A 144,179-nucleotide genomic window follows, 5' to 3' on the forward strand; every position below is an offset into this window, starting at 1 on the left:
ATTTTCTATATTGCTGTTTGTACTCACTTGGATCATTTTTGTGACCACCTTGCAAAAGACTCTGTAAAGCTAGGAAGTGTTTGCTCACTCCCTATATTAGGTAAAGGCGTCATTTCATGAAAAGTCATCTCCTTATAAGGATAACTCACATTTGGGGATACAGCTGGTGCATGCTCAGAGGAATTTATAACTGCACACAAACATGAATTCCATCCTGAGGATCTTTCCTTCTGAATGCCCCACAGAATTTTGCCATATGGTGTAACCTTGAGTTTTTCCTCTCTTCTTGCCCAAATATATCCTTTATTACTGTGTTTTGTTTTTTTTATAGCCCTCTTAAATTCTCTGCTTTCCACCCTTGGGATTTCAAAATGAGTAATCCTTCCCTTCTCTCTTGCCTTCCATACCTTCTTATCCCTACCTCCCTCCATTCTTTCTTAAACTCTGTCTTTTCTTTTTTCCTTGGAGTTTTTCAGTAAACGGCAAACCTTCTGTAAAGGTTAGGGAATAATGTATTGAACACCCATGTACTCCTTTCCCAGTTTAAGAAATAAAATAAAGTTCCTTGGATACCCTCTGCAATCCAGCTACTCTTTGCTCCCACTACTAAAAGCATCCACACAATGTAATGTTTCTCATTCTGGTGATGATAGAATTTTACCACCTAGGTATGTAACTATAGTACATATAGGTACTGTTTGTAGGTTTTAAAACTGCAGGGGTGCCTAGGTGGCTCAGTTGGTTACATGTCCCACCGTGCTCAGGTCATGATCTCGAGGTTCGTAGGTTCGAGCCCTCAGTTGGGCTCTGTGCTGACAGCTCAGAGCCTATGACTTCTATTCTGAAACTTCCTTTTGTTGCATTTGGCTCAAAATTTTGTTGGAGACGGTTTTCAATTTTTTTTATTCACCAAAAGGACATTTTAAAGACGATGACACACTTGTCTGTCTTTGATGAAAGGTGACCCACGAATGAGCCAACATTTTGACATTTTTCTTAAATGGTGTACACTTACCTTACGTAAGGTACTGTATCAGTTGTCCTTTCCTATTCAACCTTGGACTGACGGAAACGTCCTCCCAAGCTGAGAAGAGGGTGCCATCCAGCAACGTGTAAGTGCATCTCTGCCCATCCTTGCTAGCATCTTCAAGGCTCTGCATGCTTCTGAGGATCTACAGAACACTAGGCAAGAAAAGCAGGACAACATTTGAGAGGCCTAACTTGGAGCTAATATCCAAGGTACCTTTTGTCTTCATGCAGACCATGGCTCCCTTGTGTTTCTCTCTCTGGGAGAAACACTCATACTCTTGAAAAGTGCTTTTCCCCACTCCCACCCCCAACCCCAGAAGACTGACTTGAAGAATCCGTGTCCCCTCTGACAAAGACTCCACGTCTCTCTTCACAATTTGCTGTAGTAGCACCCACATAAATTGTGTCAAGCAGAACTCCCTGAACCATACAGGAAAAAAATAGCTTAGAGGCTTAGCTGGTAAAGGTGAGAATAAGATTTGCCAAGTGTATAAAGAAAAACTTAAAGCTTCTTTTTCTTTCCACCTTTTCTTATTTATTAATTGAATTATGTACATGCAAAATTAGTTTCAGGTGTATAACCTGGTAATTCAATATTTACATCTATTACAAATTGATCACCCCAATGAGGCTAGCTACTGTGTGTAATATAGCATACCAAATTTAAAATATTGGACTACATTCCCTATACTGTACATCCTGTGACTTACTTATTTATAACCGGAAGTTTGTATGTCAGTCTCTTTGACCTATTTCACCCATCTTCTCATTTCCCTTCTCTTCAGCAAAGACAAGTTCTCTGTTTTTGGAGTCTATTTTGTTAAATTCCACCTAAGTGGAATCACATAGTATTTGTCTTCTTGTGACTTACTTCACTTAGCATAATGCCTTCTGTATCCATCCATGCTGTTGCAAATGGTAAGATTGCTTTTTATGGTTGAGGAATATTCCTTTGACCATATACACCACATCTTCTTTATCTTCCCATTTATTGATGAACACTTATTTTCTTTGGATAAAAACCCAGAAGTATAGATCATATGGTAGTTGTTCTTATAGATCATATGGTACGTTTGTTTTTAATTTTCGAGAAATCTCCATACTGTTTCCATAGTGGCTATACCAATTTCATATTTCTGCCAACAGTTCATGAGGATTCCTTTTTCTCCACATCTTCACCAAAACTTTTTTCTTGTCATTTTGGTACTAGCTGTTCTAACAGGAGTGAGGTGATAATCTCATTGTGGTTTTGATTTGCATTTTACTGATCATTAGCGATGAGCATTTTCTTATTTGCTGCCTGTTATGTCTTTGGAAAAATCTCTATTCAGGTCTTCTGTCCACTTTTTAAATCGGCTTGCTTGGTTTTTTGGTATTAAGTTGTAGGAGTTCTTTATACAGTGTATCCTTGAAAAACGTGGAGGTTAAGGGCCCACCCCTCTACACAGTCAAATCTACCTGTGACTTCTGGTTGTCTCTAAAACTTTACCAATAGCCTACTGTGAACTGTAAGCTTTACTAATAAGTCAATTTAAATAAATTGAGTATAATGTATTTTTATAACAAACCAGAGAAAAGAAAATGTTAAGAAAATCATAAAGAAAAATAGACTTACAATACTGTATTTTAAAAATCCATGTTCAGTGGACATGTACAATTTCAATCCGTGTTCAAGGGTCAACTGTATATTTTGGATATTAACCCCTTATCGAATATCTATTGTAAGCATCTTCTCACTTTGAGTAGGTTGTCTTTCCACTTTGTTGATGGTTTCCTTGTCTGTGCAAAAGTTTTTTAGTTCAATATAGTTTCAATTGTTTTTGCTTCTGTTGTCCTTGCCTGAGATGAATCCAAAAAATGAATTCATTTTTTTTCAAAAGGCCGGGACATGAAGGAAGGTCCCTCAGGAAGGGGAACCAACTCCAAAGACGGAACCTACCTTGTCAATTCATCTGCTAAGACTGATGTCAGAGAGTTTACTGTCTGTTTGTTTTTTTAATTTTTTTTGTAAGAGTTTTATGGCTTCAGACCTGACATTTAGGTCTTTAATCCTTGTTGAAGTTATTTTAGGGTGTAAGAAAGGGCTCCACTTTGATTCTTTTGCATGTGACTGTCCAGTTTTCCCAGCACCACTTAAGAGCTTGTCTTTTCCCCCACTGCATATTCTTGCCTCCTTTGTCATAGACTAATTGACCATAGAGGTTTGAGTTTATTTCTAGCTCTATATCCTAGGTGCTTATTTTTGTGTCCATACCATACTGTTTTAGTTACCCAAGATTTGCTATATAGTTTAAAATCTTGGAATGTGATTGCGTTGAAGATGTACGTTGCTTTGGCTAGTGGTACTATGGATGTTTTAACAACATTCTTGGAATCCATGATTATCATATATCCTTCTGTTTATTTGTGTCATCTTCAATTTACTTCATCAGTATCTTGTAGTTTTTAGGGTACAGTTCTTTCACCTCCTAGGTTAAATTGAGTTCCCTGTATTTAGTACCTTCCACAGGGGTTATGGGAAATAAAAGAAAAGCATCAATACCCGAAACTTGTTGCATGTGACTGATACCTAGTCCTTTCTCCAAAGCTATTAAATACCCATCACCACATTTTACTCTATTTGCCATCCTTTTCTATCTTTTGTCAGGTAATTGTCACTTGTTTTTACTCCCCTGGCTTCCTTTAGCTCCCTTAATTTCTCTTCTAAATTTTTTTTGAAGTTTATTCATTTTTGAAAGACAGAGACAGAGCATGAGCGGGGAAGGGGCAGAGAGAGAGACACAGAAACAGGCTCCAGGCTCTGAGCTGTCAGCACAGAGCCCGACCGACGTGGGGCTTGAACTCAAGGACCGTGAGATCCTGACCTGAGCTGATGTTGAACACTCAACTGACTGAGCCACCCAGGTGCCCCACAGCCCCCTTAATTTCTTCTGTGGGTGCCCTCAGGCTGTGTTTTTCCAACCCATGGGTACCTAGAAATGGGACCTATTGCAGACAAGAACAGCAACAGGATAGTAACAAACCTACCAATGTAGATAATGTAGAGACAGTGTGTGATTTGCATAGAACACTAAAGTAAGTTTCTTATTCCGTTATGGTCCTGCTCTAAGGAATCATTTATTGTACTTTGAAGCACAGAGTCAGGATAACCAACTTGAGAATTGTGAAAAATCATGAACCAGCTAAACCAGAAGATCTTAACACTGCTGTCAGCTCATACCTCCATGTACTCCCAGTAATCAACTTCTACTTCAGAGGAGTCCCCTAAATGTCCTGCTAGAGCTGAGAGAACATTAGGGTGTCAGGAGAACATAGACATAAGGTGGATATTTTCAAAAGGCCAGGACATGAAGGAAGGTACCTCAGGAAGGGGAACCAACTCCAAAGATGGGACCTACCTTGTCAAGCTTACCTGGCTCTGGAAAGGCCTGGTCACTATGTTTCTTTTGCTCATCCCTCCCTGGGAACGAGGGGCTCTTCTGTTTTCTAGACAACAAGAAACACTTTGCTACATCCTCTCAAAATCCTGAGTGTGACCTGAGTACAAAATGATCTCAACAGTGCCTGGATCTGGATGCATTAAAAACAGAAACAGGAGAGCCATACCTGTTTAAAAGACTTAGATGGAATTGACTTTAATACGTTCAACCCAACACCTATCTCAACATATAACATAAAGTTATTAATGAGCTAGCTTACATTCTGGGATTTATTTTTTTTATACTAAGTCTTTGAAATGTGTGCCTTTTATGCCTACAGCCTACCTCATTTGGGCCAGCCACTTCTCAAGTGCTTAGTAGCCACATGTGGTTGATAGCTACTGAAGTGGACACTGTAGCTTTCGACCAAGAAGCCTTCTGCATGAAACCTGACCTGTTCCCTGACCCATACGAAAGAACAGGAACAGCAAAGTGTCTTTTCTTAGTTTCAGAGAAAACATTTGCTCCACAGATAAATAGGCCTTCATGAAGATATGCAGAAAGATGAGACTAGAGCCAGGTCAGACTCCCTCAGGTGGGTCTTTTCCTAGCCGAGTTGCTCTGCTATTAATGTGGAGTTCAGCAGTCAGATCCATCGGCTCTGTGGCCTCCAGGTCAACTGCTCTTAGGGAGTCTATTTACAGAAAACTGTTCATTTTACTTGCACTGCTCCAACCTCCTTTCCCTGAGAGGGTCTTGAAAAGGAGAACACCCAGAAAAGCAACCTCCCTGGAAGAGGGTTTCAAGGAGGAGACACTATTAAACTCTCAAATCCCGTTGATGGGTAAGAAAAGACCTGAGCTTGGATCGTTGCTGAAGTCCGAGACCACCCCAACAGCACCCCAGCCTGTGAGGCAGACACAATGTGCCCTCGATGACAGGTGAGACAGACAAGTGTGTCCGTGTAAGTTCAGGAAGAAGAGAGCACTTGAACTGGGTTTTAAGGAAGTAACAGCATGAGAATGGAAGGGAGCGATGATTTGGAAGTGGTTGGTGTAGCAGAATGATGGAGGGGAATCAGGACAGGGTCTGTAGAGCTCTGATCACCAGCCAGAGAATCTTCCCTTTTCAGGGATAAGGGACATTGAGGTTTTGGAGAAAGGAATGGAACTCTAAAAAAAACTTCTAGGTTTCCCAGGAGGAGGGAAATGAGAGTGGACTCTGGCTGCCCATGGCCTAAACTCTTCAGCATCTTCGGCAGCCTCTTGACCTTGCAGGCTCCTCCTTGACCAGGAATGATGCACAGTCTTGAGGGGTCAGACATGACACAGTCTGGCTCACAGCTGGGTGTTCTCCCAGTTTGCCATCTTTGTTGGGGTGTAGCTTCTGTATGCTGAGAAATCTGCAGCTTCCAGCAGGACCTATGGAAGGGGATGGCTTTAGAGAGCCGGGGCCAGAGGCTGGGTACTCTGGACTCACCTTCAAACCCCACTTACCTTAAAAGATTCTCAGCAGAGGAATGAGACCAGGAAACTACTTGAGAGAAGACACAAGATACTCCTGTTGTGCCTTGAGGCCCCCCCCACCCCCCAGTGCCACAGCCATCAAAAGCCTAAGGCTGGCAGCGGTGGTTTTTGCAGACCCCCCACCAAGCCTGCGGAGGTTAAGACTCCCTCTGTTTCACTTGTAAACTCTCTTTGCATGTATGGATCCAATAGTTCTGATAGTCGCTACCACCTCTGATTAATAACCGAGAGCTACAGTAACAAGAAAATGGTTAACAGTCCACCCCAAACAATGTGGAGAACAGAGTCACAACTTGAGAGCTTCCCCATACCCACCCTGATGCAAAGTTTTCTGAGTTTCAGAAATTACTATTTCTTATCTGCTATTGGTATTCTTATTTCCTAAATTATTTTTTTAAGTTTATTTTGAGAGAGACAGAGACTGTAGGAGTTGGGTGAGGGGCAGAGAGAAAGGAAGACAGAGTCCTAAGCAAGGGCTTAGGGGCTTGACCTCATGACACGGTGCTTGACCTCCTGAAACCACGGGCTCATGACCTGAGCTGAAACCAAGAGTTGGATGCTTAACCAACTAAGCGACCCAGGTGCTCCCCTAAATTATTCTTTAAAAACACTGTCATTTTGGGGGGCGAGGGTGGTCAAAGGAAGGATGAAGTAGCAGAGGTGTACCATTTATGTTACATGCTGGTAGGAAAGACCTGACTACAGTCAATTGAACATGAAATGTACAGTTGACCTTTGAACAACATGGGTTTGAACTGCACAGGTCCACTTACACCGATTTTTTTTTTTCCTCTAAAGTATTCGAAATGTACTTCCTCTTAGGATTTTATTAACCTTTTTTCTAGTTTAAGAATACAATATGTAATACAACATATCAAATGTGTTAACTGTTGATAAGTCAATAAGAGACAATTAAAATTTGGGGGAAGAATCAAAAGTTGAACATGGATTTTCTTTTCTTTTTTTTATTTTTTTTTTTAACATTTATTTATTTTCGAGACCTAGAGAGACAGAGCGTGAATAGGGGAGGGGCAGAGAAAGAGGGAGACACAGAATCTGAAGCAGGCTCCAGGCTCTGAGCTGTCAGTACAGAGCCCGATGTGGGGCTCGAACTCACAGACCGTGAGATCATGACCTGAGCCCAAGCCGGACACTTAACCGACCGAGCCACCCAGGCACCCCTGAACATGGACTTTCAACCGTTCATGGGGGTCAGTGTTCCTAACCACTGCGTTATTTAGGAGTTAACTGTATAAACTAACGTAACATAAAAGATGAACGGAAGCACTAAAAGCAATCATAAAACGACATTTCACAGTAATGGAGAGAAGCTGGAAGTGATCTAGATTTCTCTTCTTTCCCAATGGCTACTCAGTAGATTGTAATGTCTGTGTGATCAGTAAGCAGAAGTATAAAATTGAATTCATATTTTAACTACCTGATGATCTAAACAGAAATGATTACCTCTTTAGAGGGAGGGGCTACGGCAAAGCACTTTCTATGTAATACCATGCATTGTACTTGGGCTTGCTTTCACATATATATTCTTAAAAAAAAAAAAAAAAAATTGTGACCTTTAGTTTTGTCAGAGATTCTTAAAGCCTGAACATTCTAGTCACACTAATGATTATAGGTAACTATAATCACAGTAATTTCACTGGAAATGTGACCAGATTTATACCCTTGTTAGGAATTTCAGCTGACCTAGAGAGAAGCAGTCATGATGGATGTGACCTCCTCCATTTCCCTGTACCACCGGAATTCTGGCACTCAAATTCTTTTTCACTTTTTGTTTTGAACATTTTAAAATATTTCTATAAGTGGGTAGAATGGAATAATATAATGAATCCTTGAATACTTATTATCTGGTTTTAACAATGAATAACTTTTTAATATATTTATCCATCTATTTTGTTCTGTGTTGGCTGAAGTATTTTAAGGTAAATGTCAGACGAATGACATTTTTACCTCCAAATATATATGTATGTCTCTTTTTTAAAAAAAATTGGCATTTCTCACATAAGGACAATGTCCTTAGCATTTCTAAGATTTATAGTAATGCCTTAAGTTCATCTAAAATCTTATTCATATTCAAAGTTCCCCAGTTGCCTCCAAAACCTCTTTAGTCAAACCAGGATCCAATAAATGATCACACATTCCAATAATTGGATATTCTACTACCTAAAGCTTTTTGGTCTCCTTTTAAGAGAGGCTTATTGAGGCATAATAAAGAAATATACAACTGGAGTTTGGACACTTGCATATGCCCATGAAACCATCATTACAATCGAGGTAATAAACCTGTCCATCACTTCAAAGTTTCCTTGTGCCCTTGTATTTTATTTTTTAAATATAATTTATTGTCAAGTTGGCTAACATCCAGTATATACAGTGTGCTCTTGATTGTGTGGGGGTAGATTGCCATGATTTACCACTTACATACAACACCCAGTGCTCATCCCAACAAGTGCCCTCCTCAGTGCCCATCACCCATTTTCCCCTCCTCACTCCTGTCAATCTTCAGTTTGTTCTCTGTATTTAAGAGTCTCTTACAATTACCTCCCTCCTTTGGTTTGTGACTATTTTCCCCTATCCTTCCCTCATGGTCTTGTGTTAAGTTTCTAAAGTTCCACATATGACTGAAAACCTACATGTTTCTTGCACTTATTTCACTTAGTGTAATACCCTCCAGTTCCATACACCTTGCTGCAAATGACAGTATTTCATTTTTTCTCATTGCAAAGTAGTATTACATTGTGTATATATAAACCTCATCTTCTTTATCCATTGATCAGTTAATGGACATTTAGGATCTTTCCATAATATGGCTGTTGGTGAAAACACTGCTATAAACATTTTGCTTCATGCCTCTGTGTGTGTGAGAGTGTGTGAGAGTTACCACATCTTCCTAATGAATGAAGGGGGCTTTTTTTGAATAAGTATATTGACCGCCATGTGCATAAAGAGGCAGAGCACCTCCCCCAACTGAGGCTCCTTTGTTTTAGAGATCTTGGCTGGTTTCACCAGTGTTTTTTTTTTTTATTCTCACACTTGATTGTTCTTCTGTTGAAACTTACAATGAAGAGCAAGACTGCAAGATCCAAAGCCTTCACCCTCAATCCCAATATAGGCAGAACCCTAGGTCTACAGGAACTTTTTTTTTAAGTGTTCTTATTTATTTTTGAGACAGAGATAGAGCATGAGCCGGGGAGGGGCAGAGAGAGGGAGGGACACAGAATCCGAAGCAGGCTTCAGGCTCCGAGCTGTCAGCACAAAGCCTGACGCGGGGCTTGAACTCACAGACTGTGATATCATGACCTGAGCTGAAGTTGGACGCTCAACTGACTGAGCCACCCAGGTGCCCCTAGCAACTTTTGTTCTACTCGTGATCTTGCTGTGCTGTGTAATTTTCAGGCCTTATAAGTAAAACATTTATTTTTTTTTCAAAGTTTCCCAATGGTTCTTACCTGAGGATGTCTTGCAATCCTAACCACAAGGGCCAGTCCAATCCCAACATTGGTTACTGATATACTGGCACAACCTTGTATGATAACAGATGTTACCTAAGTTACAGCTCAATTCAAAAGCAGTGAAGCCAACATTTAAGCCAGAATCTAAATCTTGTTGCTTAATTATAAAACCAAAGTTTAATTGTAGGACTTAACAGCAAAATGTCCATAATAAAGTTAGTAAATATTAGTAAAGTAAAATATTTGGATGACATGTTGGCAATGAGATTATGTTCAGAAGTAGGGTAAATGCTGGCAATGATTTGAGGGCATACATTTTTTACATCACCTAATAGGCAGCAATAAAAGGTAAAAAGTGAATGCTACCCCAGACCACCACCTCTGAAAAGGATAAAAAATGACCGAATCATAATGTCTGCATCAAAATTTTACTATTTCATAACCATTATCTTGCTTATGTCTCATAAAGCTCTGAAACCTAAGAACTGAGCACAGTTACACAGATGGGGGAGGGGTGGACATGTCTGAAGCAGAGCACCTCTCTGTCAAGAGTGGGCCATAGGGACTTAAAATATTCTTTTGATAATATAATTCAGAGTTGGTTGGACTGCGCTGCACTCTTTGCTCCTTGAATCTGATGAGCATGAGTGAATAAATAGAAAAACTGGGCTATGATGCATTTGGTTTATTAAAATTAGGCCTTTTAACATTTTAGAGTAGAACTATCCTGAGGCATGCATCTTTTCCTTGAAATGCCAATCTGAACAACAGATTGAACAAAGAACATAATCCATAGTATATATCCCCAAGTGTTGGTTGTTAATGTTGATTTTGATAAAGACAGTAACAGCTTACATGGAGCGCTTACATTGTTCCAGACTTATTTTACTAAGTACTTTAGTTTAATCCTAGCAAGTAGATAATTATCCATTTTGCAGATGGTGCAGCTGAGGTACAGAGAGGTTAAGTAACTTGTCCGAGGATGCACGGCTAGTAAAGGACAAAGCTGGGATTCAAATCCAGGCTGTTGAGAACTCGAACTCTTAATCACTATTTGACTATGATTGTGATCATTTATTGTCAGATACATTCATCATTCAAACAATCATCCATTCGTTCATTGATCCAGTAGTTACATATTGAGTGCTTGTATCCCACACAATTATGCTGGGCATTATAGATAGAAAAATAAGACCAGAACTCTTCCCTTAAAGTGGAATCTAGTGAACACTTTTTCCTTGACAGACTTATCTTTAGGACAATTCGTCCAAGCTTTTAAGTTTGTCCTGTTCCAAAGTCTCCAGCCAACTCTTTGAGAACTTAAACTTTTCTGGGGCCCAAACAATTCAGGTGACCCTTACCTCAAAACAGACCCAGAAGGAGGACCCACTGGACCCACATCCCAGTCCTGGCATAAGGGGAGAGAGCCATTTACAAGATAGAAGAGGGAGTGAAAAACAAACAAACCAACCCACTCTATCAGAACAGTGGAGGGAAACCAGGGAATGTATGCCCCAAGCAGTGTGTGGTGTATTTACTTGTACCTATTGTTAATCTTCCCAAATCCTTCTCTCTGTGAGGCCTGTAGTATTATTTCAAATTTGCAAATGAGAAAACAAACTCATCAAAGCTAGGTGGCTTTTTGAAGGTCAACCAACTAGTTAAGTAGTGAAGATGACATTTGAATTTAAGAAGGTTTAACCAAAGGCTGATGCTCTTTCCACTATGGCAGATACTTCAAGCCTTCCAAGTTTGCTGGAGTTGGCTCATGTAGTCTGATGAGATAGGATTGTGGTAGAGGCCCTTCCCTAAGGAATGTGGTGAAAACCCTTTAAGACCAGGGAAGGCAACCTAGCTATGAGCATGTATGTACCATTTTTCACGACTCTGTAACATAAGACAACCCAATCAGACCATATGTCTGTATGTTACCAGGTATGAGAGACAAAGAAGTAGAAATTTTATTAAAGGCTACACCCCACTGTGCTCAGGGCTCAGTTTTTCAGGTATGAACCCACTGAGCCTGTGGCAGCACAAATACAGTTGCTTCCTAGAAAAAAAAAAAAAAAAGCCTCATTGTCACAACTCTCTGTGCAAACCTCAGTTCTGTTACGTGATTATGTGTATCTCCTCCATTTCCACATTCAGTGATACCATGTTGGTAGTTTGAAATCAGTCCTGGAGGAGTGCTTAATACCACAGAAGGTGGCAGATGTTACAAATCAGGGCTCTTTTAGTTCAGGTTGCTGAACACTTACCTGCACACCTGTGGGATCTGTTAAATGGAGAACTGCCATGTGACCTAGGTTAGAAATGACTCTTAGCTAGTCTGCATGGTGGAATGAGGGAAAGCCAGCCAAATGGTAACCAAGTAAAGCAATCTAAAAGGACTGTATGCCAAAGGCCAGCAAATTTTGCCGTAAAGGTCCAGATGGTAAATGCATTAGGTTTTGCTGGCCCTGTATTTATTTTTGGAAACCTTTACAAAGGTAAAAACCATTCTTCTCTCACAGGCCGTATAAAAACAGGCTGCAGACTGGATTTGGCTGGCAGCCATTAGTTTGCTGACCCCTGCTATAAACTAGTACCAGATATATAGAAAAGCCAAACCTATTTGTTTTAATTACTCTTAGAGAAAGCATTCTTTGTGATTGGGAGGAATACTGTCCTCATCTGCTTAGAGCATGGAACACTGCAACACCACCTACCTACCCACTAAAGGACATTAGCCTGATAGCAAACTGCCTGCTGAGTAGAGCACGTGACACAGAGAGAGGGGCAGAGGAAGAGACCAAATCCAGCAGGCTCCACACTCAGCACAGAGCCCCATGTGGGACTCAATCCCACCCCGCTGGGATCATGACTTGAGCCGAAATCAAGAGGCAGACTCGCAAACAACTGAACCATCCAGGTGCCCCACGACAGATATTTTTAATCACAGAGCTTCTACTTGGCTTAGTGGGATATGTAATTTTGATCGCCAGAATCCCTTTTTTCAGGAAGTGGAATAGAAAAGGAGGCATAGAGACCTACTTTGGCTGCATCCAGAGTAAGGGAGGGTAGAGACGAGCTTCCTGGCGTCGAGCCCCACAGAGTCTGCTTTTCTTGTCAACCATGCTGACAAAGCTTTCACAAGGTTTGTGAATTATCCATTTTGGGAGTTGCTTCTCTCCACTTCCCATAGGGTCCTATGGTGAGAAGTCAGACAACAGGTTTGGATGAACACTTAGGAGGGATATGGACCAGGCACATGTACATACAAAAGCTTGGGGCCTTGGGGAACATACTGGAGAGGATGGTTTAGGGTGTGATTCTAAAATTGATCTATTGCCAGGGTGGATGTAGCCGAATTACATTGGAGGACTATATGAGAAGATAGCTTACTGGGAATCTCTCAGGAAAAGTCTTATCTGGGTTGATCAAAAGTTAAATCTAGCAATCCGTGTCTTCCAAAGTCTCCTGAGGTACCTGTGGCACCCAGGCTAATGGGGGAAGCTTGCTCTAAAGGTGCCCTGTTAGGAGAAAGCATTAGTTCTCAGAGTGTGCCTGCAGTCTTCAGATGTTTGGGTAGTTCTCAAAAACAAAGAAAAAGAAAACCACTTAAACTTGGTGTTACATTTCATAAACGTGTAATGAAATACGTTCCTTCACACCCCTCCTTAAGCTATTTTAAGGTGAGTTTCTGTCACCTGTTTAAAGAAAAAAGTCTTGACTACAAAGGAATAAAGCCATGAAAGGATGTATATAATTGTCAGGCAAAATTAGGATTTTCCTAAAACTCCTCTATATTTTTGTTAAAAATTATTTTCTCAAAGGTGAGGCATGAATTATGAGTCAGTTAATATTTTTTTAAATTTTAATTGCAGTGTAAATATAGAGTTATATTAGATTCAGGTATACAATATAGGGATTCACCAATTCTATCCATCACTCCAGTACTCATGATAAATGTGCTCTTAATTCCCATCACCTCTTTCACCCATTACCCACCCACCTCCCCTCTGGCAACCAACAGTTTGTTCTCCATATGTAAGAGTCTGGTTTTTTTGTTTGTTTCTTTCTTCATTTGTTTTCTTATAGTCCACATATGAGTGAAATCTTATGGATCTTTCTTTGACTTACTTCACTTGACACAACATCCTCTTGTCCATCCATGTTGTTGCAAGTGGCAAGACCCCGTTTCCTTTTTATGGCTGCATGATATTTATGTAGGTACCACATCATCTTTACCCATTCATTATTGGCGGACACTTGGGTTGCTTTCATAATTTGGCTATTGTAAATAATACTACAATACACATATGGTGCATATCTCTTTTTGAATTAGTGTTTTCATATTCTTTGGGTAATTACCCAGTAATGAAGTAACTGGGTCATATGGTAATTCTACTTTTAAATTTTTGAGGGAACTTCATACTGTTTTCCGCAGTGGCAGCTGCACCAGTTTGCATTCCCACCAACAGTGCAAGAGGGTTCCTTTTTCTCCACATCTTCGCCAACACTTCTTGTGTTTTTGGTTTTAGGTATTTTGACAGGTGTGATGTAATACCTATTGTGGTTTCAGTTTGCATTTCCTTGTGATTAGTGGTATTGAACATCTTTTTATAAGCAGGGTCGGGCCTGGTTAGTACTTGGATGGGAGAATATCTTTTTATGTGTCCATTGCTCATCTGTATGCCTTCTTGGGAGACATGTCTATTCATGTCTTCTGCCCATTTTTTAATTGGTTTATTTTTGACTATGATAAAAGTTCTTTATATATTTTGGAGACATAATATGCACATGTATAATTGTGTATATAAGCATATATACACACATACATACGTATACATGTGTGTACACACGCATAGCCACAAGAACATATACACACAAACACATGGATACACATTAACATATACACATGCATATCTGGGTACATATATATACGTCTATCCTTTTATTGGATCTCATTTGTAGATATCTTCTCCCATTCAGTAGGTTGCCTTTTAGTTTTGTTGATTGTTTCCTTTACTACACAGAAGCTTTTTATTTTGACATAGCCCTGATAGTTTATTTTTGCTTTTGTTTCCTTTGCTTCAGGAGACCTATCTAGAAAAATGTTGCTGCAGCCAGTGTCAGAGACCTTACTGCCTGTGCTCTTTTCTATGATTTTTAAGGTTTCAAGTCTTACTTTTAGGCCTTTATTCTTTTTGAGTTTATAGTTGTGTGTGGTATAAGAAAGTGGTCTACTTTGATTGTTTTTTTATGTAGCTGTCCTGTTTTCCCAACACCATTTGTTGAAGAGACCATCTTTTTCCTATTGCATGTTCTTGCTGTGTTGAAGATTAATTGACCATATAATTGTGGGTGTATTTCTGGGTTCTCTATCCTTTTCTATTAATCTATGTGTCTCTTTTTGTGGCACATAGATCATACTGTTTTCATTATTACAGGTTTGTAGTGAATCTTGAAATCTAGGATGGTGATACCTCCAGTTTTGTTCTTTTTCAAGATTGTTTTGGCTATTTGAGATCTTTTGTGATTCCATACTAGTCTTCAGATTATTCTAGTTCTGTGAAGAATGTTGTTGATGTTTTGATAGGGATTGCATTAGATGTGTAGATTGCTTTGGTTAGTATGGACATTTTAACACTATTTGTCTTCCCAATCCATAAGATGGAATATCTTTCCATTTGTTTGTGTCATCTTCAGTTTTTTTCATGAGACTTTTATAGTTTTCAGAGTATAGGTCTTTTATCCCCTTGGTTAAGTTTAATGCTAGGTATTATATTATTTTTGGTGTAATTGTAAATGGGATTTTTTTAAATTTCTACTTCATTATTAATATATTGATATGCATGGACTTCGGTATATTGATTTTGTATCCAGTGACCTCAGTCTGTTCATTTATTAGTTCTAGTAGTTTTTTGGTGGAGTCTTTAGGGTTTCCTATATAGAGAAACATGTCATCTGCAAATAGTGAATATTTTACTTTTTCCTCACCAATTTGGATGCCATTTATTTCTTTTTGTTTTCTGATTGCTGTGGCTAAGACTTCCAATACTATGTTGCGTAAAAATGGTGAGAGTGGACATCATTCTCTTGTTCCTAATCTTAGGGGGAAAGCTCTCAGTTTCTCACCATTGAGTATAATGTTTCCTGTGAGTTTTTTCTATATAGCCCTTAGTATGTTCAGGTATGTTCCCTCTAAATCTACTTTGTTGAGGGTTTTATTGTGAATGAATATTGTACTCTGTCAAATGCTTTTTCTGCATCTATTGAAATAATCATAGGCTTTTTATCCTTTCTCTTAAATGATGTATCACATTGATTTGCAAATACTGAACCACCCTTGCCTCCCAGAAATAAATCCCATTTGATAATGGTAAATAATTCTCTTCATGTATTGTTGGATTTTGTTTGCTAATATTTTGTTGAGGAATTTTCCATCTATGTTCATCAAAGATCTTGGCCTGTAGTTCTCTTTTCTCTCTCCCTCTTTAGTGTCTTTATCTGGTTTTCCTGTAGGGGTAATGCTGGTCTCAGAGAATGAATTTGGAAGTTTTCCTTGCTCTTTTCTAGAATAGTTTGAGAAGAATAGATTTTAACCCTTCCTTAAAGGTTTGGTAGAAGCAATAGCACTGCTAGGAATTTGCCCAAGGGATACAGGAGTCCTGATGCATAGGGGCACTTGTACCCCAATGTTTATAGCAGCACTTTCAACAATAGCCAAATTATGGAAAGAGCCATAAATGTCCATCAACTGATGAAGGGGTAAAGAAGTTGTGGTTTATATATACAATAGAATACTACTTGGCAATGAGAAAGAATGAAATACGACCTTTTGTAGCAACATGGATGGAACTGGGGGGTGTTATGCTAAGTGAAATAAGTCAGGCAGAGAAAGACAGATACTGTATGTTTTCACTCTTAGGTGGATCCCGAGAAACTTAACAGAAGATCATGGGGGAGGGGAAGAGGGAAAAAAAATTAGGGAGGGAGGCAAACCATAAGAGACTCTTAAAAACTGAGAATAAACTCAAGGTTGATGGGGGTGGGAGGGAGGGGAAAGAGGGTGATGGGAATTGAGGAAAGCATCTGTTGGGATGAGCACTGGGTGTTGTATGGAAACCAATTTGACAATAAATATCATATTAAGAAAAGAAAAAAAATAATAAATGTTGGGTAGAATTCACCTGTGAAGCCATCTGGTCCTGGACTTTGACCATTACTTTAAATTCTCTATCAGGCATATAGCTGATCTCTGTTTCGCTTTGCTATTTTGCTCTGATTTTTGTCCTCTTTTTTCATTTGGGACATGTTCCTCTGTCCCCTCATTTTGTCTAAATCTATCGGTGTCTCTTTGTTAGGAAAGTCAGCTGTATCTCCTGCTCCTGAAAATAGTGGCCTCATAAGTAAAAGCTCCTGTAGTGCCCTGCAGTGCAATGTCCCCTGTTCACCAGGAACTTGACACTTTAGGGATGCCTCATGTGTGTTGTATGTATCCTATTGTTGGGGCTGAGCTGCATTTGCCTTTAGCACAGTCATCTATAATGGCTCTCTTTGCTTGTTCTGTGCTCCCAGAGCAGAGCCAACTGATTTTTAGTGTCCAGTTGTTAAACTCCACTGATTGCCCTTCTTGTTTTCAAAGCCAAATGTTAGGGGTATTTGTCTTTACAGTGTGGGTCCTTGACCCTGGGGTGCCGGCATGGGGATCTGCTCCTCTCCCTTCTCTGCACATGGGGCATCCCTCCCTCCCATGGGTAGTCCTGAAGGTTTGTCTCCTGATGGCGTCTCCACCCTTTCTACCCTCTTTGATGTAGCCATTTCTCTACATTTATCTGTACAGAGTCTGTCCTGCCAATCTTCAGATCATTTTCTGGTTTATTTACACCGATGTGGCTCTTATCTCATTGTGTTCATGGGGACAAGGTGAGCCCAGGATCCTCCTACTCCACCATCTTCCCTGGAAGTCCTTCTTGACTAATATTCAGTTAACAGTTTGATCTTTCTGAACATATTTTTACATTATTACAGTGTTTTGTTTTGTATGTGTTAATATTCTATTGGTTTCTATTTGATTTTCTATGCTCACTATGGAACAAAGACTTAAGAATAGATTATTAAAAGTAAAGGTAGTGATAAAATTAGTAACATAAATACTTAAGTAATTTTTAAACATAAAGTAAAGAGCTTCTTTTTAAATACCTGTGAATGTGGTGATTTTATGCAATTAAGTAAAGAAAGTATACAAAGGCAATATAGCCATGAATCTCTGGTAATTAAATTTTATGGCATCAATAATCTATTTGTCCTTTGGGTACTATTTTTTTTTTTTTTCAACGTTTTTTATTTATTTTTGGGACAGAGAGAGACAGAGCATGAACGGGGGAGGGGCAGAGAGAGAGGGAGACACAGAATCGGAAACAGGCTCCAGGCTCCGAGCCATCAGCCCAGAGCCTGACGCGGGGCTCGAACTCACGGACCGCGAGATCGTGACCTGGCTGAAGTCGGACGCTTAACCGACTGCGCCACCCAGGCGCCCCTTGGGTACTATTTTTTAATGAGATTTTGTCAAATATGCAGAAGAAAAATATTTGATGTCTATGTTTCCTTCATTTCTGTCAATGGACTCTGGCCCAAGAGTTGGCATATGGTCTAGGCTTGACAATCAAGGTCCGTTATCCCCTTGGCTATTGGCACTGGTTCCAACATGGACATGTAACCCAAAATGGGACAACCAGAGTCTTCTCTGTTTTCTATCTATATGTATACACTAGGAGAGGGTCTCTGGGATTACAACTCACAAGGACATGTTACCTTTTTCAGCTGTGACATGTAAAGATCCCACCTGAAAATGAAACCAACACAGAAACACAGAGCCAAAAGATGGCAAAGGGGAGACAGAGAACTAACATTGTACTTTAAGCATCTGGATGCAACACCCCTCAACTTTTCTGCCCTCTCTGTACTTTCTAGTTACGAGTTAATACATTCCTTCCCATCCCTCATTAAGGAGTTTGAGGTGGATTTCTATCACCTGTAAAAAAAAAAAAATGTTCTGTTTAACACAAAAGTGGAAAGCCATCAAAGATTTCATACTTGGCATACAAAGCACAGTCCTCTCTCTGCTAAAGCAATGTGCTTTTCTCTAGGACAAGAACAAAATATTGCCTTCCAGTATGAATTTGATGAATTCTATCAATAAAGTCAAAGGAAAAGCTAGAATTACCAAGCTATCACTCCGTATTGCATTCCTCATCAAGAGAAAAGGTACAAGTCAAACCACTGATGAGTTTATAAAGCCAGTCATGAGTTAATGACAAACATGGTTAGAGCTAAATCTGAATGAACTACTGACAAAATTCTTTCATCAAATGATAGTGCTGTACAAACATTATGTCAGTAGCATACAGTGTCAATTGAAAGGTATGTACTAGACGCATTTTGCTTTGTGGAAGTGATAATGTGGAGTATGAAAAAGTCCTTGGCATCTGTACACATTTATAAGAGATGGAAGCACTTGATGACTTTTTGCTTCTGGTTGTCATCGAAAACTCCTGCTCTAGAGGAGGAATTTTCATGAGCATTATTTTGTGAACTATGGTGTCAAATGGAAAGGAACACTGGGATTATTCCTAATGGAGCAGCAGCTATGTGTACAGCGTGCCATACCTGAAGCCACTTGACTTGCTCTGTTATTAAAGGAACAGTTTTTAAAAACCGTGCTTCCTAATGTTGATTTGTTATGGAAGAAGGTAAGGAATTCAAGTCATTATTGGTTACTGAGCAACTGACACAAATTGATTTCAGCAGGTTGGGCAAAAAAAAAAAAAAATGAAATACTCTTGACTCTCACATTAAAGTTTATTTGCTACGAAAGGAAAAGAACATACATCAGGAATTTGTGTGGTAAAAAAAAAAAACATAACATGAAATTTACCATCTTAACCATTTTTAAATTTACAGTGCAGTAGCATTAGGTATATTCACTTTGTTGTGCAATTGATCTCTAGAACTTCTATCTTGCAACACTAATACTCTATACCCACTAAACATTAATACCCCCTCCTCAACATTTGGTATTTGCTTTTCTACTTTGTTTTTATGATTTTGACTATTTTAGAAACTTTGTATGACTGGAATTATACAATATTTATCCTTTATTGACTGGCTTATTTCCCTTAGAAGTCCTCAACATTTAACCACGTAGCATGTGACAGAATCCCTTTTTAGAGACGGTATTGTATTACAGTGTATGTGTATACCCCGTTTTCTTTACCTGTGCATATGTTGATGAACATCGGGTTGTTGCCCTGTCTTGACTATCATGAACAATACTGCAGTGGACATGAAAGTGTATATTATCTCTTTAAAACCTGATTTTAGTTCTTTGGGATGTATACCCAGAAGTAGAATTTTTGGGTCACATGGTAATTCTAGTTTTAACTCTTTGAGGATCCCCCGTATGGTTTTCCATAATAGCTGTATCAGTTTACATTCACAGTAACAGTACACAAGTGTTCTAACGTCTCCACATCTTCACTAATACTGTTTTCTTATGATAGTGGCCATCCTGGTGTGTGAGGTGATTATCTCATTGTGTGTGTAATTTTTTAATTTTTTTATTAAAATTTTTTTAATGTTTATTTATTTTTGAGAGAGAGAGAGTACGTATGTGGGAGGGGCAGAGAGAGAGAGGGAGACATAGAATCCAAAGCAGGCTCCAGGGTCCAAGCTGTCAGCACAGAGCCAGATGCGTGCTTGAACCCCCAAACCATGACATCATGACCTCAGCCGAAGTTGGATACTTAACCAACTGAGCCATCCAGGTGCCCTTCTTCTTTAATTTATTTCAACAATGTTTTATATTGCAAGTGTACAAGTCTTTCACCTCCTTGGTTAAACTTATTCTAAAGTATTTCATTCTTTTTGATGCTATGGAAAATGGGACTGATTTTCAGATTGGTCATAGTTAGGTATAGACATACAACTGATTTTTACGTGTTGATTTTGTGTCCTGCAACTTAATAAATTTATTAGTTCTAAGAATTCTGTTGTGGAATCTTTAGGATTTTTTAAATATAAGATAGTATCATCTGCAAACATATAATTTTACTTCTTTTCCAATTTGCCCCTTATTTCTTTTTCTCATATAATTGCTCTGGCTAGGACTTCCAGTCCTATGTTACATAGTAGTGGTGAATGTGCTACAAGCCCTTGCTTTTTCCTGATCTTGGAGGAAAAGCTTGCAGGCTTTCCCTATTGAATATGATGATAGCTGTGGGCTTTTGATATACAGACTTTATTATTTTGAGGTAGTTTTCTTCTCTTCCTAGTTTGTCAGATGTTTTTCTCATAAAAGGACATAGAATTTTCTCAGATGTTTTGTTCTGCATTGACTAAGACTGTGGCTTTTGACCTTTATTTTGTCAATGTAGTGTATTACACTGATTTTTAATAAGCTGAGCTATCCTTGTTTCCAGATATAAATTCCACTTGTTCATGACATACAATCCTTTCAATATGCTGATGAATTCACTTTATTAGTATCTTGTTTAGGATTTGTGCATTAATATTCATCAGGGATAGTGGTATGTAGTTTTCTTTTTGTGCCTTTGTGTGGTTTTAGTATTAGAGTAATGCTGGCTTCCCAGAATGAGTTAGTCAGTGTTCCCGTCTTCTATTCTTTGTAAGATTTGGGGATGGATTGGTGTTAATTATTCTTTAAATGTTATGTAGAATTCTCCAGTGAAGCCATCTGGTTTGGGACTTTTCTTTTTGGGGGAGGTTTTTGATTACTGCTTCAATAAACTCCTTGTATTGAATGTAATTATATATATTTCTAAATGTATTCCTGAGTCAGTCTTGGTAGGTTATATGGTTCTAGGAATTTTTCCATATCTTCTGGGTTGTCCAATTTGTTGTCCTATCCAGTTTTTCAGCACCATTTATTGAAAAGACTCCTTGGTACTATTTTTGCTGCATCCCAGAAGTTTTGATATGTTGTGGTTTTATTTTCACTTGTCTCCAAGTATTTTCTAAATTTTATTTATTCTTTGACGTATCGATAAAGAATGCAGTGTTTAATTTCCACATATTTGTATTTTTCTGTTTTCCTTATGCTAATGATTTCTAGTTTCATTCCATTGTGCATACATCCATTGTGTATACTTCTTTCTTCTGAAAGAAGCCTGATAATTCCAGTCAGGAGCCTTTTTACCATTTCAAATGGCTTACTCAAGTCTTACACATTAGCAATATAGTCGATATCTGCAGTGACCTGAAACTATCGCTTCAAGGCCAAAACATTATAAAATATGGAAACACCAGAATTTCTCTAAAAAACTGAGCCAGAAGTTAATGACTTAAAAGTCAAGACCTTAACACTTAACATTTGATTATTTTACTCATCATAAAATTAATAAAATACCACTGACTTATTTTTAAAATACATCCAAATACAACAAAACTTAAAAAAAAAAAACTCTCCAGAGACCAATGAAAGCAAATACTGTGCTGTCATTATAGTGCCACTAGGTACACGTGTCTGTTGAACACTTGAAATGTGATTGTTGCAACCAAGGAGCTAATTTTTCACTTAAACAGTCACATGTGACTTACAGCAATTCTGTTGTACGATGCAGCTCTGGAACAAGAAAAATAATAGATTCTCATTATTTTATACTAATGATCGCATTTGCATTAGAGCATGTGAGATGGGGTGGAAAGCATGTTATAGAGTGACATAGACAAACTTTAGTGTATTCAGAGAAGAGCCATGGTAAGAAAACTGTAAACTTCGTTGTATTGGAACTAGAATGAAGAAATTTGAAGTGGCCTTGGAGGGAAAATGCTAACTCATGTAAGCAGGTAAGATTGCAGTACATGGAAGAATGCATTTATTTTGAAGCTTTCCTTTAGGGGCTCCTGGCTTCCTCGCTCAGTAGAGCATGTGACTCTTGGTCCTGGGGTTGTGAGTTCGAGCCCAAGTTTGGTCTTAGAGATTACTTAAGAAAAAAATCTTTTTTTAGAAAAAGTTTTCTTTAAAAAGAAATAGAACTAGTGGGTAAGTTTGATACAAGAAAGAGCTTTCTATGTGTGTTCCTTTGGTGAGAGGATCCCAGTCCTAACCTGTGTGATTGGGCTATGGCATTAATGCTAAAGTATTGTAGTTTCACTTCCTCTCACTAAGAAACACATTTCAAATGTGGAGTAAACAGTTCCACTCTTGAGACCTTGAACATGTTAATGGGAAAAGTGCATAGTTTAATGCTGAAAGGAATATTTAGAGACATTTATAAAGTCATTTTGGGTCCTCTGGAGGGTATCTCATCTCATAATTTTGGGGTCAGCAGGGAGCAGGGTTTCAGGATCTGTTATGTTGACTTGATACTTGGTTTCTCTCAATGCATTGATGGGTGTTTGTGATCTCTGATTCTTACTGGAATTTAAAGAACAACTGGTTACCAAATTCCATTTTCTCTAAACTTAAATTATTTAGACTCTTCGTTTCTGGGCAATGCATTTCTTACAATTAAATTATGAATGATGATCTTTTCTGTCCTCACACTAAGCACTAGAGACATTCCTTTCAACTTTGGTTTTCTCTTCATCGCAGCATTATTCACAATTGCCAAAAAGTAGAAACAACCCAAGTGTTAATTGATAGATGGTGGATAAACAAAGTGTGTGTACGTATACAATGAAATATTATTCAGCCTTAAAAAAGGAAATTCTTACATAGGCAACAACATAGATAAAATTTGACATTATGTCAAATGAAATAAGCAGATACAAAAGACAAATACTGTATAATTCCACTTTATGAGCTATACATAGAACATTCTAATTGATAGAGACATTAGAATGGTGGTTGCCAGGTCCGGGGGATAACAGAGAATGAGGGGTTAGTTTATGGGCATAGAGTTTTTGTTTGGGATGATGAAGGGTTCTGGAGCTAGATCATGATAATGTTTGTATAACAGTATGAATATGAATGCATCTGAATTGCACAGCCACTGAATTGTACACTTAAAAATTGTTTAAATGGGGATACCTGGGTGGCTTGGTCACTTGAGCATCCAACTTCAGCTCGGGTCATGATCTCACAGTTTGTGAGTTCAAGTCCCGCGTTGGGCTTGCTGCTGTTGGCTCAGAGGCCACTTTGGATCCTCTGTATCCCTCTCTTTCTGCTCCTCCCTGCTCATGTGCATTCTTGCATATTCTCTCTCTCTCTCTCTCTCTCTCTCTCAAAAATGAGTAAACATTTTAAAAAATGTTTCAATGGTAATTTTTATGTTCTGTATATTCTGTATTTATTACATTAATTTGTTTTAATTTCATTTCTTTATTCTTGGATTACATTAAATTGTCCTGGTAGTCTAAGTTAGGTCATCTATAGAGAATAGCTAGTACTGTTTTTCTGTATTTTTCCTCTAGCAAATAGAGTATAAGGACATGTTAATATGATTTCAGGGTACCTGGGTGGCTCAGTTGGTTGAGTGTCCAACTTTGGCTCAGGTCATGATCTCACAGTTTGTTAGTTCAAGCCCCATGTCAGGCTCTGTGCTGAGAGCTTGCTCAGAGCCTGGAGCCTGCTCCAGATTCTGTCTCCCTTTCTCTCTGTCCCTGCCCCACTCACAATCTGTCTCTGTGTCTCAAAAATAAACATTTTTTTAAAATTAAAAAAAAATGTTAATAAGATTTCCAGTCACATAATCAGGTGGATGAGCATTATTAGCACCGTATGCAATAGTCCTCTCCCAAACATCAATAATACCCACATCGAAATCCACAAAAATATCCTTCACAATAAGATTTTTAATACAACCATGGAAATCACTAATCATCTCTGGTATTTTCAGTTTTAAGATCAACTTGGTCTCTGGGCTTTGTGAGAGTAGACATTCAATGGCCTTTTGAACATTAATGGCCTTCTGAATGAAAATTTTGACAGGAGAAGGTCTGAGGTGCTGGCCAGGGGTAATGACAATGGCTGTGTCATTGTCTCTGACTGCTCGATCAATTTTCCTTGGGATATAGTTTTCATTACCAAACAGATGTTTGGTAATACATGGAGGACCATGCTTTTTCCACTGAATCAAAATATGTCTTGTGGCATCCAGAAGTATACGTGTTTTAAAGACCCCAATTCCATGATGATCAAAATATTTTAAGTCTGATGGAAAACAAGTTAATAATTCTTTGTAACTAAATGAAATTAATTATATAATTTTTAAATGTACACATTTGTAAAATTCTGACCAAGATAATTTCTAATGATAATAGTATTACTGCTAAGGGGAAGAAAACAACTTTACCAGATGCATTAAAATCTTAACAAAATGGGTGTAGAAAGAGGAAGAAAAACGTTAGTATTTATGAATGAAAAAATAAAATTTGACTTTTAGTTAAAAACCCAAATCCAAATGTTTGGCAAATTAAAAAAACAAACATTATTTTATAAGAAACTCATAAATCAACTAATTTCAAAATAAAAATACATACTTTTCACCACTTTTTGTAAATAGTAAACCCATTGATGCAGTGTTGAATCTTCAATGAGGAAATTAAGTTTTCTCTTCAAGCAGTCATTTTTAATTTGTGTTTAACTTGCTCTATTTACAAAATGCTGTAATCCACCTTCTTTTCACAGTATGACCACTGGGGAAAGGAGTCTTCATTTCAGTCTGACTTTTTCCTATGTTCTCACTCTCTGGCAATAAAAATACGTGCAGTAAACAATTTTTATTACCACAAATTATTTTTGAAACAAATTCCTCATTTTCTCCCTTCTTTTTCTCTTTTCTCTCCACCCTTCTCTATTTATTCTCTCCTCTCTTCAACAAATATTTTTTTTTTTTTAATTTTTTTTTTTTTTTTTCAACATTTATTTATTTTTTGGGACAGAGAGAGACAGAGCATGAACGGGGGAGGGGCAGAGAGAGAGGGAGACACAGAATCGGAAACAGGCTCCAGGCTCTGAGCCATCAGCCCAGAGCCTGACGCGGGGCTCGAACTCACGGACCGCGAGATCGTGACCTGGCTGAAGTTGGACGCCCAACCGACTGCGCCACCCAGGCGCCCCAACAAATATTTTTTTAACAAGATCGTGTTAAAGGATGAATTAAAAGTCTCACTTTTGAATAATCTCACTAATGAATGGTTTGTCCTGGAGTAGGGATAATTTTTCTTGTGCATTTGCAATGTTTTCCTCAGGCTTTACCTAGTCCCCCAAGCTACTCAACAGCTAGCCAAATGAGGAGGAAATAAGTGGCCATGAAATAGCAGGCCTCAGTAACTCAGCTAAACATTGTACCAATAACATTGACCTTGGTAACTTGTGAAATTTCCCCTCAAACTCTTCTTCTCCATGGAGAAACCTTGAATGTGTTTATGAAATGATGTCACACACATTGTTTATTTTGTGTGCACCAGAATCCGGTTCTCGGGTTAAAATTTCAGTGTTGGGCCCAGGCTGAACATCTTATCAGTGCAGTCTGATAAATGTAGAAAAAGGGAGGGCTGATAGCTCCTTATTCTGAACACTTCACTATAAAAGTAGTCTCAGCTGTATTCATTGACTCACATCATGCTTTCACCCAGGTAAGACTTGGGCCTTTTAAACAAATATCCTTGAAGTATAGTTGATATAAAATGTTATATTAGTTTCAAGTGTACAACATAGTGATTCCACAATTCTGTGCATTACTTGGTGCTCACTACAATAACTATAGTCATCATCTGTCACCATACAACATTGTTACAGTATTATTGATTATATTGCCTGTGATGTACTTTTCATCCCCATGACTTAGTTACTTTATAACTGGAAGTTTGTACCTCTGAATACCCTTCACCTATTTGATCCATCTCCCCAGTTTTATATACCTCTGGCAGTAAACACTTTGTTCTCAGAGTCTGTTCCTGGTTTTCTGGGTTTTTTATTTTTATTTTTTATTTTTAGATTCCACACAAAGGAGAAATCCTATGGTCTTTGTCTTTCTGACTTATCTCATTTAACACAATACCCTCTAGGTCCATCCATTTTGTTGCAAATGGCAAGATCCCACTCTTTATAAGGCCTAGTATGCTCCATTGTGTTTATATATACTGCATCTCTGTTGCCATTCATCTGTTGATGGACACCTAGGTTGCTTTCCTATCTTGGCTATTATAAATACTGCAATAAACACAGCAGTGCATATATCTTTTTCAGTTACTGTTTTCGGTTTCTCTGCATAAATAATCAGTAATTAAATTACTGGATTGCATAGTATTTCTATTTTTAATTTTTTGATGAACCTACATACTTCTTTTCCACAGTGGCCGCACCAATTTACATTCCCACAAACAGTGTACAAGTGTTCCCTTTCATCTACAGCCTCATCAAAGTTTGTTATTTCTTGTCTTTCTGATTCTAGCCATTTTGACAGGTGTAAGGTAACATCTCCTTGTGGTTTTGATTTGCATTTCCCTGAGGATTTGTGATATGGAGGATATTTTCATGTGTCTGCTATCTGTCTTCTTAAAAAAATGTCTATTCCGGTCCTCTGCTCATTTTTTTTAATGGGGTTGTTTGTTTTGGTGTTGAGTTGTAAAAGATAGTAGTATATTTTAGATCTTAACCCCTTATCAGATAAATCATTTGCAAATATCCACTGTAATTCAGTAGGTTGCTTTTTAATTTTGTTGACAGTTTCCTACAGTGTGTGAAGCTTTTTTGTTGGGTTTTGTTTAATTTATTTAAATTCAAGTTAGTTAACATCCAGCGTAGTATTGGTTTCAGGAGTCAAACCCAGTGATTCATCACTTACACATATAACACCCAGTGCTCATCCCAGCAAGTGCCCTCCTTGATGCTCCTCACTGATTTAGCCCATCTCTCCATCCACTTGCCCTCCAGCAATCCTCAGTTCTCTGTATTTAAGAAATTCTTCTGGTTTCCCTCCCCTTCTTTTTCTATCTTATTTTCCTTCCTATCTCCTATGTTCAGATGAACATGTTTTGTTGCTTAAGTTCCACATGTGAGTGAAATCATATATTTGTCTTTCTCAGACTTACTTTGCTTAGCATAATACACTCTAGTTCCGTCCATGTTGTTGGAAATGGCAAGATTTCATTCTTGTTGATCACTGAGTAGTATCCCATTGTGTGTGTGTGCGTGTGCACATACCACATCTTTTAAAAAAATTATAAATGTTTATTTGTGAAAGAGAGTGAGAGAGACAGAGTGCAAGTGGGTGGGGGGCTGAGAGGGAGACACCAAATCTGAGGCAGGCTCCAGGCTCTGAGTTGTCAGCACAGAGCCCAGTGCGGGGCTCAAACTCATGGTCTGCAAGATCATGACCTGAGCCGAAGTCTAACACCTAACTGTGAGCCACCCAAGTGCCCCTATCTTTATCCATTTATCAGTTGATGGATATTTGGGCTCTTTCCATAATTTAGCTCTTGTTGATAGCACTATTATAAACATTGGGGTGCATATCCCTTTTTGAATCAGTGTTTTTATATCCTTTGGATAAATACCTAGTAGTGCAATAGCTGGGTTGTAGCATAGTTCTATTTATAATTTTTTGAGGAAATTCCACACTGTCTAGCAGAGTGGCTGCACCAGTTTGCATTCCCACCGACAAGGTAAATGTGTTCCCCTTTCTCCACATCCTCGCAAACATCTGTTGTTTTCTGAGTTGTTCATTCTAGCCATTCTGGCAAGTGTGAGGTGATATCTCATTATGGTTTTGATTTGTAGTTCCTTGATGATGAGTGATTTTGAGCATTTTTTAAATGTGTGTTAGCCATCTGGATGTCTTCTTTGGAAAAGTGTTTCTTCTGCCGATTTCTTATCTGGATTATTTGTTTTTTGGGTGTTGAGTTTGATAAGTTCTTTATAGATTTTGGATACTAACCCTTTATCCAATATGTCATTTTCAAATATCTTACCCCTTTCCATTGGTTGCCTTGAGTTTTGCTGATTGTTTCCTTCACCAGGCAGAAGCTTTTTATCTTGATGAGGTCATAGTAGTTCATTTTTGCTTTTGTTTTCCTTGCATCCAGAGATCTGTCTAGTAAGAAGTTGCTATAGCTGAGATCAAAGAGGTTGCTGCCTGCTTTCTCCCCTAGGATTTTTATGGCTTCCTGTCTTATGTTTAGGTCTTTCATCCATTTTAAGTTTATTTTTGTGTATGGTGAAATAAAGTGTCCAGGTTCATTTTTCTGCATATCACTGTCCATTTTTCCCAGCACCACTTGCTGAAGAGACTGTCTTTTTTCCAATGGATATTCTTTCCTGCTTTGTCAAAGATTACTTGGCCACACGTTTGTGGGTCCATTTCTGGGTTTTCTATTCTATTCCATTGATCTGACTTTCTGTTTTTGTGCTAATACCATACTGTCTTGATGATTACAGCTCTGTAATATACCTTGAAGTCTGGGATTCTGGTGCCTCCAGCTTTGGTTTTCTTTTTCAACATCATTTTGGCTACTTGGGGTATTTTCTGGTTGCATACTAATTTTAGAATTTTTATTCTAGCTCTGTGAAGAATACTGGTGTTATTTGATAGGGATTGCATTGAATGTGTAGATTGCTTTGGGTAGTATCAACACTTTGATGGTATTCTTCCAATCCATGAGCATGGAATGTTTCTCTATTTCTTTGCATCTTTTTACATTTCTTGAATAAGCTTTACACAGTTTTCAACATACAGATCTTTCACATTTTTAGCTAGGCTTATTCCTAAGTATCATAGGGTTTTTGGTGCAATTATAAATGGGATTGATTCCTTGATTTCTCTTTCTGCTGCTTCATTATTGGTGTATAGAAATGCAACTGATTTCTGTATGTTGATTTTATATCCTGCAACTTTCCTGATTTTTGGTGGAGTCTTTTGGGTTTTCCACATAAAGTATCATGTTTTGTGCAATGAGTGAAAAATTGATCTCTTGTTTGCTGATTTGGATGCCTTCTATTTCATCGTTGTCTGATTGCTGAGGCTAGGACTTCCAGGACTATGTTCAACAACTGGTAAGAGTGGACCTCCCTGTTGTCTTCCTGACTTAGGGGGAAAGCTCTCATTTTTCCCCATTGAGGATGGTATTAACTGTCTTTCATATATGGACTTTACAATGTTGAAGTATGTTCCTTCTATCCTTACTTTCTTGAGGGTTTTATGAAGAAAGGCTACTCTATCTTGTCAAATGCTTTTTCTGTACCTATTGAGAGGATCATATGGTTCTTATCCTTTGTCTTATTAATGTGGTGTATTCATGTTGATTGATTTATTTTTGGTGTAGTCCCAATAATTAATTTTTGCTTTTGTTTACCTTCCCTGAGGAGAACTATCTAAAAATGTTAAGGTTGGTGTCAGAGATTACTGCCTGTTTTCTTCTAGGAGTCTTATAGTTGCAGGTCTCACATTTAGGTCTCTAGTCCAATTTGAGTTTATTTTTGTGAATGATTGTGAGAAAGTGGTCCACTTGTATCATTTTTTATGTAGCTGTCCAGTTTTCCCTGTACCATTTATTGCAGATACTGTCTTTTCCCTATTATGTATTCTTACCTCCTTTGTCATAGATTAATTATGTAAGTATGGGTGTATTTCTGGGCTCTTTATCATGTTCTATTGATGTGTCTTCTTTTGTGCCAGTAGCATACTGTTGTAATTCCTATAGCTTTTTAGTACATCTTGAAATCTAGGATTGTGATACCTGCACCTTTGGTCTTTTCCCAAGATTGCTTTGGCTCTTCAGGGTCTTTTGTGCTCCATACAAACTTTAGGATTATTCTAGTTCTGTAAAACAAACTCACTCACTCACTCACTCACTTATAGTCACTCACTATTTTGATAGGGATTGGATTGAATCTGTAGATTTGGGGTAATGAGCACATTTTAATCATACTCCTTGAATCCATAAGTAAAAGTATGGAATATCTTTTTATATATTTGTGAAATATTCAGTTTCTTTCATCAATATCTAATATTTTTCTGAGTCTACTTATTTCATCTCCTTGGTTAAGTTTATTCCTAGGTATTCTTTTTGGTAAAATTGTAAATGGAATTGTTTTCTTAATTTCTCGGACACATCATTTTTAGTGTATAGAAATGCAACCTATTTCTGTAAATTTTATATCCTGCAACTTTACTAAATTCATTTATTATTTCTAGTAGTTTCTTGGAGTCTATAGGGTTTACCATAAACTGAATCACATCTGCAAATAGAGTTTTACTTCTTTGTTACCATTTTGGATGTCTTTTAATTCTTTTTCATGTGTGATTACATTGTCTAGGACTTCAGTACTATGTTAACTAAATGTGATGAGAGTGGACATCTTTGTCTTATTCCTGATCTTAGAGGAAAAGCTAAGCTTCACTGCTGAGTATGATGTCAGCTGTGGGTTTGTCCCATATAGCTTTTTTATGTTGAGGTAAGTACCCTCTAAACCCACCTTGAGAATTTTTATTATAAATATATGTTGAATTTTGTCAAGTGTTTTTTCCTATTCAGATGATCACATGGTTTTAATCCTTCCTCTTCTGAATGTGAGATACATAATATTGATTTGATTTGCAAATATTTAGAAATTCTTGCAGCCCTGGAATGAATCCCACTTGATTATAGCAAATAATCCTTTTTTTTTCATGAAGTATAGTTGACACAATGTTACATGAAGTTCACATGCATAGCAACACAGTGATTCAACAACTCTGTATGTTCAGCTATGTGTACTACAAGTATAGCCACCATCGTTCACCATGCAACACAATTAAAATACCATTGACTATATATTCCCTGTGCTGTGCCTTTAATCCCGAGATTTATTTATTGCTTAACTGGAAGCCTGTACCTCCCATTCCCCTCACCCTTTGTGGCCATCCCCTCACCTCCAGAAACCATCAGTTCTCTATGGGTCTGTTTATGCTTTATTTCTTCATTTATTTTGTTTCTTGGATTACACATATAAGATGGATCACATGATGCTTGTCTTTGTGTCTGACTTATTTTGTAGTGTAATGCTCTAGGTGTATCCATGTTACAAATAGCAAGATCGCATTCTTTTTTCATGCCTGACTAGTATCCCACTGTATTTATATACCACAACATCTTTATCCATTCATCTATCATTGGACGCTTGGGTTGCCTCCATAACTTGGCTATTGTAAATACTGCAAAAAACATACAGGTACATATATCTTTTCATATTAGTGTTTTTTATTGTTTGGGGGTAAACACCCATTAGTGGATTACTGAATCATATGGTAATCCTATTCTTAATTTTTTGAGGAACATCTAAACTATTTTCCACAGTAAACATCTATTTACATTCCCACCAACAGTACGGAAGGGTTTCTCTTCTTTCTACATCCTCATCAACACTTGTTGTTTCTTGTCTTTTTTTATTTGAGCCATTCTGACAGGTATAAGGTGATATTTAATTGTGTTGATTTTCATTTGCCTGATAATCACTGATTTTGGGCATCTTTCCATGTGTCTGTTGGCCATCTGTATATCTATTTGGAAAAATGTCTATTCAGGTCCTCTGCCCATTTTTTAATCAGATTATTTGTTTTGGTGTTGAGTTGTACGAGTTCCCTATATATTCTGGATATTAACCTCTAATAAGATCTATCATTTGTAAATACCTTCTCCCGTTAAGTAGGTTGTCTTTTCATTTTGTTGTTTTTCTTTCCTGTGCAAAAGCTTTTTACTTTGTGTACCCTCAATAGTTGATTTGTTTAGAAAACTGTTGCTGAGGCTGTGTCAAAGCGATTACTGCCTGTTTTCCTGCAGGAGTTCTAGGGTTTTAGGTCTCAAAATTGTGTTGTTAATCCATTTTAGTTCATTTTTGTGTGTGGTATAGAAAGTGGCCCAATTTAATAATAACATAGCTGAAAGAAATCAAGAAAACAATCCCATTTAAAATTGCAACAAAAAATAAAATACCTAGAAATAAACTTAACCAAGGAGGTGAAAGACCAGTACTCTGAAACCTGTAAAACATTGATTAAAGAATTGAAGAGGACACAAGTAAGTGGAAAAGTATTCCATGCTCATAATCAGAATAATTAATACTGTTCACATGTCCATATTACCACAAATAATTTACAGATTTAATGCAATCCTTATCAGAGTTACAATAGGACTTTTCACAGAACTAGAACAAATAATTCTAAAATTGGTTTGGAGCATAGAAGATGCTGAATAGCCAAAGCAATCTTGAGAAAGGAGACCAAAACTTCAGGTATCACAATCTCAGATGTAAAAATATACTAGAAAGCTATAGTATTCAAGACTGTATGCTACTGGCACAAAATAGATATGTGGATTGGTATCACAGGAGACATCACAGAAATAAACCCAAACTTGTATTGTCAGTTAATTTATGACAGGAAGCAAGATTACACAATGGGGAAAAGACAGTCTCTTTGATAAATGGCATTGGGAAAACCAGACAGCTACACACAAAAGAGTGATTTAAAAAAATGTATCATTGCATGGGGCGCCTGGGTGGCTCAGTCGGTTGAGCGTCCGACTTCGCTCAGGTCACGATCTCGCGGTCCGTGAGTTCGAGCCCCGCGTCAGGCTCTGGGCTGATGGCTCGGAGCCTGGAGCCTGCTTCCGATTCTGTGTCTCCCTCTCTCTCTGCCCCTCCCCCGTTCATGCTCTGTCCCTCTCTGTCTCAAAAATAAATACACTTAAAAAAATTTTAGAGGGTTGAAAATCGGAAGATGGCGGCGTAGGAGGACGCGGGGCTCACAGCGCGTCCTGCCGATCACTTAGATTCCACCTACACCTGCCTAAAGAACCCAGAAAACCGCCAGAGGATTAGCAGAACGGAGTCTCCGGAGCCAAGCGCCCACGAGAGGCCCACGGAAGAGGGTAGGAAGGGCGGCGAGGCGGTGCGCGCTCCACGGACTGGCGGGAGGGAGCCGGGGCGGAGGGGCGGCTCGCCGGCCAAGCGGAGCCCCCGAGTCTGGCTGGCAAAAGCGGAGGGGCCGGACGGACTGTGTTCCGACAGCAAGCGCGACTTAGCGTCTGGGAGGTCATAAGTGAACAGCTCTGCGCGGAAAGCGGGAAGGCTGGAGGACAAAGGGAGGGAGAGCTGCTGAGCCCCCGGACGGCAGAGCTCAGCTTGGCGGGGAACAAAGGCGCCAGCGCCATCTCCCCCGCCCATCCCCCAGCCAAAATCCCAAAGGGAACCGGTTCCTGCCAGGGAACTTGCTCGCTCCGCGCAAACACCCAACTCTGTGCTTCTGCGGAGCCAAACCTCCGGCAGCGGATCTGACTCCCTCCCGCTGCCACAGGGCTCCTCCTGAAGTGGATCACCTAAGGAGAAGCGAGCTAAGCCTGCCCCTCCAGCCCCCGTGCACCTTGCCTACCCACCCCAGCTAATACGCCAGATCCCCAGCAACACAAGCCTGGCAGTGTGCAAGTAGCCCAGACGGGACACGCCACCCCACAGTGAATCCCGCCCCTAGGAGAGGGGAAGAGAAGGCACACACCAGTCTGACTGTGGCCCCAGCAGTGGGCTGGGGGCAGACATCGGGTCGGACTGCGGCCCCGCCCACTAACTCCAGTTATACACCACAGCACAGGGGAAGTGCACTGCAGGTCCTCACCACGCCAAGGACTCTCCAAAATGACCAAACGGAAGAATTCCCCTCAGAAGAATCTCCAGGAAATAACAACAGCTAATGAACTGATCAAAAAGGATTTAAATAATATAACAGAAAGTGAATTTAGAATAATAGTCATAAAATTAATCGCTGGGCTTGAAAACAGTATACAGGACAGCAGAGAATCTCTTGCCACAAAGATCGAGGGACTAAGGAACAGTCACGAGGAGTTGAAAAACGCTTTAAACGAATTGCAAAACAAAATGGAATCCACGATGGCTCGGCTTGAAGAGGCAGAGGAGAGAATAGGTGAACTAGAAGATAAAGTTATGGAGAAAGAGGAAGCTGAAAGAAAGAGGGATAAAAAAATCCAGGAGTATGAGGGGAAAATTAGAGAACTAAGTGATACACTAAAAAAAAATAATATACGCATAATTGGTATCCCAGAGGAGGAAGAGAGAGGGAAGGGTGCTGAAGGGGTACTTGAAGAAATTATAGCTGAGAACTTCCCTGAACTGGGGAAGGAAAAAGGCATTGAAATCCAAGAGGCACAGAGAACTCCCTTCAGACGTAACTTGAATCGATCTTCTGCACGACATATCATAGTGAAACTGGCAAAATACAAGGATAAAGAGAAAATTCTGAAAGCAGCAAGGGATAAACGTGCCCTCACATATAAAGGGAGACCTATAAGACTCGTGACTGATCTCTCCTTTGAAACTTGGCAGGCCAGAAAGGCTTGGCACGATATCTACAGTGTGCTAAACAGAAAAAATATGCAGCCGAGAATCCTTTATCCAGCAAGTCTGTCATTTAGAATAGAAGGAGAGATAAAGGTCTTCCCAAACAAACAAAAACTGAAGGAATTTGTCACCACGAAACCAGCCCTACAAGAGATCCTAAGGGGGATCCTGTGAGACAAAGTACCAGAGACATCACTACAAGCATAAAACATACAGACATCACAATGACTCTAAACCCATATCTTTCTATAATAACACTGAATGTAAATGGATTAAATGCGCCAACTAAAAGACATAGGGTATCAGAATGGATAAAAAAACAAGACCCATCTATTTGCTGTCTACAAGAGACTCATTTTAGATCTGAGGACACCTTTAGATTGAGAGTGAGGGGATGGAGAACTATTTATCATGCTCCTGGAAGCCAAAAGAAAGCTGGAGTAGCCATACTTATATCAGACAAACTAGACTTTCAATTAAAGGCTGTAACAAGAGATGAAGAAGGGCATTATATAATAATCACAGGGTCTATCCACCAGGAAGAGCTAACTATTATAAATGTCTATGCGCCAAATACCCGAGCCCCCAGATATATAAAACAATTACTCATAAACATAAGCAACCTCATTGATAAGAATGTGGTCATTGCAGGGGACTTTAACACCCCACTTACAGAAATGGATAGATCATCTAGACACACAGTCAATAAAGAAACAAGGGCCCTGAATGATACATTGGATCAGATGGACTTGACAGATATATTTAGAACTCTGCATCCCAAAGCAACAGAATATACTTTCTTCTCGAGTGCACATGGAACATTCTCCAAGATAGATCATATACTGGGTCACAAAACAGCCCTTCATAAGTTTACAAGAATTGAAATCATACCATGCATACTTTCAGACCACAATGCTATGAAGCTTGAAATCAACCACAGGAAAAAGTCTGGAAAACCTCCAAAAGCATGGAGGTTAAAGAACACCCTACTAACGAATGAGTGGGTCAACCAGGCAATTAGAGAAGAAATTAAAACATATATGGAAACAAACGAAAATGAAAATACAACAATCCAAACGCTCTGGGATGCAGCGAAGGCAGTCCTGAGAGGAAAATACATTGCAATCCAGGCCTATCTCAAGAAACAAGAAAAATCCCAAATACAAAATCTAACAGCACACCTAAAGGAAATAGAAGCAGAACAGCAAAGGCAGCCTAAACCCAGCAGAAGAAGAGAAATAATAAAGATCAGAGCAGAAATAAACAATATAGAATCTAAAAAAACTGTAGAGCAGATCAACGAAACCAAGAGTTGGTTTTTTGAAAAAATAAACAAAATTGACACACCTCTAGCCAGGCTTCTCAAAAAGAAAAGGGAGATGACCCAAATAGATAAAATCATGAATGAAAATGGAATGATTACAACCAATCCCTCAGAGATACAAACAATTATCAGGGAATACTATGAAAAATTATATGCCAGCAAATTGGACAACCTGGAAGAAATGGACAAATTTCTAAACACCCACACTCTTCCAAAACTCAATCAGGAGGAAATAGAAAGCTTGAACAGACCCATAACCAGCGAAGAAATTGAATCGGTTATCAAAAATCTCCCAACAAATAAGAGTCCAGGACCAGATGGCTTCCCAGGGGAGTTCTACCAGACATTTAAAGCAGAGATAATACCTATCCTTCTCAAGCTATTCCAAGAAATAGAAAGGGAAGGAAAACTTCCAGACTCATTCTATGAAGCCAGTATTACTTTGATTCCTAAACCAGACAGAGACCCAGTAAAAAAAGAGAACTACAGGCCAATATCCCTGATGAATATGGATGCAAAAATTCTTAATAAGATACTAGCAAATCGAATTCAACAGCATATAAAAAGAATTATTCACCATGATCAAGTGGGATTCATTCCTGGGATGCAGGGCTGGTTCAACATTCGCAAATCGATCAACGTGATACATCACATTAACAAAAAAAAAGAGAAGAACCATATGATCCTGTCAATCGATGCAGAAAAGGCCTTTGACAAAATCCAGCACCCTTTCTTAATAAAAACCCTTGAGAAAGTCGGGATAGAAGGAACATACTTAAAGATCATAAAGGCCATTTATGAAAAGCCCACAGCTAACATCATCCTCAACGGGGAAAAACTGAGAGCTTTTTCCCTGAGATCAGGAACACGACAGGGATGCCCACTGTCACCGCTGCTGTTTAATATAGTGCTGGAAGTTCTAGCATCAGCAATCAGACAACAAAAGGAAATCAAAGGCATCAAAATTGGCAAAGATGAGGTCAAGCTTTCGCTTTTTGCAGATGACATGATATTATACATGGAAAATCCGATAGACTCCACCAAAAGTCTGCTAGAACTGATACATGAATTCAGCAAAGTTGCAGGATACAAAATCAATGTGCAGAAATCAGTTGCATTCTTATACACTAACAATGAAGCAACAGAAAGACAAATGAAGAAACTGATCCCATTCACAATTGCACCAAGAAGCATAAAATACCTAGGAATAAATCTAACCAAAGATGTAAAAGATCTGTATGCTGAAAACTTTAGAAAGCTTATGCAGGTAATTGAAGAAGATATAAAGAAATGGAAAGACATTCCCTGCTCATGGATTGGAAGAATAAATATTGTCAAAATGTCAATACTACCCAAAGCTATCTACACATTCAATGCAATCCCTATCAAAATTGCACCAGCATTCTTCTCGAAACTAGAACAAGCAATCCTAAAATTCATATGGAACCACAAAAGGCCCCGAATAGCCAAAGTAATTTTGAAGAAGAAGACCAAAGCAGGAGGCATCACAATCCCAGACTTTAGCCTCTACTACAAAGCTGTCATCATCAAGACAGCATGGTATTGGCATAAAAACAGACACATAGACGAATGGAATAGAATAGAAACCCCAGAACTAGACCCACAAACGTATGGCCAACTCATCTTTGACAAAGCAGGAAAGAACATCCAATGGAAAAAAGACAGTCTCTTTAACAAATGGTGCTGGGAGAACTGGACAGCAACATGCAGAAGGTTGAAACTAGACCACTTTCTCACACCATTCACAAAAATAAACTCAAAATGGATAAAGGACCTGAATGTGAGACAGGAAACCATCAAAACCTTAGAGGAGAAAGCAGGAAAAGACCTCTCTGACCTCAGCCGTAGCAATCTCTTACTCGGCACATCCCCAAAGGCAAGGGAATTAAAAGCAAAAGTGAATTACTGGGACCTTATGAAGATAAAAAGCTTCTGCACAGCAAAGGAAACAACCAACAAAACTAAAAGGCAACCAACGGAATGGGAAAAGATATTTGCAAATGACACATCGGACAAAGGGCTAGTATCCAAAATCTATAAAGAGCTCATCAAACTCCACACCCGAAAAACAAATAACCCAGTGAAGAAATGGGCAGAAAACATGAATAGACACTTCTCTAAAGAAGACATCCGGATGGCCAACAGGCACATGAAAAGATGTTCAACGTCGCTCCTTATCAGGGAAATACAAATCAAAACCACACTCAGATACCACCTCACGCCAGTCAGAGTGGCCAAAATGAAGAAATCAGGAGACTATAGATGCTGGAGAGGATGTGGAGAAACAGGAACCCTCTTGCACTGTTGGTGGGAATGCAAATTGGTGCAGCCGCTCTGGAAAGCAGTGTGGAGGTTCCTCAGAAAATTAAAAATAGACCTACCCTATGACCCAGCAATAGCACTGCTAGGAATTTATCCAAGGGATACAGGAGTACTGATGCATAGGGGCACCTGTACCCCAATGTTTATAGCGGCACTCTCAACAATAGCCAAATTATGGAAAGAGCCTAAATGTCCATCAACTGATGAATGGATAAAGAAATTGTGGTTTATATACACAATGGAATACTACGTGGCAATGAGAAAAAATGAAATATGGCCTTTTGTAGCAACGTGGATGGAACTGGAGAGTGTGATGCTAAGTGAAATAAGCCATACAGAGAAAGACAGATACCATATGGTTTCACTCTTATGTGGATCCTGAGAAACATAACAGAAACCCATGGGGGAGGGGAAGGAAAAAAAAAAAAAAAAAAAGAGGTTAGAGTGGGAGAGAGCCAAAGCATAAGAGACTGTTAAAAACTGAGAACAAACTGAGGGTTGATGGGGGGTGGGAGGGAGGGCAGGGTGGGAGGGAGGGCAGGGTGGGTGATGGGTATTGAGGAGGGCACCTTTTGGGATGAGCACTGGGTGTTGTATGGAAACCAATTTGACAGTAAATTTCATATATTAAAAAATAAAATAAAAAAAAAAAAAAAATTTTAGAAAAAAAAAATGTATCATTGCATCTCTGGAGGCAAGGGAAAGAAAAGCAAAAATGAACTACTGGAACCTCATCAAAATAAAAAGCTTCTGCACAGCAAAGGAAACAATCAGCAAAACTAAAAGGCAACTGACAGAATGGGAGAAGATATTTGCAAATGACATATCCGATAAAGGGTTGGTACCCAAAATCTATAAAGAACTGATCAAACTCAACACCCCAAAAACAAATCATCCAATGAAGAAATGGACAAAAGACACGAATAGACACTTCTCCAAAGAAGAAATCAAGATGGCCAACCAACACATGAAAACATGCTCCACATCAGTCATCATCAGAGAAATAGAAATCAAAACCACAATCAGATACCACGTTACACCTGTCAGAATGGCTAACATTGACAACTCAGGCAACAACAGATGTTGGTGAGGATGTGGAGAAAGAGGATCTCTTTTGCATTGTTGGTGGGAATGCAAGCTGGTGTAGCCACTCTGGAAAACAGTATGGAGGTTCCTCAAAAAACTAAACATAGAACTACCCTACAATCCAGCAATTGCACTGCTAGGCATTTATCCATGGGATACAGGTGTGCTGTTTCAGAAGGACACATGCACCCCCATGTTTATAGCAGCACTATCCACAATAGCCAAAGTATGGAAAGAGCCCAAATGTCCATCGATGGATGAATGGATAAAGAAGATGTGGTGTGTGTGTGTGTGTGCGCGCACACACACACACACACACACACACACATACATACATACAATGGAGTATTACTTGGCAATCAGAATGAAATCTTGCCATTTGCAACTACATGGATAGAACTGTAAGGTATTATGCTTAGTGAAATTAGAGAAAGACAAAAATCATATGACCTCGCTCATCTGAGGACTTTAAGAGACAAAACAGATGAACATAAGGGAACGGAAACAAAAATAACAAAAACAGGAAGGGGAACAAAACAGAGGAGACTCATAAATATGGAGAACAAATTCAGGGTTACTGGAGGGGTTGTGGGAGGGGGGGATGGGCTAAATGGGTAAGAGACATTAAGGAATCTACTCCTGAAATCATTGTTTCACTATGTGGTAACTAATTTGGATGTAAATTTTAAAAAATAAATATTTTTAAAAATGTACCATTGAATTTGGTTTGCCAATATTAAGAATTTTGCATATATATTGATCAGGGATAGTGAACTTTATTTTTTTCCCCCCCTTAAGTGTCTTTATCTGGTTTTGCTAGCATGGGAATGCCAGACAGGTAGAATGAGTCTGGAAATTTTCCTTCCTCTTCTTTTTGGACTACTTTGAGGAGACTAGGTATTAACTCTTCTTTAAATGTTTGGTAGAATTCACCTGTGAAACCATTTGGTTTTGGACTTTTATTGCTTAAGAGTTTTGATTACCAATTCACCCAATTTCAAGGAATTTATCCATTTTTTTTCTAGGTTGTCTAATTTGTTTATACACGACATTTTTTAAGTTGATTTATTTTCAGAGAGAGAAGGAGGGAAGGAGGGAGAGAGACAGGATGAGCAGGGGAGGAGCAGAGGAGGGGGAGAGAGAAAGAATCCCAAACAGGCCCCATGCTGTCAGCACAGAGCCCAAAGGGAGTTGATTTCACCAACTGTGAGATCATGACCTGAGCTGAAATCAAGAGTCAGAAGCTTAGCTAACTGAGCCACCCAGGTGCCCCTGTTCACATGTAATTTTTAATAGTATTCTTATAATCCTTTCTGTATTGGTGATATTGGTTGTTATTTCTCCCCTTTAATTTTTTATTCTATTTGTTTGAGTCCTCTCTCTTTTGTTCTTGATGAATCTGGCTAAAGGTTTATCATTTTTATTTATCCTTTCAAAGAATCAGCTCTTAGTTTCATTGTTTTTATCTATTGTTTTTTAGGGGGGGGGTTGTTTTGGGCGTCTTTTTTTGTTTTTTGTTTTTTTTCTTTGTTTTTTGGTTTTTGGGTTTTTTTTTTTTTACTTTTTTTTAAGTTTCAACTTATACTCTGATCTTTATTATTTCCTTTCTTCTACAGATGTTGGATATTCTTCCTTTCTTTAGTTCCTTGAGGTATAAGATTGGATTATTTTATTTTATTTTTAAACTTTAGTTAACATACAGTGCAGTACTGGTTCTGGAATAGAATGCAGTGGTTTATCACTCACATACAATACCCAGTGCTCCTCACGACAAGTGCTCTCCCTAATATCCATCACCCATCTAGCTCTTCTCCCACCCACCTCCTTTTTAAGATTTTTGTTTTATGCAGTATACCTGTATTGCTGTAAATTTTCCTCATTGAACTGATTTGGTTGTGTCCCAAAGATTTTGGACCATTGTTTCTATTTTCATTTGTCTGCAGGTATTTTATTTCCACTTTGATGTCTTCTTTAACCTATTGGTTGTTTAGTAGTGTGTCGTTTAGCTTCTGTGTGTTTGTGTTTTTGCCAGTTTTTTTCTCGTAATTAATTTCTCATTTCATACCATTTTCATCAGAAAAAAATGCTCAATATGATTTCAATCTTAAATTTATTGAGACTTGTTTTATGGCCTAATATGTGATATGTGCTATAGAATATTCCATGTGCACTTGAAAGGAATATGTATTCTGTTTTGGGATAAAAGGTCCTCTATGTATCTTTTGAGTCTATCTGGTATAATGCGTCATTCAAAGTCCCTGTTTCTTCACTGATTTTCCTGTCTGAATGATCTATCCATTGATAGAAGTATAAAGTCCCATAGTAGTATTGTGTTAATGTCAATTTCTCCATCTGTCTGTTAATAATTGCTTTATGCATTTAGGTGCTCCTACATAGGTGCTAGACATTTCTAGTTTTTATAATCCTCCTGTTAGAATAATCCTTTTATCATTATGTAATGCCCTGCTTTATCTCTGGTTACAGTTTCCATTTTAAAGTCTATTTTGTCTGATATAAGTATTGTTATCACAGCTTTTTTTTTTCTTTTCTTTTCTTTTCTTTTTTTTTTTTTTTTTGCTTCTGTTTGCATGGAATATCTTTCTCCAGCCCTTACACTTTCAGGCTATATATGTCTTTAAATCAAAAGGGAATCTCAAGTAGGCAGCATATAGATGGGTCAAGTTTGTTTAATCACTCAGACACACTATGTCTTTTGATGAGAGCATTTAGACCACTTATATTGACAATAACTATTGATAACTATATATATTGTCATTTTGTTATGGTTTTTGTTGTTTTTGTAGTTCTGTTGATTTCTTCTTCCCTTGTCTATTCTGTTTTGATGGCTTTCTTTAGTTTTGTGCTTGGATTACTTTCTCATTATTTTTTTGTATCTATTAATAAGTTATGATTTATAGTTACCATCGGATTCATATGTAACATCATATAAGATGTTACATATATATATGTTATATATATATATATATACATATATATATATATATATATATATATATATATATATATATATATATATAGAAATCTACATTAAGTTGATGACACCTTAAATTTAAACACATTCTGGGTCACCTGGGTGGTTCAGTTGGTTGACCATCTGACTTTTGATTTCACCTCGGGTCATGATTTCATGGTTCGTGGGTTCAAGCTCCATGTCAAGCTCTGTACCAATAGTACAGAGCCCACTCAGGATTCTCTCTCTGTCCCTCCTCTGCTCGTTTTCTCTCTCTCTCTCTCTCTCTCTGTCTCTCTCAAAATAAATAAATAAACATTAAAATTTTTCAAACATATTCTAAAAGAACTACATTTTTACTGCTCCCTCCATGTTTTATATATAGGTCACTTTACATCTTTTTACTTTGTATATCTTTTGAGTATTTTTTGTAGACATAATTGATTTTATTATTTTTATGTTTTAACTTCTCTACTGGCTTTATAAGTGATTATTCTACTACATTTACTATGTTTGCTTTAACCAGTGAAATTTTTTTTCATAATTTTCTTCTAGTTAAGGTCTTTTCTTTCCATTTAAAAATTTCCCCTTAACATTTCTTGAAAGGCAAATTTAGTGATGATGAACTCCTTTCACTTTTAGTTGTCTGGAAATTTCTTTAGATCTCCTTCAATACTGATAGATGATCTTGTAGGCTATTGTTTGTTGCAGGTTTTTTGCTTTCAGCACTTTGAAGATACCATGCAACTCCTTTCTGGCCTGCAAACTTTCCACTCAAAAATCACTTCATAGCCTTATAGAGTTTCTCTGGCCTATAACTAGTATCTTTGCTCTTCCTGCTTTTAATATTCTCTATCTTTGTTTTTTGCTTTTTTTTCCTAATTTATTTTTGACAGAGGGCACGAGCATGAGTGGGGCAGGAGCAGCAAGAGAGGGGACAGAGGATCTGAAGCAGACTCTGCACTGACAGCAGAGAGTCCTATGTGGGGCTTGAACTCATAAACCATGAGATCATGACCTGAGCTGAAGGTAGATAGTTAACTGACTCAGCCACCCAGGATTCTTGCTTTTAAAATTGTTATGTGTTTAAATTGGTATGGACCTCCATGGGTTCATCTAATTTGGGCTCATCTGTCCAGAACCTGGATATCTGTTCCCTTCTTCCCAGATTAGGGAAGTTTTCAGCTATTTCTTTAAGTGATCTTCCCCCTTCCCTTTTGCTCACTCTCTCTCGCTCCTCCAGAGATCTCTGTACTGTGAATGTTATTATGCTTAATGATGTCACAGGGTCCCTTAATGTATTCTCATTTTTTCTTTTTTCTCTTCAGCATGGTTGCTTTCCACTACCCTTTCTTCAATATCAATTATCCATTCTTCTGCATCCTCTAATTTTCTATTGATTCCCTCTTGTGTATTTTTTATTTCAGTTACATATTCTTCAGCTCTGACAGGTTATTTTTTATATTTACTATCTCTTTGTTGAAGTTTTTACTGAGTTTATCAACTCTATTGTCAAGTAAAGTATTTTTATGACCATTAATTTGAACTCTTTAACAGCCATATTGCTTATCTTTGTTTCATTTACCTGTTTTTCTGTGGTTTTTTTTCTTCATTTGGATCATAGTCCTCTGTTTCTTCATTTTGTTTATCTTTGTATTTGTTTCTATATATTTGGTAGGTCAGGTATGTCTACTGGTCTTAAAAGTAGTGGCCTTGTGTAGAAGGATTCCTTTGGTGCTCTGTAGCATAATCCCCTTTGGTCACCACAGCTAGGCCCTCCATGGGTCTCCCCTATGTAGGCTACATATGCCATCTTGTTATGGCTGACCCACAATTGCTGTAAGGATGCTGGGTGGGTTAAGCTGGTGCTCAGCTCTACTTGCTGTAATTACCCTCTTTGCTTGTTGTAGGAGCCCTGGGCAGCCAAGTTTGCTCCTTGTGCTGGTAAGAGGCTCAGCCCAGACCCACTGGTGGGTAGGACCGGACCTCAGACTATCTGTTCACCATTAGCCCCTGTGACATCTGTGGGTACATCAAAGGGCAGGGCTTGCTCCCTGCAAAGCCAGGTGAGAGGCCCAGCTGCAAGCACTGGAGGGTGCTGGTGTGTGGGGTTAGTTTGCCACCTCCACAGGGCAGAATGGCCTGCCCAATAGATGTGACAGGGTGCTTTAGAGGGGTACCTGCTGGGGCAAGTGGGTTGGGTGAGGCAGGTCTACAGGGAAATGCTGGGGTGGGGCATGCAGTGCCAGCAAGGTGAATGGAGAGTATTAAAACTGGCTCCAGAGGGGCACCTGGATGGCTCAGTTGGTTAAGCATCTGACTTCGGCTCAGGCTGTGATCTCAGGTTGTGAGTTTGAGCCCCACACCGGGCTCTTTGCTGACAGCTCAGAGCCTGGAGCCTGCTACAGGATTCTATGTCTTCCTCTCTGTCTGCCCCTCCCCTGCTTATGTACTGTCTCTCTCTCTCAAAAAAAAACATTAAAAAAAATTTTTTTTTTAATAAAAAAAAGAACTGGGTCCAGAAAGCATTTGGCTATCTAGGCTTGGGGAGGGTAAGAAAAATGGCACCCACAAGCACTTTCATTCTTGTAGAAAGCTCCTGCAGACACTTACCCTCCCCCAGAACACATCGTAAAATTAGTCAATAAATCTCCTTCACATATACTCCATACACTTTTCAAATTGCTGCTCCTGTACTATGTCTCAGGCTGAGTTATTTAGTGGCTAGCTCTTGGAGGGATGGGACTCAGTTTCCTTTTGCCCACTGGCTCTCCTGGAGTTAACCCTGCTGATTTTCAAAACCAGATACTATGGGGACTGGTCTTCTCAGTGCAGGTCCCCGGGACCGGGGATGTCTGCCATGGAGTCTGATTCTCTTGTTCCTCTATACATGTTATGTCCCTCCCATTTGTGGTCAGTTATACTATACCAGGGGTTTGGTTTCCAGCTGTACCCCTCCTACCCTTTTTGATGTGGCCTTCTCTCTACAACTAGCTCTGGAAGGTATGTTCTCCTGGACTTCAGATTCTTTTGGAGTTAGTTGCAATATGTATAGTTGTTGCCTCATAGTGTCCATGGGATGAGGTGAGCTCAGGATTTTCCTAATCCACTGTCTTCTCTCTTTCAAGATGGAGGTCATTTATATATTTTGCCGCTTAAACAATATACCTTCTTTGTCATCTCTCTACATTGTTGGGATTTGTGGTATATGTTAAGACAACTAAATTTATGTATATTGAATTATATCAGATTTATAAATGGATCTAAAAATAACAATCTGGCGTTATCATCTAAGGAACCACATAATTGTATTAAAAATTATGGTCCAGGAAATAGGGAAACCACAGAGGTGTTAAAAGGCCTCCAGTTGCTTCAAGTCTAACAACTTTTTTTGGTGTAATAGTTGGTATGAATGATGGTTGCCATGGCAGAGATAAGGGATCTGTCTTTTCCATAGACTGAGCTTTCAGTGGGTTCATGATTTATTTATATGTTCTCCACAAGGTTTAGCAAAGTACTTTGCCTACAGTAGGCCCTCCATAAACATTTACTGAATATATGAAAAATGGGCAGTGTGCAAATGCATACAGCATTGATTGTTATAACAGAAGTCATTTGCTTTTCTGAAATTCACTTAAATTCCGGTATAGCAAAACCATCGCTTTTATGAGTTAGATGGCTGTGTATTGACCACTGAATTTCCTGTGATAAAATGAAAATATCCACAGAAATTGCTAGTTCATAGAACTTTAATTAAGATGGTTTGGCTGAAACAGATATGAGAAACCACCAAAGAAATTATCTAACTCTGTAGCTTATCTGAGACATTTTCACATTACCTAATTATTGGATTTTTAAGAATAAATCTTAAGTTTAAATAAAAATAACATGTACATTTTGAGAGCAGGCAGCTGAAATTAAGAGTTGGTTAGGCATTTAGATCTGACTTAGTATTAAAATTGATTTAAATTGATATGAAAATAATTTCTAAGAATAATAAAGTCCCCCCTGTAAAACCCAAGATGATTGATACTCTTTGTCCGAGGAAATGAAAGTTTGAAATAGTTAATGTCTAAGAAATTTCTCAAAGTAAGTCATTTAAATGGATAAATTGTGAACACGGCAAGCAATAGCACAATAGACTTACTATTATGTGGTAAGACTTCAATGTAGGTAAAGTTCTTTATCATTTCAACCCCCATGTTTGATCTTCAAAAAAATGGGAAAATAAATTAGCCAGATATCTGCCCAGATATTAAAGTAAAAAATGAATCACTAGCTGAGAGAGATTGAGCCACTCTTCACTCTCTACAAATGCTTTATTTTCCTTTACTTTGATATATTTAAGATATTCTGAGAAAGTAAATGGGTTAGGATTCTGGAAAATCATTCTCCTGGTAAGGGAAGGGATCCAAAGATCCAGAAAGAGGGCCATGTGGAATTCATAAAACATATATCTTTGGTTTTATCTTCTAAATGATTTTCTACTGCAAGCCAGCCTTTGCATCTTTACCACCTGTGGTAATTCAGGCCTTCATCAACATTTTCCTATGGCAGTACTTCTCAAACTTGAGTGTACATCAGGATTATCTGGAGAGCTTATTATAACTCCGCTTACTGAACTGTATCCCCAGGGCTTCTGATTCAATAGTTCTGGGGCACTTGAAGAGATACCTACACCCCATATTCATAGCCTCATTAATTCACAGTAGCCACGCTATGGAAAGAACCTAAGTGTCCATTGATGGATGAATGAATACAGATGTAGTCTAAATATACAATGCAATATCATTCAGACTTAAAAGAGAAAAATAGCTTGCCATTTGCAATAACATGGATAAACCTGGAGGACATGCTAAGTAAAATAAGTCAGATACAGAAAGATAAATTTCACTTGTATATGAAATCTAAACAAGTCAAATTCATAGAAACAGTAGAATGGTAGTTTTCAGAGTTTGGGGGTGGGAGAAATGGGGAGATGTTGGTTAAGGGGTATAAACTTTCATTTATAAGATGACTAAGGTCTGGGGATCTAATGTACAGCATGATAACTATAGTTAATGTAGGTTTAAAATTGGCTGTGAAAGCAGATCTTAAGTGTCCTTACACAACACACACACACACACACACACACACACACACACACACATGAGCACTTGGCTGGCTCAGTCAGTAGAGCATGCATCTCTTGGTCTCAAGATTATAAGCCCCACATTGAGTGCAGAGATTACTTAAAAATACAAAATAAAACACACAAAAATGCAAACTATGTGAGGTGATGGATATGTTATTCAACTTGATTATGGTAACTATTCTACAAGGTATATGTGTATTTCTGCTCCTTTGGTTTATCCCAACTAAAACATCCTCTGTGCTGCCTGTTTTCCCCTAGACAAAATACTTCCATGACTTTGCATCATCAACCTACAGGATAAGGACCAAGCTCCTTGACTGGCTTACAACCTTCTATGAAAGTCCATTTGTCCAGCCTCCTATTCATGCACTTTTGACCTTCACAAGATCCCCAGAGATTATTTTCTGTACTTTGTCATCTCCTTGAGAGTAGCATTTGGGTCAGTCTTATTCATTATAATGTTTTAGTGGCCTAGCACAGTGAACTTCACCTCGAGGTATATAGCTCTTACAAATTAAGTTGGTGAGTATATCTGGTCAACTGAATTCATTCCATCAACATAGTATCCATCTTGGGAAAGGAAGGACTTCAGGGGCCAGATCCACAGAGACCTCCAGGAAGGACAAAGGAAGTATTTTCCAAAATTGAAAAAGATTGTCTGAATTTTGGGGTCAAATGAGAATAATCCTTCATCACGGGCATCATAGGGTTGCAGAGGTGAGGGGTCAGGGCATTTGGACAGTAACAGCTGTCGGGAGTGGTGGAGTCATGGGAGACAGTGTTATATATAGCCTCTTGACTTTCGCATAAAGTAGATTGGGATACAGGTTCTGACTGCATCTTGCTAGGTGTAACTTACTTTGGCCAAGCTATTTAATATATTTGGGCTGAAATTTCCACATATGTTAAATAAGCATAATAGTCACTCCAGATTATTTTTACTGAGGATCCTGTCAGACCTATCTTTGGCACAAGGTTAAAATTTGTCTCGTTGCAGAACCTGGATTTCTGAAATTTGAAATATTTATTCTCCCACATCTATTTAAGGTAAAGTTGAAGTTGTCAAGAGACAACCTTGTGAATTGGATTACCAAAGCCAAACTTTGGGACATTAAAAATAGGATTAAAAGGGGGCCCCTGGTTGGCTCAGTTGGTTAGACATCTAACTTAGGCTCAGGTCATGATCTCACGGTTAGTGAGTATGAGCCCAATGTCAGGCTCTGTGCTGACAGCGCAGAGCCTACTTGGGATTCTCTGTCTCCCTGTCTCTCTGCCCCTCCCCTGCTTGTGTGCACTTGCTCTCTCTTGCTCTCTCAAAAATAAACATTTATAAATATATAAAAAAGTAGAATTAAAAACACAGTATGACGTTCATGTCAATGTGTCTTGTCTTAGTATTAAGTGTGCATGTATGTGTATGTATATAAATGTGTGTATATATATATATATACACACACACACGTATACATACACGTGTATATATACATATGCGCGCACACACATTCACACACACTCACACACACATGCATATTACGTTTCAGAAGGGAGTCTGTAACAGACCATGACAGAAACTGAAAGATTTCTTAACAACTGTGTTTCCTGTATGAAGTCTTCTCAGGTGGCAACCACTTGCTTATTTTCCCACCATGATTATCCAAAAAAAGTACTAAAATTAAAAATATTTTTTTAACTTGGAAGAAGTGAGTATTTGAGGAGGTAGCATCTGATTGGGTAGCTAGGGATGAGAGAATATGAGGGAGAAACTGTATTTACTATCTTACAAATGAAAGAAACCAATTTAGTCCTTGGACTTGTGGGAAGAAATGATGTCCTAGCACCTGACTTGGGCCTAAGAATGGGGCTTAGAGTTTTGTATTAGAACAATCTGCAAGAGTTCTTGGATATGGAATCAACTGTGAAACTGACTATTCACCTGTGAGGAAATGTATGTCTACTTCCATGCAAGAGGAGAAAAAAAGACATTTTTTAATGAAGCTTGGAATCCAGAAGTAAATGTGTGTATTGGAAAGTAAAACAGGGTCAGGCAAATTGTCATAAATATAGTCCACTTTGGAAGCATGATAGGGCCAAAAATACATGTACGTTAGCTAGACCAGGAATTTAGGGTTTCCTGAGAACAAGGAGGAAAGTGTGTAGGGAGAGCTCCCCCAACACAGGCTGCGTTGAAGACCATCTCAAGACGGAGCTGTATGTGGCCAACAGGGAAAATGGAATCAGCACAGGAAGACTCTGCCTGTAGAGTTAAAACATGGTCTTCAAAATGAAAAGGGCTCTACATCTTCATGAGTATACCTCCTTTAGGTATTAGTTAAAATAGTTTTTTGGAAAAGCCCAGCCTCTTTTGTCTGAGCCATAGGATAAAGGAATTGTTCCATACCTTTATCAGGAAAACAAAAAAGTGAAGGTGACAGAGCGTGAAAGGGACATTTTGTAGAAACCTAGGGTCAGTTGTGCCCTGCCCCCTGCCCTGGTGTCGTCATAATGTTTGAAATGTATTTGAACTTAAATTTTCAGGATACTATATTATTCCACTTGCTTTTTTGAACCCACATCACAAAACAAGGCCTTTCTATAGCAGCAATTACCAAACTATGGAACCAAAGTCTCTTAAAATGGTATAACTGTTCCATGGTCAAATAATTTTGAACCCCTGTCTTCCATCCCCACTTGAAGGGATACATACTAAAGTTACTGAATAAGCCAGCTAAAAATAAACCTATTTAATTATTTTCCTGATTGTATTTCACTTATTTTCCATTCCGCAGTTGAGAACCTTCCACGTGTTAGGCATCACTGGGCTAGGAGACAAAGTGGTGGCTCTTAATGGCTTCCTATCATATATAGGTGGCCTCTAAGCTCTGCCTACCCATCTGACTTCCTTGCTCCATTATCCATTGCATTCGAGCCTCAGTGGTTCCCCTCCCCATTTCTGAAACATTCCAGCATGTTCTCACCTCAGTTCATATACTCTCTCTTGGGAATGGTATTTCCCCCAAAATTCATCTGGCTCACTTCCTCACTTCATTCAAGGTGTTGCTCAACTCACCTGTTCTCAGGTTGGTATTCAAAACAGGTCTCACCTGCCTCTTCTAAAATAGCACTCACCATTTCATTAACAATCCTTATTCTCGTGACTTTGTTACAACTTGTTGTTTGCCGTTTTTTTACTCCACTAGAATATAGAATTCCAAATACCCAGTGTTACAGAATGAGTCTGGAGTTCTCTCTTGTCCAGCAAGAAAGCAGATGCAAAATTAAATGTGAGAGAGGCTAATAATGTCTGGGAGGAGATAAGAGCCCCAAGTAAGGGTCCTTGCTCAGTTTTTATTAGGATCAGAAGGCTTACAAACGTGATGGGTGTGCAGAAAGAGACAATGAAACAGTAATCATGAATTCATGTGTGTGAAAGAAAGGGGCTTTCAAAGATATGCAGTGTTAGGGGTTTGGGTCAATACAAAACAAAATCCTGGTGTGAGTATCAGGTGCTGAGTGAGTCTGTTTGTCTCAACTTGTCTAGGGGATAAGACAGAGCATGCTACCCCAGGGTCAACATGGCACCTTTCTTTTGCTAATTACCTCTGCTCCAGGCAATTTCACCAGCAGTCTATTACCTAATCTTGGATGCATTCATCCTGTGGGTTCCTACTCCTATACTTCTATACTGGGGTGCCCTGTTTACCTAATCTTGGATTCTTTCATCCTAAACCTTGTTAACCCATTGGTGCAAACTCAGGGAATTGCTAAACTTATTCCCCACAACCCAGAGTTATGTCTGGAACATAGAAAATCCTAACTATTTAAAAATTGAATAAATAAATGGCAAAAAAAATTATGGTTATTGCTTCACAGAACTTACAATGTAGCAGAAGATATAAAAATATGTGTGAAACTTAACAGTATAATGAGTGTTATCATTGGGAAAAAAATCAGAATGTACTGAAAGAATATGCGAATAGCACTTTACCCAAAGGTGGAAGAGTACTATTTAAACCAAGACTTGTAAAATTACAGAGTTGAAGGAGCACATGGTCCATTTGTGAAATGAACGTTTAGCTTGTCTGACAGAGCAAGGCAGCATAAGGGTGAGACAACAAGGTTTAGAGCTAGGCAAGTCCTTGTAAACATTACAGAGTATGGATTTTACCCTTAGAGCAATGGGGTCACATACAGGAATTTAAGCAAGGAAAAGTAAAAGTCATCCAGATTTTAGAAACCTTAGTTTGGATACAGTAGATTGAAGGAAACAAGACTGTGGACAAGGAAACCAGCTCTGGGGATGGGTGGAATAATCTAATTGAGGTACAATGATAGTTTCTCCACAGAGGCAACAGCAATGGAGTGATGACTGGGTTCAGTAACTCTGTGGGAGGTACAGTGCATATTGTATGTATAATAAATAAATGATTTATTTAATGTACAGGGTGAAGTAGACCAATGATATTATTCATCACCCCCCCCTTTTTTTTTGACATGGCATCTAATATTCTGTAGGATTGTTGTTCTGTAGAATATGTTACAGAAAATACTGGTCTCTTAAAAAGTTGGTCTCTTACCAACTCTGGAAGTATTACAAACCAATGGATAACAATCGGGATATGTAAAGTGCTTCATTGGTTATACTCCTTAAAACCACAGGTGTAGAGATGACCTGTATGGGGCCTGTGAGTATACCAGCAGCTGAACCGACTCTGATAGGATTATAACCAAATCAACATTTATTTGGTGTTAGGGAGCTTGATTAGGAAAAGTTTCTAGGCAGGGTTGGTCTGAACCTAAGCCTACCTCTTTGTATTGCCTATTGAATGTGAAGGCCTGTTACCTGTGGAAAAGACTTGGTTCTTCCTTTCTAAGATAGCAAACATTTCCCTCGCTGGTGGTCATGTGAGTCATACCTACAGGGAATATGTGGAGGCTTCATGCGGTAGAAGGCCTCTTGGTCTTGGTAGTCCAGGTCTTTACACAGTTGAGCAGTCGAGTTCAGGTTCAGACCACACAGAGCGAAGACTAGGAGGTGCCATTGTCAAACTGGCCTGTGGCGATCATTCGGTCATTGGTTCCTTGCCCTCCAGAGAGCAGACATCCCTTCACTGGGGTGGATGAGCAGGAGAGACAGAGACCCAGCCCTCCCTAAACAAAATGAAGCTGACAAGGTAGGTGCTGTTGTTGAAGTCTGTCACCTATTCTGAAGCGCCTACCTTCAGGGCTGGGGAGGACATCCTGGCCCTCAGGAAATCCCCACCATACATCTTCCTGTGTCCCAACTGGTCCCTTGCCTCCAGTAGGATATCTAGCTGCTTCCTCCTGCAATAGGTGTCTCGAGGTTGGAGGATGGTGGCTGTGCCATGTGCAGCCCTGGTGGTGGTGTTCATGTGGGTGAAACATCTGGGTCAGATCAGCTGGTTTACTTTCTCCATGATTCCCTTTATTCTCAACTCAGTCTGTTCGTCAAACTGCTGGATCCAGTGGTACTTCAAGATGTAAGGTCTTTATTAAGATGTTCCATTGATTCAGGGCAATAGGGCTTCTCAAACTGAACAAGAACTGAAGTATTGAGGGAAAAGGAAGGTACTATCAACAAACAATATAGTTTGCTTTCAATATAAATTATTATGGCCCGGCTTATACACATTTCAGTTGGCGTAAACACATACCAAAAATGGATTCTAACGGTTTTCAATTTTGGAATCCTAAGAATCATTTCCATGAAATGTGACTTCCTCTGTTACCAACAGATGATTTTTTGGAAGTCATTGGCTTAGAAATTAACTACATAAAATAAGTATATATCATTTTGTGATTGAATTTTGAAGTGTGCCCCTTTGCCGTATCCTCACTTACTTCTTCTTTATAAAAATCACATAGCCATGTTATAGACAATACGGAAAACAGCAAACTTTTAAAAACATGATCCTGCCTACGCTTTGCTGTTTTTATGGTATTTTTTATTTATTGTCGCCTTTTCCTTTTTTCTTTCATGTATGTATTTTGTTTACTAATCACGTTAAAATTAGTACTAGTACCTTTTGCAGTAATACCATAATAAACAGTTTTTAAATTTGTTAATATTTATTTATTTTTGAGAGAGGGAGAGACAGCATGAGTGAGGAGGGGCAGAGAGAGTGAGGGAGACACATAATCAGAAGCAGGCTTCAGGTTCTGAGCTGTAAGCACAGAGCCTGACCTGGGATTCGAACCCATGAACTATGACATCATGACCTGAGCCGAAGTCAGATGCTTAAGGAACTGAACCACACAGGCACCCCAGTATAAACATTTTAATACAGTTAATCAGTTTTCGTGATCACTTATAATCACATAATAGTCTACAGGAGGATGTGAAATGGCTTGTGGAGCCAATGATATTGGACAATGGGAGTATAGCTATTTTACATGACTTTTAATGATCAATACCTAGGGGTGGAAGTACCAGATTATATATTATTGAATTAAATAATCAGCCAAAGCACGTATGCGTTTTTATTCTTCTTGACTGTCAAACATACTCTCGAGGTAAGAGTTTACAGTGCCACCAGCAGTATGGAGGACTGTTACAATACACAGGTGTCTCATTTGTCTTCGTAGCAAACTGTGATGAGGAAAATAACTTTTGAGGAAAACAACTTTGTTCTTCTGAGTTGCTATTCAGACATTTTACAGTATAACCCTGCTCTATACGAGTCTGGACTTTTAGATAAGGACTTGAGTTTGGGGTGCCTGCCCCAGGTTCACCTTTTACTTTTCCTGGACACCTTTTAAAATAACCACTTAGAGGGGCGGCTGGGCGGCTCAGTCGTTTAAGCATCCAACTCTTGATTTCACCTCAGGTCATGATCTCATGGTTTGTGAGATGAAGTCCTGCATCGGGCTTTGTGCTGACAGCACAGAGATTCTCTCTCTCCTTCTCTCTCTCTCTTGCTTTCAAAAATAAATAAACTTAAAAAAGTAAAAGAACCACTTAGGCTTGAGCCCATGAAAAGTCAGTAATCTCCACCCCAACCACTTTATAAGTAATAGGTGCTTGCTACCCTGCTCTCCTATCTCCCGCTTGCTGGTTACTTGATGGAGGACTCCCCACCCCCTCAATTACCCCTCTTCCCTTCTGGGATTTCTAAGTACAGATTTTCCTTGAGTTAATAATAGGGTTTATATCCCAATAAGTCCATTTTAAGTTAGAAAAAAATACCATAAGCCAGGGCACCTGGGTGACTCAGTCAGTTAAATATCCAACTCTTAATTGCAGCCCAGGTCATGATCTCACTGTTGATGAGATCAGTCTGTGAACTGGCAGTACAGAGTTTGCTTGGGATTCTCTCTCTCCCTCTCTGTCCACCCCTTCCCCGCTCTTGCACACTTGTCTGCGTGCTCTCTCAAAATAAAAAAAAATACTTTAAAAAATAATAAAATAAATACCATAAGACAAAAAGGCATTTAATACATGTAACCTACAAAACATAGCTTACTTTTCCCACCCCACCCTAAATGTGAACCACTTCTATTATCCTACAGTGGGGCAAAATCATCTAATCCAAAGCCTATTTTATAAGAATGTTGAATATCTCAGGTAACTTAATCGCATACTGTACTGAAAGTGAACAACAGAATGCTTGTATGTATGGAATTATTGACAGTGTGTGGGTTGTTGACTCCCATGATCCCATGGCTGCCCGTAGGCTGTGGTTCACTCTTGCTGCAGAGGGTCTCAAGAGTGTGTTGTACTATATATTCCTAGCCTTGGGAAAAGCTTCAAGTTCAAAATCCAAAGTATGGTTTCTGCTGAAGGCTTACTGCTTTTACACCATCATAAAGTCAAAGAATCATAAATCTAACCACTGTAAATTGGGAGCTCTCTGTAAGAATAAATCCTGTAACTCTACTTCCTTTGTGTGAGTATATTGAAACTGCACCTTTAATCAAAAGGACTCTGTGGATCTTATTACTCCCCCCAAAAACTTGGAATTCGGATGCTGAGGGAACTACCTGCTGATCCAACGTGTGTGGCATGTGCCCCCTCATTCATCAGGTCATAATCTACATGTTCTCATTTCGGTACACCACTCCAGCTTCTCAACACACAAAGCACAAAAGTTGCATATAGTGTTCCTCAACAAGAATACTAAGACAAATATTTAATAAAAAATATTTGTTTAACTGACACTGAATGTCATTGTGTTCACTTGGACAACAAAGTAACTAAAGAGAATGTCATCACCAGTTTAAATTCTGTTCATCTTGTGCTCCCTTTGGCAGCATATATATTAAAGTCTGTTCATCTGTTACGGTCCCAGGCGTCTCCTAACCCCATGGAGGTACATTTAGCCATGGCCTAAAATGATACAGGTGAAGCCAAAGTTGGAAATCTACTCCTGTTTGTTAATTGGCCTGTTTTTTCCTTTATTTTTTTAAATTGCCTTTTTTTTTTGTTTAGCCGAAAATGTGTTTATTGTTTTTATTGAAGTAGAACACACAGTGTTTCAGATGTACAATATAATGATTCAAAAATGCTATACATTTCTCCTTGCTTATCAAAATAAGTTCATTCTTAATCTCTTGTATCTATCTTACCTATCCTCTTATCCCCTTTCCTCCTGGAAACCACCGGTTTGTTCTCTGTGTTTAACCATCTGGTTTTTGGTCTTTGCTTTTAAATTCCACATAACACCTTACACCCTGTCAGAATGGCTAAAATGAAAAATACAGGAAATAACAAGTGTTGATGAGGACATATCATGTGCTGTTAGTGGGGATGCCAATTGGTACAGCTGCTGTAGAAAACAATATGGAGGTTTCTCCAAGAAAATAAAAAAATTACCATAGGATCCAGTAATTCCATTACTAGGTATTTACCCAAACAAAATAAAAACAGTACTGCAAAAAGATCTTTGTACTCCTATATTCATTGCAACATTACTTATAATAGCTAATATATGGCATCAACTCAAGTGTCCATTGATAAATGATTGGATAAAGAAGACGTGGTACATATACACAATGGAATATTACTGAGCCATAAAAAAGAATGAGATCTTGCCATTTAAAACAGTATCGATGGACCTAGAGGGTATAATGCTAAATAAAATAAGTCAGTCAGAAAAGGACGAACACCATGTCATTGCACTCCTGTGTGGAACTTAAGAAACAAGATCTACAAATTAAATTAAACTGCTGTTTAATATTTATACAGAAAGGCTTGAAGCCTAGTTACACTATTTCCTCTGTCATAATTGTTAAAGATTCTTCTGAAATAAGATATTTAATTGTGCCAAAATTAAAACACCTCCTATATTATATGCTACTAATTAGATAGTTGCCTGAAAGAAAGATCCTTAGAAAATCCATCTTCTGATTGGTGAATGAATAGCTGAATGAATGATCACCAAGACTGCACTTGGATAACTGTTCTCAATTTAAGTATTTTGGTTAAATTATAAAATGCTATTAAAAATATTTGCCAATATACAGACGAAAATGGAGACTTCCTATTTTAAATGACTTTCAGTACCAGGGTATTTCAGCTAAATCATCTATTTCCTTTGCCCATTGTTTTAATTTTGATGTCAACGTTTTCACTTTCTTAGTTGACAATTCTTATATAACAAACATCTTAACACTCAGTCTCTCAATTTTGCAGAAAATATTTTATTAATTGTTCAACATTTTAGAAATATTTAATATTTAGAGTTAAAGCAGTGAAGAATTCCTTTGTGACCTATTTCTATTGCTTCTAAATTTAGACTGTTCACCACACTTTTATTTCTGAATATTTAATTTTATTTTTTAAATATCTTCTGTCATTGGATTTTTTATTCTTTTGTGTACCTAGATTCAGCCAATTGGATAGAAACTCTACTGGTTATTATGATAAAGATACTCTCTGCTCTCTTAATGATCTTTATAATAATCTTAATTATTACTAATTATGAAAGGGACCTACAATTGTTATTTTTAGCTGATATGATTATACCCTCAGGGAAGCCAATCTCATGAGAAGAACAAACATGTATACTTATTACAAAAAAGTAAGTAACTTGAAAGATACATAAGCAAAATTTCATGGGTACCTAAAAGATTGTAGCAAACTTGGCCTGGGACAGTTAAGAATGGCTTCAAGGGGGTGGGGGAATGGAAGTTATAGTTTAGTGGTCATGGGAGTCTCCATGTGGAGTGATGAAAAGGATAGTGGTGATGGTTGCATAATACTGTCAATGTAATTAATGCCATTGTTTTATACACTTCAATGGTTAAAAGAGAAAAGTTTTATGTTATCTATAACCATAATATTTTTGAGGTGGGGGGAGGCAGTGGGAGAAAGAGAATCTTAAGCAGACTTCATGCCCAGAGCAGAGTATGATGCAGGGTTCAGTCTCACGACTGCAAGATCATGACTTGAGCCTAAACCAAGAGTCAGATGCTTAACTGACTGAGCCACCCAGGGGCCTCTATAACCATAATTTTTATAATTAATAATATAATGTACCATAAACTATAGAATTATAGACTTTAAATGAGAATTATATAGTAGGTAAACAATTTATCAAAACTTTTTTTTCCTTGAAAGAATGACTGTACAGGACTGATGCCCTTTGATTCTAAAAAGACTAGAAGGAGATGATCAGAGGGGAGGAAAAAACCATCTTTTAGGTAGGGAAATCTATATTTGCCATGGGATTTTTCTTTTTAAAAAATCTTAATTTCACTGTATCTGTGAACTGTGTAGCTGTAACTTCCACACTGTAAACTGTGTGTCCATAAGTCCAGAACTGTTAACCTTGCTTTAAGAACAATTTCTTGAGGCAAGAAGGCTATTAGTGTTCAAAAATGAGGGGTTAATCTAAAAATTTTGAAAGGATTGGAGAAGCTCTGAGGAGCAAACTTAATAAAGACAGTCAGCTATCTTGGTTTCCTTGTATCTGACACAGACAGTCATTGATTATAACTAGGCAGTTCTGCTCCCTGATCCTTTTATAGTAATAAATATCCTCTGGGGCACCTGGTTGACTCAGTGAAATGTTGGACTCTGGATTCTGGCTCAGGTCATGATCTCATGGTTCGTGAGATGGAGCCCCGCTTCTGGCTCTGTGCTGACAGAGTGGAGCCTGCCTGGGATTTTCTCTCTCTTTCTCTCCATGTCCCTCCCCAGCTCTCTCTCTCTCTCAAAAAAAATAAACATGAAAAAAATATTAGCGAATATCCTAATGTTCTTACATTAAAAAGATACAAGTAATAACCAAATTAAAGAAGAGTCTAGGCTAACAGGTGATAAAGACATTCTGGTTGGTTTTGAAGAATGGTAACTTTTTTTTTAATTGAAGGATAACATACAGTGTTAAACTAATTTCAAAAGTACAATATAATTTAATAATTCTATACTCGGTGATCATCACCATAAGTGTAACCTTAATCCCTTTTATTTCACTCTTTCCCTCACCCCCATCTCCCCTCTGGCAATTACCAGTTTTTTCTTTGTATTAAAAAGTTCATTTTTTTTTGTCTCTTTTGTTTGCTCATTTGTTTTGTTTCTTAAATCCCATGTACAAATGAAAGCATACGGTATGTGTCTTTGTCTAACTTATTTCATTTAGCATTATGCCCCCTAGACCCATTCATGCCATTGCAAATGGCAAGATCTCATTCCTTTCTGTGGCTGAACAATATTCCTTTATATAACACACACATACTATTTGTATGGCATATATTTGGCATATGGCGTGCACACACACACACCACATCTTCTTTATCCATCTATTGATGGACATTTGGGCTGCTTCCATATCTTGACTGTTGTAAATAATGCTACAATAAACATAGGGATGCATATATATTTTCGCTAGTGTTTTTGAAGAAGAATTGTAACTTATTCTTGACACACAACTTCAAGATCAGAATGTTCATCTGATTACTAAGGGCTAACATATATTCCTGAGCTTGTTAAAATTCTTGGCTTCAGGACCCCTTTCCTAACACTGGGTCCTAAATGATACATGGGACAAACTCTGAAGTTGAAGAGTTGGGATCTCTTCCATTAGCCAGTGGTCATACCTGAAACTTCGAAATCCAACTCAGTATTATTGAGAATGAGATTGCCAAGGACTCAGAATAGACAGTTTAAGACATCTGCTATTCCAAGAAAACAGGATTTTTTTTCCTTCATCACAGATATAGTGATTATATGCTCCAGTAAAAACACTGAGTTTTGATTCCTGGTATCACCAATTACTACCTGTGTGATAATGCATTAGACAAGGTTCCATTTCCTCACTGTTAAAGCAGGCTTCTTTACACAGGAGACCTTGGTGTTGAAATAAAAAAAATAGAATGCATCTATTTAATTCCGCATATGCCTTATAAATAGCAAATCACTGGATCATCTTCTTAAATTTTTTTTCCTTTGGGCCATTTTTCTTTGTGTTAAAACATACATACAAAAAAGTGTACAATCTAGTGGCATTACACATTTTAAGCCATATGTTATCATTTTTAAGATATTTTAGCTTTTGATTATGGATATTAAAAGCATACAGAAGCAGAGAGTAGTGTAAGCAACTCTTACTCCTGCAATGTACTCATCACTTAGCTTCAGAAATGTGTTTCTGCATCCCCATAATAAATTCCACTTGATCACCATGAATGATCCTTGCAGTGCATTGTTGAATGCAGTTTGCTAATATTTTGTGAAGAATTTTTGCATCTTGTTCATCAGAGACAATACCCTGTAGTTTTCTTTTTTTGTAGTGTTTGTCTGGCTTGGGTATCAAGGTAACGCTGGCCTTGTAGGATGTATTTAGAAGTTTTCCTTTCTCTTCTATTTTTTGGAATAGTTTGAGAAGAAAGGGTATTAACTGTTTTTTAAACGTTTGGTAGAATGTATCTGTGAACTCATCTAGTCCTGGAATTGTTGTAAGTTTTTAATTATTGATTCCATTTCATTGCTAGCAATTGATTTAAGATTTTTCTATTTCTTTCTGACTCTGGTTTGGGAAGTTGTATGTTTTGAGGGATTTATCCATTTCTTCTACTTTGTCCAGTTAGTTGTTGTATGGTGACCAATCCTAGCTCATTTATACTGCTATTCACCTCCCATCCTCTTCTTACTGGGTTATTTCCAAAAAATCATATTGTTTAATCTATGTATACTTGAGAATGAATCATAAAAGATGAATACTCATTTATAAAGGCATAAGAATAAACTATCATTTTATCCACATACAGAATAAGTTCTTAAGTTTAATTTACAAATTGCTCTTAGCATTTAATAAGTGATTTTTTTATTCGAGTTGAACAATACTATATTTCAGGTGTATAGCATAGTAATACAACAATTCTATACATTACAAAATGCTCACCACAGTAAGTATGGTTATCATATGTCACCATACAAATTTATTACAATATTAATAACTATATTAACTATGCCATACTTTTCATCTTCATGACTGATTTCATAAATGAAAGTTTTTACCTCTTCATATCCTTCACCTATTTTGTCCATCCTTCACCCCCTTCCTTCTGGCAACCACCAGTTTTCTGTATTTATATCCATTTCTGGGTTATTTTTGTTTTGTTTGCTGACTTGTTTTTTATATTCTGCATGTAAGTAAAATTGTATGGTATGTCTTTCTCTAACATTTTACTAATTATAATATCTTCTAGGTCCCTGTATATTTTCATGACTGGAAAGACTTCATTCTTTTTTAACGGCTAAATATTTCACTTATAATATACCACATCTTTATTCATTAATTTGTTGATGTACACTTAAGTTGCTTCCGTATCTTGAGTATTGTAAATAATGCTACATTAAACATAGGGATGCATGTATCTTCTTTAATTAGAGTTTTGGTTTTCTTTGGGTAAAACCCAGTAGTGGAATTAGTAAATCATAAAGTATTTCTATTGTTTTGAACTGTGTTTTAATTTTTAAAAAAAAGATAAATTTCATTTATACAGTGACAACACATGTAAAAGCTATCTCACATATCCCCCTCCATCAAATCTAAGTTTCCTAAAATGATAATAGAAAACCCACTTTAAATATATTAATACCAGGAATCAAATTTGTAAACAGAATGTTGTTATGAGGCCGTGTTTGTTCTTGATTCTTAGTGTGAGCACCTTTTCTATTATGTAGAAAATTGTGGGCAACAGAAATCTAAGTTTTTTTCCTATTCTAGCTAATGTAAACATGATCCAAAAATTTCTTGATGCTAAAAATCTTACTGTTACGTTTATCAGGTCACCGGAAGCTCAGACTTCTTGTTAATGATAATACTCAGAATTAAACAGACAACCTTTTCCTTGCATTATAAACAGAAATTCATGGAAGATACCATTAATTTTTTGAGAAACCTCCATACTGTTTTCCACAGTGGCTGTACCAGTTTGCATTCCCAGCAACAGCTCACAAGGGATACATTTTTTCCATATCCTCACCAACACACTACTTCATATCTTTTTTATTCTAGCCATTTTGATGAGTGCAAGGTGATATTTCATTGTGATTTTGACTTGGATTTGCCTGATAATGTGTGATGTTGAGCATCTTTTCATATATCTGCTGGCCATCTGTGTGTCCTCTTTGAAAAAATACCTACTCCGGTCATCTGCCCATTTTTTATTTGGAGTGGGGGGGGGTTAGATGGAGTTGTATAATTTTGTGTATTTTGGATATTAACTCCTTACTGGATGTATCATTTAGAGATATCCTCTCCCATTCAGTTTTGTTCATAGTTTCCTTTGCTCTATAAACCCTTTTTATTTTGTTGTAGTCCCAATAGTTTATTTTTGTTTTTCTTTCCATTGCCTGAGGAGACACAGCTAGGAAAATGTTGCTCAAGCTGATGTCAGAGATTAATGCCTATTATTTCTTCTAGGAATTTTATGGTTTCAGGTCTCACATTTAGGTCTTTAATCCACTTTGAGTTTATTTTAGTGTATGACATGAGAGTGGTCCAGTTTCATTTCTTTAGCTTATAGCTGCCCAGTTTTCCAGTACTATTTATTGAAGAGATTGTTTTCTCCCCGTGTATATCCTTGCCTCCTTGGTTGTTGATTAATTGACCAATAAGTGTGGGTTTATTTTTGCCTCTTTACTTTGTTCCATTGATCTGTGTGTCTATTTTGGTTTAGTACTAAGGTGTTGTGATTTTCACAGCTGTCTAGCATATCTTGAAATCTGGGATTGTGATACCTGCAGCTTCATTCTTCTTTCTCAAGATTGCTCTGGCTATTCAGGGCTTTGGTGGATCCACACAAACTTAATACTATTTCTTCTAGTTCTGTGAAAAACGCTATTGATATTTTGATAAGGATTCCATTGAAAGTGTAGATTGCTTTTGGAAGTATAGATATTTTAACAATATTTTTCCAATTCCTTAGCTTGGACTATCTTTCCACTTGTGTCCTCTTTAATTTCTTTCATGAGTGAAGCTTCCATCATTATAGCATTCAGAGTATAGGTCCTTCATCTCCTTGGTTAAATTTATTTCTAGAATTTAATTCTTTTTCATATACTTGTAAATAGGATTATGTTCTTAATTTCTATTTCTGATGTGTTATTAGTTTATAGAAATAAGATACATTTTCTGAATATTTTGTATCCTGCAACTTTACTGAATTCATTTATGACTTTAATCGTTTATTTGATAGAGTCTTGAGGGTTTTGTATGTATTGTATCCTGTCATCTGGAAATAATGACAGTTTTACTTCTGCTATACTAATTTGGATGCCTGTTACTTCTTTTTCCTGATTGCTGTGACTAGGACTTCTATTACTATGTTGAGTAAAACTGGCAGAAGTTGACATCCTTGCTGTCTTCCTAATCTTACAGGAAGAGCTCTATTTTTCACCGTTAAGTTTGATGTTAGCTGTGGGTTTGTCATTTATGGCCATTATTATGTTGAGGTATATTTTCTCTAAAACCCACGTTGTTGAGAATTTTATCATGACTACTGATGAATTTTTTCAAGTGCTTTTTCTAAATCTATTGAGATCATCAGATGATTTTTATCCTTCATTTTGTTAATATGTTTTATCATGTTAATTGATCTGTGGATATTGAACCACCCTTGCATCCCCAGAACAAATCCCACTTGATTGCTGTGAATGATCTTTATAGTGTATTGTTGAATGCAGTTTGCTGATATTTTGTTGAGAATTTTTGCATCCTGTTCATCAGAGATATTGGCCAGTACTTTTTTTTTTTTTTAATAGTGTGTCTAACATAGGCATCAGGGAAATGCTGGCCTTGTAAAATGCAGTTAGAAGTTTTCCTTTCTCATTTATTTATTTTTGGAATAGTCTAAGGAATAGGTATTAACTCTTTTAAAGTTTATTTTATTTTTGAAAGAGAGAGAGACAGAGCATGAGTGGGGGAATGGCAGAGTTACAGGGGTACAGTGAACTCAAAGTGGGCTCCAGGCTCCATGCTGTCAGCGCAGAACTCAAGGTAGGGTTTGAATTCAGGAACTGTGAGATCATGACCCAAGCCAAAGTTGGATGCTTAACCAACTGAGCCACCCAAGCAACCCCTCTTTTTTTAAATGTTTGGTAGAATTCATCTGTGAACTCATCTGGTCCTGGAATCACTGTGAGTTTTTAATTACTGATTCCATTTCATTACTGGTAATTGATTTCATATTTTTCTTTCTTTCTGACTCAGGTTTGGAAAATTATACATTTTGAGGAATTTATTTCTTCTACTTTGTGCACTTTGTTGGCATGTGATTTTTCGAGTAGTCTCTTCTAATTCTTTGTGTATCTGTAATATCTGTTGTTACTTCTCTTTAAATTCTGATTTTATTTGGGTCCTATATTTTTTTCCTTGATGACTCTAAAAGTTTGTCAACCTTATTTCTCTTTCCAAAGAATCTGCTCTTGGTTTCATTGATCTTTTACATTGATTTTTCAGTCTCTATTTTATTTTATTTTTTTTAATTTACATCCAAATTAGTTAGTTTTATATTATTTTCATTTCCCTTTCCTTATGTTCATCTGTTTTGTCTCTTAAAGTCCTCAGATGAGTGAAGTCATATGATTTTTGTCTTTCTCTGACTAATTTCACTTAGCATAACACCCTCCAGTTCCATCCACATAGTTGCAAATGGCAAGATTTCATTCCTTTTGATTTCCGAGAAATACTCCATTGTAAATATATATATACCACATCTTGCTTATCCATTCATCCATCGATGGACATTTGGGCTCTTTCCATACTTTGGCTATTGTGGATAGTGCTGCTATAAACATTGGAGTGCATGTGCCCCTTCGAAACCACATACCTGTATGCCTTGGATAATTACCTAGTAATGCAATTGCTGGGTCATAGCGTAGTTCTATCTTTAATTTTTTGAGGAACCTCAATTCCAGAGTGGCTGCACCAGTTTGCATTCCCACCAACAGTATAAGAGGGTTCCCCTTTCTCCACATTCTTGCATAGCATGTTTGCTGTGTTTAGCCATTCTGACAGAGGTAAAGTGATAGCTCATTGTAGTTTTGATTTGTATTTCCCTGAAAATGATGGATGTTGAACACCATTTCATGTGTCTGTTAGCTTCTGTATGTCATCTTTGGAAAAATGTTAATTCATGTTTTCTGCCTATTTCTTAACTGGATTATTTGTTTTTTGGGTGTTGAGTTTGATAAGTTCTTTATATACTTTGGATACTAACCCTTTATCCATTATGTTATTTGCAAATATATTCACCTATCCTGAAGTTGACCTTTTAGTTTTATTGTTTCTTTGCTGCACAGAGCTTTTTTATCTTAAGTCCCAATAGTTTATTTTTGCTTTTGTTTACCTGGCCTCTAGAGACGTATCTAGTAAAAAGTTGGTACAGCCAATGTCAATGTGGTCACTGCCTGTGTTTTCTTTTAGGATTGTAATGGTATTCTGTCTCTCATTCGGGTCTTTGATCAATTTTGAATTTATTTTTGTTTATAGTGTAAGTCAGTGGTTTAGTTCCAGTCTTTTACATGTTGCTGTCCAGTTTTCCCAGCACCATTTGTTGAAGAGACTGTCTTTTTTCCATTGGATATCTTCTTGGTTTGTCAGAGATTACTTGACCATATAGTTGTAGGTTTATTTCTAGGTTCTCTATTTTGTTCCCTTGATCTGTCTATATTTGTTCCAGAACCATGCTGTAAACCCCTAGCCAGACTTAACAAAAAGAAAAAAAGACTCAAATAAAATCACAAATGAGGAGAAATAACAACCAACATCACAGAAATACAAACAATTATGAGCATATTATGAAAAATCTGTATGCCAACAGATTGAACAAGCCGGAAGAAATGGATAAATTCCTAGAAACATATAAACTACCAAAACTGAAACAGGAAAAAATAGAAAACTTGAACATACTGATAACAAGCAAAGAAATTGAATCAGTAATCAAAAATCTCCCAAGAAACAAAGTTCAGGGCCAAATAGCTTCATGGGTGAAGCTATGTTTGGTGAATTTACCAAACATTTAAGGAAGGGTTAATACCTATTCTTCTCAAATTATTCCAAAAAAAAAAAAAAAAATAGAAATGGAAGAAAAACTTCCAAATTCATTTTGAGGCAATCATTACCCAAATACCTTTATCTTTAATTTTTGACATTTTAATTACTATGTATCTCAGCATGGTCTTCCTTGGGTTCATCTTGTTTGGAATTCTGTTTCCTTCCCCACATTAGAAAAATTTTCTTCTATTATTTCTTCAGGTAAGTTTCCTACCCCATTTCTCTCTTTTCTCCTTCATGAACGTCCATGTTTGTTCACGTAATGTTATCCAAGAGATCCTGTAACCTATCCTCATTTAAATTTTTTTTTTTTTATTTTGCTGTTCACCTTGGGTGCTTTTCATTACCCTGTCTTCCAGACCACTGAGCCATTCTACATTCTGTAATCTGGTATTGATTCCCTCTAGTGTGGTATTAATTTCAGTTATTGTATACTTCAGTCTGATTGGTTCTTTTCTATATTTTTTCTTAAACTACTCACTGAGTTCATACACTCTTACCTCCAGTCCAGTTATCATCTTTATGACCATTACTTTGAACTTTATATCAGGTAGATTGCTTACCTCCATTAAATTTATTCTTTTTTTTTTTTTTCTGAGATTTTGCCTTGTTCTTTCATTTGGAGCATAGTCTTCTGTCTCATCATTTGTCTGTGTTCTGTGTTGGTTTATATATGAATTAGACGGAATAGCTACTTATCTTAAACTTGAAGGAGTGTTCTTATGTATGGTTGTCCATGTGTGCCTTGCAACTTTGGTTTGCTGGCTGCAGCTGTGGCTGATTTGGGCTACCAGCCAGAATCACTCCATGCAGGGGCTGCCCTGGTGGGATGGCCAGAGCTGAAGTGGACACAGGCTCAGGCAGTCCCAAGGCTTTCACATAGAGAGCTCCCTGGCAGGACTGCTGAAGCTAACTAAAGTGGGTACAAACCAGGATTCTCAGGGCTCTTTTTATTTTTATTTATTTATTTTTTAATTTTTTTTTAACATTTATTTATTTTTGAGACAGAGAGAGACAGAGCATGAACAGGGGAGGGTCAGAGAGAGGGAGACACAGAATCCGAAACAGGCTCCAGGCTCTGAGCTGTCAGCACAGAGCCCGACACGGGGCTTGAACTCACAGCCCTCACGGACCGTGAGATCATGACCTGAGCTGAAGTCGGCCGCCTAACCGACTGAGCCACCCAGGTGCCCCTCAGGGCTCTTTTTAGAAAGCATCTTGGAAAAATACCTGAAGCTGAAGTGGGTATAGGCCAAGGTGATCCTTGGGTTGCTTTGCAGGGGATGCTCTGGTGAGTGGTTTGGAGTCAAAGTAAACAAACATAAACTAGGAAGTACCAGGGCACTCTGCACTGGGGATGCCCTGGCAAGTTGTCTGAAGCCAAAATGGTGTGGGCCTGAAGTGTTATAGGGTGTCGTGCACCTTGTTACCTTGGCAAGATGGCTGGAAATGTACTGAGAGCTGATCTGGGATTCCCATTGTGTACCATGCTGGGCTGCCTTGGTGGGACTTCTGGGATTGTGATGGGCTAGGGGAATAGGGCTCACTGAGGTGGGAGGCCAAGTAGGTCATCTAACTCCTGTTGCTGTCCATGCTATCATGGTAGAAGGGGAACATAACTATAGTGCTCACCAGCCCCCCTATTTGAACAGAATTTCAGCAGTTTCCCTACCATTTATTAGAGTTCTAGGGCTGAATCTTTTATATTCTATTTGCTCTTTTAAATCATGGCCTTTTCTATATGCCTCATGGCCTCCAGAGCTGATATGGGCTAAGGGACCAGGGCTCACTGAGGAAGCAGCCAGCTATGGCACTGGGACCCTGCTTCTATCTTCACTATTAAGGTGAAGAGGGTAACATAAACAATGGTGTTCACCAGCTGCTCTGACTTGGAGAGAGTTCCAGCAGCTTTCCTGACATATGGCATGGTTCTGTCTTTATATTCCTTTCCTTTATATTTTAGTTGCTTTTTTAAACTGCAGCTTTTTATTTTTCTGTGTCCCAGGATATATGTATCTGCTCAGAGACCCTTAGTCCTACTCTTCCTCACTGCAGTTAGTAGCATCAGAGGTGGAAGTTCCCTTTGTTACCATGCCTCTGTCTCTTTTGCCATTTTCTGTGTGGTCTCTTCATCTTTTGTTGGGCATGAGCTGCTCAATAAGCCTTCAGTTCTTCTTCAGCAGGATCACTCTGTATATAGATGTAGATTTGGCTTATCCATGGAAGAGATAATTCAGGGTATTCAGGGTATTCAGATAATTCAGGGTATTCCTACACCTGGAACTCTGTGTTTTGAATATTAACCCTTTATGAGGTAGATCGTTTGAAAATATCTTTTTCCATTCCATGAAGCTGTCCTTTCATTTTGCTGATGACTTCCTTTGCTGTGCAAAAGATGGTCTTTTGTGGTTTCATATAAATTCGATTACTCTAATTCTGTGAAAAATACTATTGGTATTTTTATAGAGATTGCATTGAATCTATACATTGCTTTTAGTAGTATGGATATTTAAAAAATAATTATTCTTCAAATCCATGAGCATGGTATATCTTTGCATTTATTCACGGGGTCTTTAATTTCACTCATCAATGTCTTATAGTGTTCAGTATACATACATATATATTTTTTACCTTCCTGGAGAATTTCTTTTTAGCTATTCTTTATGCATTTGTAAATGGAATTATTTTCTTAATTTCTCTTCCTGGCATAATGTATAGAAAACAACTTCTGTATCCTGCAACTTTACTGAATTTATTATAATTTTTGTGACTCTTTAGGTTTTTCTGTATATAGTATCATATTCTCTGCAAATAGCAATAGTTTTACATCTTCCTTACCAATTTGGATGACCATTATATCTTTTTCTTGCCTTTTTGCTGTGGCTAGAATTCCCAGTACTGTGTTGAGTAAAAGTCACTAGAGTGGACTTCCTTGTCTTGTTCCTGATCTTACAGAAAAAGCTTTTGGCTTTTCATTATTGATATTAGCTATGGGTTTTTTTTTATATATGGCCTTTATTGTGATAAGATACATCTCCTCTAGACCCACGTTGGTTGAGAGTTTTTATCATGAATGAATGTTGATTCAGTCAAGTGCTTTTTCTGTATCGATGAAGATAATTTTTATCCTTCATTTGGTTACTGTGATATATCATGCCACAGTATTGGTATATTGATTGATTTGGGAATACTAAACCATCCTTGGATCCCTGAAATAAATGTTTATTGATTTTGGTGAACAATCCTTTTAATGTACTTTTGAATTCAGTTTGCTACTACTTTATTGAAGGCTTTTTCATTTATGTTCATCAGGGATATTAGCCTGTAATTTCCCTCTGGCCCCACTGTTTTGCATAGGGCCTTTGTCAGGTTTTGGTATTAGGGTAATGCTGGCCTTGTAGAATGAATTTGGAAGTTTCTTTCCTCTTCTCTTTGTGAAATAATTTGAGAAGAATATGTGTTAATTCCTCAAATATTTGGTAGAATTCACCTGTGAAGCCATTTGGTCTTGGACTTAGATTTGTTGGGAGTTTTTACTCACCGATTCAATTTCATTACTAGTTTCAGTCTGTTTAGATTTTCTATTTTTTCCTAGTTGTAGAAGACTGTATGTTTCTAGAAATTTATCTTCTTCTAGGTTATCTAATTTGTTGGTATATAATTTTTTGTAGTTGCCTCATAATCTTGTGTATTTCTGTGGTGTTAATTGTAGAATTTCCACTTTTTTATTTCAAGTCCTCTTTTCTTGATGATTCTGGCTAAAAGCTTATCAATTTTATCTTCAAAGAGCCAGCTCTTTGTTTTATTGATCTTTCCCGTGTGTGTGTGTACTTTATTTCCACTCTGATCTTTGTTATTTCTTTCCTTGAACTATATTTGGGCTTTGTTTATTCTTCTTTTTCTAGTTCCTTTAAGTGTAACATTAGATGGTTTGAGATTTTTGTTTTTCAAGATAGGCAGGTATTTCTTTAAACTTAGAACTGCTTTTGCTTTGTACCAAAGATTTTGAACCATTGTATTTTTATTTTATTTATCTCAAGGTATTTTTTAGTTTTTTCTTTATTTGACCCACTGATGGTTTAGTAGCATGTTTTCTAGCCTCTGTGTGATTGTGTTTTTTCCAGAATCTTTTTCTTGTAAGTTTTAGTTTCTTACCATTGTGGTCAGGAAATCTTCTTGATATAATTTCAGTTTTATTAAATGTATTGAGACTTTTTCTGGCCTAACTTGTGATCTATCCTAGAGAATGTTTTATGTACATTTGAAAAGAGTATGTATTTTATATTTAATGTTCTACATATGTCTGTTAAATCCATCTAATCTAGTGTGGTGTTCAACTCACTGTTTCTTTATTGATTTTCTTCTGGATGATCTATCCATTGATGTAAGTAAAGTGTTAAAGTCCCCTTCTTCATTGTATTACTGTTAATTTTTCCCTTTGTTAATATCTACTTTATAGTTAGGTACTCTAAAGTTGGGTGCATAGGTATTTATAATTGCTTTATTCTCTTGTGGGATGGTTCCCTTTATCATTATGTGATGCCCTTTTTGTTTCTTGTTATAGTCTCTTTTTCACATTTCAGGTTTTTATTTAAATTCTAGTTAATTAACATATAGTGTAAATTTGGTTACAGGAGTAGAATTTAGAGATTCATCACTTACACAGCCTCTTTTTTTAATCTATTTTTTTCTGATAGAAGTATTGCTCCTCCAGCTTTTTTTTTTTTTTTTTTTTTTTGCTTCAATTTGCATGAAATTTTTTTCCCATCTCTTCACTTTTAGTTATATGTGTCTTTAGGTCTGAAGGGAGCCTCTTGTAGGCAGCATATAGAAAGGACTTGTTTTTATCCATTTATTCACTGTATGTCTTTGATTAGAGTATTTAGTCCATTTATACTTACAATAATTATTGTTAAGTATGTACTTCTTGCCATCTTGTTAATTGTTTTCTGGGTTTTTAATTGTTTTTTTATTGAAGTATAATTGGTACATAGTATTACATTAGTTTCAAGTATACAGTATAATGATGCAGCAATTCTATACACTTCTCAGTGCCCCTCAAGATAATTGTACTCTTGATAACAATTATTTCACTCAGACTCTCAAATTTCTTCTGACAACCACCAGTTTGTTCTTTGTATTCAAGAGTATATTTTTTCTCTCTTCTTTTTTTGTTTCGTAAATCATACATGTGAGTGAAATCATATGGTATTTGTCTTTGTCTTATGTCACTTAGCATTATACCACCCGAGATCCATCCATATTGTTACAAAAGGCAAGATATCCTTCTTTTTATGGTCAAATAATATTCGTGTGTGTGTGTGTGTGTGTGTGTGTGTGTACGTACACACGTATGCCTGCGTAAGCGTGTATCACATCTTCATTCATCTATCCATGGACACTTGGGTTGCTTCCTTATCTTGACTATTATAAATAATATGGGCGTTGGGGCGCCTGGGTGGCTCGGTCGGTTAAGCGTCCGACTTCGGCTCAGGTCATGATCTCACGGTTCGTGGGTTCGAGCCCCGTGTCGGGCTCTGTGCTGACAGCTCAGAGCCTGGAGCCTGTTTCAGATTCTGTGTCTCCCTCTTTCTCTGCCCCTCCCCTGCTCATGCTCTCTCTCTCTCTGTCTCAAAAGTAAATAAACATTAAAAAAATTTTAAAAATAAATAAATAAATTATATGGGCGCAATAAACATAGGAGTGCATATACTTTTTTAATTAGCGTTCTCATTTTCATTGAAGTTACTGAGTTTTATGGTATTTGCATTTTTATTTATTTATTTTACTTACCCAGTCTTTTATGTGTCACCAGTTGCTATGTACCTTAAGCCTCTGAGACAGTCCAGTGTAAGGTTACTGTTCTAGGGGCATATAAACAGAAATTGGTTTATAAATTTCAGTTAATAAGCTTGAAACAAACTAGAGATGGATTAATGTACAATTCAAGTTTGTCATAATCAACCCCTAGATGCAAGAGTGAAGACAGGCAGTAATGAAGATTAACAATCTTATCAGGATTATGAGACAGCACATTATTGGAAAGGATATCTTTGATTTATTATAGTCATCAAAGGAATTGTTCCACAGCTATAGAAATGATGTGAGTCAAATTTGAGAAGGGACAGAGTCAACTGTTAATCACTAAAATGACTTGTATGTTGGTATCTCCAAAAAGCATTTGAAAACAATGCAAAGAAGTTAATTTTGTCTATCTCAGAAAGGAGGATATGTAACCAAGTTATCGGTACACTTTTGTAAGAGCCTGAACTACATCAGAACACAGTGTGTCTTTTGACATAATTGAATGAGTACACAGGAGTATCAGAATAATGATAATCTCTTTATCCCTTAACAAGGCACTCAACACTGTTTTGTGATGAAGACCCATGAGAAGTCTGTAGATATCTGGATAAAAGACCTGAAGGTGACATCGTAACTAATTAGTTGGCTTTTAGAAAGGCTTAGGTAAATAACAGTATTGTTGCCTGTTACCTGTTTACTTTTTAAATTTTTAACTTTTAAAAGTTTATTTTTAAATACAGTTTATTGTCAAGTTAACTAACATAGTGTGTACAATATGCTCTTGGCTTTGAGAGATTGCCATGATTCATCGCTTACATACAACACCCTGTGCTCATCCCAACAAGTGCCCTCCTCAGTGCCCAACAACCATTTTCCCCTCCCCCCGCACACCCCTATCAACCCTCAGTTTGTTTTCTGTGTTTAAGAATCGCTTACGGTTTGCCTCCCTCTCTGTTTGAAACTATTTTTCCCCTCCCCTTCCCCCCATGGTTTCTGTTAGGTTCCTCAAGTTCTACGTAGGAGTGAGAACATACAGTATCTGTCTTTCTCTGACTGACTTCACTTGGCATAATACCCTCCAGTTCCATCCACATTGTTGTAAATGGCAAGATTTCATTCTTTATCATTGCCGAGTAGTATTTCATTGTATATATAAAACACATATTCTTTATCCATTCATCGGTTGATAGACATTTGGGCCCTTTCCATAATTTTGTTATTATTGATAGTGCTGCTGTAAACATAGGATATATGTGCCCCTATGAATCAGCACTCCATATCCTTTGGATAAATTCCTAGTAGTGCTGTTGATGGGTCATAGGGTAATTCTATTTTTAATATTTTGAGGAACCTCCATACTGTTTTCCATAGTAGCTGCTAGATTGCATTCCCACCACAGTGCAAGATCCCATTTAAAATTGCACCAAGAACCATAAAATACCTAGGAATAAACATAACAAAAAAGGTAAAAGATCTCTATGCTGAAAACTATAGAAAACTTATAAAAGAAATTGAAGACGACATAAAGAATTGGAAACACACCCCATGCTCATGGATTTGAAGAACAAATATTGTTAAAATGTCAATACTACCCACAGCAATCTATCCTTCCTTCCTTCCTTCCTTCTATCCTTCCTTCTATCCTCCTTCCTTCTATCCTTCCTTCTATCCCTCCTTCCTTCCTTCCTTCCTCCTTCCTTCCTTCCTTCCTTTTATATCCAAGTTAGCTAGCATATAGTGCAATGATTTCAGAAGTAGATTCCAGTGATTCATTCCCTATGTATAACACCCAGTGCTTATCCCAAGTGTCTTCCTTAATGCTCCTCACCCATTTAGCCCATCCCCCACCCACAACCCTTCCAGCAACCCTCAGTTTGTTCTCTTTAAGAATTTTGTCCCCTCCTTGTTTTTATGTTATTTTTGTTGCCCTTTCCCTATGTTTATCTGTTTTGTATATTAAATTATTCATATGAATGAAGTGATATGATATTTGCCTTTCTGTGGCTAATTTCGCTTAGCATAACACCCTCTAGTTCCATCCACATTGTTGCAAATGACAAGATTTCATTTTTTTTTTTTTAATTTTGTTTATTTTTGAGAGAGAGAGAGAGAGACAGAGTGCGATTGGGAGAGGGGCGGAGACAGGGAGACACAGAATCTGAAGCAGGCTACAGGCTCTGAGCTGTCAGCACAGAGCCCAATGCATGGCTCGAACTCACAAACCGGGAAATCATGACCTGAGCCGAAGTTGGATGCCTAACCAACTGAGCCACCCAAGAGCCCCAAGATTTCATTCTTCTTGATTGCTGAGTAACACTACATTGTATGTATGTGTGTATGTATACATATATATGCGTGTATATGTATACATATACACACATACATATACATGTATATGTATCCATATATATGTATCTATACATATATACACACATACATGCATGTGTACATATATATGTATATGTATGTATGTATATATATAATATACCACATCATTATCCATTCATCAGTTCATGGACATTTGGGCTGTTTGTATTCTTTGGCTATTGTTGATAATGCTACTATAAACATTGGGGTGCCTGTGTCCCTTTGAAACAGCACACCTGTATCCATTAGACGAATACCTAGTAGTGCAATTGCTATGTCATAGGGTAGTTCTACTTTTAATTTTTTGATGAATTTCCATACTGTTTTCCAGAGTGACTGTACCAGTTTGCATTCCCACCAGCAGTGCAAAAGAGATCGTTTTTCTCCACACCCTCAACAATATCTGTTGTTGACTGAGTTGTTAATTTTATCCTTTCTGACAGGTGTAAGGTGGAATCTCATTGTGGTTTTGATTTGCATTTCCCTGATGATTGATGTTGAGCAGTTTTTTTTATGTGTCAGTTGGCCATCTGGATGTCTTCTTTGGAGAAGTGTCTATTCATGTATTTTGTTCATTTCTTCACTGGAATATTTGTTTTTTGTGTGTTGAGTTTGATCAGTTCTTTATAGATTTTGGATACTAACCCTTTATCTGATATGCCGTTTGCAAGTATCTTCCCCCATTCTGTGGGTTGCCTTTTAGTTTTGCTGATTTTTTCCTTTGCTGTGCAGAAGCTTTTTATCTTGATGAGGTCCCAATAGTTGATTTTTTCTTTTGTTTTCCTTGCCTCCAGAGACGTGTTGAGTAAGAAGTTGCTGTGGCCAAGGTCAAAGAGGTTTTTGCCTGCTTTCTACCCTAGGATTTTGATGGCTTCCCGTCTTGTGTTTAGGTCTTTAATCCATTTTGAGTTTATTTTTGTGTATGGTATAAGACAGTGATCCAGATTCATTTTTATGCATGTCACTGTCCAGTTTTCCCAGCACCATTTGCTGAACAGACTGTCTTTTTTCCAACGGATATTCTCTCCTGCTTTGTCAAAATTTACTTGGCTGTATGGTTGTAGATCCATTTCTGGGCTCTGCATTCAGTTCCTATGATCTATATGTCTGTTTGTTTTTTTTTTAATGTTTATTTATTTTTGAGAGAGACAGAGACAGAATGTGAGTGGGTTAGGGGCAGAGAGAGAGGGAGACACAGAAGCCGAAGCAGGCTCCAGGCTCTGAGCTGTCAGCACAGAGCCCGACGCGGGGCTCGAACTCACGAGCTGTGAGATCATGACCTGAGCTGAAGTCGGACGCTCAACCGACTGAGCCACCCAGGCGCCCCTATATGTCTGTTTTGATGCCAGTACCATACTGTCTTGACGATTACAACTTTGCAATACAGCTTGAATTCCCAGATTGTGATGCCTCCAGCTTTGGTTTTCTTTTTCAGGATTGCTTTGGCTATTTGTGTTTTTTTCTGGTTCCATACAAATTTTAAGATTGTTTTTTCTAGCTCTGTGAAGAATGTTGGTGTTATTTTGATAGGGATTACATTGAATATGTACATAGCTTTGTAGATAGCTAAATGTAGATAGCATTTTAATGAAATTTGTTTTTCCAATCCGTTTGTGTGTGTGTGTGTGTCTTAAATTTCATGCATAAGCTTTCTATAGTTATCAGTGTGTAGATTTTTCACCTCTTTGGTTAGGTTCATTCTAGGTATTTTATGGTTTTTGGTGCAACTGTAAATGAGATCGATTCCTTGATTTCTCTTTCTGGTTGCTTCATCATTGGTGTATAGAAATGCAACCAATTTCTGTGCATTGATTTTATATTCTGTGACTTAGCTGAAAGCATTGATCAATTCTAACAGTTTTTTGGTGGAATAGTTTGGGTTTTTCCATATAGAGTATCATGGTATCTGTGAAGAGTGAAAGTTTGACTTCCTCTTTGCCGATTTGTATGCCTTTTATGCCTTTATGTTGTCTGAGTGCTGAGTCTAGGACTTCTAATACTATGTTGAATAACAGTGGCAAGAATGGACATTCCTGTCATGTTCCTGACCTTGGAGGGAAAGCTCTCAGTTTTTCCCCATTGAGGATGGTATTAGTGGTGGGTCTTTCCTTTATGGCTTTTATGATCTTGAGATATGATCCTTCTATCCTTACTGTCTTGAGGGTTTTTGTCAAGAAAAGATGCTATATTTTGTCAAATGCTTTCTCTGCATCCACTGAGAGGATCATAGGGTTCTTCTCCTTTCTTTTATTGATGTGATGAATCACATTGATTGTTTTGGAGATATTGAACCAGTCCTGTATCTCAGGTATAAATCCCACTTGGTTGTGGTGAATAATTATTTTACTGTATCATTGTATCCAGTTGGCTAGTACCTTTTTGAGGATTTTTGCATCCATGTTCATCAGGGAAATTGGTCTATAGTTACCCTTTTTTAGTGGGGTCTCTGTCTGGTTTTGGAATCAAGGTAATTCTAGCTTCATAGAATGAGTTGGGAAGTTTTCCTTCCATTTCCATTTTTTAGAACAGCTTCAAAAGAATAAGTGTTAACTCTTCCTTAAATATTTGGTAGAATTTCCCTGGAAAGCCCTCTGCCTCTGGACCCTTGTTTTTTGGGAGATTTTTGATTACTAATTTGATTTCTTTACAGGTTATGGGTCTGTTCAAATTTTATATTTCTTCTTGTTTCAGTTTGGTAGTTTATATGTTTCTAGGAATTTGTCTATTTCTTCCATATCGTCCAATTTATCAGTGTATAATGGCTCATAATTTTATTGTTTATATTTCCGCAGTGGTGGTTGTGATCTCTCCTCTTTCATTCTTGATTTTATTCATTTGGTCCCTTTCCTTTTTCTTTTTAATCAAACTGGCTAGAGGTTTATCAATATTGTTAATTCAAAGAACCAGCTCCAGGTTTTGTTGATCGTTTTACTGGGTTTTTGTTTGTTTGTTTTGATAGCATTGATTTCTGCTGTAATCTTTATTATTTACCATCTTGTGCTGGTTTGGGGTTTTATTTGCTGTTCTTTTTCCAGCTCCTTACAGTGAAATGTTAGGTTGTGTATCTGTGATCTTTCTTCCTTCTTTAGGAAGGCCTGGATTGCTATACTTTCCTCTTAAGACTGCCTTTGCTGCATCCCAGAGGTTTGGACTGTGGTGTTACCATTTTCATCGGCTTCCATGTACTTTTTAATTTCTTCTTTAACTTCTTGATTAGCCCGTTCATTCTTTACTAGGATGTTCTTCAGTCTCCAAGTATTTGTTACCTTTCCAAATTTTTTCTTGTGGTTGATTTCGAGTTCCATAGCGTTTTGGTCTGAAAATATGCATGGTATGATCTCGATATTTTTGTACTTGTTGATGGCTGATTTGTGTCCCATTATGTGATATATTCTGGATAATGTACCATGTGCACTGGAGAAGAATATATATTCCTCTGCTTTACGATGAAATGTTAGGAATATATCTGTTAAGTCCATCTGGTCCAGTGTGTCATTCAAAGTTTACTTGTTGATTTACTGTTCAGATGATCTGTGCATTTCTGTAAATGGGGTGTTGAAGTCCCCTACTATTATGGTATTATTATCAATGAGTGTCTTTATGTTTGCAATTAATTGATTTATATATTCAGTGCTTCGACATTTTGTGCATAAATGTTTACAATTGTTAGGTTTTCTTGGTGGATAAACCCCTTGATTACGATATAATGCCCTTCTTCATCTCTTGTTATAGTCTTTATTTTAAAGTCTAGATTGTCTGATAAAAGTATGGCTACTCTGGCTTTCTTTTGTCTGCCATTAGCATGATAGATGGTTCTCCATCCCCTTACTTTCAATTGGAAGGTGTCTTTAGATGTAAAGTAGGTCTCTTGTAAACAGCATATAGATGGATCTTGTTGTCTTATTCATTCTGTTACCCTTTGTCTTTAGATTGGAGCATTGAGTCCATTGATGGTTAGAGTGAGTAATGAAACAAATGAATTTATTGCCATTATGTTGCTTGTAGAGTTGGAGTTTCTGGTAGTGTTCTTTGGTCCTTTCTAGTCTACATTGCTTTTGGTCTTTTTTTTTTTTCTTCATCTTTTCTTCCCCTCAAAGATTCCCCCTTAAAATACCTTGCAGGGCTGGTTTAGTGGTCACAAACTCCTTTAATTTTTGTTTGTCTGAGAAACTTTTAATCTCTCCTTATATTTTGAATGACACCCTTGCTGGGTAAAGAATTCTTGGCTGATTATTTTTCCAATTCAGCACACTGAATATATCCTGTCACTGGCCTGCCAAGTTTCTGTGAATAGGTTTGCTGAAACCCTGATCTGTCTTCCCTTGTAGGCTGAGCACTTTTTTCCCTTCCTGCTTTCATGATTCTCTCCTCACCTGAGTATTTTGTGAATTTGACTATGATATGCCTTGCTGATGGTCGGTTTTTGTTGAATCTAATGGGGGTCCTCTGTGCTTCCTGGATTTTTGAGGTCTGTGTCTTTCCCCAGGTTAGGAAAGTTTTCTCTTATGATTTGCTGACATAACCCTTCTACCCCTATTTCTCTCTCTTCCTCTTCTGGGACCCCTATGATTCTGATGTTGCTCCTTTTTAATGAGTCACTGATTTCTCTAATTCTTAAATCGTGATCTTTTGCTTTAGTCTCCCTCTTTTTTTCTGCTTCATTATTCTCTATAAGTTTGTCCTCTATTACTGACTCTGTTCTGCCTCATCCATCCTTGCTGCCATGGCATCCATTCAAGATTGCAGCTCAGTTACATTTCTTATTTGATCCTGACTAGCTTTTACTTCTTTTATCTCCACAGAGAGGGATTCTAACCTATTTTTGACCCCAGCTAGTATTGTTATTATTATGATTCTAGATTATGGTTCAGACATCTTGCTTGTATCTGTGTTCATTAAGTCCCTGGTTGTCATTTTTTCCTGTTTTTTCTTTTGGGTGAATTACTTCAATTCATCATTTTGAAGGAAGAATTAATAAAATAAAAATATTAAAAATGTAAAAAGTAAAAAGAAAAAAAGAAAAAAATCAAATAATGGATGCTAGATCCTAGGTGTGTTTTTGTCTGGTTGTTGAAAGAAGCTTGATAGAACAGAGGGAAAAAAGGGAAAGAAAAGAAAACAGGGACAGGGAGTAAAACGTTAGAAATGTTTAAAAAATGAGTACAACAGAATAGAATAAAATGAAATGATAAAAATATAATTTTAAAAATTTACAAAAAAGTAGAAAAAAATAAAGAAAAATCTTTTTTATAAAAACAGAAAATAAAAATAACTTTTTTCTCTCTATTCAAGAATAAGAAAAAAAAACTAAATAGTTGTAGCAGTGAACACAATGAAATATGATTGAAATTACATTCAGTTTCCCCTACAAATAAAACTATGCAACACTTTATAGTGTGTAAGCTATGCAGGCAGAGAGACTTGTGGTGTTCCTCTAGAGCGTGGTTGGCCCAGTTTGAAGAGGCTTGGTGTAATGGCTCCATTCTCCACTAGATTGCACTGATTAGCTTACTGGGGTGGATTGTTGTGGTACTTGTAGGCATGTATGCACATGTACAAGAGGGATGAAAATGGCATCACCCAGCTATACAGTCTCTAGTATCAAAACTATGTGCTCTTGCCCCACAATCAAGCTCCCCACCTTTTTTTCTGGCTTCTGTCCACTCCCTGCTTCTACACTGTCCATGACCATACCGTTAGTCTCCCAGGCGGCCCCTCCCTCCAGGGTTTTATATTGGATGGGTCTATATTTCCAAAACCCTCACTTATGAGTGCCCTGTGGCTTTGACCCATTCAGACCCTCTCAGGGAGAGTCTCATGGGTGCTGGCCCACCCCCAGGAATGTTCACACAGCCATACTGCTGCAGATGCTCAGAGATTGTGGCTGGGTGCCAGGCTGCCCCAGAAAAAGTTCATGCAATCGTGTAACAGCAGCGTTTCAGGGATTATGGTAAATGACAACATACATCTGGCACCAGGCTTCCCCTTTAATGTACTTGTTCCAACACCAGCGAATGTGGCTGTTCTCTGGGATCTTCTGGGACCTTTGCCTGTGGGGAGGCCACACAGCCTCTACCAAATGTCCTCCCAGCAGAGGAACTCTGCCACTCCCCATGTGGTCCGAGGACCCCTCAGACCTCATTGTATACTCCTGGGGATCTGCCCTTCCCACCAGAACTCTGCCAGGTATTGAGCTGTGGAGTTTTAGACTCTGAACTCCCCTCTTTATAGACTCCTAATTAGATTTAAACTCTGTTCTTGCTCCTTTCTCCCTCTTTTGTTCAGTCCCTTGTGGGTGTTTCCACTCTTTCTCTCTGGCTCCTTTTGGGTAGAGTGCTTTTCCTGTACTCTCCCCCACTGTCCCCATCCTCTCTCTGCAAGCAAAAATAGCTTCCTACCCTCCATGGCATCTCTCTCCCCCATTTCACCTCTCCACCCCACATACCTGCCAAATTCTGGGTTCAAGTTGTGCATATTGTTGTGTTAATCCTCAAATCAGTTTTCTAGGTGTGCAAGATGGTTTTGTGTTTATCTGGCTGTATTTCATGGATGAGAGCAGCAAAAAAAAAAAAATTCCATGCTACTCTGTCATCTACACACTCAGTGCAATCCCACTTAAAATTGTACTAGCATTTTTCTCAGAGCTAGAACAAACAATCTTAAAATTTATTTGAAAACACAAAAGACCCCAAAGAGGCAAAGTAATGTTGAAAAAGAAAACCAAAGTGGGAGACATCACAATCCCGGATTTTAGCCCCTACTACAAACTTGTAATTATCAAGACAGTATGGTTTGGGCACAAAACAGACACATAGACCAATGGTACAGAAGAGAGAACCCAGAACTGGATGCACAAATATATGGCCAACTAATCTTCAGCAAAACAGGAAAGTGCATCCAATGGAAAAGAAGACAGTCTCTTTAGCAAATGGTCCTGGGAGAACTGAACAGCAACATGCAGAATAATAAACCTGGACCACTTTCCTACACCATACACAAAAATAAATCAAAAATGGGTGAAAGACACAAATGTGGGACAGGAGTCATCAAAATATTAGAGGAGAAAACAGGCAGCAACCTCTTTGACCTCAGCTGCAGCAACTTCTTTCTAGACGTGTCTGTGGAGTCAGGGAAACAAAAGCAGAAATAAACTATTGGGACCTCATCAAGATAAAATGATTCTGTACAGTGAAGGAAACAATCAAGAAAACTTAAAGGCAACCAACAGAATGGGAGAAGATATTTGCAAATGACATATTGGATAAAGGGTTAGTATTCAAAATCTATAAAAACATACCAAAGTCAACAACCAAAAACCAAATAATCCAGTGAAGAAATGGGCACAAAACATAAATAGACACTTTACCAAGAAAGACATCAGGGAAATCAGTCTTCATCATGGAAATACAAATCAAAACCACATTGAGATAGCACCTCATCCCAGTCAGAGTGGCTAAAATTAACTCAAGAAACAACAGATGTTGGTGAGCATGTGGAGAAAGGGGAATTGTTTTAATTATTTGAGGAACCTCTATACCATTCTCCACAGTGGCTGTGCCAATTTGCATCCCTCCCCCCCAATAGTGCACAAGTGTTCCTTATTCTCCACATCCTCGCCAACACTTACTCTTGTGTTTTTATTTTGGACATTCTGGCGGGTGTGAGATGATACATCATTGTCGCTTTGACTTGCACTTGCCTGATGATGAGTGATTTTGAGTATCTTTTCATGTGTCTGTTGGCCATCTGGATGTCTTCTTTTGAAAAATATCTATTCAGGTGATCTATTTAGGTCTTTAATCCATTTTGACCTATTTTTGTGTATGGTATAAGAAAGTGGTCCAGTTTCATTCTTTTGCCTGTTGCTGTCCAGTTTTCCCAGTACCATTTGTTGAAGAGACTGTATTTCCCCCATTGTATATTCTTGCCTCCTTTGTTGTAGATTAATTGACCATATAAATTTGGGTTTATTTCTGGGCTCTCTTTTCTGTTTCATTAATCTATGTGTCTATTTTCTACCAGTGCCATAGTGTTTTTGATGCTTATAAGTTTGTAGTATATCTTGAAATCTGGAATTCTGATACCTCCAGCTTAGTTCTTCTTTCTCAAGATTGCTTTGGTTAGTCAGGGTCTTTAGTGGTTCCATACAAATTTGAGGATTGTTTTAGTTCTGTGATAAATATTGTTGGAGTTTAATAGAGATTGCATTCAATCTGTAGATTTCTTTTGGTAGTAGGGACATTTTAACAATATTAGTTCTTTCAATCCTTGATCATGGAATATCTTTCCATTTGTTTCTGTCATCTTTAATTTCTTTGATCAATGTTTTATAATTTTATAAAATTTATTCTTTTATAAATTTATAATTTTACAAATTTATAATTTTATAATTCATCTCTTTGGTTAAGGTTATTTGTATGCATATTATTTTTAGTGTAAATATTATTTTTTGTTCTTTTTGCTGTTCAGCTTGGTTGCTTTCCATTACTCTGTCTTCCAGATCACTGATCCATTCTTCCACCTCCTCTAATCTGCTATTGATTCCCTCTAGTTTGTTCATTTCAGTTATTGAAATCTTCATCTATGACTAGTTATTTTTTATATTTTCTATCTCTTTGTTGAAGGTCTCATGGAAATCCTCCACCTTTTTCTCAGTCCTGTTGAGTATCTTTATGACCATTACTTTGAATTCTTTATCAAGCATAATGCTTATCTCTGTTTCATTTAGCTCTTTTACTGTGGTTTTTCCCTCTTCTTTCATTTGGAACATATTCCTCTGTGTCATCTTCCCTTTCCCTTTCTTGGTGCTTGTTTCTAGGTATTAGGAAAATCAGCTATGTCTCTTGATCTTGAAAGTAGTGACCTTATGAAGAAGTCATTTGATATCCTGTAGTGCAATGCCCCCTGTTCACCAGAACCAGGCACTTGAGTGGTGTTTCCTTTGTGGATTGTGTGTGTCATACTATTGTAGCTGATCCACGTTTGCCTTGAAATCAGTAACTGCAGTGGCACACTTTGCCTTTTGTGGGTACACCAAGCAGGGTTTGGTCCCTCTGCTCTTCAGAGGCAAGTCTGGGGCTGATGTGGGCTGTAGTTTAATGTTATCAGCAGTCAGACAAGATGCCTGTCCTCAGCACATCTGCCAGTGCTGTAGTTGCATCAACCTGCCAAGCATCCTCCCTGCCTTCACCCTATGAGTCTTTCACTGATGGTCAGGGTTAGCAATCAAGCCAGGTGCCTGCCCCTAGTCCATTTTGGCATGACTGCAGTTGCATTGATTGCAAGGGGACTCTATCTGTGATGTTAGCTGTAAAATTCAGCTGCTGGAACTGAGGGCACACTGGTGCATGTGTTTGTGTTCCCCTTTCCTTAGGGCAGGGGCCACTTTGGAGTGGTGCTTGTCTGCCAAGACTTCTTACATGATCTGTATGAGCAGGAGGCACTTTGGAGGAATGCCTGAAGAGTGGGGCAGGTTGATGGGGGCAGATTCCTAGGAGAACGTGAAAACAATGGAGTGTGCAGTGCTAGCAAGATAGGTGTAAAGTATTTTCTCTAACTCTTAAAAACTGAGAACAAACTGAGGGTTGATGGGGGGTGGGAGGGAGGGGAGGATGGGTGATGGGTATTGAGGAGGGCACCTTTTGGGATGAGCACTGGGTGTGGTATGGAAACCAATTTGACAATAAATTTCATATATTGAAAAAAAAAGTTTTTTCTCTAGTTCCTGCAAATGTCTGGCTATGTAGGCTTAGCGGATAGGGTAGGAGAGAAGTAGCACCCTCAGCACTTTTGTTTGTGGAGAAGTCTCCTACAGATTTCTGCTGCCCCCACCCCAGGACCTGTTCTGATATTAGTAAATAAATGTATACCGCAGGTGCTTTTCAAACTGCTGCTTCTATACTGTATCTCAGCCAGGTTATTTGTTATCCTGGCTCTTTAAGGATGGGACTCAGTTTCCTATCACCCTCTAGATCTCCCAGACTTAAGTCTGCTGAGTTTTGAAGTATGTAGAGTTAAAGGCCACTGGGTGGCTCAGCCAGTTAAGTGTCCAACTTTGGCTCATGTCGTGATCTCATGGTTCATGAGTTCGAGCCCCATGTCGGGCTATGTGCTGACAGCTCAGAGCCTGGAGCCTGCTTCAGATTCTCTGTCTTCCTCTCTCTCCTTGCCCCTCCCCCACTCACACTGTCTCTCTCTCAAAAACAAACATAAAAAAAAGTATGCAGTTAAGCCCTGCTGATAGTAAAAACTCACAAAGCAAAGCCCCCTGGTTTTCAAAGTGAAAGTGTTATATCAACTCATCTTCCCATTGTAGATAACCCATGTCTGGGGTACCTGAAGTGGGGTCTGATCATCTGCTCCATGTTTGTGGTATCCCTCCCATTTGTGGTTAGTCCAGCAAGGGGTTTGGTTACCAACCAGGGTTTGGTGTCCACCCCTCCAACCCTTTTTGATTTAGCCTCCTCTCTACAATTGATTGTCTAAAGTTTGTTCTGCCAGTCCTGTGGTTGATTTTCAGAGTTAGTTGCACTAATGTGGCTGTTATTTCAGTGTGCCCATGTGATGAAGTTGAGCTCCAGATCCCCCTACTCTGTCATTTCCACAAACTCTTTTCCCTTAATACATTTAAAGTCCGTGATTTCTTTAGTAGTATTCCTTCTTTAATTCCTGATATTGCTTATTTAGGTCTCATTTCCTTTTAAGTTAGGCTCACATTTTATCAATTTTGACTTTTCTATTGTGTTTTTCTTTCCTATTTTGATAATTTCTACTGTAATATGTCCTTCTTTCTCTAGTTTTTTTAAGATGGAATATTAGGTTTTGAACTATTAATTTTTTCTAGAATATTAACTTAATGTTATAAATTTCACTCTAAGCACTATTTTACCTGTATATAAGTATTAAGTTCTATTGCAATTTTTGTTGAGTTCGAAGTATTTTCTAATATTCCTTGAGACTATATCTTTAATCTATGTATTACATAGAAGTGCAATATTTAATTTCCAAATGCTTGGAGATTTACCAATTTTTCTGTTATGTATTTGCAGTTTAATTTCATTATGGTCAAAGGACTTATTTGTATGATTTCAATTATTTTAAAATTTAAGGTTTGTCTTGTGATTCAAAATATGTTCTATCTTCGTGAATGTTTCATGTGTATTGAAAAAAATGTATATTCTGCTATTTGGTGAACTATTTTTTAATGTCAATCAAATCAAGTTAATTGATTGTATTCCTTAGTTCTTTTATATTTTTGCTTATTATTAGTTTCCTTGGGCTCCTGTCACAAATTACCACAAATCTCCTGGCTTAAAAAAACATTATTCTCTCATAGGTATGGAGGCCAGAAGTCTTAAGTCAAGGTGTAAACAGAGTTGATTGCTTTGGAAGCACTGAGGGAGAATCTACTCAATGCCTTTGTCCTAACTTCTAGTGGCTACTACCAATCCTTGGAATTCTTGACTTGTAGATGTATCATTTCAATCTTTGCCATTATCTTAACATCATCATTCCCCTCTGTGTGTTGTCTCCCTTTCCCTTAAAAGGACAATTACCTTAAATTTAGGGTTCACCCTAATCCAGGATGATCCCCTCTTGAGATCCTTATTTAATTACATCTGCAAAAAGTATTGTAGTAAATAGCTTACATTCAGTGGTTTTAGGTAGACTTATCTTTTTTGGAGGATATCATTCAACCTACTATATGACTTTCTGGCCACTTGTCAGTTACTGAGAGCACCACTGAAGTCACCAGCTATTACTAATTTTAGATTTGTCCTTCTTTCGTTTATATGTGCTCTCATGTCAGTTGTACATGAACTTATGATTAAGAATTTGGGGTAAATTGATACTTTTATCACTACATAATGAGCCTCTTCACTTCTGGTCAACTTTCTTTTTCTGAAATCAACTTTGATATTAATAAATCCTTATAACCATTACTTTGGTTAATATTAGCATGGTATACTTGTTTCCATAATTTTGCTTTTAGTCTACCTGTATCTTTATATTTAAAATGTAGATGTTTTATAGTTATGCTTGGTTCCTTTTTTTAAAAATCATTTGATATTCACTATCTTTTAATTGGTATGTTTTGACTATATGTATTTATTGATATGCTTTTACTTAGGTCTGCCATTTTATTTTCTTTGTTCTGTTTTTGTTTTTCTGTTTTTGGTTTTTTGTTTTTTAGTTCCTCTAGAACTATTTTTGAAATATGCCCAGAGCTTTCTGTTCTCCCTAACAAGGTTTGCCTTCATGGGAAAGAATTTCACCAGAGCTTAAATAACTTGGGTTTACCAAAGCCTAACCAACCTTGAAGAAAGAAAATACCCAAGTCCAGCTCCTTTTTAGCCTTCCTAATTTATTTAATGAGTGAGGTGGGGGAGTCAGGGACAGGAAGCTGAGTAGTTCTTAAAGAGCTTAGGAGTACAAACTCACTAAAATACTGAGACTAAAATCATAGTACTGTAGGATGCTTTTCCTCTCCAACACCTTACCACCACATCAACAGAAATCTTGTATGAAAATGGGTGAAAGCTAAAAGCATTGTAAGCCTCAGATCCCTAAAAGAGCATCTAGGAAAAACCAAACACCGTCTCTAGAAGAAACAAACCAACAATTCTAAGAAAATTATAGCCTTTAACAGTGTATCTGTAATAAACAGTAAACACAGTGAAACTCATATCCAGATAAACATAAAGTCTCACACTAAAAGCTAATCTATGCCAGTTGCAGTTGATCTAATATATCATGTCCAGTTTTCATTTAAAAATTACAAGGCATGCCCAAAAAAGCTAGAGAAACAATGTAAGCATCAGAACGAGGTTATAGTAGAGATTTTGGAATTATCAGACCAGTAATTTAACTATAATGTGCTAATGGTTCTAATGGAAAAAGTAAGAAACATACAGAAACACATGGGTAATATAAGTAGAGAGGAAACTGTAAGAATCAAAATGGTAGAAATTTATAACATTGGAAAAGAAATGAAGAATGCCTTTGATGAACTCACTAGTGAGCTGAGCACAGCTAAGGAAAGAATCAGTGAGCTGGAAGGTATGTCAATAGAACCTTCCCAAGGTGAATAGGAAAAAATAAAGAATAAAAAAAGAAGAAACAACAAAATATCTGAAACTGTGGGGCAAATACAAAAGATATAACATACACATAATGGGAATACCAAAAGGAAGAGAAAAAGAAAAAAAAGAAAAACAAAAAATACTCAAAATAATATCTGAGAATTGCCCAGAATTAATAACAAAGGTAAACCATAGACTTAGGAAATTAAAAGAACACCAAGGATGATAAATATCAAAAATATCTACACCAAAGTATATCATTCAAACAGTAGAAAATCAAAGAGAAGAATTATGGTAAAAAGCAGAGGGAGCAAATCATCTTCCCTGTTGAAGAACACACATAAGATGTCTATGTCCTATTCTACAAACTTATGAATATGTTAGGTTACATGTTGAAGGGAAATTAAGATCAAAGGTGAAATTAAAGTTGCTAATAAGCTGACTTAAAATAGGGAGAGTGTCCTAAGTTATCCAGGTAAGTCTACTATCAACACAAAGGTCCTCACAAGTGAGTGAAGGAAGCAGAAAAGGGAAAACCAGAGAGAAGTGTGGGAACTCAGTCTAATGTTCTAGCTTTAAAAATGGAGGACCCAAGGAAAGCAGACAGCCTTTAGAAGCTAGACATGGCTAGGGAAAGAATTCTCCCTGGACTGTCCCAAAAGGTACAGAACCTACCAACACCTTGATTTTAGCTTAATGAGGTCCATCCTAAAGTTCTGACGTCCAGAAATGTAAGATAATACATTTGTATTACTTTAACTACTATGTTTGGGGTAATTTGTTTCAACAGCATTAGAAAACCAGTATGACGATGACTGTTGTTTTACTCTTTGATAATTCCCACATCTATGTTATCTTAGTGTTGGTGACTGTTGTTTATTCCCTTGTAAGTGGTGATTTTCCTGGTTCTTCAGAAGCTGAATAGTTTGGCTCATATCTTAGATATTTTAAATATTAGACGATGAGATTCTGGGTCTTGTTTAGAACCTTAAGTATAATGTAGGTGTTTAAAAATTAGGTAATTGATTTAGCTAAGACCACAAGTTCCAAACTCATCTTTTGTGGGCTTTAAAGTCTGTTCGGTTCTAAAACCTTTCGTATGCTATTCAAATATGTCCCATGTGTGTGACATCTGTGGCCAATCTGGGACCTAGACAGTGGTCCAGCCTATAGGTCAATTCCCAAACCCTTGAGTGTATTTTCAGAGTAAGAAAAACACATGCTAAACTCAGAGTTGAGCCCAGAAGTTCATCCACAATTTTATGGGATAGCTTTTTGGAGCTTTGTTTTCTCTGCAATTTCACTTAACATTTTCTACTCTCCAGGGTTCCTACTTTTGGTCTTTCAGGCAGACACATGGGACAGGAAGAAGGATTCCTAGCCTGAGTGAAAAACCTAATATGTTCCCCTAGATTTCCTGTAGCACCTGAGATTAAGCAAGAACATTTGAACATGGTCTGACAGAGGCATGCTTAGCACTACACTGAGTTCTAAACTCTTAAGGGAAATCTTGTTTGGATAAGATTCAGTATATAATAAGGTTTTAAACTTGAACAAAAGCGTAGTAAAGAGGAAAAATTAAGCTTTTTAATGTTTATATAGTTGAAATATACATGTAGTTGTTAGAAAAAATAGGGAAATCCCATGTACCCCTACCCAGTTTCCACAACATCTTACAAAACAGTAGCAAAATACCATAACCAGAATACAAACACTGGTAGAGTCAAGATCCAGAACATTTCCTTCACATTTCCCTTTTCTAGCCACAGCTACTTTCCTTCCACCCCTAGTCCTTCTTAACCCCTTTAGCCCCTGGCAATAATTTACCTGTTATCGATTTCTATTTTGTCATTTAAAAATATTACGTAGTGGAATCATACAACATATGAGACCTAAATCTGAGCAAATGAAAACAACTTTGTGCCAGATCCTTAAAGTTAGGCATATAAAGGGGAAAGACTCTTTAAAATTGTAGTAGCAGAGCTAGAGTCAGCAGTCAATGATTAATTTAACCCTTAACTCAATTTCCTCCTTCTTTATAATCGATCTCAAATAAATTAATACATATATACACACGTATAAAAGAGATACTTAATTTAAATATAAATATAAATATAAATATAAATATAAATATAAATATAAATATAAATATAAATACATACACACTTCAAATACATGTTTCAATTTATAGACCCTAATAGACAGGGTCTTTTTCAGAAGACTCTAAACTCTTTTGTTTGCCATTATACATCTGATCAAATATCACCTATTTCTACACAACTCTCCTTTCTCTGTCATTTTCCAACCCATTGATTGTTTTCCACTCATTTACTGAAGAATTTGAAGAATTTTAACTTATAGTCTTCTTTATTATTAATATTTTTTACATCCTCCAGGTAGACCTCAATGTCCATGTAGACAACTTGTTCAATACCTAGATCTCTTTGCTTCTTAACCTTCTTAGCTTTAGAGACCCATAAGAGTAGCCAAATAGCAATCCAACTTCCTGTTACCCTGTCCAGCTTAACTGTAGCCACACCTTTTCTTTCCTCTTTCTTTCCTAGATATTTGTTAGCTTTTTTCCTTAAGAATTTAACAGTATTCAAATATCTCCCATATGGGAAAAAATATATACTTTTTTAAAGCATTCTATCTTCCCTTTAACTACTACCCTAATTTTTACTATTTCCCAATGTCACCTAATTAAGCTTCTCACAAGTTCTCTTCAATCCCTGTGCTCACTTTCTCTGCTACCACTCACTTCTTCAACAAGTGTTTTTTGTTGTTTTTCCTTGAGGCAATATCATTAGCAACTTTTTCTTCTCACTCTATAGTTCACCCAGGGAACTGTCACAGGATCCAATGATTTGAACTGCCATTTATATTCTGATTCTTCCTAAATCAATTTTTTAAACCAGTCCTTCTCAGCTTCAAATCTTTATATTCAACAGTCTATTGAAGCAATGTCTCCATTTGGATGACCTACAAAGTACCTCAAACATAGACTGTATCTAAATTTCTTTTTCTTTCAAAACCATATCTCCTACTGTTCTGTACTTGAACGAATGGCGTCATCAGTCATGCATCTGCACATACCTGAAATAATTCCTGCTTATAACCCTACCTTTTTACCCCCACAGTCCATCAATATTTTTGTCAATTGTATCTCAGGTTGACTTTTTGCCATCCTCATTGTTAGCACATTATTTTTTTGCCAATTTTTTTAATTTTATTTTTTATATTTTAAAATTTACATCCATGGGGCGCCTGGGTGGCGCAGTCGGTTAAGCGTCCGACTTCAGCCAGGTCACGATCTCGCGGTCCGTGAGTTCGAGCCCCGCGTCAGGCTCTGGGCTGATGGCTTGGAGCCTGGAGCCTGTTTCCAATTCTGTGTCTCCCTCTCTCTCTGCCCCTCCCCCGTTCATGCTCTGTCTCTCTCTGTCCCAAAAATAAATAAAAAACGTTGAAAAAAAAATTAAAAAAAAATTTACATCCAAATTAGTTAGCACATAGTGCAACAATGATTTAAGGAGTAGATTCCTTAGTGCCCCTTACCCATTCAGCCCATCCCCCCTCCCACAACCCCTCCTGTAACCCTCAATTTGTTCTCCATATTTATGAGTCTCTTCTGTTTTGTCCCCCTTCCTGTTTTTATGTTATTTTTGTTTCCCTTCCCTTATGCTCATCTGTTTTGTCTCTTCAAGTCCTCATATGAGTGAAGTCGTATGATTGTTGTCTTTCTCTGACTCACTAATTTCGCTTGGCATAATACCCTCTAGTTCTATCCATGTAGTTGCAAATGGCAAGATTTCAGTCTTTTTGATTTCTGAGTAATACTCCATTGTGTGTATGTATATATATGTATATGTGTGTATGTACACACACCACATCTTCCTTATCCATTCATCCATCGATGGACATTTGGACTCTTTCCATACTTTGACTATTGTGGATAGTGCTGCTATAAACATGGGGATGCATGTGTCCCTTCAAAATAGCACACCTGTATCCCGTGGATAAATGTCTAGTAGTGCAATTGCTGGGTCATAGGGTAGTTCTATTTTTAGTTTTTTGAGGAACCTCCATCCTGTTTTCCAGAGTGGCTGCACCAGCTTGCATTCCCACCAACAATGCAAAAGAGGTCCTCTTTCTCCGCATCCTCACCAACATCTGTTGTTGCCTGAGTTGTTCATGTTAGCCATTCTGAGAGGTATGAGATGGTATCTCACTGTGGTTTTGATTTGTATTTCCCTGATGATGAGTGATGTGGAGCATTTTTTCATGTGTCAGTTGGCCATCTGGATGTCTTTGGAGAAGTGTCTATTCATGTCTCTTGCCCATTTCTTCACTGGATTATTTATTTTTGGGGTGTTGAGTTTGATCAGTTCTTTATAGATTTTGGATATTAACCCTTTATCTGATATGTCATTTGCAAATATCTTCTCCCATTCTGTCAGTTGCCTTTTAGTTTTGCTAATTGTTTCCTTCGCTGTGCAGAAGCTTTTTATTTTGATGAGGTTCCAGTAGTTCATTTTTGTTTTTGTTTCCCTTGCCTCTGGAGACGTGTTGAGTAAGAAGTTGCTGCAGCCAAGATCAAAGAGGTTTTGCCTGCTTTCTCCTCGAGGATTTTGATGGCTTCCTGTATTACATTGAGGTCTTTCATCCACTTTTAGTTTATTTTTGTGTATGGTGAAAGAAAGTGGTCCAGGTTCATTCTTCTGTGTGCCGCTGTCCAGTTTTCCCAGAACCACTTGCTGAAGAGACTGTCTTTATTCCATTGGATATTCTTTCCTGCTTTGGCAAAGATTAGTTGGCCATACGTTTGTGGGTCAATTTCTGGGTTCTCTATTCTGTTCCATTGATTGGAGTATCTGTTCTTGTGCCAGTACCATACTGTCTTGATGATACAGGTTTGTAGTATAGCTTGAAGTCTGGGATTGTGATGCCTCCTGCTTTGGTTTTCTTTGTCAAGATCACTTTGGCTATTCGGGGACTTTTCTGGTTGCATACAAATTTTAGGATTATTTGTTCTAGCTCTGTGAAAAGTACTGGTGTTATTTTGATAGGGATTGTATTGAATACATAGATGGCTTTGGGTAGTATCAACATTTTATCAATATTTTTTCTTCCTATCCAGGAGCATGGAATCTTTTTCCATTTTTTGTGTCTTCTTCAATTTCTTTCATAAGCAATCTATAGTTTTCAGTGGATAGATTTTTCACATCTTTGGTTAGATTTATTCCTAGGTATTTGTGTGTGTGTGTGTGTGTGTGTGTGTGTGTGTGTGCACGCAACTGTAAATGGGATCAATTCCTTGATTTCTCTTTCTGTCACTTCATTGTTGGTATATAGGAATGCAACCGATTTCTGTGCATTGATCTAATATCCTGCAACTTTACTGAGTTCATGAATCAATTCTAGCAGTTTTTTGGTGGAACCTTTTTGGGTTTTCCATATAGAGTATCATGTCATCTGCAAAGAGTGGAAGTATGACCTCCTCCTGGCCAGTTTGGATGCCTTTTATTTCTTTGTGTTGTCTGATTGCAGAGGCTAAGTAAGACTTCCAATACTATGTTGAATAATAGTGGCAAGAGTGGACATCCCTGTCTTGTTCCTGACCTTAGGGGGAAAGCTCTCAGTTTTTCCCCATTGAGGATGTTATTAGCGTTGGGTCGTTCATATATGGCTTTTATGATTTCAAGATATGCTCCTTCTGTCCCTACTTTCTTGAGGGTTTTTATCAAGAAAGGATGCCGTATTTTGTCAAATATTTTCTCTGCATCTATTGAGAGGATCAAGGTTCTTGTCCTTTCTTTTACTGATGTGATGAATCACATTGGTTGTTTTGGAGATATTGAACTAGCCCTGCATCTCAGGTATAAATCCCACTTGGTCGTGGTGAATAATTTTTTTTAATGTATTGTTGGATCCAGTTGGCTAATATCTTGAGGATTTTTGCATCGATGTTCATCAGGGAAATTGGCCTATAGTTCTCCTTTTTAGTGAGGTTTCTTTCTGGTTTTGGAATCAAGGTAATGCTGGCTTCATAGAAAGAGCTTGGAAGTTTTCCTTCTTTTTTTTTTTTTTTTTTTTTTTTTTTGGAACAGCTTCAAGAGAATAGGTGTTAACTCTTTCTTAAATGTTTGGTAAAATTCACCTGGAAAGCCATCTACCCCGGGAGTCTTGTTTTTTTGGCAGATTTTTGATGACTGTTTCGATTTCCTTACTGGTTATGGGTCTGTTCACATTTTCTATTTCTTACTGTTTGACTTTTGGTAGTGTGTATGTTTCTAAGAATTTGTCCATTTCTTCCAGATTGCCCATTTTATTGGCATATAATTGCTGATAATATTCTCGTATTATTGTTTTTATTTCTGCTATGTTGGTTGTGATCTCTCCTCTTTCATTCTTGATTTTATTTCTTTCGGCCCTTTCCTTTTTTGTTTTGATCCAACTTGCTAGTGGTTTTTCAGTTTTGTTAATTCTTTCAAAGAATCGGCTTCTGGTTTCATTGATCTTTTCTACTGTTTTTTTTGTTTGTTTGTTTCAACAGCATTAATTTCTGCTCTAATCTTTATTATTTCCTGTCTTCTGCTGGTTTTGGGTTTTATTTGCTGTTCTTTTTCCAGCTCCTTAAAGCGTAAGGTTAGGTTGTGTATGTGAGATCTTTCTTCCTTCTTTAGGAAGGCCTGGATTGCTATATACTTTTCTCTTAGGACCACCTTTGCTGCATCCCAGAGGTTTTGGATTGTGGTGTTACCATTTTCATTGATTTCCATGTATATTTTAATTTCCTCTTTAACTTCTTGGGTAGCCCATTCATTCTTTAGTAGGATGTTCTTCAGTCTCCAAGTATTTGTTACCTTTCCAATTTTTTTCTTGTGGTTGATTTCAAGTTTCATAGTGTTGTGGTCTGAAAATATGCACGGTATGATCTTGATCCTTTTATACTTGTTGAGGGCTGATTTGTGTCCCAGTATATGGTCTATTCTGGAGAACGTTCCATGTGCACTGGAGAAGAATGTATATTCTGCTGCTTTAGGATGAAATGTTCTGAATATATCTGTTAAGTCCATCTGGTCCAGTGTGTCATTCAAAGCCAGTTTCTTTTTTGATTTTTTGATTAGATGATCTGTCCATTGTTGTGAGTGGGGTGTTGAAGTCTCCTACTATTATGGTACTATTATCAATGAGTTTCTTTATGTTTGTGATTAATTGGTTTATATATTTGGGTGCTTCACATTTGACGCATAAATGTTTACAACTGTTAGGTCTTCTTGGTGGACAGACCCCTTGATTATGATATAGTGTCCTTCTGCATCTCTTGATACAGTCTTTATTTAAAAAAAAATTTTTTTTAACGTTTATTTATTTTTGAGACGGAGAGAGACAAAGCATGAACAGGGGAGGGGCAGAGAGAGAGGGAGACACAGAATCTGAAACGGGCTCCAGGCTCTGAGCTGTCAGCACAGAGCCCGACGCGGGGCTTGAACTCACGGACCGTGAGATCATGACCTGAGCCGAAGTCGGACGCTTAACCGGATACAGTCTTTATTTTAAAGTCTGGATTGTCTGATATAAGTATGGCTATTCTGGCTTTCTTTTGTTGGCCATTAGCATGATAGATGGTTCTCCATCCCCTTATTTTCAATCTGAAGTTGTCTTAGGTCTAAAGTGGGTCTCTTGTAAACTGAATATAGATGGATCTTGTTTTCTTATCCATTCTGTTACTCTATGTCTTTTGATTGGAGCATTGAGTCCATTGATGTTTAGAGTAAGTACTGAAAGATATGAATTTATTGCCATTATGTTGCTTGTAGAGTTGGAGTTTCTGGTGGTGTTCTTTGGTCCTTTCTAATCTTTGTTGCTTTTGGTATTTATTTATTTATATATTTTTCATATATAAATTTATATTTATATATATTATTTTATTTTAATATATATATTTACTTAATATATATTTAATATAATTTATATTATTTATTATATTAATATTATATTATATTTATATATATTTATATATATTTACATATATATGTATATACATATGTGTATATATATACATATTCTCCCCTCAGAAAGTCCCCCATAAAATTTCTTACAGGGCTGGTGTAGTGGTCACAAACTCCTTTAATTTTTGTTTGGGAAACTTTTTATCTCTCCTTCTATTTTGAATGACAACCTTGCTGGATAAAGAATTCTTGGCTGCATATTTTTCTGATTCAGCATACTGAATATATCCTGCCACTCCTTTCTGGCCTGCCAAGTTTCTGTGGATAGGTTTGCTGCGCAAACCTGATCTCTCTTCCCTTGTAGGTTAGAGACTTTTTTTCCCTTGCTGCTTTCATGATTGTCTCCTCGCCTGAGTATTTTGTGAATTTGACTATGATATGCCTTGTTGATGGTCGGTTTTTGTTGAATCTAATGGGGGGGGGTCCTTTGTGCTTCCTGGATTTTGATGTCTGTGTCTTTCCACAGGTTAGGAAAGTTTTCCTCTGTGATTTGCTCACATAACCCTTCTACTCCTATTTCTCTGTCTTCCTCTTCTGGGACCCCTATGATTCTGATGTTGTTCCTTTTTCATGAGTCACTGATTTCTCTAATTCTTAAATCGTGCTCTTTTGCCTTAATCTCCTTCCTGTTTTCTGCTTCATTATTCTATGTAATTTTGCTGATTCTAAATTATGGTGATTCTAAATTCTGGTTCAGACATCTTGCTTGTATCTATGTTGGTTAATTCCCTGGATGTTGTTTCTTCGTGTTCTTTCTTTTGTGGTGAATTCTTTCATTTTGTCATTTTGAAGGGAGAAAAGGAATTACTGAGGTAGAAAAATTAAAAATTAAAAAAATAAAATTAAAAAAATTAAAATTAAAAAATTAAACACACGCACAAAAGTTGAATAAATGATGCTAGTTCCTAGGTGTGTTTGGGTCTGGGTGTTAAAAGTGGTTTGACAGATTAGGCAATAAAAAGGGGGGGAAGAAAAAATAGAAATAGTTTGAGCATTTGAAAAAATGAATACACTGAAGTAGACTAAAATGAGATGATGGGAGTAGAAGAGAATTTGAAAAAATATAGACAAAAGTAAAGAATACAGTAGAAAAAAAATAAAGAAAAATATTTTTAATAAAAATAAAATTTTTTTCTTTTTCTGTATTTGAGAAAAAGAAAAAGGAGAAAAATGATTTTAAAAAATCGTTGGAAATTTGAAAAAGTGAATATACCATAGTAGACTAAAATAAAATGAAGGCAGTAAAACAGAATTTGAAAAAATATACATAAAAGCAAACAATGTAGTAAAAAAATTAAAAATATTTTTAATAGAAATTGAAAGTAAACAGGAAGTTTTTCTCTTCCTGCATTCAAGAAAAAGAAAAGACGTGTAAAAGAGAAAAGAAAGAAAATTAAATAAATGGAACTGCTAACAGATTGAAGTAGGACTGAAATTACTTCATTTTCCCCTAGAAGTCAGACTATGTAGCGCTTTATAGTCCATAAACTGAGCGGGCAGTGAGACTTGTGTTCTTGAAGTTGGCCCATTTGGGCTGGGCTCAGTGTAACAGCTATGCTATCCACTAGATGGCGCTGCTATCCTACTGGGGTGGATTGTTGTGGTGCTTGTACGTGCGTTTGCACATGAGCAGGTGAAAATGGTGCCATCCAGCTCCCAGTCGGTTTTCCGGGATCAGCAACGCGCACCCGTCCTCAGTCTTGAGCTCTCGTCCACTCCTCGCTTCTTCACTCTTTGTGACCAGGCCCCAGGCCCCAGGCAGCACCTCTTTCCCGAGTTTTGTCTCAGATACAGCTGTTTTCTCTGGCCCCTTACTTCTGAAGGACTGTGGCTTTGATCTGTTCCCCCCGTGGGAGGGTCTCACTGAGCAATGGCCAAATGAGCGATGGCTGAATGTCAGCTGCATCCGTGAACGCTTGCTGGACCCTGATGCTGCCAGTGCCCCAAGACTGTGGCCAAGTGCCAGTCCGCCCCAGAAAAAGTTTGTGAGACAGTGTAGCAGCAGCGTTTCAGGGATTATGGAAAATCACAACACACATCTGGCACCAGGCTTCACCCACAATGACCTTGTTCCAGCACCTGGGAATGTGGCCATTTTCTGGGGTCTGCTGGGATCAGGTGGCCTCAACAGTCTCTACCAAATGTCCTTCCAGCAGTGGAACCACTTTACCCCGTGTGGTCCGAGAACCTCCCAGACCCCACTCTGCTCCTGAGGATTTGCCCTTCCCACCAGAGCACCGCCAGGTATCGAGCTGTGGAGCTGCAGACTCTGCACTCCCCTTGTTTACAGTCTTAATGGAATTTAAACCCTCTCCTTTCTCCTTTGTCCCTTTTTAGTTTAGTCCCTATGGCTGTTTCCAATTTTCCACTTTCTCTCCAGCTGCTTTTGGGGAGGGTGCTTTTCCCGTATCCCCCCCACCCAGTCTCCTTCCTCTTTCTGCTCGCAAAAGCACCTCCCTTACTGCTCCTTCTCACTTCCCACGTTCAGCTCTCTGCACCGCATACCTGCTGAATTCTGTGGTTCAGGTTGTGAAGATTGTTGTGTTAATCCTCCAATCAATTTTCTAGGTGTGTAGGATGGTTTAGTGTTGGTCTGACTGTATTTCATTGACGTGAGATACACAAAAAACTTCCATGCTGTTCCACCATCTTGGCTCCTCTCTCTTAGCACATTATTTTAAATCACCACTACCTCCCATCTAGATCAGTTAACAATCTCCTGTTATTTGACAGTTATTTATTAAGCACCTACTATGTGCCAGACACTGTTCTGGGCACTTGGGATATACCAATAAATAAATACAGATAAAATGCTTGCTCTTATGCAGGTCACCTTTTATTAGGTGATGATGGACAACAGGTAATGAACATAATAAATCCATAAATTATGTAATACTTTGGAAAGTGAAAAGCATTATTGCAAAAAAACAGAGTAAGGGTAATGCTAACATGCAAGTAAGGCTGTTTCTAGTGTTAAATAAAGAATATGACACTGAGAACAGACTTGAAGGAAGAGATTTAGCAATGTGAAAACCTGGAGGAAAAGAAGCCAGAGGAAACAGCCAGTCTAAGAATGTCTGGGGTAGAGTAAGTGGGTTTTTGTTTCCTTTAATTGAGTCTGAAGCACTGTACTAAGGAGTTTGGACCCTGTCCTCTACAGGAAGAGCCGCTGAAATTGGTTAGAGTAACATATCCAAATTTTCATTTTAGAAATATCATCTCAGATTCTTGAACACAAGGATGATGTCCTGTATTTCTGTATCCCTAATACTTAATTCAGTGCTAGACACAGTCTGTATTCAACAAATATTTGTTGAATAAATGATGAGAGCAGGCTTGGACTGGAGACAGGGAAATTAATTAGAAGACTACTATTTCAATACCAAGGATAAGAAATGACAAAGGACTGAACTAAATCAAGACAATAGGGATAGAGAGAAAAAGGTTCAATTTGAGAGCTATTTAGGAGGTAGAATTTATGAGGTTTAGTGGCAGCTTGCTTGTGAAGAGAGTTTTGGTTTTGTTGACTAATGAGCTGTGGCAACATAGGAGAAATGGGAGAAAGAGCAGGGAATTTGTTTTCATTTGATTCTGTTTGTGCCAAGAAGGATAGTAAGAGAGATGATAAATTCAGCATATATTTCTTTGGTACCAACACTAGTGGAAGACTGAGGTGAAGAAAACTGATGAGCAGCATATACTCAAGGGTGAGACACAGAGGAAGTCAGCTCTGGGGCTACATAGCAGAGATTCTCAAACTTTAGCAGGCATAAAAATCAGCAGGGGAGCTTGTTAATACTTAGTAATTTTAGGCTTAAGCCCAGAAATTTCTTTTCAGTGGTACTGAAGCATGGCCCAGGAATCTGCATTTTGCGCACACACAGAAACCCAGCTGCTGTTCCAGTGCATAGACTGTCGAGACCTCACTTTGATATTAGTAGTGGATAATGGGACCTGAGCAGGTGAATTAAAAGGTGTAAGCGTGAAAGAGAAAAAGATTAGAAGGAAAAATCTAGAGAGCACAGATACGATGGAGAGGACTCACAAACGGAAACAAACCTTCTGAGCTATAGTCTGAATGCTCTGTTATTTCCCAGGTCACATCTTACCCATTGTGAGTCTTGAATTTACAACCCCAAGGTCAAAAGTCACATGCTCTACTGACTGAGCCAACCAGCCACCCCTTATGGTCCTTTTTGTTTGGATCTGGAAGTTTGTATTAGATAGAGGTAAGAAAGAACCTTTTAAAAGAAATTGTGTTCAAATTTAATGGCTTTAGTGGCTAAACTAAGGAGTTTTATCTCATTGGTGCCATCATCTGTGCAAGCCATTAGTGAAAATTTTTGACTGGGACAAGAAGATTATGAAAGCACAAAGTTTGAAAGATCAATTTTGTACTATATACTTGCGAGAAAGAGAAAGCGTAAGCAAGATCAGTTAAAGACTGCAGAAAAGTAATTAAAAAAAAAAAACTAGCTGAACTATGCAAAACAAATAAGAAAACCCTTATGGAAAAAGTAGACTAGGGCTGAAACAGAGATTTAACTGGACTGGAGTCTCAAAAGCCAATATCAGAAAGAATTTTTTGGAAAGATGGTTGGTAGAGCCAAATACTAGAGTTGGCTGCAAATCCACTGTCAAAGGGACTAATCCTCTTTTCACATCTGTTTCTAAGATGACATGCTTTTAATTTTTAAATTTTTCCTTGGTAATCAAGGTGAGCTTTCAAAGGATATGACCATTCCTGAAATTTTGAAAAAGGAAACAATTGTGGTCGGTCTCTCTCTCTCTCTCTCTCTCTCTCTTTCGTTTCGTTTCGTTTCGTTTCGTTTCATTTCATTTCATTTCGTTTCGTTTTGTTTTGTTTTGTTTTGTTTTGTTTTGTTTTGTTTTGTTTTGTTTTTGGTGGTGACGGTTTTGTTTTGGCTTTGGGTGGATTGTTTTTGCTTTGATACTTGGTAAAATTTTATCCAGGAAATAGAATAAATCAAGAAAAGGAAAAAAGCATTGAAAGCCCATGAGTCAAGCCATTCTAGCTTTCTTGCTTGACCTTGCCCTTGCCCTTGCCCTTCCTTTCTTTCTTCCTTCCTCCTTCCTTTCTTCCTTCTTATATGGTCTTCTGCAGCCAAATAAGTGACACAGAAAACTAACAAAAATATCAACATCAGCAGTAATTTATGAACTATGGAATTTTAAACCAAGTTAGTATCCTTTAAGAGAGAACAGGAGACATAATCACACATTAAGTCATACATACATGATACTGCTCTACATACATCCCTCAAAACTTTCCAGAAAAGGTTACTTATGTTCTATACAGATGCTATCTCCTGGGTCTTGAGAAATCTCCCTTAAATGTTTTACTAGAAATCAGACACAGTGGTCCTTCCTAAAGCCAGGAAGTGAACTTGTTAAAGGACTCCTTTTCCTGACTTGGGTTAATTCTTCCATTTGGAATGACATAAGGGCTCTGAGCCTTTTCTCTCCTCAAGTACTTAGTGGCTATAGCAAAGTTTTAGCAATGGTTTACCCTAAGAAACACTATTTTCTGGTGCCCTCCAATGTATCCTAGTGTCTAAATCTCAGATACACAAATATATGTATTACTTGGTGTTCTCTCTCCCTGATCTTCCCCTCCTCATGAAGCTTCATTTTATTTTTATTTTTATTTTAATCTTTCAAGTTTTTGTTTAAATTCTAGTTAACACATAATGTGATGTTAGTTTCAGGAGAAGAATTTAGTGATTCATCACTTACATATAACACCCACTGTTCTTCACAAGCGCTGTCCTTAATACCTGTCATCCATTTAGCCCATTTCCCAACCAACCTCCCCTCCAGCAACCCTCAGTTTATTCTCTATAGTTAAGAGTCTCTTAAGGTTTGCCTCCGTCTCTTTTTTTTTTTTCTCTTTTCCCTATGTTGATCTGTTTGGCTTGTTAAATTGTACATATGTGTGAAACCATACGGTATTTGTTTTTCTCTGACTTTCTTCACTTAGCATAACGCACCCTAGCTCCATCCACATCAATGCAAATGGCAAGATTTCATTCTCTTTATGGCTGAGCAATATTCCATTGTATATGTATATATGCCATATCATTATCCATCCATCAGTCAGTGGAAACTTGGGCATTTCCATAGTTTGGCTATTGTTGATAATGCTGCTATAAACATGAGGGTGCATATGCCTCTTTGAATCAGTACTTCTGTATCCCGTGGGTAAATACCTACTAGTGCAAATGCTGGGTTGTAGGGTAGTTCTATTTTTAACTTTTTGAGGAACCTCCATACCATCTTCCAAACTGGCTGAGCCAGTTTGCATTCCCACCAACTGTGTGAGAAGGTTCCCCTTTCTCTACATCCTCACCAGCATCTGTTTTTTTCCTGAGTTGTTCATTTTAGTCATTCTGACAGGTTTGAGGTGGTATCTCTTTGTTGTTTTGTTTTTCCCTGATGATGAGTGATTTCCCTGATGATGAGCATATTTTCATGTGTCTGTTAGCCATCTGGATGTCTTCTTTGGGAAAATGTCTTTTGATGTATTCTGCCCATTTATTAACTGGATTATTTGTTTTTTAAGTGTTGAGTTTGATAAGTTATTCATAGATTTTTAGATGCTAATTCTTTTTTCGGGTCTGTCATTCATAAATATCTTCTTTTATTCTGTTGCCTTTTGTGTTGATTGTTCCTTTGCTTTGCAGAAGCTTTTTATATTAACCAGGAAATGAAAGGAGAAATAAAAAAAAAAAACATGGAAACAAATGAAAATGAAAACACAACAGTTCAAACCTTTGAGATGCAACAAAATCAGTCATAAGAGGGAAGTAGAGAGCAATACAGGTCTACCTCAAGAAGCAGGAAAAATCTCAAAACACAATCTAAGCTTGCACCTAAAGAAGCTAGAAAAAGAACAGATAAAGACTGAAGCCACTAAAAGGGTAATAATAAAGATGAGAGCAGAAATAAATGCTATCAGAAAAACAACAAAAAAAAACAGATCAATAAAACTAAGAATTGGTATTTTGAAAGAATTTATAAAATGTATAAACCCCTAGCCAGACTTATCAAAAAGAAAAAAAAAAGGACCCAAATAAATTAAATCATAAATGAGAGAGATCACAACCAACACCACAGAAATACAAACAATTATAAAAGAATACTATGAAAAATTACATGCCAACCAATTGGGCAACCTGGAAGAAATGGATACATTTCTTGAAACTTCATTTTAAATCTCCTATTTGATTTTTAGGCAGCTTGTTTCCACCTCAGGTTTTAAATCTCTTCACGTTGAAGTAGTTGAGAAACATTGCCATAAGTGACAAGGGTATATTCTTTAGAAAAGGCCATTGTTAAGTGGCCAGAATTTTAGTTTATTTTTTAAATCTAGAATCCCAAAAGTATGTGACAAAGACCTAAATTACGTAACTGTTTCTCAAACTTTTTTTCCTGGGGCCCACAATAAGAAAACCCTATGAAACCTCATTTCAGAGCATACACAGAAAACACAAGTCTGTTAAAACAATGTTTATCCTAACCGCATACAATGTATTATGATATTTTGTAGTTATTCTATTTGACTCCCTTCCGTTCTATTCCAGTTGTAAAGTATTTTCCATGCCCAAATAAAATAACTTTACTGTCCCCTTAAGGGTTGTAATGCACCATTTGAAAAGCAGACTGACCAGTCTGTGGTTCTCCCTCCTGTCTTTGCTATTAAACCTAAAAATAAGAGTTGAAAAGTACCACATCTGTGGATGCACATATTCTCTCAGAGGAATTACAACCATCCAGAGTTTCTTTGGTTCAAGCAGTCTTTATTTTCAGTGTTAGAGTTTCCCTCTAAGCTTCACTGGTCAAAAGCTGAAATGCCATTTATGGCCACAGTGTGCCACCTGGCATCACAAAACTCCCGTCCATGACCTGCCCCTGCTCACTCCACACAGCCAGAAGAAAGAAGCCAGGAGGGAGTTCTTCAGTGCGTTTTAGAGAATAGATCTAATTACAGCCTATTGCCACCTGTGGTTGAGGCCTTGCATATTTTTATACCAAGTGCATTTCCTTTAATAATGCCTTTGTTTTGCTATCATGAGGAAGTAGTCACTTCCACAGTAGCAGAAGTATTTGAAAAACTGGGAAGAAGGAAAACAGAAGCCCTTGTCTATAGTTCCTGAACAACTGAGACTTGATTTGGCTGATTTCTCTCAATATTTGTAGTGCTTTTTTTCACAAGTTCTTTCCTTGCTGTAAACAACTGCATATACTGATTTTTTTAATTTACATTTTAGTTAACATATAGTGCAATATTGGTTTCAGGATTAGATTTTAGTGATACATCCCTTACATACAACACCCATTGCTCATCACAACAAGTGCTTTCCTTTTATCTCTCACCCATCTAGCCCATCTCCCACCCACCTCCCTCCATCAACCCTCAGTTCTCTGTATTAAGAGTCTCTTGTAGTTTGTTTCTCCCACCATTCTTCTCTTCCACCACTTCTCATATGATCATCTGTTTTGTTTCTTAAATTCCACATATGAGTGAAATCATATGACATTTGTCTTTCTCTGATTTATTTTGCTAAGCATAATACATCCTGGCTCCATCCATGTCATTTCAGTTGGCAAGATTTCATTCTTTTTGATGGCTGAGTAATACTCCTGTGTTTGTGTGTGTGTGTGTGTGTGTGTGTGTGTGTGTGTGTGTGTGTGTGTGAGAGAGAGAGAGAAAGAGAGACAGACAGACACACACTCTGTGTAGAAAACCCAAAAGACTCCACCAAAAACTTGCTAGAACTAATACATGAATTCAGCAAAGTTGTAGGATAGAAAATCAACATACAGAAATCTGTTGCATTTTTATACACTAATGAAGCAGCAGAAAAAGAAATCAATGAATCCCATTTGCAATTGCACCAAAAACAGTAAGATACCTACAAATGAACCTAACCAACAATGATTTAAGTTAAATCTCAGGTCATAAAAGGAAGAGCCATAGGTCTAAATCCCAGTACAACTTAGATCTGTGGCAGATCTAAAGGAGCAAACTCTGTGGACATGAGTATCCCTACCACTAAAGGTGGTACGTGTTCACAGTACAGCCACCTACCAGATGACCTGTTACACCATACTACACCAGCCATGCTCAACTTGAATTGCTCTGCATGGGGATATCTATATAGATAGAAATATGGAGAGAGGTATAAGAAGATATAGATAGATGCAATTATAGAGATAGCCATATAGATATGTATATATGTATACATGCATGTTTTTCATATATAGGGTCTATGTATATACATTTAATACTTGTTTGCCAATCTTTCCAGGCACATATCCATACAATTGTATGGATATCAGAACTGTGATCATAGCATGTTGGAGATTGGCTCAGAGATATGATAATTTCTAAAGGAATTTATTGGGGAATGGGGAAAGACAGTGCTCTGAGCTACTGGCATAATTACCATGACCACAAAGAGAATACCACAGTAAACAGACATTTGCTTTGCACCCCTAAAATAATTAGCTCATGTTGTTTTGTAATAGTGTTGAGCTGGTCAGGACAAACACTACCACCCTTAGTAACAAAGAGCCTGTGATGTGGGGAAAGGCCACAAAACGGTCTGATCTCATAGTTCAGCAATTGAGTTGGGGCTGGAGCTCCAGGACCCTGACCTTTGTGGACCTGCACCCCACAGAAAGTAGGGTCTGGCTCCAAAATCCTTGAGACCAGATTGAGAGGAAATAAACATGATGAAAGAGAGCTGAATTTTAGATGAAGTAACATAGTCCTGACTTGTGCTTCTCGAAGTTATTTTGCCTGATGGTGGAGGGAGTGAGGCCATATGTGTGGCAGGAAGGTTGTTAGAAAATGTACACAGCACGTTTTTTCACACTGTTAATTTTACTCAATTATTTTGCGTTAGGGGTAGGTGATTAAAGCTCTTTAATTGGTAAATAAACTTCAACCATAGGGAAAAATGCAACATATGCTTGGTTTTTAAGATAAAAGACCGCTAAAAAATTTTAATCTCTTAGCAGGATCTTTTATAGCAATATCCATAGGCCCCTGGAGATTAGAGTTTATTCTTCTTTACTTTTGGAATACATTTGTAGAGAAGTTTGAACTAGCCTCTAAGAAACTCTCCTGGCACACACTCAGAGAAATCACAAGAATGTGTGTGTACCCTTGTGGGAGAGGTTGCTCTGACCTCATGAACATAGATATCCAGTCTAGGGACAGTGGGGGAAGAAAACGAAAATTTGTTCTAGGCAGAACATTAAGAACCCACTCCTGATATTTCCATCCATTTGGAAGAACATTTGATAATTTTTCTTTAAGAAGGAACCCAAAATTCTCTACTTATTCCCGTTCCGGAAGGCCTGGCTTGGTCTAGTGCTGCTTGGGCAGGACAGGTAAGCTTCTCTGATTCCGGAATTCAGTATTAGACCCCTGGCCTGTAGACATGCAACATTCTCCAACTTCACCTTTCTTATATATGACAGTGAATTTTGGGGCGTGGTTCTCCATTTTGAGAGAGAGTATGTGTGGGAGTACACGCACAAGTGGGGGAGAAGTGGGGGGGGGGTGGGAATCTCAAGCTGACAGCACAGAGTCTGACAAAGGACTGGAACTCACCAACTGTGAGATCATGACCTGAGCCGAAATCAAGTGTTGAACCCTTGACCGACTAAGCTACCCAGGCAACCTTGCTTACTTTTTTCTAATTTCTAAACTCATTTAGAACTCAACGGAGAGGAAAGAATATATTTATTAGAACTCGTTTGAAAACCCATGAATTTCCTCATTACTGTGTGCCATCATCTGCACTTAAACTTTTTGTTCATCTTCTCATTGAACTGCTATAAACTTGAAGACGTAGAAAGCATTATTTCCATGACATACATGGAAAAACGGAGACTCAGAAAAGTAAAACAATTTGCTTGTACTCCTTCCTATAAGCCTGTGCCTAGGCCTATGTCTCCATGAAGGAGAGAGAAGTACAAACTGTGTCCCATAAACCAAATTTAGTCTTTGGCCTGTTTTATCAAAGTTTTTCTTGGAGGACCACCAGGCCCACTTACTTACTGCCTTTTGTTGTGTTCTCCCTACAACAACATAGTAGGGCACAGAGCTGAGGAATTGTGACAGAGGTCATATGAACCCCAAGTCTAAAATACTTACTATCTGGCTCTTGACAGAAAAAGTTTGCTGATGACCCCTGGTCTAAACAATCTAATAATTGGTTGGATTCGTAAGAATAAAAGAGTGGGCAGCAAGAAGAGAAGGTTGTGTTGAGCAGGTAGCATAGTCAAGTGGCAGAGAAATACGGCTGATGACAAGCTGTAACATGTGCCTATGGGTCTGATGATCTGAAGTGGTATGAAGAGGGAAGGTCACTGGGTTGAAGACAGATAAGGAGCTAGGAGGACTTACATGTCAGATGTGCCATCTTTGAGACTATTAAAAACTCCCAAAATGAGAATGGGGAGGAAGGTCGTGAACTGCATACTAAACTCTATTAAAATATGAGAGACCTTGACAGAAGGCAAAGGAGGGTGGTGAGGGTGTTAGCAGGAGAGAATAACCCTCCATAACAGGAGGGATTCCATAGAAGAGGGTGATATAGATGAGACCAAGAATGGTTTGCATTCCACATTCTATATTCAGTGTCCTCTAGCCTCAAAATGAACACATGTTCCCTTAATTTGTTCCCAGTATGTCACACATTCCATTATTAGAGCATATATCCCACATAATTTTTTTGTTTTAACAACGTTGTTGAGCCAGAGTATATGTACCATAAAATTCACCCAGTGTAAGGCTCACTGACTCTTAATGAATGTACCTAGTTGTGAAACCATCACAAAAAATTTTTGGCACATTTCCTTTTGTACCCAGAAGATCCCTTGTGTCCATCTACAGTCCCTTCTCATTCCCTCTTCCAGCCCCGGATAGATATCTGTCAACCTGCTATGAGTCTCTAGGTTTTATGGATGTTTCATATAAATGTAATCATTCAATATATGGTCTTTTATGACTTTTTTTCCCACTCAGCATAAAAGTTTTTATGAGGTTTTATTCAAATAGCAGCATGAATCAGTACTTTATTCCTTTATATTGCTGAACTGTAATCCATCCCATACATAGACCAAATTTTATTTATCCATTCATCAGTTGATGGATATTCAGGTTGTTTCCCCTTTGGCGATCTTGCTAATAATGCTGCCATGAACATTTATGTACATGTTTTTGTATAGAGGTATGATTTCATTTCTCTTGGGTATATATCCAAGGACTGGAATTTCTGGGCACATGGTAACTCTATGTTTAACATTTTGAGGAGCTGCTAGACAGTTTTCCAAAGCAATTGTGCCATTTTATACTCCCACCAGCAATGTGTGAGGATCCCCATTTCTCCACATCCTCGCCAACACTTGCTATTGTCTTTTTATTTATAGCTATCTCCAACGTGATTTTTATTTGCATTTCCCTAATGACTAATGATGCTGAGCATCTTTTCATGTGCTGATTGCCTTTTTGTGTATCATCTTTGGTGAAATGTCTATTCATCTCTTCTGTCCATTTTTAAAATTGGTTTGTGTTTTTATTATTGAGGTGAAAGAGTTCTTTATTCTAGTTACAAGTAGTTGGATAGATGGGGGCAAATATTTTCTCCAATTTTGTGGGTTGTTTTATTTTTTCATAAAAAAGGGAACGCTTCACGAATTTATATGTCATCTTTGTGCAAGGGCCATGCTAATCTTCTCTGTATCGTTCCAATTTTAGTATATTTGCTGCTGAAGCAAGCACTGTTGTTTTATTTTTTAAATGGTGTCCTTTGAACCACAAACGTTTTTTTTTTCCTTGCAATGAAGCAGAATTTTTTTTTTCTTTTGTTCCTTGTGTTTTGGTATCATAATTCAGAAGGCTTTGTCTAACCTAAGGTCACAAGTATTTCCTTGTATATTTTCTTTTTAGGAGTTTTGTAGTTTTCCTTGTATAATCATTTAGGTCTATGATCTATTTTGAGTGAATTACTACATATGAAGTCCAGCTTCATTCATTTGCTTATGGTTACAGAGTTGTCCCAGCATCATTTGTCAAATAGACTATTCAGACGATTATTTTCCTATTGAATTGTCTTGGCACCCACACCAAAAATCAAGTAATTATAAATGTAAGGGTTTATTTCTGGACTGTGAATTCCATTCCATTCATTTATAAGTCTATCCTCATGCCAGAACCACACAGGCTTGATTATTGTTACTTTGTAGAAGGTTTCAAACTGGGAAGTGTGAATTCTCTAATCTTATTTTTTTCCCCCACGATTGTTTTATTACATGTCCCTTGAATTTCCACATGAATTTTAGGAAGTAAAGTGCTACTTTCCGAGAAAAAAAAACTGGGAATTTGATAGAGATGGTGTTAAATCTTAAAGATCGATTTGGAGAGGATTGTCATCTTCACAGTGTTCTCTGGTCCATGAATGAGGGATGACTTTGATATTTTTAAGGTCTTCTTTGATTTCTTTTTTTTTTTTTAACTTTTTAATGTTTGCTTATTTTTCAGAGAGAGAGACATAGCATGAGAAGGGGAGGGACAGAGAGAGAAAGAGAGGGAGACACAGAATTGGATGCAGTGTCCAGGCTCTGAGCTGTCAGCACAGAGCCTGTTGTGAGGCTCAAACCCATGAATCATGAGATCATGACCTGAGCTGAAGTCAGATGCTTAATTGACTGAGCCACCCAGGGACCCCAGGTCTTCTTTAATTTCTTGCAACAATGTTTTTTAATATTCAGATTATAAGATTTCATTTATTTAATTTATTCTCAGATACTTAATTTTTTGCAACTATAAATAGAATTGTTTTCTTAATTTAACTTTCAAATTGTTCATTGATAATTTATACAAATACAAGTGATTTTCATATTTTGATCTGCCCTGCAACCTTGTTGAATTCTTTTTTGTTGTTGTTGTTCTAATAATTTTTAGTGGATTGCTTGGGCATTTCTATACAGGGTATCATCATGTCACCTGCAAATAGAAATAATTTTGCTTCTTCTTTTCCACCATTAATTCCTTCTTAATGCCTAATTGCCCTGCCTGGAATCTCCAGCACAATGTTGAGCAGCAGTGGTGAAAGCAGGCATCCTTGCCTTTATCTTGATCTTAGAGGAAGCATTCAGTATTTCACTTAAGTTGTTTCAGTTAAGTATGATATTAGTTGTGGGTTTTTCATAGATGCCCCTTAGCAAGTGGAGGAAGTTACCTTCTATTAATGGTATGTTGAAGGTTTTAATCATGAAAAGCTGTTACACTTTGTCAAATGCCTTTTTGGTGTGTAGTGAGATGACCCTGTGGGATTTGTGCTTTATTCTATGGATAAGTTACATTACAGTGATTTCCACATGTTAAACTCATATTGCATTCCTGGAATAAATCCTATGTGGTCATGGTGTATAATCCTTCTTAAAGTTAATGAATGTGGTTTGTTAATATTTTATTGAGTATTTTGCATGTATATTCATAAGAGATACTGGTCTACGGTTTTCTTGTAGTGTCTTTGTCTAGTTTTGAGATCAAATAATACAGGCTTCATAGAATGAGTTGGGAAGTGATCCCTCTTCTTCTATTTTTTAAAGGGGTTTATGAATAATTGGTATTAATTTTTTTAAGTGTTTAGTTGAATTCAGCAATAAGGTCATCTGGATCTGGGCTTTTCTTTGCAAGAAGTTTTAAAATTACCAATTCATTTTTTAAAATTTGTTGTAGGTCATTAACGTTTTCTTTCTTTTTTACTCAGTGTTGGTTGTTTGTCTCTTTAGGAATTTATCTACTTCATGTAAATTATCTAATTTGTTAGCATACAGTTATTCATGGCACTTCCTTATAATCTTTTTTATTTCAGTAAAATTAACAGTGATTTATCCTTTTATTCTTGACTTTAGTAATTTAAGTCTTCAGTTTTTTTTCCTGTCCAGTCTAGATAAAGGTGTGTTAATTTTGTTGGTCTTTACAAAGGAACCCTTTTTTGGTTTTACTAATTGTTTTATTCTCTATTAATTTCTGCTCCAATCTTTCTATTTCCTTCCTTCTTCTTGCCTTGGGTTTAGTTTGCTCTTTTTCCGCTTTCTTAAGATGGAGGTTAATTTATAATTCATTGATTTCTTTCTCAGAATATTCTAATTTTCCTTTTTGTTTCTTCTTTGGCACATTGATTATTCAGTAGTGTTTTACTTTCCACCTATTTGTGAATTTACCAAACCCATTGCCATTAGTAATGTCTAATTTCATTCTATGTGGTTAGAGAACATGCTCTGCATTATTTCAACTTACATATAGAGAGAAGCTTCTTCTTTGGCGTAGTACATGTTCTGTCCTGGAGAATATTCCACGTGGACTTGATAAAATTGTGTAGTCTTCTGAGTGAAGACTTGGGTAGATGTTTATTAGGTCTAGTTCATTTATAATGTTAAAATATTAGATTTCCTTGATCTTCTGTCTGGTTGTTCTAATATTTTTGAATGTGAAATATTGAAGTGTCTAACTATTCTTACTGAATTGCCTTATTTCTTCCTTCACTTAGTTTTGCTTCACTGGAGCAAACATTGTTAGATGCGTATATTTTTTAAAATTGTTGTAAATCCCTGATTAATGCTTTTTATCACTAGAAAATGTTCCTCATTGTCTTTAGTAATAGTGCTATAATTCTATTTTATCTATAGTAAATTCCAGATTTTTTTCTGTATGAATTATACAGAAATTCTTTTGAAATTCTTTTACTTTCAGTCTCTCAGCATTATTAAATGTTGTTTGTCTCCTGTTGACAATTTAGAGTTGGTTCTTACTAACCAATCTGGCAGTCTGTGCCTTTTGATTGGATTGATTAATCCATTCACATTTAATGTTAATACTGGGATAATTGTACTTTTATTTTCAGTATGTCCCATTTTGGGTGTTTTTATTTTATTTATTTTCTAAATCCAGTATAATTAATATATAGTCTTATATCACTTTCAGGTGTATAATAAAGTGATTCAACAATTCTTTACATTATTCCATGCTCTTCATGATAAGTGTACTCTTAATCCTCTTCAACTATTTTGCCTATCCTCTTACCTCCTCTTTGGAAACAGTAAGTTTCTTCTCTGTATTTAAGAGTCTAGTGTTTTTTGTCCTCCCCCCCCCCCACACACACTTTTTTCCCTTAAATTCCACGTATGAGTAAAACCATAGGGTATTTATCTTTCTCTGAAGGACTTATTTCACTTAACATTATACTTTCTACATTCATCCATGATGTCATAAATGGCAAAATTTCATTTTTATGGCTCAGTAATATTCCAGTGTGTGTGTGTGTGTGTGTGTGTGTGTGTGTGTGTGTGAGTATCCCATCTATTTTTGATCCATTCATCTATGAATGAACCCTGTGTTGCTTTCATATCTTGCCTATTGTAAACAATGCTGCAATAAACCTCTGGGTGCATATTTTCTTATATTACAGTTTTCATTGTCTTTGGGTAAATACTGAATAGAATTACTGGGTCATATAGTATTTCTATTTTTAATGTTTTGAGGTACCTCCATGCTATTTTCCACCAGTTTGCATCCTACCGACAGTGCATGAGAGTTCCATTTTCTCCACATCCTCACCAACGCTTGTTCCTTGTCTTCTTCAATTTACCCATTCTGACAGCTGTGAGGTGATAGGTCATTGTGGTTTTGATTTGCATTTCTCTGATTATTAGAAATTTTGACTATCTTTTCATGTGTTGGTCATTTTTATGTTTATGGAATAATGTCTGTTTATGTCTTCTGTCCATTGTTTAATTGGATTATTTGGGTTTTTGGGTGTTGAGTTGTAGGAGTTCTTTATATATCTTGGATATTTATCCCTTATCACATATATCATTTGCAGATATCTTCTCGCATTCAGTAGGTTGTCTTTTAGTTTTGTTGACTGTTTCCTTTCTTGTGCAAAACCTTTTTATTTTGATATAGTGCTATCAGTTGTTTTTTTGTTTTGTTTGCTTTTGTTTCCCTTGTCTTAGGAAAGAAACACTTCTAGAAAAATAGTGATATGGCCAATGGCAGAGAAATTACTGTGTTCTCTTCTAGCATTTTTATGGTTTCAGGTCTCACATTTATGTCTTTAATCCATTCTGAGTTTCTTTTTGTGTGTGGTGTTAGAAAGTGGTCTAGTTTCCTTCTTTTGCATGTAGCCGTCCAGATTTTTCAACACCCTTTGTTGAAGAGACCTTGCATATTTCCATTGCATATTCTTGCCTCCTTTGCCATCTATTAATTGACCATATAATTGCGGGTTTATTTCTGGGGTCTCTATCCTATTCCATTGACATATGTGTCTATTTTTGTGTCCATACCATACTGCTATGATTATTATAGCTTTGTAGTATATCTAGAAATCTGGGATTGTGATACTTCCAGTTTTGTTCTTTTTCAAGATTGCTTTGGTTATTCAGGGTCATGGTAGCTATACTTGTGGTGAACATAGCATAATATGTAAACTTACAAAGTCATTAAGTTGTATATTTGAATTATTCAGAATAATTCAGGATTATTCTAGTTCTGTGGAAAAATGCTGTTGGTGTTTTGATAAGAATTTCATTAAATCTGTAGATTGCTTTGGGGTTGTAGAAACATTTTATCAATATTCCCCCAATCCATGAGAACGGACTGTATTTCCATTTATTTGTGTCATCTTCAGTTTTTTTCATCAGTGTTCCATAGTTTTTAGAGCACAAGACTTTCGCATCCTTAGATAACTTTATTCCTTGAAACATTATTTTTTGGTGTAATTGTAAACAAAATGGTTTTCTAAGTTTCTCTTTCTGCTACTTCATTATTGGTGTATTGAAATGCAGCCGATTTCTGTATATTAATTTTGTATCCTCATAGTTTACTGAACTAATTTGTCAGTTTTAGTAATTTTTGGTAGAGTCTTGGATTTTCTATGCCTTTTGCAAATAGTGAAAGTTTTACTTCTTCCTTACCAATTTGAATGCCTTTTATTTATTTTTGTTGTCTGATTGCTTTAGCTAGGATTTCCAGTACTATGTTGAATGAAAATGGAGACAAAAATCTATGATAAAAACAGAGAGGGAGGCAAACCATATGAGTCTCTTTTAAAAAAATTTTTTTTTGTTTTCTTTCTTTATTTTTGAGAGACAGCACGAGGAAGAGAGTGGGAAAGAGAGGGAGAACAGAATCTGAAGCAGGCTTCAGGCTCTGCACTGTCAGCACAGAGCCCTATGTGGGGCCTGAACTCAGGAACCATGAGATCATGACCTGAGCCGAAGTTGTATGCCTAAACAACTGAGCCACTCAGGTGACCCCATAAGAGACTTTTAAATACAGAGAATAAACTGAGGGTTGCTGGACCATGGTTGGATCAGGGAAATGGGCTAAATGGGTGATGGGTATTAAGGAGGGCACTTGTTGGGATGATCACTAGGTGTTATATGCAGAGTGATGAATCACTAAATTCTATTCCTGAAACCATAAGTACGCTGTGTTAATTAACTTGGATTTAAATTTTTAAAACTGTTAAAATTATTTTTTTTAAAAGAATGTCAAAATTGCTCAGATATTTTGAATAAAAACAAAGATGTTATTTAAAAATTAAGAATAAAACATAATTACACCACCAAGAAAAGTGGTTAGAGTAGACATCCTTGCCTTATTCCTGATATTAGTAGAAAACCTCTCAGCTTTTCACCATTGAGAATGGTAGCTGTGGGCTTTTATTACATGGGCTTTATTATGTTGAGGTATGTTCCCTCTAAACCTACTTGGCTGAGAGTTTTTATCATGAATGGATGTTGTACTTTGTCTAAAGCTTTTTCCACATCTATTGAGATGATTGTATTTTTTTGAGTATATTTGACACAATGTTACATTAGTTTCAGGTGTACAACTTAATGATTTGACACATGTATACAGTATGTTATGTTCACCACAAGTATACCTACCATCTGTCCCATTTACATCGCTGTTACAATATCATTGATTGTGTTCCTTATGCTCTACCTTTTTATCGCTATGACTTATTCCATTACTGGAGGCCTGTATCTCCCTCTCTCCTTTCCATTTTGCCCAACTCCAACCCCTGTCCCCTGTTAGCAACTACCAATTCTCTGTATTTATAGTTCTGATTCTTACTTTTTTTTTTTTAGATTCCATTTATGAGTGGAATCATACGGTATTTGTCTTTCACAGTCGGACTTAGTTCACTTACCTGAAACCCTATAGGTCCATCCATGTTGCCTCAAATGGCACAATATCCTTTTTTATGGCTATGCAATATTCTATTGTGTATATATACCAAAATTTCGTTATCCATTTGTCTATTAACAGACACTTACATTGCTTCCATGTCTTAGCTATTGTAAATAATGCCGCAATAAACATAGGGGTTCATATATCTTTTTAAGTGTTTTCATTTTTCCTGAGTAAATACCCTGTAGTGGAATTTTTGGACTATATGGTATTTTTTTTTTTTTTTTATGAGGAACCTCCATACTGTTTTTCACAGGGACTATACCAATTTGCATTCTCACCAACAGTATGCAAGTGTTCCTTTTTCTCTACATCCTTGCCAACACTTGTTATTTCTTATGTTCTTGATTTTTTCCCCATTTTAACAGGTATGAGGTGATATCTCATTGTGGCTTTCATTTGTTTCCCTCATGATTAGTGATTTTGAGCATCTTTTCATGTGTCAGTTGGCAATCTGTATGTCCTCTTTGGAAAAACTGCCTGTTAAGGTCCTTGCCCATTTTTAATTGGATTGTTTGGGGGTTTTTTTGGCGTTGAGTAGTATGAATTCTTTATGTATTTTGGATATTAATTCCTTATTGGATATATCACTTGCCAAATATATTCTCTCATTCAGTAAATTGTCTTTTTTGTTTTGTTGATGGTGTTCTTTGCTATGCAAAAAAAAAAAAAAAAAGTGTCAATGTAGTCCCAGTACTTTATTTTTACTTTTGTTTCCCTTGCCTTAGGAGACCTATCCAGAAATAAGTTGCTTTGGCTGATGTCAGAGAAATGACTGCCTGTTTTCTCGTGTAGGGTTTTTATGGTTTCAGGTCTCATTTTCAGATTTCTAATCCATTGTGAGTTTATTTTTGTGTGTGGTGTTGGAAAGCAGTCCCTTTTCATTCTTTTACATCTAGCTGTCCTGTTTGCCCAGCACCATTTATTGAAAAGGCTGTGTTTTCCCCTGTTGGATATTCTTTTCTCCTTTGTCATAGATTGATTGACCATATGTATATGTGGGTTTATTTCTGGAGTCACTATCCTGTTTTGTTAATCTATGTGTTTTTTATGTGCTAGTACCATACTCTTTTGATTACTACAGCTCTGTAATATATCTAGAAGTCTGGGATTGTGATACTCCAGCTTTGTTCTTTGTCAAGGTTGCTTTGGCTATTCAGGGTCTTCTGTGATTCCATACAAATTTTAGTTTTATTCTAGTTTTGCCATAAATGCTATTGGTGTCTTGGCAGAGATTGCATTGAAATTGTAGATTGCCCTGGGTGATATGGACATCTGATAATATTCTTCCAGTTCATGAGAATGGACTATCTCCATTTGTCTGTGTCATCTTCAAATTCTTTCATCAGTGTGTTATATTTTTCAGAGTACAGGTCTTTCACCTCTTTGGTTAAATTTATTCTTAAATGCTTTAGTCTTTCTGATGCAATTGTAAATGGCATTGTTTTTTAAATTTCTCTTTCCTGTTACTTTGTTGTAGTGTATAAAGACACTGCCAACTTCTGAATTTACATGCCCCTTGACTGCATTCATTGCTTCTAGTAGTTTTTTTGTGGAATCTAGGATTTTCTATACATAGCATCATGTCATCTGTGAATAGTGACAGTTTAACTTCTTTACCAATATGGATGCCTCTTATTTTTTTTTCTTCTCTGATTGCTTTGGCTAGGATTTTTAGTACTATGTTGAATAAAAGTGAAGACAATTGACATGCTGTCTTGCTTCTGACCTTAAAGGGAAAACTCTGTTTTTCACTGCTTAGGATAATGTTAGCCACGAGTTTTTCATATATGATCTTTATTATGTTGAAGTATGTTCCATCTATCCCCACTTTGTTAAGAGTTTTTATAATGAAAGGATATTGAATCTTGTGAAATGCTTTTTCTGCATCTGTTGAGATGATTGTATGATTTTTGTCCATTTTGTTAATGGGGTACATGATGATTGATTTGCAGACTTTGAATCATCCTAGCATCCCAGGAATAAATCCCATCTGATCATGGTGAATGATCTTTTTAATGTATTGTTATATGTAGTTTGCTAATATTTTGTTGAGGATTTTTGCATCTATATTCATCAGGGATATCGGCCTGTAGTTCTCTTTTTTTGTGGTGTCTTGTCTGACTTTGTATTAGGGTAATGCTGGCCCTGTAGAAACTATTTGGAAACTTTCCTTCCTCTCCAATTTTTGGAATAGTTTGAAGAGAATAGGTATTAATTCTTCTATAAATGTCTACTAGAACTCATTTGTGAATCCATCGGGTCCTGGACTTTTATTTGGCGGGGGGTTGATTATTTAATTTCATTACTTATCAGTCTAGTCAAATTTTTTATTTCTTCATGGTTCAGTTTGTTGAAGACTGGATATTTCTAGGAATTTATACATTTCTTCCAGGTTGTCCAGTTTGTTGGCATATAATTTTTCATAATATTCTCTTATAATCCTTTGTATTTCTGTGGTGTTGATTGTTAATAGTCTTCTTTAATTGCAGATATTGTTTATTTGAGATCTCTTTCTCTCTCTCTCTCTCTCTCTCTCTTTTTTTATGAGTCTGGCTCAAGGCTTATCAATTTGGTTGATCTTTTCAAAGAACCAGATCATGGTTTCATTGATCTGTTCAATTTTTTTAGTTTCTATTTCACTTATTTCTGCTCTAATCTTCATTATTCCTTTCTTCTACTGGTTTGGGGTTTTGTTTTTCTTTTTGTAGTTCTTTTAAGAGCTAGGTTAAGTTGTTTGGGATTTTTGTTGTTGAAGTAGGCCTGTATTGCTATAATCCCTCTTAGAAAAGCTTTTGCTGCATCTAAAAGATTTTGAACCATTGTATTTTCATTTTCACCTGTCTTCATGTATTTTTTCTCTCTTTTGTGTCTTGGTTGACCCATTTAATGTTTAGTAGCATGTTATTTAACCTCCATGGATTTGTATTCCTTCCAGATTTTTTCTTATGGTTTATTTCTAGGTTGACTTGTGGCCTAGTGTAATCTATTCTAGAGAATTTTTCATGTGCACTTGAAAGAATGTGCATTCTGCTAGTTTTGGATGGAATGTTGTGAATATATTTGTTATATTCATCTAGTCTAATGTGTCATTCAAAGCAACTGTTTTGTGTTCATTTTCTGTTTGGATGATCTGTCCATTGCTATAGGTGGGGTGTTAAAGATTTACTATTATTGTAATACTATTGTATTACTATTGATTTCTTTCTGCATATTTGTTAATAACTGCTTTATGTATTTGGGTGTTGCCATGTTGAGTGTATAAATATTTATAATGTTTACAATATTCTTGTTGGATTATTCCCTTTTTGATTATGTGGGGTTCTTCTTTGTCTCTTGTTACAGTTTGTTTTAAAGTCTATTTTATACAATATAAGTATTACTACCCAGCCTTCCTTTCACTTCTCTTTGCACAGTAAATGTTCTTCCATCCCTTTACTTTCAATTTGCATGTGTCTTCAGGTCTGAAATTAGTGTCTTGTAAGCAGCATATAGATGGGTCTTACTTTTTTATCCATTCATTCATCCTATATCTTTTGATTGGAGCATTTAGTTCATTTACATTCAAAATAATTGGTAGGTGTGTATTTATTTACATTTTGTTACTTGTTTTATGGTTGTATTTGTAGTTCTTCTCTGTTGCTTTCTTCTCTTGCTCTTGTGGTTTGATGGCTTTCTTTAGTAATATGCTTAGACTACTTTCTCTTTAGTTTTTGTAGATCTATTACAGGTTTTTGACTTGTGCTTTCCATTAGGTTTATATATAATTTCTTATGCATACAGTCTATACTAAGATTATGGTCACTTACATTTGAATCTATTCTAAAAGCAGTAAACTTTTGCTACCCCCTACACCTTTTAGGTATACGGTATCATCTTTTACATCGTTTTATTTCATGAACCCATGACTTATTTTTTATAAATATACTGGATTTTACTACTTTTGTGCTTTAACCTCCATACTGGTTTTGTAAGTGATTAATAATTTTATTATGTTTATATGTGCCTGTGAATTTTTTTTCCTTTCCTATTTTTCTTACTCATGCTTGTGGTCTTTCCTTTGCTTTTTTTTTTTTTTTCAATGTTTATTTATTTATTCATTTTTGAGAGAGAGCAAAAGAGAGCATGTGCATGTGAGTGGGAGAGGGGCAGAGAGAGGCAGGGGGAGGGAGACAGAGAATCCTAACCAGGGTCCACACTGCCAACACAGAGCCTGATGTGGGGCTCAAACCCACAAACCATGAGATCATGACCTGAGCTGAAATCGAGTTGGATGCTCAACCTACTGAACCACCAGGCACCCCTCGTCTTTGTTTTTCATTCAGAGAACCTGTTTTAATATTTTTTGTAAGACTGGTTTAGTGGTGATGAATTCCTTTAACTTTTGTTTGGGAAACTCATTATCTCTTCTTCTATTCTAAATGATAACTTTGCCGGATAGAGTGTTCTTGTTTGCAGGATTTTTCCTTTCAGCACTTTGAGGATATCATGCCACTCCCTTCTAGTCTAAAAGTTTCTGCTGAAAAATGAGCTAATAGCTTTGTGGGGTTTTCCTCGTATATGTTTTCTTTTCTCTCGTGGCTTTTAAAATTCACTTTATTACGCCTTTTCACCATTTTAATTACTATGTCTGGGTGTGGACCTCATTGGTCTGATTTTGTTGGGGCTCTCTGTGGCTTCTGGATCTGAATGTCTATTTCCTTCCCTAGAGTTAGGGAGTTTTCAGCTATTATTTTTTCATATAAATGTTTTGTCCCCTTTTCTCTGTCTTTTCTTTTTGGGTTCCCAATAATGCAAATGTTAGTATTCTCAATGGTGTCATCAAGTTCCCTTAACTTATTCTCCTATATTATTGTTCTTTTTGTTGTTCAGCCTAGTCGTTTCCATTACTCTATCTTCCAGCTCACTGATATATTCTTCTCCTGCCTCTAGTCTGTTTATTACTTCTAATGTATTTTTAATTTCAGTTATTGAGTTCATATATGATTGGTTCTTTTTGATATTTTCTATCTCGTTGTTGAAGATCTCACTGAAATTCTACTTTTATTTTTTAAAAATGTTTATCTTGAGAGATAGAGAGCAGGGGAGGAGCAGAGAGGGGGGGGAGAGAGAGAGAGAGAGAGAGAGAGAGAGAGAGAGAGAGAATGAATCCCAAGCAGGATCCATGCTGCCAGCACAGAGCCTGATGCAGGGCTCAATCACACAAACTGTGAGATCATGACCAGGGCTGAAATCAAAAGTCAGATGCTTGACTGATCCACCCAGGCACCCCAAGATTCCACTCTTTTTTCAAGTCCAATGGGTATCTTTATGACCATTATTTTAACTTCTCTATCAATTATATTACTTACCTCTATTCTGTTTGGCTCTCTTGGTTTGATTTTGTCCTGTTCTTTCATTTGGGACATACTCCTCTGTCCCTTCATTGTATCTAACTATTGGTGTCTATTTGTTAGGAAAGTCTGCTATATCTCCTGCTGTTAAAGTAGTGGCCTTATGCAGAAGAGGTCCTCTGGTTCCCCTGCAGTGCACTGTCCCCTGTTCCCCACAATGTGTTGCTTTAGAGGTGTCTCCTATGTGCGTTCTGTGTGCCCTCCTGTTGAGGCTGAGCTGCTTTTTCCTTCAAACTAGCCATCTGCAATGACTTGCTTTGATTGTTGTGGGCAGGGTTTTGTCCTGTGCTAAGGGGCCAGTATAAGGCTGCTTTGGGCTTGAGTTTGGTCAGACCTGGTGTTTGCCAGAACTGCAGTCACACAAAACTGCAGAGTTCTTTCCCTGAATTATCCCCTAAGATGCTTTTGTCAGTGGGCAGGGCCTGAAATCAGACTCCATGTCTGCCTGCATTCTATCTGTTGAGGTTGCAGTGACCCCAAATTACCAGGCTGTCTCTTTGTGCTGCCCCTTTTACAGTGTTTGTTGACGAGTGGGGCTTGTAGTCAGACCAGATAACTGCCCCTGGCCCACTGCTGTGGCTCCAATTAAACTTGAGTACAGTTATCATCCCTGGGAGAGGGTAGGAACCACTTGGGAGTGGTGGTGGCCATTGCTTGCACATTGCCATGCTTGTGACATCACTTTGGAATGATCCCTGCCAAGTGCAGCCGATTGGGTGGGGCGAATCCACAGGAGTGTGGGTTGGGGTTCATTAGCAATGTACCCACTGGTCTGCTTGTTGGAAGGGAATGAGCGCCACTTTTGCAGAATTCCTGCTGAATGGGGCAGGTTTGATGGGGATGGATTCACAAGAGAATGTGCGGGTGGGGTGAATTATCAAGCCAGGTGGATGGTATTTGTACTGGTTCCCTTAGGTGTGCATATGTTGAGGCTTGTGGGTAGGAAAAAGAAATCATGCCTGTTAGCTCTTTGGTTTTTTGGAGAAATTTCCTACAGATTTCCTGCCCTTCCTGTACCCATTCTGACATTAGTAAATAAATCCCCTTTCTGTATACCCCAGGCATTTTCCAAACTGATGGTTCCGTGCTGTATCTATGTGTGGTTGTTTGTTATACTGTCTTTTTAAGGGTAGGGCCTCTGTTTCCTATCTCCTTCCAGTTCTCCCAGAGCAAAACTCACTGACTTATAAAATTCCTAGTGTTAAACCCCAGTAATTATAAAAACTTACAAAGTTAAGCTTTCTGCTTTTCATAGCGAAATGTTATGGGGATTTATCTTCCTAGTGTCTCCCTTGTGCCTGGGGTGCCTGATGTGGGGTCTCTTCCTTTCCCTTCTCCATACTTTCAATGTCTCGTTTGTGGTTAGTCTTAAAGGTTAATTTGGTTCCCAAATGGGTCTCTGCCCTTTCTACAGTTTTTCTATGTGGCCTCTAATCCATAAATAGCTGTGGAGAGTCTCTTCTGCCAGTATTCAAGATATTTATGGGTTTATGATGTGGGTGTTACCTAGGCATATCCATGGAATGAGTTCAGCTCAGGATTTTCCTCCTCTGCCATCTACTCTTGTCCCATTTTTTTTTATTCCTTTGTTCCTTCTTTACTGCTTTCTTTTGCATTAAATGAACATTTCCTGCAGCAACTCTTAATTACTTTAGTAATATTTTTACTATTTAAAAATTTTTAATGGTTGTTCTTGCAATTACCATATATAGTAGATTCTGGTGACGTGTGGTGGTTATGTTCCACAGTTACTCTTTGAACGCACATGGGCTTGCTCACGCACACATGCACGTACATGTATGTGTGTCAAGTCAAATTACCGAGTCACTTATTTTCAACCTGATGAATTCCCCTTACTATTTCTTTTAAGGAAGGTCTGTTAGCATTGGATTCTCTCCATTTTTATTTCTCTGGGAATGTCTTTTATTTCTTAACCTTCAATTTTGAAATACTGTTTTGCTGGATAAAAGATTCTAGCTGATGAGTTTTGTTGTTTTTCTTTTTCCCCTCCTTAAAATATGTCATTTAAATATGTCATTCTACTCCCTTCTTGCTCCATTTTTTTTCTGATGAGAAATCAGCTGTTAATCTTGTGTGAGTACTTTGCACATGACTAGGCATTTTTCTCTTTCTGTTTTCCAGATTTTCAGTTTGTCTTTCAACATTTTTTACTATTATGTGTCTAGATGTCGCTCTCTCTATGCTATCATATTTGGAATGGGTTGAGTTCCTGGATGTATGGATGAGTGCTTTTAATCAAATTTGAGAAACTTTCAGCCATTATTTTTTTCAAATATTTTTTTCTATTTTTTCCTCCCTCTCCTCTTCTATGGTTCTTTTATTATATGTATGTTGATGTGCTTAAGTTGTACCACACATCCCTATGATGTGTTTATATTTTTTATTTTTCCTCTCTATTCTTCAGAATGTATAATCTGTATCAATTTATCTTCAAATAAGCTGATATGCCCACTCAAATATATTGAGCCCCACTAGTGAACCTTTCAGTTATTATCCTTTGCAACTCTAAAATTATCTTTTGGTTTTTTTTTTAAGTAATTTCTCTGAATTGGTGATCTCTCTTTGTTGAGATTCTGTCAGAATACCTTTCTTTATCTTTTTAAACAAAATTGCCCTTAATTCCTTAAACATATTGATAGTTGTTGTTTTGAAGTTTTGTCTACTAGATCTGACACCTTAACCCTCTCTTAGGCAGTTTGTGTTGCTTGCTTTTTTTTTCCCAGTCATACTTCCCTGTTCCTTTGTATGCCTCATATTTTTTTGTTGAAAACTGGACATTTCAGATAACATATTGCAGTAACTCTATGTGCTAATCTACCCCTAAGAATCTTGATGATGTTGTCTGCTTGTTTATTTGTTTAGTGACTTGGTTGGACACTTTAGTAAAGTCAATTTCTTCTGGGGTATGCAGACCCTGATGCTACTCCTCAGAAAGTGTAACCTTGGGCATTGATGCAACCACCCTGAGATGACCATAGTTCTATCATGGTTCTCTTTGTCTCTTATGCTGATCTCTCTGTTAAGCTGTCTTGATCTGTTGGCATAACATCCATCTGCTTATCCAAAGCTTGAAGTGTCCCATGATGAAACCAAGTCAGTAATCTGAGGGGCCCTAGAAATTGTCCAAAGATTTGGAGAATATTGTGACAAACTGTAACATTTTGGGTCATCTGGTATAAGTAGGTGTGAATCTATCCTGTGTTGGTAGATTGCTCCATATCTCATTGAATTAGTCTCTTAGTCTTGAGAATAAGTCAATTCAGTTAGAGGGTTGTATCTTATTTCAGGAGGTGGTGACCTCACCTAAGTTAGGTCTATATGGTGCAAGTGTTTGCATCTGGTATTTAATAAGTAGGGAGAAAAAATAATTATTTCTTCTTTGTTCATCAAGGTATACTTTACCAGATTGCAGGAAGTCACAGTTAGCGTAAGAGAAAATTTCATTAAATCTGAAGAACAAAAGATTAAAGAACCAGCAATGTCTCAAACAAAAGTCATGAAAAATTATAATCATCCTCATCTGTTCACCCAGTCCTATGTAACTAATTATTGATCTTTTGTTAGTTTTATGAACCCACTTTTTCCTTAGAGTTCTGAATCTTTACCCAGTTCAGTGTTATGACCTCCAAGTTATCAGAAATCTGTACTTGTTAGAGAACCCTCTTTGAATTTCTTTGAAGATGAAGCACTTTTGCAAAAGCAGCAGAGTAAAACAATAACTGTTTATAAATGACAAAAGATATAAAAGATATAAAAAATGTCAAGATCTGAGGAGAGTTCATTATAATGCAATTAACAAAGAAATATAGTTATTTCTGTGACCTACAACTTAAGATGACAAGTGGAATTATGACTGATAACATTACACATCTGATTTTTAGGAATTTGATACATTTTCTGGAACACTTAAGTTAATAACATATATCCAGGGGCACCTGGGTTGCTTAGTCTGTTAAACCTCCAACTCTTGAATTCAGCTCAGGTCATGATCTCATAGTCATGAGATCAAGCCCTGTGTAGGGCTTTGCACTGAGTGTGGAGCCTACTTGAGATTCTCTCTCTCCCTCTCACTGTCCCCTCCCCTGCTCATGCTTGTTCACTATCTCTCAAAAAAAAAAATTTTTTTTTAATATTTGGGTTTCTGTATTTGTGATTTTTAGAACACTTAATTCTTATGTGCTTATTTTTAAGCTAATTAAATAAAGCTCTTTTAGAAGTTAATTTTGGCAATTCAATCTAGAGGGAGAAAAATTGCACACATCTGCAACATACATGTATAGACACATACAAACAAATTCAAACGGAAACCTTATAGCTTTCATTCTAAAATTTTACCCATGAGTCAGCGCAATATAAAACTCACTGGTTCATAAATAACAGCTGAATCCAAATGCTCTCTGGCAGAGGAAAAAATAAAGATTACCCACTCCAGTAGCTAAAGCTTTTTACTTTAAAAATTTGTATTTGTCCTTGACAAGTAATCTTGAGGCTATGGACTAGATTTTGGGCAAAAGAGCTTTTTTAGCAGTTTATATTTTTAAAAGGCCTCTTTCTGTTTTGGGTTTTTTGTGGGTTTTTTTTTTCCCCTTCTCATTTTTTTCCTTCATAAGCGATTGTGAGCAGAGTTTTAGTTCTCTCCTGGGGTGTTTACATTTCAAAGCGTGGTAAGATTTACATCTTCAAGGGACAGAGAAAGAAAATGCAAATTTTATCCTAGGAGGTTTAGTACATTTTGGGTTATTTTGGCAGCCTCAATTAAAATGTAGTTAGTGCCATCCTGTAATTAGGGGGAGTCCCATGTGAAGAATAATTCTCTGGACTCAGGATCAAATGGGGCATCTTCAGGGTGAAAAACAAAGAGGGGTCATTTGGGTCACTATTTGGGGAAATGATAAAATCCATTGGACCATGTCAATTTTGTGCAGCTTCACTTTAATGCTTCCTATTCACTGCAAGCCTTGTTTGTTGATGACTGTGATGGAAGGGTGGGCCTGGGGCCAGGTAATAAATATCCAAGTGAGGAGTGGGGGCACTCTGGTTTGAGTATCAGTGGCCCTGGAGGGCTTTGCCTTCCTTTTTTCCTCTTTCCCTCAGCGGGTGCCTCACTAACCCTGTCAGCTTTTCCCTTGAACAGAAATGCCTCATGAGACATGCTGCTCACTTCTGTTCCAGTCAGGGGATAGCCAGAGTCTTGGAATTCTGCGGTATCTTGGAGGAAATAAGCATCAAGCCCAGATTGATCTTTGAGAAGGTTTTAGACTGTAGGGTCTTTAGAGGTACTGTCCAGGTAATACATTTTGTCAGCTGTAAGTAAAAATTTCTGTTCCAAAAGAGAAAATCCACAATAGCCAATTAGCTCCCCTCTCTGCTTCATGCTGCATAAAATCTTTAAGAAAGGTATAAATTTCAGTTAAGGCAGAGTTTTTGATCTCCGTTTCTATTTCTTGTCTTTATCCTGTTACCTTAATCTTACATGTTGTTACCAGAAATTTTTGGATAATGTCACTGTGGCCCTTCCTTATAGGTGGCTGCTTTCCTTTCCAGCATGTCCCAAGAGATCTCTTTGGAATTCTGTCTCCACTAGCATGATACGCACAGTGTATTAAAGAACCCAGGCTTGGGGTGCCTAGGTGGGTCAGTCGGTAAGCCTCCGACTTCAGCTCAGGTCATGATCTCCCAGCCCGTGAGTTTGAGCCCCGGGTTAGGCTCTGTTCTCACAGCTCAGAGCCTGGAGCCTGCTTTGGATTCTGTGTCTGTCTCTCTCTCTCTCTGCCCCTAACCCACTTGTATTCTGCGAAAATAAATAAATATTTTTTTAAAAAAATTTTAAAACACTATAGAGCCCAGGTCTCTATAGTGTAAATATTACAGTTTTGGCATGTTAGTATATAGCACTGAGTAATATCCAGGAAGCAATCATGGGATTTTTGCATTTATCAGAAAGCTGGCATACTTACTCATGGTTTTTAGGAGGCATTGGCACCAGATGTTCAGGACATTTATATTTGTCCATTAATTTTTTAGCAATATCACACCAGGGATTTGGACCCATAATATCCAGGTGGATCAGTAGATGAAGAGAATAGTAGTGAGTGAAATAGTGACAGAGACCATAATCCTCTGTTTTATTTTCCCTCTGGTGCCGCCATTGGTTTCTGGTTGCAAGGCTATTTCACTCTTGTGCTAGGACACCTAGTCCAAGCATGACTCACTGACTCAGTGGCCGCAGGTGGAGGTCTCCTGCCCTCCTCACCCACAGGAATGTTTTCTTTATGGCTTTAGCCCAGAGCCTCTTCTGAGGCAGTCACAATAGCCTTGCAATCCACATATCCTCTTTATCTATCCTTGGTCTTGAGGCATGGAGGAGGCTTACACACATTAAAAGTCAACTAAGGCCTTTATAATTAGTGGCATGATAGTTTCATTAGACTGTGTGGCCTTGATCACCCTGCTCAGGGGAGATGTTGAATTATTATGGCAGCTGTGACCTTTGGGTTGGATATAGCAGGCAGTACACTACAGAGGTTGCATGCGAATCATCCCCAGCAAGTAGTGGCAACTTTCCAGATGGTAGTACCCACCTGGGCTAGGTGGCTAGTCAAGCAAGTTACAGGTATAGGGCATTCCCCTTAGTTAATCCCAATTGTTTCACTCCAGTATCAGCCTACCAATAACCAATGTTGGTGTTCAACCGGCCCTTGTGGTTCTTATTACGATTGTAAAACCCCCTTTAGCAGTAACCATCAGGAAGCCTTGAAAAAAATAAAGGTTGATTATGTATAGAATCTGGACATTATACAGCACACCTCAGCCACCCAGTGAGATCGTGGGAAGTGGGGAGAGAGAGATGGGATCTGGGGTTCTGCTTTTATTGGGGGAGAGGGTAGGGACCTAAGGTTTCACAGGCTCACTCTTCATTGGTGAATTTAAAATATAAGAATGAGAATGTAAAGTGTGTAAAGAGAAAAAACAAGTGGCCCAAATGGTCAGTTACTGAAATGAAGCAAGATCTCTAAAACTAAGAAGGCTCAGTGGGGGAAGGTGGCCTGATTTTTTATCTGGTTGTGTGGCTGCCAATATGTTTATTAGAGACAACCATCTTTGAAGTGGGTGTCTCGGCAATCAAAGCTTAAATCAGGCACTTGTGTTACAACCAAACACTCAGGGTTTACACTATGAAATGGGTATGTGATATGTGTATGGATGTGTTTTAGGTATATCTTCTCTATAGGTATGCATATCGTGAATGAGGAATGGTGCTTGTTTTTCCTTTAGTAATTTGGTCCCTCATGATAGAACAAGAATTCAGCTCACACAAAGACTATAAATATAAGAAAAACACAAGTATATTGAGAGCTCTCCATGATGAGCTGATACTCCAGCTACCATGAGTTTATCCCATGCATATGGTAACAAGCTAGAGTGAGATTTGGGTCTCTAGGACCTCTTTAGAAATTATTTGGCAAGTATGCCTGATTTTTGAGATCAAGAAACTCAAATTCAAAGTGGTTTTATGATTTATTAAAGACGACATAGCTGATTAAACAATGCACTTAGGACAGAAATAATCAATTATTTTTAGGCGGGAAATTTTCCCATCCCCAAATTAAGGGTAATTGTGGAGCTATGGGACTTTCACTATAAAGGAAATCCTGATACAGGCTGCAGGTGAGAAAGGAATGTTGTCAACCTGAAGATGCTGTGTATCAGGAAGAAGATCTTGTAAAGAGGAAGGCACCTGCTACCAGGCAAAACAGGTGTTTCAGTTTCAAAAAAAAGCAAACTGTCAGGGCCTTACTGAGAGGGGGCCAGTTCTGAGGTCTAGAGCACAACACAGATCATAAAGAAGGAGATAGGGCCAATGGGAAGAATGGTATTGTTGTGTGAATGTGGGGAATGCGTCTTGAGAATCTGGAAAATGTGCATTCGGGCCAAATAAGATGGACCGCTGGGTGGTTTTCCGTAAGATGCTGGAGAGTGTGCAACAAGCAGAGAAATCAGAATCAGAAAGCTAGAAGTTCAATTCTTGATTCTGCCACTAGCTCCGTCTCTTTCCTGGTGAAAGGAGAATAATAATAACTGCACAGGAGTTTGTCATGAAGATACAGGTTTTAGTGCAGGTAAAGGCCCTTGTGCATTGTTAACGTCGGACAAATGGTAGCTTCAGTTATTCAGGCCATGGAGGAGAGAACACTTGCAAGAGGGAGTTTCTAACTTTGATACTCTCAGCTCTCCTGTGAGTCCCTGGACTCTGACCTTGACTTTATCTCCATGTTTGCCACCTACACACTCTGCCTTTCTGATTCCAGATTTTAAATTATTTTTAATAGGTTGAATTATCTCCCACCTACACAGACTCCAACAGTCTGTTCTGGCTCTCCATGTCCCGTCCTACCACACAATGTTAACTATGTGGGCTTCAGAGATGTTGTCGGAATATCTTAAAAGGTACAAGTCTCTTTGCATGCTTTGAGATCTTCAGACTTTTCAAACTCCTTCATGTTTAAAATTGATAAATTGAATACTGATACAACCCTCAGTAAAGCATGACTACCAATGGGGTAAAAATCATCGACCAGGTTCATAAATCTTTAAAAATTCAGACAAGCTTAGGGCATACCTTTTCATTAACAGATCATCAAAGTGAAATCGGCTTACAACCACAATATTCTAATTGAAGAGATTTGGGGTGGGGGGAATCAGCGTTTAAAACTCTTTAGCATATAACTGGATAAGAAAATATTTTTGTGAATAGCCAGCATTTAAAAAAAATTTTTTTAGGGTTTATTTTTGAGAGAGACAGAGTGTGAGGGGGTGGGGAGGGGCAGAGAGAGAAGGAGACACAGAATCTAGAGCAGGCCCCAGGCTCTGAGCTGTGAGCACAGAGCCCGACGTGGGACTCGAACTCATGAACTGTGAAATCATGACTTGAGCCAAAGTTGGATACCCAACCGACTGAGCCACTCAGGCGCCCCACTGACATTTTCTAATTTATCTTAAATAGGTACTATGTTCTGTATTTTACCAAGATAATAGCATTATCATTAAAAAAAAAGTAGGAAGAGTATGGCAAACCTATTTTACATGTCTATAATAAAACTCTATGTTTTTATTGGAAAATGAGTATATAAGATAATTTATAATACCATGTGTTTAAATATGTACAAACTTCTATGTATGTCCTGTAAGGAATCTGTACCTTTTAAGGAGTCCCTTTCCATCATGGTGTGCAAACGCGTCTGACAGCTAGTGTGGAAAATGATACTCTGCCCAGGTTTTTTTTAAGTCAGTTTATTGAGGTACAACTTATATATAGTAAAATTCAACATTTTTAGTATATAGTTCTGAGTTTTGACAGGATGTGACCATTACCACGATCAAGATACAGAACAGTTCCATTACCCCAGACTTTATCTCATGTTCCTTTGTGGTCAATTCATGTTGTGTTTCTATCAGTAGTTGGTTCATTTTTACTGATGAGTAGTATTTCATTATATGGATGCATCCCAGTTTGTTTACCCAGTTGAAGGACATTTGGGCTATTTCTAGTTTGGGGCACTATTGAATAAAACTTCTGCATACAAGCATGAATGGATTTTTGTGTGGACACAAGTTACCATTTCTCTTGGGTGGTTGGTGGTAAGTCTATTTTAACATTATAAGAAACTGCCAAACTGTTTTCCACAGTGTCTGCACCATTTTTGCATACTCCATCAGCAATATATGAGAGTTTCAGTTTGTCCACATTTTTGACAGTACTTGGTCCTGTCCACTTTTTTTTTTAAGACCTTCTAATGTATGTGTAGTAGTATCTGGTTATAATTTTAATTTTTATTCTCGTAATGTCCAATCTCCCTAATACAAATTGAACATCTTTTGGTATGTTCATTTGCTACCTGTATATATTCTTTGGTGAAATTAATAAACTTTTGCCCACTCCCTAACTGGATTGCTTATTTTATTGAGAAAATATGTATGAATATATATGTATTCATCCCAGTCTGAGTGTGAAGGCTTGAGAACCAGAAGCACTGACATCTGGGGGTAAGAAAAAATAGGTGTCTCAGTTTAAGTAGTGAGGGCAAATTCACCCTATCTCTATCTTTGTATTCTTTCTGGCCCTCAATGGATGGGATGATGTGCGTCCACACTGGTGAAGGATGAGGGTGAACTTTACTCAGTCTACCTAGGATCATAAATCTCTTTTGTAAACACCCTCATAGATACTCCCCAAATAATATTTTACCAGCTATTTGGCATTTTTTTAGCCCAGTCAAGTTGACATATAAAATTAACCATCACAGCTACCACAGATGTAGTTCACCTCTGTGACTGTTGCTGTCGGATAATTCCGATATCCGGGTCATTTCTATTGTTTACCTGATTGTATTGTTTGTCTTGCTCTTTACCATGGATTATTTTTCCTTATATATTTGTGTGTTTCATAGTTTTTTTTTTATTCATTGCCAAACATAAAGTTGAAAAACTGTAGACTGAAATAAATAGTATTTATGAACAGAAAAGTTACATATCTTTTCCTAGGCCATTAGTGTGTGTGTTGGCAGAAGGGGGTTCACTCAGTTTAGTGAGGAGTTGGCTGGGTTTGGGTTTTTGTTATTGCTATGGTGACCTTGGGTTCACCATCAGCTTCAAAGTTGTCTGGAGTTGCTTGGTGCGTGGGGTGGGTATCTTTTTGTCAAAGGGTTTTCCTCAGTGTTCCTATTTCACCCTTCCTGTTACCCTACCCTGCTGGGGAGGAGTGAGATCCTCTGGTGTTCTGGCTCAACCTCAATCTTCAGGCAGGTTTTATAGCCCTAGACTGGATGGGGGTTGGGGATGGCTTTCTTGGTGAGCCTGCCTCCTTCCCCACAGCATTAGGAAATCTCGAATAGTATGGGTCCAGGTCGCTTTCCTGTCCCCGCCCCCACCCCCAGGAGCACACCGTTTTCTTTCTCCTGCAGTTCCCCAGCCACAGACAGTCTTCACATGTGCTCTAGAAAGGCCAAGGTTCACGGTCCTTACCCAATGGCATAAGGCCTGAGCTCTCAGTGGAGGAGGATGCATGGGTGACTTGGTGCCTTTTCTCATCAAGAAACTTTTCTCTCCTCTAGGCCTGTACCACTGATGAGGCTTTATCCAGTCTTCTGCACTGACCCCAGTCTTTCGCATGAGTGTTTGGTGGAGACCAAGGGGAAGAGCTGCTGGTAAGTACCAATGTTCCCAATGCCTTTACTCCTAGGAGTTCTGTACTCTCACACTAGCCCACACTCAGCTTTTAGCAGTTGGCTTTTTTAAAAAATAACTAAATTCATCTTCTTCATTGTTTCCTCAAAAGTCTATGTTTGTGTCCCTTCTGCCCTTCTGTTCTGGGAAGTACTGTCTTTCCTTAGATTTTAAGTTAGATGTTTGGGCCCTATGACCCCAGTTTTCTGGTAAGTTAAGCAACAGTTATCATTTGTAGATCATCTGGATTTTTCTTGTTCCTTTGGGAGTTATAAAGTTCCTGCTGGCTAACTACATCCTAAGCTGAAGTTAGACATCCTCTGAGGTTTATATTAAAGGATATAAAACTGTTTTAGGGAGACAAGGCCCTTGAATGAGAGAAGAAAACCCTAATTTAAAGAAAAACTCATGCTCAATGAATTGACTGGGCACTAATTGTCTCCAACTAAAAGAAAGTAACTGTGTGCTGTCTTCCTTTTTGATGGAGGAATATGATGGCATTAAGTGAGACTAAGAGAAGGTTTGCCCAGAATGTAAATTTGAACCTGAAGGCTAACTTTTAACTGAAAACAGTATATTTATCTAATAGTGCATAGTACACTATAGTAAATGCTAAGACAGGGGTTTTTAATCTTTCTTTTTTGTGTGTGCCATAGAACCCTTTCATAATCTACAAACCTTTTCTGTTATTAAATGTTACCAAATGCCTGAATTAAAATATATAGGATTATAAAGAAAACCAATTCTATGGAATTATAGTTTTAAAAGTATTTTAAAATATATAGAAATATACATCCTTCCTATCTACCACATGAAATAAAAATATCTACCGTTAGGTCTAACAACTACTGTAATTTCAAAGGACTAGTGAGAGTAAATGATATTTCATGATATCTGCAACAATTGTGACATGATATGAAACATTTGTGATTTCTAATAATTTGAATGTTAGATACTGCTAATACTATGGTACTTTACTGTCTATTCAAATTTTTTTAAATAGTGAATTTTAGTGAGACATTGGTGAAAATAAAGACGGAATCTTTTTTCCATCTGTGTTCAATTCTCCTTTGATTCCTGTCTGTGGATCCCCCCAAGGGGAACACTGGATTAAGCAACCTCTTTGCTGAAGCAGAGAACCATCAAAAGCAATCAGAGGTAAATAAAACACTGTGTGTTAACTATACTGGAATTAAAACAAAAAGGCAATCGGAGGTAGAAGGAGGAAAGTCAGAGAAGGCTTTAGAGAGACACCAGGTAGAAATCACATCTACCAAAATATGCACTTGAGCAGGAGTGTAGCACATTCAGGGAACTCAAAGAAATTTTGTATTTTGGAACACAACTATTATTACTACTAGTTACCCTTTTTAGATGCCAAGTACTGTATTAAGTATATTAAGGGGCGCCTGGGTGGCTCAGTTGATTAAGTGACTGGCTCCTGACTTTAGCTCAAGTCATGATCTCACCATTGGTGAGACTGAGCTCCGTGCCCGGCTCCGTGCCCAGCACGTGCTGGGCATGGAGCCTGCTTGAGGTTCTCTCTCTCCCTTTGCCCCTCCCCTGCCCATTTGTGCATGTATGTGCACCCTCTCTCTTTTGCTCTCTCTTGGTTAAAAAGCAAACAAACAAAAAAACCACTTTACATGTAATTAAGTCCTCAAAACATCTCTCTCAGGTAAACATACTTGATTCCCACTTTGCAGATGAGAAGACTGGGACCTAAAGGTTTTAAACAACTTTCCTATGGTGAAGTAGCTCATATGTTACAGAGCATGTATTTAAACCTACATCTCTTTCATTCAAAGGTCGGGAGGGGCTTTGGATGTGTCTTCATCTTTGTGGTAGGGAGGCATTTCAGTCTGGAAATGCTTAGGGATGACGTCTTGAAGGACTGGACATTGTATCCTGAAAACCAACTTTCCAGCTTCATCTCCTGCCTCTTCACCTTTTCCTTAATCACCCTACACCACTATCATTCCCAAACATAATTTGATTTGGCTACCTTTGTGATTTGTACAAGATTGTTTCAACACCTTGCATACCCTCTTCCAGGTTATGTTTTTGTCTCCTGGCTAACTGGAACTCAGACTTTACGGTGAGTTCTTCTCTAATCTTTTTTAATGTTTATTTATTTTTGAGAGAGAGGGAGGGAGAGAGAGAATGAGTAGGGGAGGGGCAGAGAGAAACGGAGACACAGAATCCAAAGTGTCAGTCAGCACAGAGCCTGTGTGAGGCTTGAACCCACAAACCAAGAGCTCATGATCTGAACAGAAGTCAGACACTTAACCAACTGAGCCACCCAGGTGTCCCAATGAGTTCCTGCATCAGGAGCTCACAAATGTAGAGGCTACCGGTCATTAGGAAAGCTTTCTATAGGCAGGTGGAGAAGAAAGCCATGGTAAAGGCAGCCCTAACAAGAAAAAAGAATATGATATGGAGTATGAGCAGCAAATACTAAAACATTTTTGAAGCTGTCTTCTAGGTCAGAAAAAAAAAAATGGGACATCAGAAGAGGAATCAAGAGGAAAATTAGATGGCTTATTATCTATATAACAAGATAATGTATTATCTATTTCTTATAGAAAAAAATAGAAGTAACATATACTGACTGAAAAGGTTACCACTTCCTTGAACAATTCTGCCTGGGGTTCAGCCTACATAATATGTTTATAATGTTTGTTTCCTTTGCATCTCTAATCTTAAAGTGTTAAATATCACACAATACTATGTTTTAAAATTCCTTTCTTCAAATACCTTTATAAATTTGAAACTTAAAAAACCAGTTAGTATTGATATGTATGCTTTATGTAAAACACTGTGATCAAAAATCCATTTATTCAACCAGTTTTTAATGAGAACCCTTAAAAATGTGCAAGGCACTATGGGACATTTAATGAGTTCCACAGCAGTGAACCTCTAAGGTCCTACACAGAGGTTGCAAATTTGCATCTCACAGTCATGTTTTATCTCCTCCATATTTTTAAGAGTATAAAAAATTAAGGAGGTTTCGCATAATTATCTGGATTTCTGGCTTTAACTGAAAAAGTAGTGACTTAGCTTGCAATCCCAAATGGAATGGGCTGGAGCCAAACCTTTTACAGACCGGATGCATGCTTTCGAGTGTACCACTGACACCATCATTCTGCCAGGATTTGGGAGTCCCAAAATGCAGAGTCATTTTCCAACCTGCCCTCTCTCTCTCATTCTTTGTATTCAATGAGTCCACAAGTTGATTTTGTCTGTACAATATCCTTGACTTCTATCTTCTTCTTTTCATTCTGACTTCAAGAATGATGCAAGGACTTTATTACCTCATGGTGAGAATTATTATAACTAACATACATGGAGCAGCACTCATTTTGCTAAGCACTTTACATGGGCCATCTCACTTAATGCTCACAACAACCCTATATGATTAATTCCATCACAGTCCTCATTTTACAATACAGAAAATTGAGACACTAGAAACTTAATGCACCTGTCCAAAGTCCCACAGCCTCTAAGTGTGGCAGTCTGACTCTTGAAAAAAATACTCTTAATCCTACAGATAAATCCTGTAGATAGCTTCAAGCTTGGGTACAGGAAACCCTGGTGACTACAAGCCTTTCCAAAGGGTGAAAAGGAATAAAGGTTTTACAAAATAGCTTTCTATTCCACATACTCAACTTCCATAAATAGTCTTTTATAAAATGGATCTGCCTACTAAAGTGAGGTTTCAGAGTCCCTTTTCAACATGACCGATCTCTCCCTGATGATCCCTGTCCCTTCTTGAATCTTACTAGGGTGCATTGCCCCAGAGTGTAAACCACTATAGATAGTAAACAAAGGGACAGTTGGAAATATTGGTGTATCTGTTGGGAAAAACGAATAGCTTTTTCAGTTGGGTAACCAGTCCTTTTGAGGTCCAATCCAGTTTCAAATCCCACTTCAAGCTGGGATACAGAAAGATGGAGCACTGTTGCTATCCTAGCACCACCATAATAACACTTTCTTGGTTGTGTTATCAACCTTGAGTGCACCTCTAGATTCAAATTCTTTGTTGCCCTATGCTTCAGGTGGGGGCTGAGAGTTAGGAGGGTCTTTGCTCAGAATTCCTGCTGCCCCCTGTGCTCTCAGCCATCTTTGAGGCCAATGTCATTGTGTTTTCCCTTTACCAGTTACAGGCTGATGTTGTGCCTTTGTTACTGGGTATCAAGCCTGGAGTGGAGGCATGAGAGATTCTCGGTTTTCCTGGTCCAGCCCCAGTCTTAGGGAAGTCCTGTGAGCCTGAGTCTTTGAGAGAGACTTTCTGAGTTCCTGTTCCTCCTCCTCGTGGCAACCACTCTCTCGCTTGGATCCATGGCTGGTCTTGGGCAGGAGTTTCCTGCCCTACTCGCAGAGGTAGCAGAACTTCACTTGCTATCAGTGTAGACCCTGGCTCCAATGTGGCTTCCTGCCCCTTCCCTAGAAGTAGAGAGCTTATTCCTTTAAGTCCTGTCTTTGCAGCTGCGGAGCTTTGCTTGTGTCCTGGGAACAGGAAAGCTACCTGTCTATCTTCCAAGGCAGACGTTGTATTTCTAACCTTCTTTCTCAACAATGAAGTTTTGTCTGGGCCCTGGGAGCTAAAGAGTTGTTAGCCTTTCCTCAAGCAGTTTAAGGCTTTTGCTTAAGGGTTGGAAGAGAAGTCTACAAGGCTTTATGCTTACCCTTCAGCAGCTGCCAATATCTTGCTTCAGGTCTGCACCAAATAGTGGTACCGTCTCAGTCTCCTGCTCAGACCTCAGTCCTCCTCATGAATACCTGTGAAGAGCCATGAGGATGAGCTTGTGGGTGACTGTGGCCTGCTCATTTCTGATAGGTCCAACTATTTCAAATTAGCACACTAGACCACATTTGGTCTTTAAACAATTTTCTTTTTTCCTTTTTCTATCATTCTCTTCTCTTTTTTCTGTGCTCCATCAAAGATAAAATGGTTTGTATATCTCATCTCTTCTTGAAGGGGCTTATCCCTCTTTATTTTGTTTTCATTTTTTAGACTTTTTATTCAACTTGAATATAACTGACACACAATGTTAAATTCATTTCAGGTGTATAACATAGTGATTCAATTTCTCCATACATTATACTAGATATCCAAGATAATCCCTCATGCCCATTTGCCATTAATCTCCATTCTCCTCTCATCTTCGTCCCCACCCCAGCGACCACTGATGTAGTTTCTGTCTCTATAGCTTTGCCTTTTCTGGACATTTCAAATTTTTCATATTTCAAGTGGAATCATGGAATAAGGTGATCTCCAGTGTCTGCCTTCTTTCACTGACTGAGCACAGTAGTTTTGAGGTTCAGCCAGGTCCTAGGATGTATAAGCAGTACATTCCTGTTTACTGCTGAATACTATTTCACTGTATAGATATACCACATTTTTTCTATACCACATTCTCCAGGTAACAGACATTTAGATTGTCTCCAATTTGAAGTCATTAGGAATAATGCTGCTATGAAATTCATTTGCAAGTCTTTGCATGATTCATTGAATTTCTAGCTATACCTCTTTATTTTAGAATCAGTGGTTGCTCATCTATAACAACTGTGGTCTACAGGCCAAAAATGGCCCCAGTTTGTTTTTCTAAATAAAATTTTATTGTTTACATATGATCTATGGTTGTTCGCACATTGCACTACAACACCAGAGCAGTTGAATACTTGAGAGAGAGACACTCTGTCCTGTAGAGCCTTAAATATCTACCATCTGATCCTTTATAACAAAAGAAATTGTTCACCCCTACTCTATAAAGTAAATCTTTTTTTAATGTTTGTTTATTTTTGAGAGAGACAGAGCATGAGTAGTGGAGGGGCAGAGAGAGAGGGAGACACGGAACCCGAAGCAGGTTCCAGGCTCTGAGCTGTCAGCACAGAGCCCGACTTGTGGCTTGAACTCAAAAACTGTGAGATCATGACCTAAGCTGAAGTTGGACGCTCTCCCAACTGAGCCACCCATGCGCCCCTAAAGTGAATCTTTAATTTATCAGTCTATTTTCTAGGAATATGCTACTTCATGATTAATGTAGGAACCTTCAGCAGTCTCATTCTATTTACTCCCTGTTACCCTTTGTGCGCTGTTATCCAGTTATCTATTTTTGCTATAAACTCTACAATGTATTATAGATTGTGTTTCTTATAGATTGTGTTCTTATAGATTGTGTTTCTCAGGAGACCTAATACACCTTGTATGTAGTGTGTCTTTTCTGGGGGGCTGTTATAAGACTTGACATCTTCGCTTCTCAACAGTTTGACCATGATATGCCTGGCTAAGGAAGTCTTTGTTTTGTTTTCCTGGGAGATTTTTGAGCTGTTTATTTCTGTGAGTTGAAGTACTTCATCAGTTTTAGAAAGTTTTCAGTCACTACCCCTTCAGAGATATTTATTGCCAATATCTGTTTTCTTTTTTTAGTCCTCTAATTGTATACTGGTCCAGATGATACTGCCCCACAGATCTTAGATATTCTCTTGGGTTTTTTTGCTTTTCTTATTTTGGTTTTTTATTTTGTATAATTGCTATTGGCTTGTCTTCAAGTTTGCCGTTCTTTTCTTCTTCTAAGTCCAGTCTGCTATAATTCCAAATAAATTTTCATGTCTGCATTATTTTTTTCATTTTTAACATTTCCATCTATTAGTTCCATCAAAATAATTGGTTCTCTAATAATTTATATCTTTCTGCTGAAATTCCCTCATCTATTCACATTGTGCAATTTTCTTCCCCTATATTCTTTACTGTATTTGCCATGGTTATGTTAAAATACCTATCTAATGATTCCAACAAACAGACCTTCTTTGAGTCTCCCTTATGTGACTTGTAATTTTTGATTCTGTATCAGACGTTTTGTATAAATAAATAGTAGATATTGAAATAAATTATATTTACTCCCTCTCTAAAAAGGGCATGCTCCTTCTGTCAAGTTACCAGAATGCAGGATTGAGTCAATTTAATCTGTAGTTGAGCCATATCTGGGCTTTGTTACACCTTTTTTGTTTGTTGTTTATGAGAGAGAGAATGACCATACAGGCAGGAGAGAGGGAGGGAGAGAGAGAGAGACAGAAAATCCCAAGCAGGCTCCACACTGTCAACATAAACCCAACTTGGGGCTCTAACTCACATGAGCCAAAACCAAGAGTCAGATGCTTAACCACCTGAATCATCCAGACACCCCAGGGCTTTGCTACACTTTAAGCTTCAGTCCATTCATCACTTGCTTTAGAAATGTTGAGGGCAGGATCAGAGATTTCTCTTTAATACAGGTTGGTCTTGATCATGCATAAGACTCCATAGATCCCTCCATGCTTTAGAAACCAGCCATTTAATTTCTGTTTCATGATGCTAGCTTCTTTGGGTCTCTGGGGATTTCTGTTGGCTCTCCAGTCTCACTCTCAGGTTATTGCCCCTTAATAGAATCCTCTATAGCCAAGGGGTTCATCTCTAACCTTTGGAGATCACTGATAAACACTAGATGAATGCAGCCTGAAGAGCTTTGGAAGGATTTCTCTCAGTCCTCCCCATCTCTGCATCTCCCTCACTTTGGCAGGCCACTGCAGTGAATTTGATGAATGCTTGGACTGCTTCCAAGTAATGTTGCTCAGCTTTCTTACCCTTTCCACAGCTTCAGCAGGCTTTCCATGTTTTGGAATCTCTCTCAGCCTTGCTCCTAAATCTCAAGTTTACTGTCAGTAAGATGAGTAAGAACAGATATTCTAGACTTCCTCCTGGTCTTAGAATCCATTGTGCCTTGCTCCATTAAGTATGATGTTAATATGGTTTAGTTTAGACGACAACAAAATTGATATATGTCAGAATTTGTAACCTACCTCTAAACAAAATTAGAAGGAAATTTACCTTGAATACATTTAAAAGGAGGAAGTTTTAATTACATAACTCTTGAATTTAAGAAATCGGAGAAGACATTCCCAACAAGCAAGTCAGAAAACAAACAAACAAAAAAAAAAAAAACAGGATCAATAGAGAACCAAAAAGCAATGGAGAGTGTATGGTTTTATTCTGACACCAAATATGTCATTCACCCACATACCAATCTCTTCTCCAACACCAACTAGGTGTCTGACAATTCAATTCTAGCACTGATTGTCCAGAGTTAGCACAGACCCCACAGGTTAAGGGTTTAGTCCAAGGCAGCTCCCACATCACATACTAGTTACAAGTCTCGAGGGCCACCTGTATTTCTGACCAACCAGTATACATTTGGGAGTTCGTACAACACCCACCCCCCTTATTTGATTATCCCCTCACAGAACTCAGGAAAGCACTTTACTATTACCTATTTATTATGAAGCATACAAGTAAGAAACAAATGGTAGAAATGCACAGAACAAAATATGAGAAGGAAGATCAGAGTTTGTATGCCCTCTCTGGATGTACCACCCTTTCAGCACTCTGATGTGTTCACCAGCCCAGAAGCTCTACAAATGTTGTTCAGGAGTTTTTATAACTCAGTCTTCAGCCCTTTTTCCTCCCCAGGAGGACTGTAAGCTCCCATTCTTTAATCATGTGTTTAGGCTTTGTGGTGACTAGTCTTCATCCTGAGGCTATCTATGGGCCTTACCCTGAATCATCTTGTTATCATAAGCTCAGTTGTGGTCTAAAGGGGCTCATTATGAATAAAAACACTCAGGGCACCTGGAGTGGCTCAGTCAGTTAAGAGTCTGACTTCGGCTCAGGTCATGATGTCATCTAGCCCCTCATCAGGCTCTGTGCTGACAGCTCGGAGCCTGGAGCCTACTTCAGATCCTGTCTCCCCCTTTCTCTGATGCTCCCCAGCTCACGCTCTGTTTCTCTCTGTCTCTCAAAAATGAATAAACATTAAGAAAAAAATTTCTTAAAAAGCACTTACTCAAGAAATTTGAAGTTTTAGGAACTTTGTTTCAAGAACCAGGGACAGAAACCAATATATTTTTTACTTTGCCATAGGGAGTATTAACAAAACTAAAATAAGGTTTTTGTGAAAAGACTAAAAAAAATGTTTCTTAAAAATTGATTGACAGTCTTAATGAACTACAGAATGAGAATACACACACACACACACACACACACACACACACACACATTCCAGAAGCTAAGAGAGAATGTTATAAACCTATTAACCAACAAACTTGAAAGCTAAGGGAAATGATACATTTTTGGAAAAACATAAAATTCCATACTTTTTTTTTTTTTTTCAACGTTTTTAATTTATTTTTGGGACAGAGAGAGACAGAGCATGAATGGGGGAGGGGCAGAGAGAGAGGGAGACACAGAATCGGAAACAGGCTCCAGGCTCCGAGCCATCAGCCCAGAGCCTGACGCGGGGCTCGAACTCACGGACCGCAAGATCGTGACCTGGCTGAAGTCGGACGCTTAACCGACTGCGCCACCCAGGCGCCCCAAAATTCCATAATTTTACTTCTCTTGAGAAATAAAAAGCTTAGAACAGTAAGCATTAAGAAAATACACATGGTATTTAAAGACTTTCTTCTCTAAGCAAGCACTAGACTTAGATGGTTTTTGCAAGTGACAGTTATCAAACTTTTTATAGAAGAGATGATCCTATCTTACACAAGTTGTTTTAGAAAACAAAGGGAAAACCTACAATTTATCCTATGAAACCTTATGCCAAAGCTGATAAAGACCATACAATAAAAGACAATTATTGGCTTATTTAACTTGGGAACATAGGTATATGGAAGTCCTAAGTAAAACGTTAGCCAAATCTATCAGTGTATAAGATAAGACATCTCTAACAGTGATGAACAACCACTCGTGTTATAAGAATCCAACTTGATTAGGGATATTAAAGTTGGTTTTATAAGGGCTATTTTCAATTTAGGACCTCTTGGCAGCAGGTGTGCTCCATGAGATGAACCCTCTATTGGTGCCTCTCATTTCGGGGCACATGTGCTGGTTTACAGCACACATAATCTCAGAACTGATGCCCCTTATTTGCCAACCTTTGCAGTGAGTGTGATATCATTTGCCTTGTTTCCACAAAGTTCTTTTGCTCTATTTTTTAATTCTTGGATTTTCTTTTTTCCCCTTAAAGTTTGAATTACACAAATGTTGAGAATCATGTATAACACCTCTTTTGTTAGCATATTCCTAAGGGTAAATGTGTAATAGTTTAAAAAGAAAATTCCTTGATGAGAGGAGATAAGAACTATTATATAATTAATATAGAGAAAAATGCCTTGGCAGGTTATATTCCCAAAATGAATTTTAACTACTGAAGTAATTGCATCTATTTTAATGGTATTTGGTATCATTATAGTAAAAATGGATGTCATTTTAATGCTAAAAATATTTAAAGTATCTTCCTATTGAAATTAAGTAACTATATTATTTAATGAGAGTTCACTTTTATACCCCAGGTTTTTCAAATAAATAAATAAATAAATTTCCCTTATAAGGTGAAGTAATCGTGACCTTGTGACCAAATGTGATTTCTCTCAGGATCTTTTAAAAATAAAATATCTATCAGTGTAATTCATTGAAATCCCAGTAAGGGATTTAAGAAAAATTAATGCTTATTTTTATAGATGCACAAAAGCATTTGATAAGGTTATTTATATTCATTTATAATAGTTATTTATGATAAAAACTCCCCAAAATACTTGAAATAGAAAAGAGCATTTATCTTTTCAAAAACTATCTTCCAGGGGGCGCCTGGGTGGCTCAGTCGGTTGAGCGTCCGACTTCAGCTCGGGTCATGATCTCACAGTCTGTGAGTTCGAGCCCCGCGTCGGGCTCTGTGCTGACAGCTCAGAGCCCGGAGCCTGTTTCCGATTCTGTGTCTCCCTCTCTCTGACCCTCCCCCGTTCATGCTCTGTCTCTCTCTGTCTCAAAAATAAATAAACGTTAAAAAAATTAAAAAAAAAAACTATCTTCCAAAATTCTACAGCATTTTACTGAAGAGGGAAAATTTATAAATAGTTCAAGATATGGAAATAAGGATGACCTCCCTCCCTCCCTCTCTCAAAATAAGTAAACAAACAAACTTAAAAAAATTTAAAGGTGCAACTATAGTGCTCACTTTGGCAACACACAGACAAAAATTAGAATGACACAGAGAAGATTAGCATGGTCCCTGTGCAAGGATGACACTCAAATTCATGAAGCGTTCCACATATGGGGCAGTTCCCCAGTGAACTGACACCTTTTGTGCATTAGCACAGAAATTGGGGTTTGGAGAGGTCGCTCTGGAAGCCCAATCCAAGTTTAAAAGAAATAACAAAAGTAAAAGTACAACTATAATATAAAAGAAGAAACTGTCCACATAGTGGTAGGGGGTAGGAAGTGCTGGTAAATACTACTGGTTATATTCCCCCTATTAATAAACATTACTTACTATTCTATTTATTCATGCCTTCCTTTATGTCCTTTAACACTTCATAGTGTTGTCCATAAGAATCTTTTATATCTGGTGTTAATTTTATATGTTAGTGCAAATAGAATTGCTACTGATAAATTTTCAATTGGTCATTATTACTGCCTAGGAATACGATTGATTTTATATGTGGATTAATTTCCTAGGGTTGCCATAACACAGTACCACAAACTGTGTGGCTAAAACAACCTAAATTTATTCTTTCATAGTTTTGGAAGCTGGGAGCATGAAATCTAGGTGTCAGAAGCACCACATTCCCTCTGCAGACTTCACGGAAGACTCCTCCTTGCCTCTCTCAGCTTCTAGTGACCCCAAGCATTCCTTGGCTTGTGGTAACATAACTCGAATCTCTACTTCAGACTTGACAGGATCTCCTTCTCTCTCTGTCTTTTCTTTTTTGAAGATCTCACTCAGTGAATTTGGGGCCTCCCCTAAATTGAGAATGATCTCATCTTTACATCCTTAATGAATTATATTTGCCAAGACTCTATTTCTAAATAAGGTCACCATATGAGGTTCCGGGTGGATGTGAATTTGGGGGAGACAATATTCAACTCACTTATAATCTTGTATCAAATAATTTAATCAATCTTCTTATTATTTCTAATAATTTGTGGATTCTCTATATAGAGTTCTGTGTTTTAATGAAACAGGCAATTTTCTCATTTCCTGTCTTATCTGTCATTGTTTTTTTTTTTTTTTTTCTTCCTTTTTAGGTCTTCCTACCTTTGCTACAACTCCAGGGAAATATTAAGTAAAAGTTGTGATGACAAACAATTTTAATTTATTGCTAACTATTATAAATCCTTGTAAAATTTTACAGGTAAGTGTAACGCATTGGATGTAGGGCTTTAATAAATACTCTTTATTATACTAGTCAAGTTTTGACTTCTAGTTTTCTGAGAGGTCGTTTTTACGTTGTTTTGTTTTTTAATTATAAATGAGTGCTGCATTTTATTGATGCTTTTTAAGCATCAATTGAAATGACCACATTTCCTCCATCTAAATGTGAATGTGATGGTCAGGGAGGACAAACTGTTTCTCTATTGCCTCATATTTAGTAACTAGAGTCCTGTGAATTACACTCACAAAAGACAGAAGAACATGAGGAAAAGGTTTATATATGTGTATATGGGAGCCAACAAAAAGTAGCAGTCTTCTCAAATGTTTAAAGTTAGAGGATTATCTTTCTAATTTATTAGAGAAAGGGGAGGAGGGAGAGCAGACTCTTTGGGAAGAACAAAAAGGTTTCTTTAGAAAAGACCATTTGTTTTTGAGGAGAACAAATAGGATAGAAGAAAGTTTGTGATAATGTTGGTTTATGCAGGTGCTCTTTGTCCTTTTCATGGCCATTAAAATTCCCTAGAGGGACATTTGTGGTAGCCTCATTTCCCAGA

General features: G+C 37.6%; 2 non-coding genes and 1 pseudogene across 2 annotated transcripts; 1 reads left to right on the top strand and 2 right to left on the bottom strand.

Annotated features, from left to right (window-relative positions):
- Positions 1-24,107: 24,107 nt before the first annotated feature.
- LOC132662252 (NXPE family member 2-like) lies at positions 24,108-114,720 on the bottom strand (annotated as a pseudogene).
- LOC132662699 (U6 spliceosomal RNA) lies at positions 108,142-108,244 on the bottom strand. The gene has a single exon (XR_009602699.1). It is a non-coding gene; the product is annotated as a U6 spliceosomal RNA (small nuclear RNA).
- Positions 114,721-142,420: 27,700 nt separating the features above from the next.
- LOC132662588 (U6 spliceosomal RNA) lies at positions 142,421-142,527 on the top strand. Its single transcript, XR_009602614.1, has one exon. It is a non-coding gene; the product is annotated as a U6 spliceosomal RNA (small nuclear RNA).
- The last annotated feature ends 1,652 nt before the right edge of the window (positions 142,528-144,179 follow it).

The sequence above is a fragment of the Panthera onca genome, chromosome D1 (genome assembly GCF_046562875.1).
Source record: "Panthera onca isolate mPanOnc1 chromosome D1, mPanOnc1 haplotype 2, whole genome shotgun sequence".
Classification (NCBI taxonomy): Eukaryota; Metazoa; Chordata; class Mammalia; order Carnivora; family Felidae; genus Panthera; species Panthera onca.